Source organism: Salmo trutta, chromosome 25 (genome assembly GCF_901001165.1).
Source record: "Salmo trutta chromosome 25, fSalTru1.1, whole genome shotgun sequence".
Taxonomy (NCBI): Eukaryota; Metazoa; Chordata; class Actinopteri; order Salmoniformes; family Salmonidae; genus Salmo; species Salmo trutta.
The window spans coordinates 25671647-25815825 of NC_042981.1; the positions used below are offsets into that span (position 1 = coordinate 25671647).

The following is a 144179-nucleotide window of genomic DNA, read 5'->3' on the forward strand; positions in this document are numbered from 1 at the left end:
CCCTTTCCAACCGAACTTCCCCAGCTACTCAGCCTTCTCTGTCCAAGTCAGCTAAGGGCTGTTGGAGACAACCATTCTGCTCTAAATGTAGTAAACAGCTCATTGTGCTCTCCTCTTCTAATGTTTCTGTGAAGTTGTGTGGAATTATCTTGACCTCTTTAATCTGGTCCTATTTTACTATGGTGACAGCATTGCTTGAATCAGTCTATTCTACATAATTTTTCTGCTATTGTGTCAACTATGACTGTAGTGAGAAAGAGAAAAGTGATCAGCATGGAACCCAATTCTACTGCCAAGGCTTCGCAAATGCATTCTGTTGACATGTGGTTGGTGTTGAGCGATGAACTCAGCATTGTCTATATGTTGCAAGGATTGATAAAGCACTTGAGAGGACAACTAGGGGAAGTGGAACTGGAGGGCACTTTATCGAGCAGAGCCCTGACATCCAGTAAAGAGAAGGCCCTGCTACATTCTTGTCTGTATAATAAGGGTTATACACACAGCCCGTCAGCCACAAAGACACTACAATTGTGTGTTTTCAAGATCTTTACAAGAAACTGCCTGTTGCAATGTGAAAAAGTAATGTTAGCTTCTTTCAGCTTAACCTTCCACGTATGCTTTTGTGATCGGTGTAAGTCACTCACTTGATAAAGAGGCTGTTTTGAAAAGGTCTGTGGCCCTGAATCTTCCATCAATTACACTGCGGGAGCCTGCTGCCAGCTTTACATACATTTAACTGAGTGTCAACTCTTCAACCCGGAGAGAGAGCGAGAGTGTGTGTGTATACACGTTTTACTATACTTGTGAGTACCAGAAGCTCTCACAAGAATACTAAACCAACAAAAGTTCAGAGAAGTGAGGACATTTTGCCAATCCTCACTTGTAAAAAGGCTATTTTAGGCTTACGGGTTAGGGGTTAAGGAACATAGGATTTTGAATGGGAATTAATTGATGGTCCTCAAAAAGTCGTCACAGGTATAGTAGTGTGCGTGTGTGACCAAATTTGATTGGTTCCATACCGGACCAAATCTGAACCAATCATAGACATCTATTTTAACCAAATGTTTCACAAGTAGAGCTCAGTACTGTATAGAACAGTAGAGTACAGTCAAGTAGATATGTTCAATACAGTACACTACAGTACATACAGTTAATTAAACTGTACTCAGGTGTTTGGAGGATATATCCTTCAAACACCGGCTTCGAGGGCATTATCACTTTTATACAACGGGTTACCAACATATTCAAATAATGATTGACATATTTTCATTAACTTTATGTTGATGAATTTATTCATACTATTTCATCCTTCCACAAGATATAGTCATGACACAAATCTAGGGTTGCTACCCAAGCCGGCTGGTCATTCGTTCTATCGGTTCCATTGCCAGAGACGCGACCCAGTCATTCAGTCTTTTTGTTCTGCATATATGGACGCGACCCAATTTTCAGCCGTTTGAAGCTGGTGTACAAAACCAAAAGTAAAAGAAGCAAAAACAAAACTTAAGAACGGGAAGCATAGAAATAGCGCACATAGAACAGACCTACCACTTCTTAGACTTGCCTTTAATGAGAATGAAAGATCTATAACTGACCATTTCTATGTGAATTTGGTCGGGTCTCACAAAAAGTTACTTAATAATGTAGCTTTAATAATTAATAAACAAATTTGTTATCAAGAAAAACAAACTCATTGGTAGGTCTACTTTTAATTGTTACTTCTGTGAACTTTCATTATCCTACTTAAATGTGGGTTTTTGGTAACAGAATGACGACACCCTTGGCAATAAAAAAAAAACTGAGGATGGATTACTCCACAAAACTAACCTAAATGACAGTGACAAGAAGGAGCATGTACAGAATGAAAATATTAGAAAATATGCATCCTGTTTGCAATAAGGCACTAAAATAAGAATGCAAAAAATGTGGCAAAGAAATTAACTTTTGTCCTGAATAGCCTACAAAGCGTTATGTTTGGGGCAAATTCAAAACAACAACACATCACTGAGTACCAGGAGTGTAAATTGGGTATGTCAGAGTATGGCAGTCACCATACACTAGCTCAACACCAACAATTTAAAATAGGCTACTAAAATCATTCCAATCCCAATTTAATAAGGCAATTGCAGTTCAGCGGGATTAGAGGCTGGCTTTAGGACCACGTGGGTGGCAAAGAGCTGACTGGCAGGCTTCAATACGTTCAAAAAGTATGCAGACCCCTTGACTTTTTCCACATTTTGTTATGTTACAGCCTTATTCTAAAATTGATTAAATAAATAAAAAATCCTCATCAATCTACACAATACCCCATAATGACAAAGCGAAAACAGGTTTTTAGAAATTAAGCCATGAGGTCGAAGGAATTGTCCGTAGCGCTCCAGGACAGGATTGTGTCAGGGCACAGACCTGGGGAAGGGTACCAAAACATTTCTGCAGCATTGAAGGTCCCCAAGAACACAGTGGCCTCCATCATTCTTAAATGGAAGAACTTTGGAACCACCAAGACTCTTCCTAGAGCTGGCTGCATGGCCAAACTGAGCAATCGGGGAGAAGGGCCTTGGTCAGGGAGGTGGCTAAGAACCCGATGGTCACAGAGCTCCTAAAGGAGATTCTCTGGTCTGATGAAACCAAGACTGAATTCTTTGGCCTGAAAGTCAATCATCATGACTGGAGGAAACCTGGCACCATCCCTACGGTGAAGCATGGTGGTGGCAGCATCATGCTGTGGGGAAGTTTTTCAGCGGCAGGGACTGGGAGTGGCTTCTTCCGTGGTGTCCTCCCATGAACACCATTCTTCTTTAGTGTTTTATGTATTGTAGACTCTTCAACAGAGATGTTAGCATCTTCCAGAGATTTCAGTAAGTCTTTAGCTGACACTCTAGGATTCTTCTTAACCTCATTTAGCATTCTGTGCTGTGCTCTTGCAGTCATCTTTGCAGGACGGTCACTCCTAGGGAGAGTAGCAACAGTGCTGAAATTTCTCAATTTATAGACAATTTGTCTTACCGTGGACTTTCTTTTAGAGATACTTTTGTAACCCTTTCCAGCTTTATGCAAGGCAACAATTCTTAATCCTTAGTTTTATGAGATCTCTTTGTCGAGGCATGGTTCACTTTAGGCAATGCTTCTTGTGAATAGCAAACTCACATTTGATGAGTGTTTTTTATGGGGTAGGGCAGCTCTAACCAAAATCTCCAATCTCGTCTCATTGATTTGACTCCAGGTTAGTTGACTCGACTACAATTAGCTTTTGGAGAAGTCATTAGCCTAGGGGTTCACATTTTTTTCAACCTACACTGTGAATGTTTAAATGATGTATTCAATATAGACAATAAAAATACAATAATTTGTGTGTTATTAGTTTAAGCACACTGAGTTTGTCCATTGTTGTGACTTAGATGAAGATCATGTCAAATGCAGAAATCCTGTGTTGAAGTAACAATATTTATTACAACAACAGGGCAGGCAATGGTCAAAACCAGGAGGGTGAGAAAAGAGAGACTGTGGAAAAGCAGGAGCTGAGAAACAAAACGCTGGTTGACTTAACAAACAAGACAAACTGGCACAGACAGACTGAAAACCCAGGTATAAATACAGAGGGGATAAGTGGGGAAGATGGGCAACACCTGGATGGGGGTGGACACAAGCACAAGAACAGGTGAAACAGATCAGGGCGTGACATTTACCCCTCACCCCCTCTAGGGATGCCACCTGGCGTCCTACCTGGACGCATTCCTGGTTGAGCGGGGTGTCGGCATTGGAATTCCGAGATGAGGCCAGAATGTCCCTAGCGAAGACATAGCACCTCTCCTCCGGGCCATAACCCTCCCAGTTAACCATGTACTGGAATCTGCCCCGAGGTCGAATCTTCAGGAGACGTCTCACCCTGTACGCCGTTTGGCCGTCCATGAGACGGAGGAGAGGGGTGGGCCTGGAAACAGGAGACAAAGGGCTGTGAGACATGGGTTTAGATCTAGACACATGAAGAGTAGGACGTATACGGAGGTACGGGGCAACAGAGGACAAACAGCAGAGGGGCTATTGATTTTGGAGCAGGGGGGAAAGGTCTCGGCTTCCGGGGGTGTAGCTTCCGGACTATAGCGGTGTGTCAGCGCAACCGGCTTAACCTCCTTGGGTACCGGTCGGTGTTTTGGAGGTGAAGTGGCCCGGGCCTTACAGAACCCCTCCCGGAGGTCCTGATACTCCGTGGGAATGGCGGAGAGGTTCAGGGCAATTTCCAAGCCCCCAGGAAGACATCCCGGGACAGGCAGATCTGATTTCAGGCAATGGGCATGGCAGAATGGGATCCAGCCCACGATGGCACCAGTAGACCAGTCAATCGAGGGATTGTGTCGCTGGAGCCAAGAGAATCCCAATACCACAGGCCTCAATTAGCAGGAATTGGATGGTCTCGTTGTGGTTCCCCGACACTCGTAGGTTGATGGGGGTGGTATGGTGGTTGACCCGGCCTAGAGCGCCTGTCCAATGCTCTAACATCCATGGGAATGGAGAGGGGTTGAGTAGTGATGCCCAGCTCGGACGCCAGGGTAACATCCATAAGACTCATATCAGCCCTCGAGTCAATGAGTATCTAGAGAGACTTGGACTGGTCGCCCCACAGCAGGGTGGCATGGAGAGGGGGGCGAGTAGAAGAAGAAGCAAAATGATCCTTAAGAAAATTATCCTCCGGTGTCCTACCAATGAGCTAGGTCTCTTAAAGGGACAAGTAGACACATAATGACAGTAGTACCGCAATAGACGATTCTGAGTGTTAAGTCTGCATATGTGTTTGCCTGGAGACAGCCAAGCCCTGCTGAGCTGCATCAGCTAGGGAAGAGGCAAATCGGCAGGCTTCGGAGGCTCTTGGAGGAACTCGGGTAAGCTTGGATCCTCTCGGAGACGAAGACGCCGGGGAATTCCGGAGTTCATCAGATGCAAGGTGGGATCCTTGAGTGAGCGATTGGGACCGCAATCAGACCTCATCTCCCTCCTACGTTCCCGTAGCCGCCGATCGATCCTAATGGTTAAAGCGATGAGTGAGTCGAGATCCATTAGTAGTTCCCGGGCTGCAAGCTCGTCCTTTACTTCCTCCAATAATCCGTGCAGGAACGTGTCGAACAGCGCTTCCGGGTTCCAGGCACCCTCCGCTGCTAGCGTGCGGAAATCCACCGCATAGTCTGCCACACTGAGGGAGTCCTGCCGAAGCTGGAGTAACTTCCGGGCAGCCGGACACCGGAGCCTCAAAAACCTTTCTCACCTCCGTCACAAATACCTCCAGACTGAGGCAGATGGCGGATTGTTGCTCCCACACCGCTGTGGCCCAGGCGAGTGCCCTCCCGGACATAATAATGTGTAATAATGTACACTATCTTTGAGTGGTCTGAGGGGAACGTAGAAGGCTGCAGCTCAAAAACGAGGGAGCACTGGGAGAGAAAGGCCCGGCAGGATCTGAAATCTCCATCGTAGCGCTCCGGGGGAGATAAGCGGGTTTCTGGGAAACCAGGGTGACGGCGCTGCTACCAGCCGGGTTGCTGAGGGGCTTGGAGGTTACCATCGTGGTAGGCTGCCTGGTAAGCAACCCATGGAATTGCTCCCGCTAAGCGTCCAATGCTAGGTCATGATGTCCAGCCACGTCCTGGAACCCTTCCATCAGACCACGAAGCAACTCCTCGTGTCTACCAATGAGGACTCCTTGGGAGGAGATGGCGTTGCGGAGCTGGTCCAAGTCTGCTGGGTCAGTCATGGCCAGTTCGTACTATCACGTTTCAGGTAAGACCCAAGTGCAGACTGTGTTGAAGTAATAATGTGTATTACAACAACAGGGCATGCAGGTCAAGGCAGGTAGGGGTCGGTAATCCGGAGTAGGAGCAAAGGCACCAGATGGCATGCAGGCTCAGGGTCAGACAGAGTGGTCAGGCAGGCGGGCTCAGAGTCAGGACAGGCAATGGTCAAAACCAGGAGTGTGAGAAAAGAGAGACGGGGGAAAAGCGTGACAGTATGAAAATGTGATATTTCAGTGTTTTATGTTTAATACATTTTCTAAAATGTCTAAAAACCTGTTTTTGCTTCGTCATTATGGGTTATTGTATGTAGATTGATGAGGTAAAATAACTATTTAATTAATTTTAGAATAAGGCTGTAATGTAACAAAATGTGGAAAAAGTCAAGGGGTCTGAATACTTTCTGAATGCACTGCATTTGCCAGTCTGGCTGAGAGCACTAAAGGTATGGCTGACGCACACTGGCGTAGCACCTCCCCGCAGCCCCCAAAAGTTTGGGTTCCCTGGAGGTCGGGCCCCCCGGTTTGCATATGAACACCTCATAAACCAAGATTTGTATTTTTTTATGACAGGAAATTAGCTTTAAAACTGCAAAATGTTCTCTCAGCCTCATGCTAAAATGTGTAGAATAACAGGAAATTAGCTCAGGGATTCTTGAAAGTTGGGACAATCCTCGTCCAGCTGGGAAACTACATTTTTATAGTTGATTCTTTTCAAATTTGCTGCATTATTTGAGCTTAAAATTAACATTTTGGGAATTTTATAATGGAAAAGATTGGAATTTTCTAAATACCTTGATTCCTAAAAGATGGTTCAGGGGATTTGGTCAACTCCATCCGATTGGTCTAAAATCCTAAATGAATCAGTTATAAGAAGGGTCAGCTATACCCCTTATTCATGTCCACATTACATGTAGTGCAACAAGACCACTCATGGTCTGTAAAGTTCTCTACTTCTCTACTCAAATATGTTACATTTAATAAGGTTTTAGAGTCATAAAGAAACTGAAGAAAAATGACTTTTGTCTTACTTCAACTCCTTCAGATTGCTGAAAGATCTGACAGAATGGTGGTTTTTATTGGGGATTTTCAAATGAATAATTTTCCATATTTTACAAATGTTTGTATTGTACTTTCATTTTGAGGCAAAAATATGTATGTTTTGAGTATGTTGTCAACCCCTGTCAGTGGCTTGTCAACTCCATGTCTGATGCCTAACCCCCTTGAGATTTTTTTTTAGCAATCACTGTTCTGCAACATATGCTTCAACAATTGAAGTATTTCCTGTGTTAGACCCAAGGGATCATGTTTGCTTTATAAATGTTGTTTAATGTCCTAAATCTAAAAAAACATGCCAAAATATTAACATAATTAGCCCTGGGCCATTTAATAGTGCTATAAAACGAAACAAAAATAAGTTTGGAGATTTGTATTACATATTTGAATAATCTAATGTTAGAATTAAACAATCAAGGCCTTTAAACAGTTGTTGGACAATCATTGTACAGATGTAATGCCTTTATGGTGTCTGATGGAGTTGACATAACACCAGTTAGTTGCATTTTATGAAAAATGAGGTTGTTCCTTCACATTGTGTGATAGCTGATACTTTGGTCTATCAAAATATATATTTCAAATGTTAATATTAAGACATATTTGTTGAAAAAAAGTTGAGATTGTCCCATCTTTCAAGAATCCCTGAGCTCTAAAACAGCAACATTTTCTCTCAGATTCATAGCAAAATATGTAAAATAGCATGAGATTTCTCAGACCTTGCGGGCCCGAGAAATTATCCCACTGCTGACGCATCGACGCAGCTGCACTGAACAGTGTAGAGGTGGAAGTTAGGTAACGTCAGCTGTTTAACTTGACATGAAACTACAGTTTTTAATCTCAGTTCTGAGCTAGTGTCTACCAGCTAATTGCTGTATGGCATGTGTTTGTTGAATTTTAAGTCACAGGTGACTGAAGCTACAGCAGCCAAGTTGATAATGGCTGGAGTAAATTTAGCTTATTTTTGCTGTTCTTCAAATTGCATTACCCTAGGTTTAGGTGAAATGACGCCACTGCTGAGTACCACTCTTTTCAAGTATGGTGGTGGCAGCATGATGCATCATGTTATGGGTATGCTTGTCATCAGCAAGGAGAAGGGAGTTTTTTGGGGGATAAAAAGAAACAGAATAGAGCTAAGCACAGGCTAAATACTAGAGGAAAACCTGGTTCAGTCTGCTTTCCATCAGACACTGGGAGACGAATTCACCTTTCAGCAGGATAATAACCTAAAACACAAGGCCACATATACAGTGGAGTTGCTTACCAAGATTATCATTGAATATTCCTGCGTGGCTTAGTTACAGTTATCGGCTTGAAAATCTATGGCAAGACTTGAAATGGCTGTCTTGCAATGATCAACAACCAACTTGAAGAATTTTTTTTAATAATAATGGGCAAATATTGTACAATCCAGGTGTGCAAAGCTCTTAGAGACTTACCCAAAAAAGACTCCCAGCTGTAGTAACTGCCAAAGGAGATTCTAACATGTATTGACTCAGGGGGTTGAATACTTATCTAATCAAGAATGCATTCATTTAAAAACAATTAACATTTTCTTCCACTTTGACATTAGTATTTTGTGTAGATCGTTGACAAAAAATGACAGTTAAATCCATGTTAATCCCACTTTATAACACAAGAGAATGTGGAAGTCTAAAAAATATAGACTCTTAGCTTTCATTTGACACCCAATTTGATATGCTGCTATGAACTTCACATGTTGGTGCGCATGGGTCTTTTTACATGGAAATGCCCTATTATGACTGGAGTGGTGTGAATGAGGGGACAGCTGTGGACTTAAGAGTCCTCAGAGTGAGGAATGTCCTTAGTTTGACGTGAAAAGCATGGTTACTGATATACCATGTAAATCGATTGGGGTTGAAGATGGTCTGGGGGGATGGAGAGAAGCAAGGAGGAGGGGGTTAGAGGCAGCAGGATGTCACAGTGGTTACGAAAACACAATCTGTGGGGACACTGTCAAATTACATTATGTAGAGATCTATTATAGTATTTACAAGTAGATTCAGACTGTTCTCATGTCTGCGTGACATTCCACAACCATAATGTTAGAATAATGAAAACTCACACCGCCACTAGGAGAAAGTAAAATATCAGAAAGTATTACAATACTTCTTCTCAGTGCTGACTTTGAATAGGTTGTAAAGGTGAACAGTAAGCAGATGTCTTACAGGACTTAGATCTCCTACAGTGCCAGATGTAGTAGAGCTGGCACTGTAACCAAGCCACTGTAGTGAGCCTATAGTGACCTCTCCTCATCTGCTGTAGGAATGACCAGGAAGTGTGGCACTCAAGCAGAGGTTCTACTCTCCCTCATGACCACGCTCTCAGAGCCAACCACTGATCATCCGGGCTACTACCACACACCCTGTTACACCAGGACTACCTAAGGAAACCTGGACTGTCTGCCCATGTGTCTGGCCAGGACCTGTCTCTTCCTACTGGGAGGACTACAGGACATTATACTGTGTCCCTGTGGGTTTACTCTGTATCTTTAAATAGTTCTGAGAATAGGAATACATTAAACTGGAATTCTTAAGACTTTTGAATATATTTATTTAAAATGTGCATGCACACACACAAGGGTCAGAGTAGGGACATGGAATAAGAATTGGTGGTGGTACCTTGCATCCCAATCTCCAACAGAAGAAAGAAAATGAAAAAATAAAACTGACAGCTCAAAGAAATTATGGGGCAAACTGCAGCTGCCAACAGAGGTTTAATTTAAGCCCAGTGTTCCCTCCTCCCCACTCAATCTCTCCTCCGTTAAGTCCATTAAGCAAAACAAAAACACTGAGGACACATGCCTCAACCCTCCATTAAAACATCTCTGGTCTGCATGAACATACAGCTCAAACTTATGGAAAAGCTTGGAGAAAACTGCTGCATTTGGTTACATCTCTCTACCAAAGTCTACGTATACAAAGCACACAATGTCAACAAGCGGTGGTAGAGGTGGAGTAGAGGCTGCTGTGAGCTTGGTCAAACACTAGATGGTGCTTCTGTTCAGTGATTGGCAACTTAGTCTATACTGGTTCCTTTGGGAACATAAGACATGGCCATCAGTGTAGTGATGTTCCTGATTATCACCATTTCTGTGAAAACCTGTGTGCTGACCAACAGACAACAGTGGTGACAGATAGCTATGATCTGTACAACTCATCTGTTACTGTTTAACAAGCCTGTGTTTCTGCTGCAAAGCGTTACAGAGAAGCCTCTCTTTGCAACCAAAGTCGTCAGACAAGCAGACAAAGGATTACTTTTCTGTTTGATCAGTTCACTGTGGAAATATATCTGTGTAGTTATGGGGCAGATGAGGGTGTAGCATCTATGAAAAGATCTCAATTGCATACTCACTTCCTTCTCAAAACCCATTGGATGAGAAAGCCAGAGGTCCCGCCCTTCTTACCTTCACCAATGAGTTGAGGAGGCGGTAAGGCGTATGCAATTGAGATTCTCCCCTTGGTTTCTATAAAGCCAAACTAGGAGATTCTTCCTCTGGGGTGTAAAGCCTGTCATAGGAAAGACACTGGACTCCTCACTGCTGAGGTAGACCAGAACTAAACCACATGTGAGCTAAACTAGCAAATCTCTACCAGAATACTCCAGCAATGACACACCATGTCCTCCCTCCCCGACGATAGCAGATCTCCCATATTATTTTTAATAGTCAGTAAACTGTCTCCCTGGATTAGGGAGCCTCCTAACCCCTGGTTGGGGGTGTGAGGAGTGGGCGGACTCCTGCTAGGCCTGGGGACCAGAGTACTTCATTCCTCAGATTAGAAGCAGCAGCCAGAGGTTCCAGAGAGACAATCTAAACAGCATCATGATTGGAAACGTACTGGGCATTTGGCTTTCATTAGCTACAGACCCCAAGCGCTACACTGCAGAGATTGTCCCAAAGTCAATACAATGCATGCAAATACATGGTAGAGTGATTATTATTCCACAGTAAAGGAGATCACAGCAGTACTCAATTAAAATTCCAAAGTCAATTATACAAATCAATGTTTCCCTTTTATTTTACATTTATTGTATCATGTAATACAACAGCTGATAAGCATTTTAATGTTTTAAAACCAGGTCGATGTAAGATACAGTAGGATAACTTTTCTACGATTGCTACCGGAGGTGCGGTCAAGGTGTGTATAGTATATTCACTCAACACATCAGAGCAACATTAAGTAACTGAAAATGACATTGTCAGAGAGACCACGTAAACTACTAATAATTTATTTTACACAGCACGTTCATTTACAAACAAGAATCTCAGTCTCTGAATGCAAAAACTAATTTAGGGATCTGGCAGGTCATGTCTTCCACAGTGATGCTACTAGTGATGTAGAGTTAAAAAGGTCCAGGGGTGTCATGCACCCATCACTTTAGAGGGGGCAAAGTACATGAGGATATGCCTATTTTTCTGCATGGGTTATGTAAGCATACCTCTTTACCTGGTGTCATTTACCTGTTGTCGATTGTCATTTTGATGAGTGTGTCATTCTGACTGTTGTATATCACATCTCAATATGCTGCACTAACATGCCTAGGATATTACACCAGTCAATGGGATCATATAGGCACATATCATGATCATTATCATAAGGTGCCAGATTACATTTAAACCAAGTATTTATCTATGTCTTGAGCTGTCTGTATCCTCCTGACTGGTGGTGCTTTTTTTTTTTTTAAAGAAACTAAATATGCTTCTCTGACAAAATCTGGGTAAAAGATTGAAAGGAATGTGAGTCTTATTCAGTACATTTAGAAATTGCTTGCTTTTCTAAAGTCTAGCAACCTTGCCAGCAGGCATTCCAGCTAAGATGGTTAGATAAGATACTCTAATTTGACTGATAACTAGCTCCCAAGCGAATTCAGGCTGTGGTTGGTAGATTGGGAACCTATCTAGCTTGCAAGTTTAAGCTAACTTCATAAAATTGTTAAGTGGCTAGTATTACAGTAGAACCAAAATATTTATTCAACAAGGAGGCTACATAGCTTGTCAAATTAATTTATTAACATACCACCTGCAAGTCCTACCCATCACTGGCTCTATACTTTGTTCCATGGTTCACCTTGGAAGGAACCATTTACTAGGGAGAATTGGGGGGCCTCTTTGCCTGGTCCACTCAGTGTGCCCCCTCTGTCAAATACTGCTGACAGATCTTTAAAAAAAGAATTAAGATAAAACATGGGCTTAAAAATTAAGTTGTCATTAACTTAACATCTGAAAAATTTGACAGATCTGAGGGGGCACATGTGCCCCCTATGAGCATGACACCTCTGTTTTCTGGTAATTGGTCGGTCTTCAGCATGGTCAGCCCCAATAAAAGAGCTTGGCTCTCCAAAGCATTATGAATGAGCATTATGAACGATTTCTTAATCTTGTCAATAATGAGGGAGTTTAAAAGCAGTTTAAAAATAACAGTATGAATAGAATAACTTCAGACTCCGATACATCATCCCACATTCAAGTAGTATTGTCAAGTGTACACATTGTCCATAAGTAAAAAAGGCAACGCTGAAGCACCATAGCTAAAAGGTACAGTTCACATAAAAACAGTACTGATTGTATTGGGGTGTTGGGCAGTCAAATGCTTTCAGAGTCTGGGTGAAGTGATGCAGTGATCTTGTGGTCATGCCACTGTTGTGGTCATACAGTCTTTTGTGGTCATAGTGTTATGTTGTGCTGCCTAATAGTATTTCTTTGGCATAATTCTCCCTTTAGGCTCTATGGAGCAGAGCTGTGGGTAGTTCTGTGGTCCTGTTCAGGGGTTCTGTGCCCAGGTGACCACGATGACACACAGACTGAGCAGTCCCACAAACAGGCCGAAGATCAGCAGACATACAGCCTGGGGGGGGTGACATCACCTTAGTATTAAAGTATATACAACCCCAGGTAGTCAATCATTACATTGCCAGATGATATTGTAGAATAACTATGAATGGATGGCTGTATAAATTCAATAGTGGTGTTGTTTTCTTGAGTTTCCAGCCATGACAAATTCCTATTTTCTAAACAACTCCAGTATGAGGATGAATTTGGGAAGTGTACACTTACCCCGACAGACTCCAGAGACTTGAGTGGCTGGTTGCTGAGCCGGAGGTAGAAGATACCCGGGAACACAAACAACAGGCAGGTTGACGTGGTCGAGCCTGGGGGATGCAGAGACACAGGCGGTAAAACATCTCAACAGCTCAGAACATACACAATATACTTAACACCCAAATCAAACTACAGATTAAAAGACAGTCACCCTAAACATGAGAACATTAACCAACCATTTGAAACCCATTTAGCTGATAAGGTTCTAATGTATGAATGCAAATGGTACAATAATAATCCTACCCCCCCCCCCCCCCTTCAAAGAAAACCCCATTAGTTAAAATGACTAAACACCTACCCACAACCCCGAACACATTCCTGATGTCAGGGACGAGGATGGCCAGCAGCATCACTATAGTCAGGATCAGGAGAGTAGAGAAGATATGATACACCCAGGAGAGAGGCCTATCTCCACAAAACAGCACTGACATTGCCTTCCGGGCCTTTAGGACAGACAGCACAGGTTTAACGCAGTCATACAACTGGACTCATTAAAATATGGTACTGTGTTTGGAGGAAAGTCAGAACTTTCGATGGGACAGACATGTACATTTTTGGTCATTTAGCAGACAGAATGCCCCAACTACTCATATGGAAGTATGAGAGTGTAAGCAGACAAGCAGGCGCAGAGCAGTAGTCTAAGAGGGGTACAGTACTTACAGGGAAATGGATGAGGGGTACAGTAAGCAGCACAGCCAGCAGGATGGCCAGACGCACAGCCATCACCAAAACATCACGCGGCAGGTACGTGTCGTAGCTTAGCAAGAGCTCCGAGTCCACGTGGCCTGTCAGAGATATAGCAGAGCTCGTCTTAATATTTCTTAATTCCATTACTTTTTAGATGTGTGTATTGTTAGATATTACTGCTAGGAACACAAGCATTGTGCAACACCCGCAATAACATCTGCTAAATATGTGTATGGAACCAATAACATTTGATTTGAGTGAAGGACTGGTCCAACATTTTGGAAGGAGGGGGAGACACCATGATTTAATAGTGTCAACCAGCTCTCTCTCTGTGAGGTGTCACTGTCCGCTTACTGTAGAAGGTGAGGTAGCCGAACAAAGCAGAGACCAGGTAGAGCAGGAAGCTCAGAGAGATGCTAACATTCGTCACATTCTGCATCCTCTTCTTACTGGGCCTAAACACACATCAGGAGACGGATTTATTATTTCAGGATACATACATTTAAAAAGGCCCCACAATACATACATGATAACTGCAGAGGCCATTATCATTTCCATAGCAATATGCTGTGAAAGTAAACAGGAAATGACTGCCCACTCAGCCTTGTAGTTTTTCGGAATGCTCTTCAATAGTCAGAAACATAGCACAATGGTATTCAAGAGCAAAACTTTCATAAAATGTATCTGGTAGAAGTAAATTCATCAACAAACAATATATATTAAAATGACTGCATTTTCATGAATATGACTATATAATCGTAAAGCCAGTTAAAAAAAGCATGGGAGATGATACGTAAGTAAAGTGGACGTCACTTTCACATCCTATTTGTCCAGAAATATATACATTTAGTGAGGAAGGATGAGGATAAACGGCGGCTGAGGTTATTATGCTTGATTAACAACAAGACAGTGTGACCCCATGCAGGCCGAGGGTTGTAGTAAGGACATCGAATACACAGGTATGTACAGTATGATGTGCATGGGATGTGTCAGGCAGGGTACTGACCGGTCCATCTCACTGTAGATGGGCAACACGGCAGTGTGGCAGAGGAAGGAGAAAGCCAGGGTGGGGATGGTGTAAGCACTCTGAAACACACAATCATTCACCACACTGCCGTCATTTAGGCCTTAGCAGTTTCTACGGTAACCCGGGGAGGGGGAGCGGTTTCTACGGTAACCCGGGGAGGGGGAGCGGTTTCTACGGTAACCCGGGGAGGGGGAGCGGTTTCTACGGTAACCCGGGGAGGGGGAGCGGTTTCTACGGTAACCCGGGGAGGGGGAGCGGTTTCTACGGTAACCCGGGGAGGGGGAGCGGTTTCTACGGTAACCCGGGGAGGGGGAGCGGTTTCTACGGTAACCCAGGGAGGGGGAGCGGTTTCTACGGTAACCCAGGGAGGGGGAGCGGTTTCTACGGTAACCCAGGGAGGGGGAGCGGCAGTGTGTGTGCGGATCTAGTAGTTGGAGTAATAATAGTCATTACCAACAAAACTGAAGTGTGGTAATGTCACACACGTGTTATTCCATACACTGCACAACCCTGCACTCTTAATGATTGGGAAATGTCACCAGTGACCAACTAAGAACTAGAGACAGACGGTGCCATTTCCTGAAGCGCTAAAAGATCCATAAGACTGCTTCTGCAATTGTAATCATTGTACTGCACTACTTATTGCAGCTTACCAATTATTATATAGCTTCTGTGTGTTTTATGGACTACATATCCAGGGTTGATGGAAACAACTTTTCAACCAATGCAGACATACCTTACTGGAGATGACAAAGAGTTTGGGTGTACATTCCGATTCCGAGGAATTGGATATCTGGAAAAACGTTATGAACAGAGAAAATGCAGCAAGGTTAAAGCTATTCCCTTCTTTTTTTTCTTAAACGAGACCAGTTGTAAAAGGTGGCTGAACATGTGAGCGTTGTTGGGGTAGATTAAATTCCAGTCATGGCTGTGGAGAAATGCAAATAGCAGCCATTTAAAAATGGACCCAAAGCCGTGACTGTGTACAAGGAAGCAATAGTGCTGCGCTTATATCCAACAAGGTCAAAGGTCACTTCCTTGCACTGGCGAGGTCATAGGTACTTCCTCCCCTCCAGGACTGGCACCAATCACAGTGCAGTGTTCCCTGGTCTTCGTCATACATAACTAGCTCAGTCAGCCACCAAAGCCTCCCATTCAGAAACTCAATCTCCAGGATTGTATCCTATGGCCTAATCCTATGGCCCTGAACCAGGCCTGCAGTAAAGCTCACAGCCTTCAGGTCAATGTGACCAACAGTATTTGGTGTGTGTGGCCAGGGCAGTTTGCATTGTGGTTGTTACCTGGTTGATGCTCAGGGTCACATTGCTTGGGAGGGGGCAAGGGATGGCCGATTTCTTGACCACAACCTGGGAAGGAGGCAACAGGTCAGGTGGATTATGGAGGAAAAGAAACAAGTCCTTTACAAGCATAAGATTTGAACTGAACTCACCACAACTGTAAAGAAGAGAATGAAGAGGAATGCAAGGCTACTGGTGTAGCCCAAGAAACCTAGAGGGTGGAAGGAGAGAGATGGTGATATACACGGCCATCAAAGATTCAGGGGCAAGAGCGCCAGATGACGAGGCCAAACAAGGCCACTCACCAATCTTGGGCAGCAGAGCCAGAGGTAGAACCACACACACCGTCACCAGAATCAGCAACATTTTGCCATCTTCATACCAGGCCCCCCTACAGAGAGATGGTCAGAGAGGATGAAGGGAGAGAGGGAAAGAGAATATTTTCTTTTTTCATAGATGAGTTGATATCTTCAGAACCCCCCCCCCGGCTTATGATGAAGACACAAATGGGGAATCTCCCTCTCCCCTGGACCCCTCCAAAAAAAAAAAAAAAAAGTCCTCTATTTCATGCTCAAATACAGCGAGACAGTCTCCTCATGTGGTATAAATTAAAGGCTTTAACTCTCACAAACCATAACAATTATGTAATTCACATGCAAACGTTCTGTCGCTCTGTCAGATGGGGCCAGATTTCAATTGCTGTTTTTTTTTCTGAGGGAAAATAATATTTTCCTTTGCTGAGGGATAGCCTTGGGAGGTTTATTCAGAGGGCGGGTGGTGGGAGAGCGAGGGGGGGTGAAAGGGTAACGCGTGGAAGGCTTGCTGGCTCCGCTGGGGTCGATCGGGATGGGGGTAAGCGGTGGCTCTGGCTGCTGTGTGTTGGGAGGGAAGGAAAGTGACGCAGTGTGGGGTCATGGGGGACTGGCTTCAGGGCTGTTTATGGGGCTACCAGTATCAGCAGCACCTGCTCTGACCACATCAACACCAAGTGACTCGTTTGGCAGTTTCACAGCTCCTGGGTTACCATAGTGGCCCAAAGTTTTGTCTCTGGCTGCACGGGGTGGACATTCCTTAACAGGATGCCATGTAAACAACCACTGACCCAAACGCCTGTCTCAGCTCAAATCTAAACCCTTCCCTAGGACAATCAGGTTACACTACTGTTCAGTTCAGAACCTTTCCTCTGCTTCTACCCACACTGCTGCTGACAAAGGGAAGCCCATATCGCCACTGGCTATCTGGAGGATATGGATCAACCCTGGTTAGTTTACTCAATGGAGGGGGGGGGGGGGGGGGGGGGGGGGGGGGGGATTGTTGAAATGCCCGTGAAATGTGGTATAACAAGCTGCAGGATGGGACTGAGTTTTGACTAGCTCTGCCAATGAGTCCATCTCCACCAAGTGTTGGAGATTAGCATAAATCTGGTCAATGCAGCAGAAACCTATCCCAGCTGTCCATGACCGTGCCTGGCTTCGTCAGTGGCCTTTAACAAGGGCCCATTGACTTACCGTAGGCAGTACATAAATCACTACAGACACGACTCGAAGGCTCCAAAATAGACTACAACTGACTGCCTTTCACTCTGGGATACCAAGATAAATGAGGCTGCAAAGGGGAAATGCTTTTTAATATAAATCAACTGGAGTATTTAGCATTTAATGGGCTTCAATATGAGTGTGTTAACATCCCAAAGCCACTCATCAACAGCGCTGTTTTGTTTCCCTCAGCACGGCCGTAATTAAAATGGCAAAACTGATATCCCGTTGTATTGCTCTGATTCCAGGGAACATATGCAAGAGATTTGGGGCGAGGGAGTGCCTCTAATACAAAGCAGCTGTGAGGGGAAGAGTCAGATGTTGACGGACTGGGCCGAGACCAGCCACAGCTATCGCTCAGCTCAGTGTGGCTGGTAATAAAGTGATACAAGTTACATTCTAGGCCTTGGACTTCTCTGTGGGCTGTTCTCGGGAGGTAGGGAGGGGAAGGGGTACGTCTTCCAGGCAGCCAGGCCCAAATGACGGCCAGGACACTGGTGAAGTCTGAGGGATGGTTCTCAGTCAGAGGAACAGTTCCTCCAATGCTGCTCCACGTTACACAACACCACTGAGGCTTTCCTCCAAGCCCTGCTAGACAGAGTATTGTGGTTTGGTGACATATTTCCTCCACATTATTCATGTGATCTTAGCTGAATCTGATGCCTGGCTAGGTATGAGTAGTTAATTCCAGGTTTAGCTGCCTTGTGGTTAGAATTCTCTTCGTCTTATGTCAGTTCTTTGATCCAAATCTGCTCTAAATGGCATTTTACCTGTGTCAGTCAGGTCATGTGATTAATGCACCATATGGACAGAAATAACTGTTAGTGATAAGGCAGCTAAACCACAGGAAGAATGTCTTGGTAACTAGTCTCTTGTTTGAACAAGAGGTCTACTCATTTGAATTGAAAATGCAGGAAGTGTATGCATACCCAGAGGTCTCTGGGCTCAGGAAGCTGGCGATGGCTGCAGGAAGCTCTGTTTTCAAGATGAACATGTATGACGACATGGCTGGGGAGGAATATCAACAGAGACGTTCATTAGAGAGAGTTACAACCACATTGTTCACACGCAAGAGCAAATAGTCAAATATGCTGTTCCAACCAAACACAGGTCAGACAAAGGTTTAGAATATTAGTCCACATCTCTCCAAGCTGACAGAGGTGGGGCAGCAGACTCCGGGGATCACCCAGCTAAGCCTAAATTGCAGACACTATGCAGATGTTTCCACTGCAGAAGCCCTGTCAGGGCAGCCAGAATGGAGAGGGAAGGAATACTAACAATAATGATCCCTGACACTAATCCAGGTATTTCTCCTCCTCCCTCCTGCTTCCTAGGAAACAGGAAATCGTATGAGTCTCATAAGCCCCCACCCAAACTCTTCTGACAGCCAATCAGAGGCCAGACTTTAGGTCACTTCCTGTGGGTCAGACTTCCCACCCCTAATATGAGAGAGCGGGGCAAAGGGACAGAGGGAGCAAATGACATGAGGTGAGAAGTGTTTAGGTCAGGGTAAGTGAGAGAGTGTTAGTCAGTTGCTATGGTTAAGGGAGGCAGCGTTATGGGGATTAGGTTGGGGAATGAGGGAGGGCCAGGGCTAGCTGCCTGGACCAGACTGCCCTGGGGCTGGACTTCCTGTCTCCTTTAAACTAAACTGTACCCTTATCCCTACTGATCCACTAATTGTTTTCATTAGAAAACTCTTCCAACACTACTGCCCACACAGACAGACACACGCACAGATACTCATTAGGCGCCTATCATGGACTCGCACAGATGAAATGAACACTGTGCCTTTAACAGTGTATTTTCTCATAGGATTTGGGGTAACCCCAGCATCACATGCCAACTTGTCTCTGCCCTGGCCTTAATGAAGTGCAGTTAGTGTTGGCATGCTTTACTATGGGGGTGCCAGGAATCTCCATTCCTCAGACATAATAACTCAGTGGTAATAGCCCAGTGGTATTATAGCCCAGTGGTATTCCTTGCTCACACATTCTCTCTGAGCTCAGTTCACAGACACTATGGTAAACACAGTACACCTAGTCTGGAATTTAGTCTGACGTCTGGCATATGGACCACAGAACCCCGACCTTCCTTATGACCAGGCATAAAATACATTCACGGGTCCATATAGACTTTGACATGGGGAACATGATGAAACATGATGGAATTGTTTAGATTCATGCAGTCATTTACGGTAAGTAGACAACATCTTCCACAAGCCAGACACATTGGTAGTGGGGAATATACTTACATCTCTAAACATAAGGCCATGAGCATAAAAATAATATTGATTAAATCAAAAGCTGTTGAAATATGGTCTTCAACAAAAAAAGGAGAATTGGTGTACTGTGTAATGTATTTGTGTATGTACAGTATGTATCCTGTAGACACAGTGGGAAGGTGTATTCAGCACAAGACAGAGGCACTTTCATTAAGCTAGTGGGCGGGGGCCTGTGAGAGCCCTAGGCCTGTGGTTCCCAACCCTTTCAGTTACTGTACCACCAACTGAATTTTACTCTGCCTGAAGTACCCCTGAAGTACCCCCTCATGTGCATTTTACCAGTAGGCCTATGATCTCATGAGACTTCTCAAGTACCCCCTGTGGATAGGCCAAGTACCCCTAGTTGGGAGCCATTGCCCTAGGCCATGTAGTAATTAAGGTCAATAGGCCCATCAGCTTTTGGCAGGGTAGATAAGTGTTTTACCCAGAGTGAGCTAATTGCACCCCTTATAAAAGGACGGACAGGGGGGCATGGCAGTGCATAGGCCCTCTCTCAAGGACTGCCCCATGCTGGGACAACCACAAACATTTCAAAGGGCACTGCGATAATAATCCACTCAGCCCTGCTGCTAATGACTGGGCAAGAGAGAGCACCTCGGCTACCATCTGTGTGAGAAGTAGGGCTGAGGAAGGGAGGGGGAGGTAGGAGTGGGGGCTCCCATTAGGTCTCATCACTGAGGGGTGGGACTATGAGGGTCACCATCTGAGACCAATTAGTGTGTTTCAGCCCCATATGGAAGGGGCCAGAGGGGACAGTGCCTTGAGGTTAAAGGTTATCAGGGACTCGGGCCAATGGCCACACCAGGAAGGGTTGTGATGCAGGGCCCTTTGGTTTCCAGCAGGAGGCCCAGTAAGACTGCAGTAAACATGAGTCAAATGAGCAGTTTATTTACTATTATTTCATTTGACCTTTATTTAACTAGGCAAGTCAGTTAAGAACAAATTCGTATTTACAATGACGTCATTGACGCCTCTTGCACTGAGATGCCGTGCCTTAGACCGCTGCGCCACTCAGGAGCCCTAAAAGGAGTGGAGATGCCAGGGGTTGAACCCGGGGCCTCATACAGTTACAGGAAACATATCCAGCTTGACACCCCCCTCACTCCCGCCAGTGACACATCTGATACTGTGACATCATTGAGGCTAAACAGAGCCAGGTCTGCCTCACGTAAGATGTTACTTCTCAATGGTGCTACTTCATTTCAAATGTTACAACTGCAGGATGCAGAATTGAGGAACTTAAGAGCAAAGAAACAAAGCTGACCTTACCTCCAATGTTTTGGATGAGAATAGTGACTCCAACAAGAACCTACAAAATTTAAAAGGGTGTTACTTGAATGATAAGATTATTTCCTACGCAGGTACAAAAGTGAAATATCAAGGATCATAACGTTCCATAACTGTGTAGTACTGTACTAGGCATACAAGTCAAGCTTCATGTCTTACTTCCTCCTTGATGGAAACAGTGAATAATATTTATTTGCGACTTATGATTTGTTATTCGGACTCACTTTGCCTGGCTTCTGCAAGGCTCTGCCTCCTAGGTCTTCATATGAGGTGATACCTATGGGAGACAGATAAACACATCAATCCACTATAAACAAACATACTGTACATTCTCTACAGTTCACACCTAATCTGGAACAGGAACTATATGGAAGTGTACTATAATTCTAATTCCCATTGACATCTAAACCAACTCTCAGGAGACAATACTGGTAGTAACCTACTCAAGACGATTGAATTAGAGGTGTGCCATCACCTGACTCATCATGTGGGTTTATTTTAGCTTGACTAAGAGATCAGATGGAATGAGCTAGATTGACATTATTACACTGTCAGCCTAATCATGCTATATCATACAGACACAGATGACATGAGATCTGAAGGCCAGCTCACCTGTATGATCACACAGCTTCAGTAGGAGGTGTATAGAGTAAGCTGCCAGACTGGACACTAGCAGCAAGAGGATACTGCAGACATGGTGGACATGGAGCCACATTCACATCACAGTGACATACATAGAGATACAGTTGTAGAGCTTGTATGGGAAAGCTGAGCACATAAAGGATTTAAGAGGCAGCTCAATTCTTTCTTAAAAATATGCCTGGATGTGTTCTACTCACCAAAAGCCCACTATGCCTGTGTTGGCCATAGTATAGGCCAGGCCCAGGATGCCACTGCCCATGATGGCATTCATCAGGTTGAAGACCGAGGAGGTAAAGGAGGCCCCTTTAGCCCTTGGCTCCTCTGCTCTCTGGAGAGGTAGCGGAAGAGTGAGGGGGGGGGGCATAAGGAGAGCTCAGTCAATCACAAGTCAATATACAACTCACTACACAATAGCTTACTTTTACTTGAAAGCACAATTTCTGATACAAAACAATCAAGAAAGGGACACACGGACTGACTCTACTACTTAGAGGAAACCCTTCTGAGATGTAATGGTGATGAGGATCACTGCACTATAATGAAATGTAGGAATGGAATGAGGGATGAGTGGATTTGAGCCATAGCCTGCAGGACAGCTGCCTGAGCTGGGTATATTAAGGGTGATGCCTGGCTCGGCTTGGCCTCTCTATTAGGGAATACCCTGGAGAGATCCAGCCACAACCCTGGTGTCAGTGTCACAGCAAACAGGACTACGAGTCTGGATTAACATACACGTTTTTGGATCTGATATAGCCAAGGTTACAGCAGTGGACAGGAAGTGCACTATTATTACATCAAATCAAATGTTATTGGTCACGTGTTTAGCAGATGTTATTGCGGGTATAGCGAATAGCTTGTGTTTCTAGCTCCAACAGTAAAGTAATATCTGACAATTTCACAACATACAACACACACAAATCTAAGTAAAGGAATGGGATTAAGAAAATATTAATATTTGGACAAGCAATGTCAGAGCGGCATATACTAAGATACAGATACATTATATACATACGAGATGAGTAATGCAAAATATGAACACATTAAAAAGTGACTAGAGGGCTAAACATGAGGCGATATGGGAACTTGCAGAGAAGCTCTTTCGGTGCCATAGTAAAACCTCTGAGGTGCTCCAATTCCCGTGTAGGTTAATTTGTTTCACAGCCATCACCATAATGAGTAACCAGTCCAATCAATCATTTTAAAGACTAGTGTTTCAATGCTTGACCTTATTAGGGGCCATTATTTTCTTTGTCATGACCTCAAAGGTTCACTTTACAGTGGGATGTGAAAAAGCCAAATTTAACACACAAAAAATGCCAAAGAAATATGTAGCCTACTAGTCACTACCTGCTGGCGCAATAATAACTTTTAACAAATCATTCTAATGGGATTCGTACAGTACCTCCCTGGGGCCAAATCATTGTGAAATGTGGACTTTGCAATGCCAAACAGCCTGAGATGAGAATGTGCATGATTTACAAAGTGCTGAGGGAGACAATGCAATTGAACTAAAGTGTCATGTGAGATAGAATTGTACAGATTGAGCATGTGACTCATGTTCACTAGCTGGGTCCTGCCTTCTATTTGACAGTTTCACTTTCTAATATAATATAGACTCCCTACTAGAGACCAGTTGTAGTAGGCTAGATTGGGATTGTAAACCGGTTGCTGAGTGCTTACTCACATTTCCCAGGAGAGGGTTGGTCTCGCTGCCCATGTCCTCCGCAGCGGCCCAATGGTCAGAATGGACGGTGGTGCCTTCTCCATTGATAATCATGTCTCCAGGTGACTTACCCACGAGCAAGGGGTTAGTAGAATGTTACTTACAACAACCAATACAATAGATACCTCATCTGTGCAGTTTGTGGTGCCTGTTGACGGCAAACGCTTCCTTTAATTTAACCAACAAAATATGCTCCACTATGAGAAACGTTCTAGCTGTGTTTGCAACTTCTCACAGTTGATTTGAGGTGGTCATATGACATGAAAACGCTTCCGCTTGTATTCGTCGCCTTTATAGGTCGCACAACATTTCTATCAAATCAGAGATCGACAGTTCCATTTGACGAATCATGTGGCTGCAAACAAGTCCACTAATGATGACATAGAACATGTGCGCGCTATGTAGAGCCGATGTTGAGGTGATGAATGCGTTTCAATGTTTACGTTTGTACTGAATAAAGTAATCTTTCCATGCAATATCAAACAGTAATCGTTCAGTGTTGTGTGTCAATTATGCGTTTTATATTTGACATATATTGTCTGTTAGTTTTTAATTTTCCTAATGTAGATGCTTAGGACAGGTAATATTTCAAAGAGACCTCTTCTACGATTTGTCATTGCAGGATCATTCCTAGAATATTCTCTTCAAAACAGCTTGCAATCCCGCTATCGATACCGGACCCAGTGTTCTGCGGTCCCGAGCATCAACTTGTTCTGCGAGTGTTCCCGAATCAGATGCCTGTGCAGCAACAATACAGCGCGATGGAGCCCAGTTTATACACAGCTCCTCCAGAGGTCCGAGTTGTTGTCCCAGCCCTGCGTGCGACAAAATAAGTCCTGAATAAATTGGTAAAGAGCCCAAAAGAAATAGCCCTCCAGCGCCCAGGCATGCGAAGAGTTGTGGCGGTCGAAGGCAGCGATAATGACAGGCTCTTGTTGCTGGACCCTGCCAGTGTCTCCTCACCCAACTCATTCAGCGACGCCGAGGCGTTGCGGTCATTTGGAGTACCTCAAGAGCTACAGCGCAACAAGCTACGGCTGACCTATGATAACCTGAAGAGTGAGGAGGTTCTTCGCACTCTGCTTCCGGAGGGACAGGATGTCACTCAGGGTTTAGTCGAGTGGGTCACATTGCACATATGAACCTGCGGGAGCACCAGCTGCTCTACAGAAATCTCATAGGTGAGAGTGCCACAAACATACTGTACTGTTCTGCATCACAATATAAGTAGTACTATCTGTCAGAAGACAGACACAGGCATGGGTATCGGAGATGCTGTTGACAGGTCATTGTGTATTTTACAAGTGATGCTTTCTTCGATCCCTGACCACCCTCCAAAGATTGTGTTTCCTGAGTGGTCAATTAGCTACCGATGAAATACATTAAGTGCGTGTGTGAGGGAAAACAATAGTGCTGATTCATTTTGTTTTACTGGCATGATGCTGTCTGCTGTTGCGAATCAATTTCCAGGCCAAGTCATAATGGATAAGAACCCTGGGGTGACCTGTGTGGTCAATAAGACTAACACCATCGACTCCACCTACCGCTTCTTCAAGATGGAGGTGATGGTTGGAGAGGAAAATATGGTGACCAAAGTCCTATGAAATTGTGATTTTGATTAAACATAGTTTGTCATGAAATCAGAGGCTTGCGCATTGCATTCATTCCTTATCTTCACGCTCCCTCTGCTATAGGTGCGTGAGAACGGTGTGACATGAGTTTGATTTCTCCTGTGTGTATTGGAACTGTCATGGGGTTCACCTAGGGGTCATAAGGGCTGTACCACGTTTGATGTATTATAATAATTGATTATGCCTATGTTGTATTAATAGAAGGGGAGGGGTTATAAGACCCCTCCCTCCTTACATTTATAGGGTCCTAGACTACAGATTAACAATATATATATTCATTATAAAGGTTTAATATTGTTCCACAGTCTTTTATAATCTCTGCCTCTTATGAAGAAACTGTCTGAGAAATGTGTGACTGTGAAGACAGAACTCTGCAGGGGAGTGAAAGAGGTAAGAGACTAGTCAGACATTCCACTATAAATCAACTTGGACATTTACTGCTAAGCTTTTAGATAACACACTAAAACTCTTGTTTAGCTATGTAGGCATGGGTTTGGTCGCATGAGAAGGTAATGACGTAGGCAGTGACATCACTAAGATATATGACTGTAGGCATGATAAAACTCAACCCTTTTCTATTTTGCAGAACTTACTCGGAAACATGCGTGATATGTTCCTGTTGCCAACTTCTGTCTGCAATTGCATTAAAGGTTTTTGAATGATTTAATTAAAGATATTGTCAGAATGCTAATTTCGCCAATGATTGACAAGGAACGAACCCCAACAGAACCCTCGTCTTAGCACGAAGCATGAGCGTGTGGTGGCTCTTCTAAAACGCGGTGACACTGTGATGGATGTGTTCGCTGGTGTGGGTCTCTGTCATCCCCGCTGCACTATGTTGGCCAATGACCTCAAACCTGAGTCCCACCGCTGGCTGCAGCACAACTGCAAGCTGAACAAGGTGGAGCGTAAGGTCGCAACCTTTAACCTGGACGGCAGGGCCTTCATCCAGGGGCCACTGAAGCAGAAGCTGCCTGCCCTGCGGAAGGGGACAGCCAGTGTACATGTGATGTGAAACTGCCGCAGGTGTACTGCTATGGGTTCTCTAAGGAGTACGACCGTCAGAGAGACATGGTGGAAAGGGCCTCAGCCAGCCTGGGTTTATCCCAAGAGGGGCCGTGCTCTGTGCATCTGGTGAGGAATGTGGCCCCCAACAAGGAGATGATGTGTGTGACCTTCACCATCCCCAAAGAGGTGCTCTTCAGCAGTAAGAACATACACAGGCAGGTGAGCTTTCATTCACACAGTACTCAAACATGCAGGATTCATTCACTCTGAAAGACTGAAAATACAAATACTCTTTCTCCTCTCCTCAGAAACCATAGAAGAACCAGCACCAAAGAGACAGAAGTGTGGGGAGACAAAAGATTGAATATATTTGACCAAGGAAGTCATTGAGACATTAAAATTATACATTTCGTTTTTGATCTCTGAATGGTGTTCACATAATTTTTTTAAAGTGTCAATGAGGCGGTCATGATCTAAATCATGGTAACGTCTTGACCTAAAAAAAACATTCAAACGGGTTGTTGTTGACTGTATTTCAAATACTGGTCCATTATCCAGGTCAAACAATAAGGCAATGTTTCAATAGTTTTATTATCCAACAGACAGGACATGGTTCAGACCACAACTGGCTTGTTTTTTAAATATTTATTTAATAAAAATGAAAATAAGATAATACAAAAATAGCAACATATACATCCTGGTCTGACTTTAAACCACCATCCATAGCGGTCTATGGCTCCCTCCACAATGTAGAGCAGGGTGGTGATTTGAGTCCTAGGACAAGAGTTTATATTGACAGCCTCATATTTCTGAGCTCCTCCCTCTGTTTTTGAGGGGTCAGCCCAGTGGATGGAAGAGCCCACTGAAGGCATCCTGGATGGCTCGATGACACGCCAGTCCTGAGTTGTATCCTCCAGCCATGTCCTGGGGCTGGGCAGTACGCACGTGGTTCAAATACCTACCAACAGAAAGAGAGAAGAAACATACCAGTAAAAAATATAATTTTGTAACAAAGCAGTGTCAGCACCTACAGTGCATTTGCAAAGTATTCAGACCCCTTGACTTTTTCCACATTTTGTTACGTTACAGTCTTATTCCAAAATGTATTAAAATGCATTTTTCCCCCTCATTATTTTACACACAATACCCCATAATGACAAAGGGAAAACAGGTTTTTAGACATTTTTACAAATGTATTCAAAATAAACTGCCTTATTTACATAAGTATTCAGACCCTTTGCTATAAGACTCGAAATTGAGCTCAGGTGCATCCTGTTTCCATTGATCATCCTTGAGATGTTTCTCCAACTTGGAGTCCACCTGTAGTAAACTCAATTGATTGGACATGATTTGGAAAGGCACACACCTAAGGTACCACAGTTGACAGTGCATGTCAGAGCAAAAACCAAGCCATAAGGTCGAAGGAATTGTCAGTAGAGCTCCGAGACAGGAGTGTCGAGGCACAGACCTGGGGAAGGGTACAGTGGCCTCCATCATTCTTAAATGGAAGAAGTTTGGAACCACCATACACTTGCTGGCTGCCCGGCCAAACTGAGCAATCGGGGAGGAGGGCCTTGGTCAGGGCGGTGAACCCAATGGTCACTCTGACAGAGCTTCAGAGTTCCTCTGTGGAGATGGGAGAACCTTCCAGAAGGACAACCATCTCTGCTGCACTCTACCAATCAAGCCTTTACAGTAGAGTGGCCAGACGGAAGCCACTCCTTGGTAAAAGGCACATGACAGCCTGCTTGGAGGTTGCCAAAAGGCACCTAAAGACTCTCAGACCTTGAGAAACAAGATTTTCTGATCTGATGAAACCAAGATTGAACTCTTTGGCCTGAATGCCAACCGTCACGTCTGGAGGAAACCTGACACGATCCCTACGGTGAAGCATGGTGGTGGCAGCATCATGCTCTGGGGATGTTTTTCAGCGGCAGGGACTGGGAGACTTGTCAGGATCGAGGGAAAGATGAACGGAGAAAAGTACAGAGATATCCTTGATGAAAACCTGCTTCCAGAGTACTCAGACTGGGGCAAAGGTTAACCTTCCAACAGGACCATGACCCTAAGCATACAGCCAAGACAACGCAGGATTGGCTTCAGGACAAGTCTAAATGTCCTTGAGTGGCCCAGCCAGAGGCTGGACTTGAACCTGATCCAACATCTCTGGAGAGACCTGAAAATAGCTGTGCAGCGACACTCCCCATCCAACCTGACAGAGCTTGAAAGGATCTGCAAAGAATAATGGGAAAAACTCCCCAAATACAGGTGTGCCAAGCTTATAGCGTCATACCCAAGAAGACTCGAGGCTGTAATCACTGCCAAATATGCTTCAAGAAAGTACTGAGTAAAGGGTCTGAACACTTATAAATGTGTTGTTTTTTAATATTAATACATTTGCAAAAATTTCTAAAAAACAGTTTTTGCTTTGTGGTTATGGGGTTGTGTGTGTAGATTGATAAGGGGGAAAAAAAACAATATATTTTAGAATAAGCTTGTAACGAAACAAAATGTTGAAAAAGTCAAGGGGTCTGAATACTTTCCAAAGGCACTGTATATTAGTCTACTATCCCCTCTCCATCATCCCTATATTAGCATCACTGCTACTAACTACTGTATATGTGATGTGAAGATAAAATCTACACAGTCAGTCTTCAGAGGTGGTGAGGCCTTTAAAAACAAAATCACCCAGTCAACACATCCAAAGCTTGGATGCAAGGGTATTGATGCAGTTGATGTGAAGCATTTCTTGAGCATTGGTTGATTTTTCCTCAGACACTTGGCCCACACCCAAGGTTTTTCTAGCCCTCCAGAATTCCCTCAGCCCCATATGAAGGCAGGAGTAAACAGCCCGTCAACCCCACACAGTGCACACTCACAAACACCTTGTGCCTCGGAGCCCCTCCACCCTGCCACCATTATAGATGTATTTTATTTTTAAGTGCATACAGATGTCGCCCTAGCCCACCAGAGGATGGCGAGTCACTGTTCATTTTCACTCTGAGCTGTAGATGGAAAAACAGCTGAGCTGTCTACTGTACCTTAGTACCCTGGTCTCTGTGGTGACGGGGGTGCTCTTCCTGACTCTACCTCCCCCTCCCACACTCAGTCCTAGGCTATCAGTCAGCGACCTCCCACCCCCACACTACTGGGCCTCCTTCACTGGGTTCTACAGTCTCTGACTACTAAGCTAACATAGTCCTCAAGCCACTGAGACCCAAAGCAACAGACAGCACACTCTCATCCCTCTCCTCTCCCACACTCACAGCCCAAACACAGAGGGCTAAAGCCCCCACACGTGTTAGGATTTGTGCCTCCTGTCCCTGATAGCCAGGGAAAGTGAAATAGGAAGTGAGCACACAGACAGCCCTGTGATTTCTGCTCCGGTTCGGTCTGCTTTACAGAGTAACCCAACACGTGGGGAGGCTCGGAGAGAGACTGTAGGAGTAGGAGGGAGGTGGTGTGTGTTGGAGTATGTGTTTATGGAGCATTTCTTTTTGGCGGTTTACATGTGTACCTGTGTGTATTTAACATAATACACAGTATATTAAAAAAATACTAATATCTAAAAACCAACTGCTGAGCATAACGTATGCATGGTCATTAATATGGCATTTACTAATGTGTTATGCATTGACATGAACAGAAAATGAATTCTAGCCATCAGTGGTTAAGTTCCAGACGTAAGAAGAGAAGGACGGATCGGGTTTTGTACATAAAGACCACTCTTCACCCACTAGAGAAACAACACACAAGTCCAAAACAGGCATCCCAGTGATTAATAATAACTTCATTTAGCCTGAGCTCCTGTAGCCTGTCCTTCACAGAGCACTTGATGCCTTCTCCGATGGCTTCCTGCTCCTCTCCCCACAGCAGATGAGTGCTGACTATTGATTATATTGTACTGGGCCCTTTTAACAGTGAAAAAGTGGTCTATTTCCAGCCCAGCTAAGTCTGCTCTTCCTGCTAATCTAATCCCCAAGCTACTCGTGTGGTCATTCCTTCCAAGAAAGCTGAGAGCTCTGTGTAACTTTATACCAGCCTGCCCCTAAGGAGAGAGAGCGAAAGAGGGAGGGAGGGAGAATAATGGTGGGAGGAGAGAGTGGGAGGATGTAGAGTGAAATCACCTTTGAGTATCATCACCAGCGAGTCCACTAGTCTAAAGCCGTTAAACTAAACCAGTCGGTCTGCCTTCTGCTCCCCCCTAACGCCACACGTTAGTTCAGTTCAGCTCCATTAACTCTCCTGTAAGTGCATCTCCTCTCAAAGCTCTACTTTATACACACACACACACACACTTCCAGACAGACAGACAAATATTTTACACGGGTGCTTCATAAAACATTTGCAAACAGATAATTAAGTTTGGTAATTGCTACACAGCAATAGACATATACTAAATGAATGAGACACTTAACAGTATACATGGTGCACTGAACCAGCTTTGCTGCTACTATTTCACTATACTGTGTATGTACTTTACCTTCTGAGACAAAGTTAGGCTTACACCTCTCCCCCCCTCACTCCTCATTCTCTTTCTCCCAGAGGACTGGCTGCCTTTTGTTCACAGGCCCCTGAAACCCAAGCCGTTTCGGCCGGTAACATCTTTCACTCTCCGGGCCCCACTGGAGCATTAGCTGCAACTCGATCTGGGCCTTTTCAAAGCCTCCTGTTATTGGGTAAATATGGGTCACTTTGGACTGGGCCATTATGTCGCTTAGGGGGGCGGGAATAGACTAATGCAGGCGATAGAGATGACAGAATGACATTTGTCAGCGTGATTTTAGTTGGTCCTTCAGTCCATACAAAAACCCATGATAACGTACAGGCCCTATGGATCCTATAGAATGTCCAGCTCTTTGTTATACTACACTGAACAAAAATATTAAGTATTGGTCCCATGTTTCATGAGCTGAAATAAAAGACCTCAGAAATGTTCCATACGCACAAAAAGCTCATGTCTCTCAAATTTGGTGCACAAATTTGTTTACATCCTTGTTAGTGAGCATTTCTCCTTTGCCAAGATAATCCTCCCACCTGACAGGTGTGGCATATCAAGAAGCTGATTAAACAGCATGATCATTACACAGGTGCACCTTGTGCTGTGGACAATAAAAAGCCATTCTAAAATGTGGAGTTCTGTCACACTGTTGCCAGAAAATTGAATGTTAATTTCTCGTTATTTTAGAGATTTTGGTAGTATGTCCAACCCGCTTCACAACCACAAACCATGTGTAAGGCGTTGTGTGGGCGAGTGGTTTGCTGATGTTAATGTTGTGAACAGAGTGCCTCATGGTGGCGGTGGGGTTATGGTATGGGCAGGTATAAGCTACGGTCAACAAACCCAATTGCCTTTTATCGATGGCAATTTGAACGCACAAAAATACTGCGACGAGATCCTGAGGCCAATTTTATAATTTTTTTTCTCATTATCTGTGACCAACAGATGCATATCTTTATTCCCAGTCATGTGAAATCCATAGATTAGAGCCTAATTAATGTACTTCAATTGACTGATTTCCTCATGTGAACTGTAACTCAGTAAAATCAATTAAAGTTGTTGCATGTTGCGTTTATATTTTTGTCCAGTATACATTGTCCTACACGGAATGGAACTGGAAAACTAATGACCCTACTGTTAAATCTAAAAACATGAACACCTTGGATCAGTGAATTACCACAATGGAGTAATAACAATATTATTCTATAATCCGTTTCTCAGTGTTCATGCTACCATCCACCCCTTTCCGAGAGCCAAATGCCTCCAAACTGTTGGAGCTAACAGCATTTTTCCTCTGGCATGGAACGGTGAATACCTGGGAAATGTCTCCTGCTAACGCTAATAATCGTCTTGGATTTCCGGTTGGAACCCCAAAAGTATTCCCTGCTCCTGTTGCCTGGAAAACTACACGGAGGACCATCTCTAATTCAAAGTGAAAAGATAAGTGCCGAAATGTTCCCGGAAGGTTCCGCGTGGTTTTCATCTGAAAATGTGTGGCTTCTCTTTGTGTTGTGCGAGTGTGTGTGTGTGTGTGTGTGTGTGTGTGTGTGTGTGTGTGTGTGTGTGGAAGGCAGGGAGGGTGTTAGACTTCAGTGAAATAGCTGCAGGACTGAGGCTGAGTGAAAACGACCTGCTTTGGAGCAGCTACGTTATGTGAGGGACTGGCAGACTGGCTGGATCGAGGCCCTCGTCTAGACTCCATGTGTTGGCTGTGGGGAAACCCAGCCATGATGTAAAGAAAAGAGGCCCAGATATAGTGCTGCCACAACCACACTTGCCTATAGATGGCCAACAGTTGGTGGTGCTCTCACAAACCACATACACAAGAGACAATGTATTAATTCATTTGGACCAGCCTTATTAAAACATTGCTGATTGACACTGTGGGATTATGGCAGGTTGCTTGGTTGTATTCCCCTATGAAAACATCCCTGTATGTAGGTCTGAGTGGGTTGTGCGCATATACAATAGCGTATCAGTATAAATGAACTCCACTGCGAGTGTATAATAGAGGCTCCTATCAGAAAACCATGAATCACTGAAGCATGGCGTCTAGTAGTGATAGCCAGCTGCTGTTACAGTACATCTCCCTCTGCACTTTACTTTCACAATGGTCTGGTCACTGACCCCAGACCAGGCTGCAGCTCAGCACCTGTCTGCTCCCAGACCACACTCTCTGATCCTGGGAATGCAGTTGTTTTTGCAGCACAAAAGATCAAAGAGAAGTGTTACTTCCCATCACTCGTGGCCATGGTAGAGACAGAGCATCTTAACTGCCGTCGCTACCGCACTACGGGACAAAACTGGGACAATTCTACTCTGTACACGGTGAGAAAACAAATATTTAGTAATGTCAAAACTCAATTAACTTTCAACTATCCAAGACTCTACAGCCTTCTGGTTGAAGGTGGTGGAGCTACTATAAGATATCAGGGCTGAGGTGTGTGGTGACAGTAAAGGGTTATTAAGGTCAGTGGTTGGGAGGTCCTGGCTGGAGCTCTCCACAAAGACCTGTTTCATACTTCTGAAAAGCCAGTCATGAGCCTCTTGGACAGCAGGCCTCATGTCCGGAAGTCTTCCTTTAGCGCTTCGATCCAGCAGGGGTTGGGAATCCTGGCCTGGGAATGAGAGGGTGGGGGTGCAGAGCCACACACCTGCCGGATGATTTGTCATTATAGACGGGTCAGCACTCAGCTGTCAACCCCCTAATCACCCTCCCCACCCCAACTGCTCCTCCAAAAACACCCCTGCATTCCTTAGCCAGCTCCAGTTACACTCACAGCTCCACTACCCCCCCACCCCCTGCCCTAAAAACAAGAGCACCGCTGTGTGTGGGTGTGTCTCTATGTTACAGGGTACAGTGACCTGCATATCTTTCCCAAAACCTTACTAGCAATACACTTCCTCTCTGCAGAGTTTACTAGACGGTATGCTAGCTAAAACACACCCAGCCACCCTGGAACAAAAACCCCTGCAGTGGAGACAAACATAGAGCACTCTTACAGGTAAACTACATCTGTCAACAGCAGCCTTTCATCATCAGGGGCCAGAGGCCAGTCTCATTTCCCTGGGATGGAGTTTCCTCCAGGACATGGGAGTGTGAGATTATATCCTGAACCATTTGGATGATATGGCACGGCCCAAAACCCCGTTGTACACTGAAGAATTGGTCTCAGTGACATCACACACACACGCACGCACGCTTGGCCATCGACTCCTTATCCTTTATCACAAATCTTATCATCACTTGCAGGTCAACTCCACTGACAAGAGGATGTCTCTCAGAGAGCCATAAGGGGCATCAGTAACACTTAGTTAAGGAGGACCACTTTCAGGGTGTTAACATAAGCATTGTATGACACTTGACATTAACACTTATAGAAATACACACTCATTTGTGATTGACAACCGGAAAGCAGAACTTATAAGGCCGGTTTACATTAATCACAGCAAGAGTATGAATGACGTTGGCATTTTTGTGTCTGTGATATTAAGGCATTACAAAGAACAGAGGCTTAAGTAGACACCTAAAACTTAACTATACTTCCTTCACAAAGCGTCACCTGTCACCGCTCCTCCAGGACTGTCTTTGTATCACAGACCTGTTCTTCCCATGTCTGGCCTGATGGGGGCGGTAGAGGCTGCCTGACAGCACTACAGGACAGCCCAATCTCTGTACTACAGCCATGGCATGGAAACCCACCACTAACTAGTCACTTGACACAGGAATCCACGTTAGGGCAGTGAGATGCCAGGCAGGTACTGAGCATCTATCCCCTGGAGAGCAGGGAGAACGCCATCAGTGTCATCGTTAACCTAATGGGCCTGTAAACAATGGAAGGGCATATGCTCTTCACGGAATGGTTGTTAGCGCGGGACACACCCACAAAACACACCACACGGGAGTATTGATTGTCATATGTAGCAAACTGTGAATAGAACACTGGTACAGAGTGGAAGAAAAGCCTTCTCCCAGTTGGGTTCTGAAACACCGGTATCAGTTTCCACGGACCCTCAAGCTCTAGGGAGAGGCAAGATAATATCAATTAGAGGGAGGGAGGGAGGGAGGGAGGGAGGGAGGGAGGGAGGGAGGGAGGGAGGGAGGGAGGGAGGGAGGGAGGGAGGGAAAAACAAAGAAAGAGGGTGGGAGGGAGGGAGATTCATACATCATAATGGAAAGGTACCTACTACAATTAGCTGTGTGAGGCAAGTCCCCACAACACAGCCCCAGATGACAGGAGTTTGTTTTCTTTCCCTAGCTCTTAAGAGGGGAAAATGAGCCGGCTAATCTCCCTGTACATCACTGAGCACTGGGAGGGAAGGAGGAGGCACACAGCACTCCAGTGCCAATATGCGTGTGTATGCCTATAGCTAGGGTGAGAGGAGCCTGCCTTACACACCTCTGCATATATTAGGGGAATGTATAAATAATAGTGAGACATCACCCCTCTCTCTCTTTTGGGAGTTGACCCTGCAGTCTCTAGCCAGCGCCACAAATAAACAAAGGAGGCAGCAGACAGCTAGCTAGCTATCCCTAGCCTGCCCTGGTGGGGTCTCCTTCACTGGGGTTGGCCTGTTGTGTGTATTGGAACACGGCCCACCTGCCTGGGGAAAGAGGCTGGCAAGGGACCCTAATAAGAAAAACAGAAAACAGCCCTCTCTCCATTCAAACCCACAGACAGATCTCAGGAAAACCCAGTGGAGAACTGGCGTGGCGACTCCTTTGCTTTCTGCTGTTTTTACAAACAAACCCATAAAGCTAAAGAGCTTTCTACTGTCAGCAGAGAAGCCTCCTCCTCCAATCCACTGGCCTAATGACTCACACTCAATCAATATTTGCACAGATCACATTAAGAGACAACAATAAATCCGGTTTATACAGAGCAATGCTTGTTTTGCTTCCGTTTCCTAGGACAGAGAAAATTCTCTGTGAGTGCAGGTCAGGATAAGGAGTGGATTCTGTACTATACAACATTCACACAATAGCCTGGTATTAGCACAGCTACCCCTGTAACGGAGAGAACCACCACCACTCCCCTTCCCCCTATTTCCAGGCTTGCCCCACAAAAATACAGCACCTGGCCACGCGAAAGTAGCTATAACAGAAAATCAGAGATGAGAGTTGACTGACTCAGAGCTGAGTGTGATGCTGGGAAACAGCTCATACTGTGGGTTTGCAAGTCAGCCTGCTTTAAAGATCTGGCTCCCACACTCTCGTATATTTCCTGCAGTATCTTTTGGCTATGTAAATGTCAAATCTGTGAGCTACAGCTTTCACTCGTGCTCCCTGCTCTGAGAGAGTGTGGATAGAGCATCCAGAGAAGCAGTATCTTGCAATGGTATGCTTTACCCAGCTAGCTGCCAGCAAAAGTGGACACTTTCAGCCTCAGCTTTTGAGAAACAGAAAGTATACCATATTTGTTACACACACAAGTATCCTATAACATACATCTTTATGATTCATTGTTGTTACGTTGTACATTTCAATCGCCCCCAAAAAAGCTTCAATAAATTAAGGTTATGTAATTGCAGTAAAAAACAGATTAAAGACCTTGGGTTCATCAGATCATACTAGACAGCGCCTTTCTCCAGCCCCATAAGTCAACCATCAAAGCTACATTGTGTGTGTGTGTGTGTCCAGTATGCGAGGCCTTCACTGTGAGGTGTCGTCACTCTCCTCTGTCCCAGGCAGCCCCCCCAGGACCCTGTGAAGACCTCAACCCCTCCCAACCCCCTCTCCCTACCCTCCCAGGCCCCAGGCCCATCAAGTGGATTTGATCTCAGCTGGGATCAGAGAGCCATGGCCGTATGGAAAAGCCATTTCAGGCAATTTTCTGTAAACAGTCCCTCTGGAGTGGTCCTCAGCCAAGCACATGCCTGCTGCTCTCCACATACTCAGAGAGCGAGACGCACGGGAGCCACAGTGACTAGGATTTACTGACTCCTACTAGTGAGGGAAGCGGAGAGCGGGAGGGAGGGTGGCGAGAGAGTGAGAGAGGGGGGGTGAAATAGAGGGAGGGAGGGAAAAGAAAGAAAGAGAATGAAGAGAGAGGAGGACATTAACCCCCAAGGTCGATGTCCGCGCCCCTGCGGAAATCTAATGAGTATAAAACAAAAATCCCCAGAAAAATCTCTGTTTAAGCTAGAGATAACTGTTGTGAAAAGTGACAGAGCTAGAGCGGTGTTTGTCAGACCATGAGACATCCCAAAAATCAGTCTTCTCACAAAATGTATAGCGTCCGAACGGTTTGGCCAACTATCACGAACACGATGGTGTTCTCGGTTTTGCTTACGACCCTAGCAAGCGTCATTGGGAATCGTCTGAAGTCGGTGCAGCCGAATGCCACCAATATGACCCCTTTGTGTAAAGTTGAGAATCTCACAGACATACATATCGGGTAGTTTGACTCGTCTGAAGGTCCCCTGGTAGCAGTCGAACACATTTATGGAAGAATATATAGAGACTGTTTAGTGACAAAAATAAGTGGTTAAAAATCTAATCAATTCAAATTGTATTTGTCACATGCCCGAATACAACAGGTGTAGACCTTACTGTGAAATGCTTACTTAAAAGCCCTTAACCCACTATGCAGTTCAAGAAATAGTTAAACAACAAAAAATCCAAATCAATCAAAAAGTAGCACACATTTACATAATAACGAGACTATATACAGGGGGTACCTGTACCGAGTCAATGTGTGGGGGAACAGGTTAGTCGAGGTGATTTGTAAAGTGACTATGCATAGATAATAAACAACGAGTAGCAGCAGTGTAAAAACAAGTATAAACAAATGTAAATAGTCCAGGAGACCATTTGATTAGTTTAGTTTTTTATGGCTTAGGGGGTAGAAGCTGTTAAGGAGCCTTTTGATCCTAGACTTGCTGCTCCGATACCACTTGCCGTCTGGTAGCAGAGAGAACAGTCTATGACTTGGGTGACTGGAGTCTTGGATGTCAAGAAGCTTGGCCCCAGGGATGTACTGGGCCGTAAGCACTACCCTCTGTAGCACCTTACCATCAGATACCGAGCAGTTGCCATACCAGGCGGTGATGCAAATGGTCAGGATGATCGATGGTGGAGCTGTAGAACTTTTTGAGGATCTGAGGACCCATGCCAAATCTGTTCAGTCTCCTGGAGGGGGAAAAGTTGTTGTCGTGCCTTCTTCACGACTGTCTTGGTGTGCTTGGACCACGTTAGTTTGTTGGTGACGTGGACACCAAGGAACTTGAAGTTCTCAACCTGCTCCACTGCAGCTCTGTAGATGAGAATGTGGGTGTGCTCAGTCCTCCTTTTCCTGTAGTCCACAATCATCTCCTTTGTCTTGATCACATTAAGGGAGAGGTTGTCCTGGTACCACACAGCCAGGTCTCCCCCTATAGGCTATCTTCTCGGTGATCAGGCCTACCACTGTTGTGTCATCGGCAAACTTGATGATGATGGTGTTGGAGTCGTGCCTGGCCGTGCATTCATGAGTGAACAGGGAGTACAGGAGTGGACTGAGCATGCACCCCTGAGGGGCCCGTGTTGAGGATCAGCTTGGCAGATGTGTTGTTGCCTACCCTTACCACCTGGGGGCAGCCCGTCAGGAAGCCCAGGATCCAGTTGCAGCGGGTGTTTATTCCCAGGGTCCTTAGCGATGAGCTTTGTGGGCACTATGGTGTTAAAAGCTGAGCTGTAGTCAGTGAACAGCATTCTCACATAGGTGTTCAGGTTGTCCAGGTGGGAAAGAGCAGTGTGAAGTGCGATTGAGATTGCATTGTCTCTGGATCTGTTGGGGCGGTATGCAAATTGGAGTGGGTTTAGGGTTTCTGGCATGATGGTGTTGATGTGAGCCATGACCAGCCTTTCAAAGCGCTTCATGGCTACGGATGTGACTGCTACGGGGCGGTAATCATTTAGGCAAGTTACCTTCGCTTTTTTGGGCAGAGGGACTATGGTGGTCTGCTTGAAACATAGACATTACAGACTGGGTCAGGGAGAGGTTGAAAATGTAAGTGAAGACACTTGCCAGTTGGTCCACTCATGCTTTGAGTATACATCCTGGTAATCCGTCTGGCCCACGGCTTTGTTAACCTCTCTTGGGTAGGGGGCAGTATTTTCATGTCCGGATAAAAAACGTACCCGATATGCATATAATTGTTTGATTTGGATAGAAAACACCCTAAAGTTTCTAAAACTGTTTGAAATGGTGTCTGTGAGTATAACAGAACTCATATGGCAGGCCAAAACCTGAGAAGATTCTATACAGGAAGTGCCCTCTCCGACCATTTCTTGGCCTTCTATAGCCTCTTTATCGAAAACAGAGGATCTCTGCTGTAACGTGACATTTTCTAAGGCTCCCATAGGCTCTCAGAAGGCGGCAGAATGGGGAATGATGACTCTGCAGTCCCTGGCTGAAAAACAGTAGGGGTTTTGGATAGTGGTCAATCTGAGAACAATGACACGGGTGCACGCGTGCAAAGACACCATTTTCTTCTTTCAGTCTGAACGAAAACAACGTCTCCCGGTCGGAATATTATCGCTATTTTACGAGAAAAATCGCATAAAAATTGATTTTAAACAGCGTTTGACATGCTTCGAAGTACGGTAATGGAATATTTTGAATTTTTTTGTCACGACATGCGTCCGCGCGTCACCGTTCGGATAGGGACCTGAACGCACGGACAAAACAGAGGATATTTGAACATAACTATGGATTATTTTGAACCAAAACAACATTTGTGGTTGAAGTAGAAGTCCTGGGAGTGCATTCTGACGAAGAACAGCAAAGGTAATCCAATTTTTCTTATAGTAATTCTGAGTTTAGTGAAAGCCAAACTTGGTGGGTGTCAAATTAGCTAGCCCGTTATGGTGAGCTATCTACTCAGAATATTGCAAAATGTGCTTTTGCCAAAAAGCTATTTTAAAATCTGACACCGCGATTGCATAAAGGAGTTCTGTATCTATAATTCTTAAAATAATTGTTATGTTTTTTGTGAACGTTTATCGTGAGTAATTTAGTAAATTCACCGGATGTTTTCGGTATGTTTGCTAGTTCTGAACGTCACATGATAATGTAAAAAGCTGGTTTTTGATATAAATATGAACTTGATTGAACAAAACATGCATGTATTGTGTAACATAATGTCCTAGGTGTGTCATCTGATGAAGATCATCAAAGGTTAGTGCTGCATTTAGCTGTGGTTTTGGTGACATTATATGCTAGCTTGAAAAATGTGTGTGTGATTATTTCTGGCTGGGTACTCTCCTGACATAATCTAATGTTTTGCTTTCGTTGTAAAGCCTTTTTGAAATCGAACAATGTGTTTAGATTAACGAGAATCCTGTCTTTAAAATGGTGTAAAATAGTCATATGTTTGAGAAATTGAAGTTATAGCATTAAGGTTTTTCAATTTCGCGCCACTCAATTCCACTGGCTGTTGACTAGGTGGGACGATTTCGTCCCACATACCCGAGAGAGGTTAATGTTGACCTGTTTAAAGGGCTTGCTCACATCGGCTATGGAGAGCGTGATCACAGTCGTCGGGTACAGCTGGAGCTCTCATGCATGCTTCAGTGTTGCTTGCCTCAAAGCGAGCATAAAGGCATTTAGCTAGTCTGGTAGGCTTGCGTCACTGGGCAGCTCACGGCTGGGTTTCCCTTTGTAGTCCATAATAGTTTTCAAGCCCTGACACAACCAACGAGCATCAGAGCCGGTGTAGTAGGATTCAATCGTAGTCCTATATTGACGCTATGCCGGTTTGATGGTTAGTCTGAGGGCATAGCAGGATTTCTTATATGCGTCCGTATTAGTCTCCCGCTCCTTGAAACCGACAGCTCTAGCCTTTAGCTTGGTGCGGATGTTGCCTGTAATCCATGGCTTCTGGTTGGGAAATGTACGTACGGTCCACTGTGGGGACGACGTCGTCAATGCACTTATTGATGAAGCGGTTGACTGAGGTAGTATACTCCAATGCCATTGGATGAATCCCGGAACATATTCCAGTCTGTGCTAACAAAACAGTCCTGTGGCATAGCATCCCCGTCATCTGAACAATTCCTTATTGAGCGAGTCACTGGTACTTCCCGCTTTAGTTCTTGCTTGTAAGTTGGAATCATGGATAGAATTATGGTCAGATTTGACAAAAAGAGGGCGAGCTTTGTATTCATCTCTGTGTGTGGAGTTAAGGTGGTCTGTAGTTTTTTTTCCCTCTGGTTGCATATGTGACATGTTGGTAGAAATTAGTAAAAACAGATTTAAGTTTGCCTGCATTAAAGTCCCCGGCCACTAGGAGCGCCGCTTCTGGATGAGCATTTTCTTGTTTGCTTATGGCCTTATGCAGCTCGTTGAGCGCGGTCTTAGTACCAGCATCGGTTTGTGGTGGTAAATAGATGGCTACGAATAATATAGATGATAAATCTTGGTAGATAGTGTGGTCTACAGCTTATCATGAGGTATTCTACCCCAGACGAGCAATACCGCGAAACCTCTTTAATATTAGACATCGCACGCCAGCAGTTATTGACAAATAGACAAACAACCCCACCCCTCTTCTTACCAGAAGTAGGTGCTCTGTCTAGCCGAAACACATACAATTGAAGTCGGTAGTTTACATTCACCTTAGCCAAATTCATTTAAACTCCGTTTTTCACAATTCCTGACATTTAATCCTAGTAAAAATGCCCTGTCTTATGTCAGTTAGGATCCCCACTTCATTTTAAGAATGTGAAATGTCAGAATAATAGTAGAGAGAGTGATTTCTTTCAGATTTTTTTTCTTTCATCACATTCCCAGTGGGTCAGAAGTTTACATACACTCAATTAGTATTTGGTAGCATTGCCTTTAAATTGTTTAACTTGGGTCAAACGTTTTGGGTAGCTTTCCACAAGCTTCCCACAATAAGTTGGGTGAATTTTGGCCCATTCCTCCTGACAGAGCTGGTGTAACTCAGTCAGGTTTGTAGGCCTCCTTGCTCGCACACGTTTTTTCAGTTCTGCCCACAAATATTCTATAGGATTGAGGTCAGGGCTTTGTGATGACCACTCCAATACCTCAACTTTGTTGTCCTTAAGCCATTTTGCCACAACTTTGGAAGTATGCTTGGGGTCATTGTCCATTTAGAAGACCCATTTGCGACCAAGCTTTAACTTCCTGACTGATGTCTTGAGATGTTGCTTCAATATAGCCACAATTTTCCTTCCTCATGAAGCTATCCATTTTGTGAAGTACACCAGTCCCTCCTGCAGCAAAGCTCCCCCACAACATGATGCTGCCACCCCCGTGCTTCACGGTTGGGATGGTGTTTTTTGGCTTGCAAGCCTCCCCCTTTTTCCTCCAAACATAAAGATGGTCATTATGGCCAAACAGTTCTATTTTTGTTTCATCAGACCAGAGGACATTTCTCCAAAAAGTACAATCTTTGTCCCCATGTGCAGTTTCAAACCATAGTCTGGCTTTTTTATGCAGTTTTGGAGCAGTGGCTTCTTCCTTGCTGAGCGGCCTTTTAGGTTATGTCGATATAGGCCTCGTTTTACTGTGATTATAGATACTTTTGTACCCGTTTCCTCCAGCATCTTCAAAGTCCTTTGCTGTTGTTCTGGGATTGATTTGCACTTCGCACCAAAGTACGTTCATCTCTAGGAGACAGAACGCGTCTCCTTCCTGAGCGGTATGACGTCTGCGTGGTCCCATGCATACCTGCGTACTATTGTTTGTACAGTTGAATGTGGTACCTTCAGGCGTTTGGAAGTTGTTCCCAAGGATGAACCAGGCTTGTAGAGGTCTACAATTCTTTTTGAGGTCTTGTCTGATTTCTTTTGATTTTCCCATGATGTCAAGCAAAGAGGCACTGAGTTTGAAGGTAGGCCTTGAAATGCATCCACAGGTACACCTCCAATTGACTCAAATTATGTCAATTAGCCTATCAGAAGCTTCTAAAGCCATGACATCATTTTCGGGAATTTTCCAAGCTGTTTAAAGGCACAGTCAACTTAGTGTATGTAAACTTCTGACCCACTGCAATTGTGATACAGTGAATTATAAGTGAAGTCTGTCTGTAAACAATTGTTGGAAAAATGACTTGTGTCATGCACAAAGTAGATGTCCTAACCGACTTGCCAAAACTATAGTTTGTTAACAGGAAATGTGTGTAGTGGTTGAAAAACGAGTTTCAATGACTCCAACCTAAGTGTATGTAAACTTCAACTGTATATTAGCCAGTTCTATATTATCCGTGTCGTCGTTCAGCCAAGTCTCGGTGAAACATTAGATATTACAGTTTTTAATGTCACGTTGGTAGGATAGTCTTAAAAATCATAGATTGTGCAGTTTGTTTTCCAATGATTGCACGTTGGCCAATAATACAGAGGGTAGTGGTGGTTTACTCACTCACCACCAAATTCTCACAAGGCACCCAGACCTCCGCCCCCAGTATTTCAGTATTTTCTTCACGCGAATGACAGTGATTTGTGCCTGGTCTCCGGGAAGCTGTATATCCTTTGCATCGGACTCATTAAAATTAAAAACAATCTTCTTCCAGTTCGAGGTGAGTAATTGCTGTTCTGATGTCCAGAAGCTCATAAGAGATGGTAGCAGCAACATTATGTACAAAATGAGTTACAATGAATGCAAAAAAATTTAAATAGCACCCCCCCCAAAAAAGATATAGGATAGACATCAGAACAAACTTCCATTTGATTTGTTTTTGGGGACCATCTGCTGTAGTTTCTCTGTAATTCAATCAGCATTTGTATGAGCTAATAGCAGTAAGGCCAAATATATTTATTTTTTTATTCTTCAAGGGGTCAAAAAAATGTAAAAAGATCCTTCGTATGAACTAAAACAATTCCATATAGCTTAGTGGTACAGTTCTCCCCTCTCCACTCAGACCAATCCCAGACAGTTCTTGCTTGAGAAATTGATCTTTGCAAAGAAGCCATTTGTTTCTTTTTTTACCATTTGAATTGAAAATGTTACCCAGAAATGATTCGATATTGAGATAAACACGGTTGCATCGGAACTTTAAGGAGTGAGTTGGATGTGACTTAAAGCCTGTTAAATGTAGGGGAGCGGTTGGGAAGCCAGAAGTCATAGCAGGTAGTGAGCCAAGTTTGGTCGACCTTGGAACTCCTACATCCTGCAGAGACGACGGAAGTGATCAGGACTAGGAGCCCCACAGGCCTAGCTCTGGGAGAGAGATGGAGTCAGACCAGCCTGAAACAGAGCTAGGAGGAACGGCTTACTTAAAAGCTGTGATTGTCTCTGACACATACTTTACTTATGCACACGTTCACAAACACACACATCCATCCGCACATAAACACACACCTGTCATAGATAGACAGCAAGGTGGAGAACACAGGCAGGAGTGCATCACTCAGAGACCCATCACTCCCTGGCTCCCAGCCAGACCAGGGAGCAGGCATCAAGTCAGTACACCTTCAACTGAGGGAGTGTGTGTGCGCGTGAATGGATAAAAGATTATGGAGACAAGAGACTATGAAAGACTATGGAGGCCACAGTTGGCAGGTTTCCATTGACCCAGGCTTATTGGACAAAAGAAATGTTGCAAAAAAAATAATTTAGAAATGTGCTATGGAAACAGCAGATTTTGCCAAATTTTCTGAAGATGGACAGCGTTTGTGTGTTAGAAGACAGGGTGGAGTCCTTTTGTCTAACTTTCTTTTTAGCGAATAATGATAGAAACGGTGTTTTTCTAATAAATTATGATGGCTGAATATCATTTAAGGTACGCGGGGAACGTGATGTCAAAATGTAGCCTTAGTATGAAGCTCCACTCTACATGTAATTATAAATGCCTACTGCCTGCTAAATACATTTTTCAACTATAGAAATAATGCAGGATCTTTGTCCTCACTTTCAAGAATGGCTGAATTGCTTAGCCTTGCTTTTCTGGTTGGCTGGATACAAGTTTCACAATTTTAACTAAAAGACAACTCCCAAAATAGAAATTAGAACAGAGCAGTCCCTACTTAAACCGGAGTATCAATGAACATGATTGTGGAAAATTAAAGCTCAGCTTGTCGCGTGCAGAGTACCACAAGCAGGATTTTAGCTGCTAGGTGTATACATAACAATTACATTGTTCTACCTTGTTCACAAGCAAATAGATCAGCTGGCTAGCACTAGCATGTGGGCTTGAGAGACTGTTGATGAGACCTGTGTTCATTTTATTGAATGCCTGCTACAAGAACATGGTCATTATTAGTGGATGTACATGGTTCTGGTTACATTTGCAACAAAAAAGGGCATTTTCATAGACACACCTGAAAGCCAGATCAGTGATTATTGCAAAAAAGCAGGTTAAACTATTTTGATAAAATAATTAGTGGGTGTTATGGTTGTGGGATGCTTATATTTAAGCCTAGGTATAATTTTACAAGCCCTGAATTCATCAAATTATTTCTGACTGTTTGAAATGCAGATACATATGATGAATCAGAAATAAGTTTGAAAAAAATAGATACGATTTTTAGGCCATATGGCCCAGCCCGAATGCCTGTTTCAGCATGGCACGAACCGTCGCGATACATTGGCACATGAAAAATTATAAGAATGTTAAATATTTGTCAATTCTTGCATTCTGTCCATGCTGGCTTTTGCGGCTTACCTGAGACATGAAACAGATAGCCTGCATGCCTTCACACTGTCACCAACTTATTCATGTGAAATGTTCCAAAATGGGTAATGGGAAAACACTTCAACCACTTAATCTTTATTTGACATTGTAGGTTTTTGCCAGAATTATATCTTTTTTTGGTTTGATGTCATTATGTCCAGCTGTTTTTAAATCGACACAAAAATGTCAAATGGACACACACCCTTGCAGGCAAATGTCAAATCTATTTTCTATGCAAACTTTCTAAATGTCGACAAAAGTTAATGGAAACATAGCTTATGGTAGCTTAACAACAAAGCGTCCTTTTCTCTATATGTACCAATCAATCCCCTCCATCCATCCCTCAGAGAGCTTGAACCCTTCAGCCAGACTCCAGTGAGTCTCAGGAGCCTCCATGGCTCAGGATCACTACTTCCTGGTCTGCAGCTCAGCTCAGCTCTGGGTCCCCTGGAGAGGAGCTCCAGACTAAACATCCCCCCCTCCCCCTCGCTCATCTGCTCCCCTTCACCCCAACCAGGTGAGGAGAGACGGCCGCCTGACAACCAACCTCTCCACGACGAAAACCTCACTTTTTCCACCAATTAGGTAGAGCTGGGAGGGAAGAGGGAAAGAGGGGGTAAAACTTTAAATATTATCTACATTGGCAATTAAAGTGGCGCGTTGAGCAACCCCTGTCACAGAGATGGACTAATTTCAGGGCAACCTGTGCCAACACAAACAACTGCTCTCTCTAGCTTTCATTGTCAGCACTTGAGGTTTTAGTAGAATGTTTGAGTGTGGTGCTGCCAATTTCTCCTTCTCCCTATTTCCCCCCCACACGATTAGTCATTGTCCAAGATTTACTCCCCCTTCTCTCTACAGCGGCAGACAACTTGGGTCTGTCATCGCCTACACAGTCAGAGCTTAGGAAGTGCACCAGAAAAAGACACACACACACACACACACACACACACACACACACACAGAGATCAAAGACAAGCACACATAAACATGCTCCCCCCTTCCATATCTCAAAGACACACACACGACCAAAGCAAACCTTCTCTAACAAACACAGAAAATGTACATGACTTCCAAAACAGTAACATATGTTCATAATATACAAATGTACCATCATTCAGGTTCTCTTTTCATCCACAGACAGCAGAAGTACAGATAGTAAAATGGCATCCCTCTGTGGTGTGCGGAGTCAAGTGGTGAAACCTTAGTAATCAGTTCCCAACCATGTCACTGGGAGTCAAACTGGGCTGAGGCGGCTTGGCGTGCCAGGAGAGGCCAGTATTGACCCAGCCACACCTGTCCTGAACACCCTCAGTACTAAGACTACAGTAAACCACCTGGTCAAACTACACATTCAGTGGTCCAGATCACAGTGTAGGAAAAGGCCTCATCCTATGGCCTATGAGAATTCACATTATAATATGTTATGGTAATGCACAGCAAAAGGTATTTTCGGTGCGGAATATATTAATGCATGTGCCAATCAGTGAAACAGAATGTGTGACGCTTCCTTTTCATAAAATGTCTTCACACTATAGGGGGCCTCCTCTCTTCTGTGGTTTTTTTAATCGCACACAGAGACACACGCACAAAGACATGCTTATGCTTACAACAGGGAATGTGTGTTTCTGAGATTGTATGTGTGTTGGGGGGGTGGAAGCTGAATGGACACTTTCGGAGGCCCCTGTTGCCTGAACATGCAGCCTTTTCTCTCCCCCATTAGTGTAGCAGCTGCCTTTAATAAGAACTCAGCCCATATTTATTCAGGTACAGAGCGTGAGAGAGCGCCGATAGACCGACAGAGCACGCACCAGCAAGAGAGCGAACCAGCGTGGCCGAGAGCGCCAAAGAGAGAGCACGCACCAGCGACAGAGACAGACAGAGCGAGAGCCACAGACAGAGCACGAGAGCCAGCGAGAGCCAGCGAGAGCGAGCGAGCGAGCCAGGCAGCGAGAGCGAGCGAGCCAGGCAGCGAGAGCGAGAGCGAGCGAGCGAGCCAGGCAGCGAGGGCGAGCGAGCGAGCGAGACCGACAGCGAGCGAGCCGGACACGGAGAGCGAGCGAGCGAGCCGGACACGGAGAGCGAGCGAGCGAGCGAGACGGACACGGAGAGCGAGCGAGCGAGCGAGACGGACACGGAGAGCGAGCGAGCGAGCGAGCCGGACTCGGAGAGCGAGCGAGACGGACACGGAGAGCGAGCGAGCGAGCGAGACGGACACGGAGAGCGAGCGAGCGAGACGGACACGGAGAGCGAGCGAGCGAGCGAGACGGACACGGAGAGCGAGCGAGCGAGCGAGACGGACACGGAGAGCGAGCGAGCGAGCGAGACGGACACGGAGAGCGAGCGAGCGAGCGAGACGGACACGGAGAGCGAGCGAGCGAGCGACACGGACACGGAGAGCGAGCGAGCGAGACGGACACGGAGAGCGTGCGAGCGAGCGAGACGGACACGGAGAGCGAGCGAGACGGACACGGAGAGCGAGCGAGCGAGCGAGACGGACACGGAGAGCGAGCGAGGACGAGAACGAGAGCGACAGCGGAGCGAGCGAGACGGACACGGAGCGAGCGAGCGAGACGGACACGGAGAGCGAGCGAGCGAGCGAGACGGACACGGAGAGCGAGCGAGCGAGCGAGACGGACACGGAGAGCGAGCGAGCGAGCGAGACGGACACGGAGAGCGAGCGAGCGAGCGAGACGGACACGGAGAGCGAGCGAGCGAGCGAGACGGACACGGAGAGCGAGCGAGCGAGCGAGCGAGACGGACACGGAGAGCGAGCGAGCGAGCGAGCGAGACGGACACGGAGAGCGAGCGAGCGAGCGAGCGAGACGGACACGGAGAGCGAGCGAGCGAGCGAGCGAGACGGACACGGAGAGCGAGCGAGCGAGCGAGACGGACACGGAGAGCGAGCGAGCGAGCGAGACGGACACGGAGAGCGAGCGAGCGAGCGAGACGGACACGGAGAGCGAGCGAGCGAGCGAGACGGACACGGAGAGCGAGCGAGCGAGCGAGACGGACACGGAGAGCGAGCGAGCGAGCGAGACGGACACGGAGAGCGAGCGAGCGAGACGGACACGGAGAGCGAGCGAGCGGACACGGACACGGAGAGCGAGCGAGCGAGCGGACACGGACACGGAGAGCAAGCGAGCGAGACGGACACGGAGAGCGAGCGAGCGAGCGAGACGGACACGGAGAGCGAGCGAGCGAGACGGACACGGAGAGCGAGCGAGCGAGACGGACACGGAGAGCGAGCGAGCGAGACGGACACGGAGAGCGAGCGAGCGAGACGGACACGGAGAGCGAGCGAGCGAGACGGACACGGAGAGCGAGCGAGCGAGCCGGACACGGAGAGCGAGCGAGCGGACACGGAGAGCGAGCGAGCGGACACGGAGAGCGAGCGAGCGGACACGGAGAGCGAGCGAGCGGACACGGAGAGCGAGCGAGCGGACACGGAGAGCGAGCGAGCGGACACGGAGAGCGAGCGAGCGGACACGGAGAGCGAGCGAGCGGACACGGAGAGCGAGCGAGCGAGCGAGACGGAGAGCGAGCGAGCGAGCGAGACGGAGAGCGAGCGAGCGAGCGAGACGGAGAGCGAGAGAGCGACAGACGGAGAGCGAGAGAGCGACAGACGGAGAGCGAGAGAGCGACAGACGGAGAGCGAGAGAGCGACAGACGGAGAGCGAGAGAGCGACAGACGGAGAGCGAGAGAGCGACAGACGGAGAGCGAGAGAGCGACAGACGGAGAGCGAGAGAGCGACAGACGGAGAGCTGCGCAGCGCTCCTGCAGTTTTTGGGGGGCAAAGAGAGGGACACATGCAAGCACACACACACACACACACACACACACACACACACACACACACACACACACACAGCGAGAGGGTGAGGGAGTGCCTTGCATAAAAACCAAGGCTCCAATCAGTCCTCCAGTGGGTGTAGGACATACTGTGCAGAGCCGGGCCCTAGAGGCCACAGGGGGTGTGGCATGGCTGTTCACCCAACTCTCCTGTCACCCCCCAGATTCCCCTGTCCAAGACAAATTAGCAGCAGGGCTAAGTCACCATGGGCCCTGACCAAGAGGAACAGCCCTGTTTAAGATAACACCCTAGCCCACCAACAGCCCCTCCTTCCCTATTCATATCCCCTTCATACTGTAGGTCAAAAGACCTACTCCAGTCCGGCCTAACGCTGCACTGGAGAACTCCGTTCCAACCTCTCCATAACCTCCCACTGTTCTCCACACGCCTTTCAACCATATCTGTTGTTGCCAGAAATCCGGCCTAGGACGTGTGTGTGTGTCACTATGCAAGTTTTTGTGGTGTGTCTGTCAGACTTTCCGTGTGTGTATGTATATATGTCCATGCACAGGTGCATAAACTCTGAACTTAGCTGAATCACAAAACTGCAAACAATGCAGAAGTGTCAGTAGCATTCCAGCTCAGGCTAACAGAGCCCACTGCATCATGGGAGTTGTGGTTTATTTGTCAAACTGGGCTACAGTAGTCTGTATGGCTGCCTGCGCCAGTGGGACTGGAGTTCCTCATTGAGAGGAGCCTCATTTATCTCAGTGGCAGAGCCCTTCCGCCAGCCCTGGTCCTGCAGGACCCCTGAACTGCTGACACCAGACCCCCCCCCCCCCCCCCCCTCTTAACGGTGTGTTTCATCTGCATATTGATCAGCCTGGCCAAAAGAACCAAAACCTCAGCATTACACTGCATAAATAATATACACTACAGTTCAAAAGTTTGGGGTCACTTAGAAATGTCCTTGTTTTTGAAAGAAAAGCACTGTTTTGTCCCTTTAAAATAACATTAAATTGATCGGAAATACAGTGTAGACATTGTTAATGTTGTAAATTACTATTGTTGCTGGAAACGACTGATTTTTAATGGGATATCTACACAGGCATACAGGGGCCCATTATCAGCAACCATCACTCTTCTGTTCCAATGGCACGTTGTGTTAGCTACTCCAAGTTGATCATTTTAAAAGGCTAATTGATCATTAGAAAGCCCTTTTGCAATTATGTTAGCACAGCTGAAAACTGTTGTACTGATTAAAGAAGCAATAAAACTGGTCTTCTTTAGACTAGTTGAGTCTCTGGAGCATCAGCATTTGTGGGTTCGATTACAGGCTCAAAATGGCCAGAAACAAAGACCTTTCCTCTGAAACTCGTCAGTCTATTCATGTTCTGAGAAATGAAGGCTATTCCACGCGAGAAATTGCCAAGAAACTGAAGATTTCGTACAACGCTGTGTACTACTGCCTTCACAGAACAAACTGGCTCTAACCAGAATAGAAAGAGTGGGAGGCCCCGGTGCACAACGGAGCAAGAGGACAAGTACATTAGAGTGTCTAGTTTGAGAAACAGACGCCTCACAAGTCCTCAACTGGCAGCTTCATTAAATAGTACCCGCATAACACCAGTCTCAACGTCAACAGTGAAGAGGCAACTCCGGGATGCTGGCCTTCTAGGTTCCAGCTAGAATAGTAATTTACAATATTAGCAACATCTACACTGTATTTCTGATCAACTTGATGTTGTTATTTCAATGGACAAATAATAAAAATAAATAATAAAAAAAGAAAAATGTCCTTTTCTTTCAAAAACAAGGACATTTCTAAGTATCCCAAACTTTTGAACGGTAGTGTGAAAGCAGTCCCAGTTCTTCTACTAAAGCTTCCTGCAATCCTTTAAGGAAGGTTTCACTTTAATTAGGTAGCTCAGGAGTTCATTAGGGAAACGTGATTGAGGAACCTAAAATCAATAGGGCATTTTTTATTTCAAATAAAATAGGGATTCACGATATATCGTTGACCATATCGGAATCGGCCAATATTAGCTAAAAATGCCAACATCGACCTGATGTCTAGTTTAACTCGGATGTGATAGCTGATGTGCGTACGTGACATAATGACGGCAAGTAACATTTTGCGCTACACTTGCAACACAGCATTCCTAACCTAGTCCACAATTTCTGTGGTGTGGATCGAGCAGTCAACAAGTCGAGCAGTCATTTGAAAGAGTAAGAACATTCCAGTGAGACAACTCAAAGGCGAAATCCATTAACGCCAAGACAATGGAATTCATTGCCCTTGACAATCATCCGTTCTCTGTTGTGGGTGATGTTGGCTTTCACAGACTGGTCAAGCACCGCTACACACGACCAAGTGTGCTATTTTTCAGATGTTGCCCTACCGGAGTTACACAGTAATAGCGTCACTTCTTTTAGCTTCAACACTGACATACTATGGAACGCCGTTTGGGTCTTTGCGTGTCAAAAAAGATACAGTAGCACTGTCAAAGCTGTACAAGAAAGTCTGCAAACAAGCAAACACCAGCCACGAACAATGTGTTTACAATACCGCGTTGGTAATAAAGCATCATTTGTTTGACAGCAACTTCTGGGGTAGCTAGCTCATATAGAGGAGACGGACTCACTGGCTGTTCTCTAAGTTACAGAGAGCAGGCAGTCCCATCCACCAAACTACCAGGTGTGAAAGAGGGAAGGCAATTTGGTATAGAACAGACCTAACTCACTCTATTAAATTAATCAAAAGAGGACCATTTTACATTTGGCTAGAAAATCAAAAGGAAATGATCTCAAAATGTCATCCTGTGTGCTACCTACATCACCCCACTAGAATCCCCATACTTTAATAAAGACAGCTTCTCCATCCTGAAGGGAGAAATCAATAATTTCCAGGCCCAGGGACTAGCATGTGGCAACCTAAATGCCAGAACTGGACAAGAACCCGACACACTCAGCACACAAGGGGACAAACATCTGCCTGGAGGCAACAGCATTCCCACCTCCATATACCCCCACCCCCAGCACAAGTACAACAACAACCCAGAGTCTCTTAGAGCGTTCACAGTCAGCCCACTGACACCCCTATCAGATCAAAGCAAAATCACAGTCTACTTGGAACAAAGCAATACTCAATCATGAGGCATGAAAACCAAAAGGAACTGAATAACATCAAGAAATGCTATAGATGGAAGGAATGTAGTGTGGAAATCTACCAAAAACAATAAGGCAAGAACAAATTAATTCCCTTTTAGAGAACTTCCTGGACAAAACATTCCACTGTAAATAGTGAAGGCGTAAACTTGGCAGTAGAAAACCTAAACAGTATATTTGACCTCTCAGTTTCCCTATCAAATCAAAAAAGAAAACCGAAGAAAATGAACAACAATGACAAAATGGCGTATCCAAGACGGCGTAGCAATCGGACACGTGTGTTTGTCTTTGTCTTATCACGTGTAAATAGCCGGTTTTTTTCACGTCTCTCTTAATCTCACCCATCTATGAACTAAATATACTTTCCTGCAACCCGCCTCACCAAATGTGGTCAATGGTAGGCTATCTGCCATTTTTATTCCTTATAACTGGAACCTCCATCAGGAGCTAGCCAGCTAACTAGCTACAAGTCTTTGTTAGCCACGGCTAGCGGTCTTCACCTTTTTCCTCGGTCACCAGCCAGCCTTAGCTCGGACAATACCTTCCAGTCTGCACAGCGCCTATCGGACTGCTTCTCATAAACCACATCACCGGATTCCTGCAGCTCTGGATCATTACACCGGATCGTTGCAGCAAGCTAGCTGCAAACAACTGGCTACTGTTAGCTAACGCCTCCGTCCCGAAGCAAGCACCAGTTAGCCTTGAGCTAGCCTCGAGCTTGGCCCATATACCAGCTAATTCTAGGGCTACAATACCTCATTTGCCGACGTGATCGCCCGATGTGGTGTCAACAGGCTCTTCTGTTACGATGTTACCAAATGAACCATCTACTAGCCCCGGCCCGCTAGCTTTCTGAATGCTGCCTCCCCTGCTCGCCTAGCGTAGTAGTTGCCAAATGAACCATCTACTAGCCCCGGCCCGAACGGCACCCTGACTCACCTGTTGCTGCTCTTTTCAATAACACCTCATTTTGTTTACCTACTCCTCCTCTGTTCCTCTGGTGATGTAGATGTTAACCCAGGTCCTGTAGCCCCCAGTTCTACACCAATTCCCCAGGAGCTCTCATTTGTTGACTTCTGAACCGTAAAAGCCTTGGTTTCATGCATATTAACATCAGAAGCCTCCTCCCTAAGTTTGTTTTATTCACTGCTTTAGCATACTCTGTCAACCCTAATGTCCTAGCCGTGTCTGAATCCTGGCTTAGGAAGGCCACCGAAAAATCTGACATTTCCATCCCCAACCACAACATTTTCCACCAAGATAGAACTGCCAAAGGGCGTGGAGTGGCAAAGGGGGTGGAGTTGCAATCTACTGCAGAGACAGCCTGCACAGTTATGTCATGCTATCCAGGTCTGTGCCTAAACAGTTCAAGCTCCTACTTTTAAAAATCCACCTTTCCAGAAATAAGTCCCTCACTGATGCAGCTTGTTACATCTGGCCCTTCTTTGGACACTGTGTTAACCTGTCAAGGTATGGGGGCAGTATTTTCGATTTCGGATGAAAAGCATGCCCAGAGTAAACGGCCTAATACTCGGGCCCAGAGTCAAATATTTGCATATTATTAGTAGATTTGGATAGAAAACAAGCTTCTAAAACTGTTTGAATGGTGTCTGAGTATAACAGAACTCATATGGCAGGCAAAAACCTGAGAAAAATACAGCCAGGAAATGAAAATCTGGTGCCTGTAGTTTTTTCAAGTCATTGCCAATCGAACACAGTGAGTTAGGGTTCATTTTGCACTTCCTAAGGCTTCCACTAGATGTCAACAGTCTTTAGAAAGTTGTTTGAGGCGTCTATGATGAACAGAGACCGAAAAAGAAGGCTGGGAAGTTGGTGACCGAGGGAAGGACATCAGTTCATTGGCGCGCATTCACGTGAGGAGGTAGCTCTGTTCCAAAAAATTTTAAGACACTGGAATGGTCCGGTTGGAATATTACTGAATTTTCACATTCTAAAGGCCCTAAAGATTGATGCTTTACAACGTTTGAACGAACATAAACAGAACTTTTTTTGACTTTTCGTCGTGACATTTTCCTTGCGCGTCCTACATTTTGAGTAGCTTACTGAACACGCAAACAATGGAGTTATTTGGACATAAATTATTAACTTTATCGAACAAAACAACATTTATTGTGGACCTGGGATTCCTGGAAGTGCCTTCTGATGAAGATTATTAAAAGGTAAGTGAATATTTCTAATGCTATTTATGCATTTAGATGACTCCAAAATGGCAGATATCTGTAATTAGCCTGATGTATTTTTCTGAGCGCAGTACTCAGATTATTGCAAAGTGTGCTTTCCCAGTAAAGTTATTTTGAAATCTGTCAATGCGGTTGCATTCAGGAGATGTTAATCTATAATTCTTTGAATAACAGTTTAATATTTTAGCAACGTTTATAATGAGTATTTTTGAAAATTGTAGTGCTGATGCACCGTAAGTTTTGGGGGAAATACATTTTCTGAATGTCACGTGCCAATGTAAAAGGCTGTTTTTAGATATAAATATGAACTTGATAGAACAAAAAATGCATATTGTCTAACATAATGTCCTAGGAGTGTCATCTGATGAAGATTGTCAAAGGTTAGTGCATAATCTTAGCTGGTTTTCTGCTTTTGGTGACGCTTGTCCTTGCATTGAAAATGGCTGTGTGTAATTTGTCTATATACTGTCCTAACATAATCTAACTTTATGCTTTCGCCGTAAAGCCTTTTTGAAATCGGACAACGTGGTTGGATTAAGGAGATGTTTATCTAGAAAATGGTGTAAAACAGTTGTATGTTTGAGAAATTTGAATTATGACATTTTGTTGTTTTCGAATTTGGCGCTCTGATTTTTCACTGGCTGCACGGTGGGTGGGATGCTAGCATCCCACTAGCCTCAAAAAGTTGACTAACCTCCAGACGAGCTTCAATGCCATACAACACTCCTTCCATGGCCTCCAATTGCTCTTAAAATGCAAGTAAAACTAAATGCATGCTCTTCAACCAATCGCTGCCCGCACCCGCCCGCCCGTCTAGCATCACTACAATGGATGGTTCTGACTTAGAATATGTGGACAACAAATACCTAGGTGTCTGGTTAGACTGTAAACTCTGCTTCCAGACTCACATTAAGCATCTCCAATCAAAAATTACATCTAGAATCGGCTTCCTATTTTGCAACAAAGCCTCCTTCACTTAGGCTTCTAAACATACCCATCCTACCGAGCCTGGACTTCGCCGATGTCATTTACAAAATAGCCTCCAACACTCCACTCAGCAAATTGGATGTAGTCTATCAAAGTGCTATCCATTTTGTCACCAAAGCCCCATATACTACCCACCACTGTGACCTGTATGCTCTCCTTGGCTGGCCCTCACTTCATATTCATCGCCAAACCCACTGGCTCCAGGTCATCTATAAGTCTTTGCTAGGTAAAGCCCTGCCTTATCTCAGCTCACTGGTCACCATAGCAACACCCACCCGTAGCGCACGCTCCAGCAGGTATATTTCACTGGTCATCCCCAAAGCCAACTCCTTACAGTTCTCTGCTGCCAATGACTGGAACGAATTGCAAAAAAAAATAAAAAAAATAAAAATAAATCACTGAAGCTGGAGACATATCTCCCTCACGAACTTTAAGCATCAGCTATCAGAGCAGCTTACCCATCATTGCACCTGTACACAGCCCACCTGTAAATAGCCCACCCAACTACCTCATCCCCATAGTGTTATTTATTTTTTTGCTCCTTTGCACCCCAGTATCTCTACTTGCACATCTATCACTCCAGTATTAATGCTAAATTGTAATTATTTCTTAACTATGGCCTATTTATTGCCTTACCTCCCTAATCTTACTACATTTGCATATAGATTTTTCTATTGTGTTATTGACTTTACGTTTGTTTATCCCATGTGTAACTCTGTGTTGTGTTCTCTGTGTTCTCAACTGGCCTACCTGGTTAAATAAAGGTGAAATAAAAAAAATCGAAAATGGTTTGATGAAGAATGCAAAAACCTAAAAAAGAAATTGAGAAACCTATTCAACCAAAAACAGACCGAGAAAACCTGAGTCCATGCCTTCACTAAAATGAATCACAAAAACAATACAGAAATACACTACAGTAAAAGAAATAACAGCACGTCAGAAATCCGCTCAGTGTAATTGAAGAAACCATACACTAACCACCTCTGGGAAAATTGGAAAACAACACAGAGTTATCTAAAACGGAGATGTATGGGTCAACCACTTCTCCAATCTTTTTGGCCCTATAACAAAGAACAAACAGAAAAAAACATACATGATCAAATACAAATCTTAGAATCAACTATTTAAGACTACCAGAACCCACTGGATTCTCCAATTACATTGAATGAACAACCCAAAAAGGCCAATTTAAATTGGCTATACTTAAACTCTAACATCATCCTTAGCTCTGGCATCTTCCCCAATATTTGGAACCAAGGACTGATCGCCCCGTTCAACAAAAGTGGAGACAAATTTGACCCTAATAAACTACCATGGGATATGCGTCAACAGCAACCTTGGGGAAAATCCTATGCATTATCATTAATAGACTCGTACATTTCCTCAGTGAAAACAATGTACTATAAAATTAATGTACACAAACACGTGAGAGGTTAAAATTGGCACAAAAAAATAATTCCACAGGGCCGTGGGGTGAGACAGGGATGCAGCTTAAGTCCCACCCTCTTCAACACACACACACACACACACACACACACACACACACATATATATGTATCAACAAATTGGCGAGGGCACTAGAACAGTCTGCAGCACCCAGCCTCACCCTACTTGAATCTGAAGTCAAATGTCTAATGTTTGCTGATGATCTGGTGCTTCTGTCCCCAACCAAGGAGGGCCTATAGAAGCACCTAGATCTTCTGCACAGATTCTGTCAGACCTGGGCCCTGACAGTAAATCTCAGTAAGACAAAAATAAGGATGTTCCAAAAAAAAGGTCCAGTTGCCAGAACCACAAATACAAATTCCATCTAGACACCGTTGCTCTAGAGTACACAAAAAAACTATACATACCTCGGCCTAAACATCAGCGCCACAGGTAACTTCCACAAAGCTGTGAATGAGCTGAGAGCCAAGGGCCTTGAATGCCATAAAAAGGAACATAAAATTTGACATACCAATTAGGATCTGGCTAAAAATACTTGAATCAATTACAGAACCCATCGCCCTTCATGGTTGTGAGGTCTGGGGTCCGCTCACCAACCAAGAATTCACAAAATGGGGCAAACACCAAATTGAAACTCTGCATGCAGAATTCCGCAAAAATATCCTCTGTGTACAACGTAAAACACCAAATAATGCATGCAGAATTAGGCTGATACACGCTAATTATCAAAATCCAGAAAAGAGACGTTAAATTCTACAACAACCTAAAAGGAATATTTTCCCAAACCTTCCATAACAAAGCAATCACCTACAGAGAGATGAACCTGGAGAAGAGTCCACTAAGCAAGCTGGTCCTGGGGCTCTGTTCACAAACAGACCCCACAGAGCCCCAGGAAAGCAACACAATTAGGCCAAACAAATCATGAGAAAACAAAGAGAAAAACTTGACACATTGGAAAGAATTAACAAAAAAACACAGCAAACTAGAACGCTATTTGGCTCTAAACAGAGAGTACACAGTGGCAGGATACCTGACCCAAACTTAAGAAAGTTTGGACTATGTACATAGCCTTGCTATTGAGAAAGGCTATGTGCACACTGCCCACAAAATGAGGTGGAAACTGAGCTGCACTTCCTAACCTCCTGCTAAAATGTATGACCAGAGACACATATTTCCCTCAGATTACACAGATCCAAAGAACTGGAAAACAAACCCAATATGTGTATTCAAGTAGTCAGATGTTTAGTATTTGGTCTCATATTCCTAGCACGCAATGACTACATAAAGCTTCTGACTCTACAAACGTGTTGGATTTACAGTTTGTTTTGGTTGCATTTCAGATTATGTTGTGCCCAATAAAAATGTAATGGTAAATAATGTGACACGCTTCCTCAACACGTCTGAAGTTGAAGAAGCGTGCAATTGGCATGCTGACTGCAGGAATGTTCACCACAGCATTTGCAAGACAATTTAATGTGCATTTCTCTACCATAAGCCACCTCCAATGTAATTTTAGAGATTTTGTCATCAGTTTGTACAACCAGCCTCACAACCGCAGGCCACATGTAACCCCGCCAGTCCATAACCTCCACATCCAGCTTCTTCACCTGTGGGATCGTCTGAGGCCAACCACCCAGACAGCTGATGAAACTGAGGAGCATTTCTGTATGAAATAAAGCCCTTTTATAGGGGAAAAACTCATTCTGATTGGTAAGGCCAGGCTCCCCAGTGCATGGGCCTAGCTCGCAAGTGGATGGGCCTATGACCTCCCAAGCCCACCCATGGCTGCACCCCTGCCCAGTCATGTGAAATCCATAGATTAGGGCCTAATGAATTTACTTAAATTGACTGATTTCCTTATATAAACAGTAACTCAGTAAAACCATTGAAATTGTTGCATGTTGCGTTTATATATATTTTTCAGTATAAATAAGAGTAAAATATGTTTCTGAACACTTCTACATTAATGTTGATACTACCATGATAACAGATAATCATGAATAATGATGAGCGAAAAACTTGAGGCACCAAACCCAGATTCGTCGGTCGGAATGCCAGACGGTGAAGCATGATTAAATCACTCCATAGAACACGTTTCCACTGCTCCAGAGTCCAATGACGGCGAGCTTTACACCACTCCAGCCGACGCTTGGCATTGCGCATGGTGATCTGAGGCTTGTGTGTAGCTCCTCGGCAATGGAAACCCATTTCATGAAGCTCCTGACGAACAGTTCTTGTGCTGACGTTCCTTCCAGAGGCAGCTTGGAATGTGGTAGTGAGTGTTGCAAACGAGGACAGACAATTTCTTTACACAGCAGTCCCATTCTGTGAGGTTGTGTGGCTTACCACTTCACGGGTGAGCCATTGTTGCTCCTAGACGTTGCATTTACATTTAAGTCATTTAGCAGACGCTCTTATCCAGAGCGACTTACAATAACAGCAGTTACAGTTGACCGGGGCATCTCTAGCAGGGCACACATTTAACGATTAGAATTGTTGGAAAGTTGGCATCCCATGACGGTGTCACGTTGAAAGTCACCGAGCTCTTCAGTAAAGGCCATTCTACTGCCAATGTCTGTCTATGGAGATTGCATGGCTGTTTCCTCAATTTTATACACCTGTCAGCAACGAGTGTGCCTGAAATAGCCGAATCCACTATTTTGTAGATACAAATATGACACCTTGAAATGGGGGAACTAGACAGTGTTTTCATTTCTAAAACATACACAGTACCAGTCAAAAGTTTGGACACACCTACTCAAACAAGGGTTCTTCTTATGTTGTAGAATAATAGTGAAGACATCAAAACTATGAAATAACATATGGAATCATGTAGAAATTACCCCCAAAAAGTGTTGAACAAATCAAAATATATTTTATATTTGAAATTCTTCAAATAGCCATCCTTTGCCTTGACAGCTTTGCACACTCTTGGCATTCTCTCAACCAGCTTCATGAGGTAGTCACCTGGAATGCATTTCAATTAACAGGTGTGCATTGTTAAGAGTTGTTCTATGACATGGTAGGGGGTGGTATACAGAAGATAGCCCTATTTTGTAAAAGACCAAATCTATATTATGTCAAGAACAGCTCAAATAAGCAAAGAGAAACGACAGTCAATCATTACTTTAAGACATGAAGGTCAGTCAATACGGAACATTTCAAGAACTTTTGAAAGTTTCTTCAAGTGCAGTCGCAAAAACCATCAAGTGGTATGATGAAACTGGCTCTCATGAGGACCGCCACAGGAAAGGAAAACCCAGAGCTCTCTGCTGCAGAGGATACGTTCATTAGAGTTACCAGCCTCAGAAATTGCAGCCCCAATAAATGCTTAACACAGTTCTAGTAACAGACATCTCAAAATCAACTGTTCAGAGGAGACTGTGTGAATCAGGCCTTCGTGGTGGAATTGGTGCAAAGAAACGACTACTAAAGGACACCAATAAGAAGAGACTTGATTGGGAAAAGACACACAAGCAATAGACATTAGACAGGTGGAAATCTGTCCTTTGGTCTGATGAATCCAAATTTGAGATTGTTGGTTCAATTCCACCAAGGCCAGAATCCCGGAGTCAGCTCTTCACTGTTGACATTGAGACTGGTGTTTTGCGGATACTATTTAATGAAGCTGCCAGTTGAGGACTTGTGAGGCATCTGTTTCTCAAACTAGACACTAATGTACTTGTCCTCTTGCTCAGTTGTGCACCGGGGCCTCCCACTCCTCTTTCTATTCTGGTTAGAGCCAGTTTGCGCTGTTCTGTGAAGGGAGTAGTACACAGCGTTGTACGAGATCTTCAGTTTCTTGGCAATTTCTCACATGGAATAGCCTTCATTTCTCAGAACAAGAATAGATTGATGAGTTTCAGAAGAAAGGTCTTTGTTTCTGGCCATTTTGAGCCTGTAATCGAACCCACAAATGCTGATGCTCCAGATACTCAACTAGTCTAAAGAAGGCCAGTTTTATTGCTTCTTTAAAATCAGCACAACAGTTTTCAGCTGTGCTAACATAATTGCAAAAGGGCTTTCTGATGATCAACTTGGATTAGCTAACACAACGTGCCATTGGAACACAGGAGTGATGGTTGCTGATAATGAGCCCCTGTATGCCTATGTAGATATCCCATTTTTTTTAAATCAGCCGTTTCCAGCTACAATAGTCATTTACAATATTAACAAAGTCTACACTGTATTTCTGATCAAATTGATGTTATTTTAAAAAAGGGGGGGGAAAATTTAAAAAAGTGCTTTTCTTTCAAAAACAAGGACATTTCTAAGTGACCCCAAACTTTTGAATGGTAGTGTACCATCAAATAAAAAAAGGTGACATTCTGTACTGTCGCCTCATATGAGAAATTTTATCATCTCAAATACAAAATGCTGGAGTAGAGCCAAATTAAGTTTTAGCTTCACTGTCCAAATAAATACAATGACAGTCAGGTTTTTTTTTCTTCAGGTTTTTGATAAAAGAGGTATCATTTCATATATTTTAATTTAAGGTTGTCTAACTATACAAATACTTTTTGAGATCAACTGACACTAACCAAATAGTTTATCAAATTGAACAACTCCTGTTTAATTTACGTGGGAGGGCCTTAGTCATATCAAATCGTTTTTGTCACATGCTTCGTCAACAACAGGTGTAGTCTAACAGTGAAATGCTTACTAGTGCCAGCCTGTCCCCGTGGAGACAGATGGCTGGGCACTGTCTGATGGATGGGCTGTGTTGGGTGATGAGAGGAGAGGGCCAATGACGTCGCCGAGTGTTTGGCCCAGGGGGCCCGCCGTTGAGAAAGCACTTCCTGTGTGTGCTGACAGACAGCGAGGTCCAGGAGAAGCAGTGAGAGGGAAGGGGCAGAGGGCTGGTGCAGGGGAACTGGTTGGCTGTTCCCCTTTAAACCTTGCCCTCCCCCCAGCTCTCACAGCTAGTCAAGGGCAACTCCAGAGAAAAACAAAAGACTTCCAGAGCAGCCTCACTCCCAGTCTCCTACCTGTTAAATGCCTTACTGTACCCCATCAGATATGCTGTGCAAACTAGGCCAAGTTGGTCAACCTTTGGAGGTGCTGATTACACTACTGTTCACTGAACAATATAAGCAAGGCTTATAGTGTGGTGCTTTCCCCTGTAGTTATTTATCAAACCACTGGCATCTCCAGATTTTATTGTGCAACAGCTAACTTTGCCAGTTGTGCAGAGCTGTGCGTGTGTGTATGTGTGTTACAGGATGGGTTCTTACCCGAGTCGCCCCAGCTGCTCCAGCTCAGGAACGGGGGGTCCGTATGTGTGGATGTGGATGGGCTGGTAGAGGTACAGAACCTCTTCTAACCGGGTCACGGGCAGCAGCGACACAGTCTGACCCTGCAGCATAGGAGAAGCGACACATTACAGTCTTTACAGTCAAACATGTTTGCCGGTGTGAACATCACTAATAAATCACCACAAAGAGATTTAGCAGTTGAGGAACAAATATGCTACCCAAATCCTTGAGGAAACAACCTGTGGTCGTCAACCTATGTCGTCGTAAGAAGGAATGCTAGATCGAACAGCATTGACCAAGTCCAAAACTGCCCCCAAAGTAGACATTTTATGCAGACAGCAAGAGTTAAGCAGTGAACAAAGCAATTTTTGTCAATACTGAAAATAGCCTACCCTAAGATAAACCCTCTGATGGTGACTGGGATAGGGAAACCCTGCGCTTTTGCAAGAGCTCAAAATGTACAAAGCAAGAGAGAGCTACTCAAAAATAGTTCTGAACCAAAGTAAATACTATAAAATACCCAGAATAAATCCTGTGGAGAACAAGGTAAGTAATGATGAAAAATACAGACTGCCCAGAAGGCTCCGGTGATTCATGATATAAATTAACTTTACAGGAGGGAGGCAAAGTCATGGAGGAGAGCAGTAACCATCTCTCTCTCTGTATGTGTGTGTGTGTGTGTGTGTCTCTCTCCAATCAGTATCCAATCAACGGGAGCTTTAAGTGGATTCATCCAGAAACACCATCATGGCACGGTGGGTGGCCAACCAAATTACCTGAATGACATCACTGCCATTTGGTAAGCTCTCCGGCACGCCAAACATCCCACATGAATCTGTCGTGTATCCTCCAATCAGAAAATATGCTGTGAAACAGATTTGATATCTGCATATTCTCTTCCAATCCATGAAGGTTGAAAGGGGTTTCAAATTTGTCTGCCTTGCCTCGCAGTCAATATGCCCTTGAACGTGGCCATTGAGCAAGAAACATGATCCTTCTTCGGGACGTTGCAGCATTGTTCAATCTCAGCCTGTGCCATTAGTCAGAGGGACTTTCCGGTCGGCCATGTCCTTTACTGAGTCTCAGTCTGGCTTTAAAGCATTTAGACTGGAAGAAGGGTAATGGATGAGTTTGGATGACAATGAAACAAAGAGAATTAAGAACATAGATAATATTTAAACAAAAACAGAGGAAGGGGGCAGGGTGGTGCACAGAGAGAGAGAAAGAGTAATAAAAAGTATGAGAGACAGAGAGACAGAAATAGGGAGAGAAAGAGTATAAACATTACAGTGAGAGGGGAGCTGATGAAAACCAACTAAACTAGTAACATGTGGCCCCTGGCCTCCGACCACTGTTCTAACGCATGCTGCTGGCCAGGCAATCATGCACAATGAAATAGAATGAACCAAGCTGGGTCCGAAACAAGCAACACAGTCCGGTGTGACACACAGCTCAAAACAATGGTTCAGTGGTGTGGGGCCATATAAAATATCTGAATATTATGTGATAAAAATCAAGATATTGCCACTAACAAAACAAACACAGGTTTCTATCCAACTGGCGACAGATTTTCAGAAAGATATTCTAAAATCTGCATAAAAACAATATGCGCATTTTCCGACCAGGTGTGTTTCCACCAAACTGACTTGTTTTGCGGATAAATGGCCTGTGCGTGATGACGTAGCGTACATTTATTACAACAAAAAAAATTATAAAAACAAAAAACATTTGCAGTCAAGTTCCCATGATGAAAATGTGTTTAATTGCATTTCCAAAACAACTGTTCTGATAAATAGCAAACTAGTTAGCTGATAAAGTGCACAGGGTGTTATATGAGATATGGAAAAGAGCAAGATCCTTTTATTTGATAATTGGCAGCCAAGCACTGATCATGTCACAAGCATTCAAATAAGAGCCTACCCTCCATATTTAGCATGATCACTGTGCACTTAACTAGCATGTGAAGTTCATAACTTATTTAATCTGCCTATTAACGTAATGCTTTTCCTAGTCGTGGTGGTAGGCCTACAACAGCCTGCTGTGATTCTATCAATATTGGTGTTATCACCTCAATTAATTTTTCTGAAAGAAGAAGATCCCATGTCAAACTAACAAATTGTCTATCGACATTTATGAAATTGCACCATCATTTCCTGTTTCCATCAGCCCTGTCATGACTTTATGTGTCAAGTTATTCATCCACATGAAACGGTTGGATGGAAACCTGGTTATTGACAGTCAAACATTCACTCCACAAAACAAAAATACTCTCCTTCTCCCACGCACACATTTCTCTGCTGCTGCCACTCAACCTTTAACCCTGTGGGGCCAGTGACCCAGGCAGCCTCTTCCCTCCCATTCATCCCTACAACACTTCAGCCCCAACACAAGCTAATCAAACCCAGGCCGGCCACTCTCTCTCCACGCTCTCCATCAATCTTCTTTCAGTCTCTCTTTCAGCACTGTATTACTCCTACTCTCCCCTGCACCAATCACCCAGAGAGACTACAGTGATGGTGGGGTGAGAGAGAGAAAGCGAGACAGAAAGTGAGAAGAGTTACAGATGGTGAAAAGGCAGTAAATCTCATTTGACAGACAAACTAGAGCAGTCCAGAGAAGTTTGTTGCATTCCTGTCCAAAGGCACCTTGAAAACTGGCAGGAACACACACATACTGTATCGCTCACCCCTACACCACACACAGAGCTCCCCTGTTAAAATGTGTCTGCATCACTGTAACATCAGTATTGTCAACATCCAGTTCATCCACTAGCTGCCTGCAGATTGTACAATGGGATTGAAACACAATACCTAACAATGAAGTGTTGACTGGTTTACAACTGCCAGACATTGAGAATGATGACCACATACATGACAGGTAGCATCACAACTGCATTTAAATATTCAAATGAGTAAAACAAAGAAAGATCAACAGTTAAGTCTCAATGATCGTATCTCTCCCGCACGTGACAAACTCATCACCTTCTATTAAAAGCTGTGTGGATCAGTGGAAATGGTTGTTTTCCGAGCGCTCACTGTCAGCACAGCAGAACAACCCGGAGAGCTAGGCTCCTGTGGTCCACGTGACAGTCCAAAAGAGCGAGCACCACTACCACAGGGCCAAAACAAACATCTGCAAACAACATTAAGAGGCCAATCTTAAAACCCAAGGAAAAAGTGTGTTGATTTGTGTGTGTGGGTGTAATTCTGAGTGTGTGTTTAAGATTCCCAAAAAGTCCCCTGTGACACTAAAGTAAAACTCTTGGGACCATCCATCTTAATAAAACCGCAGGGGAGGATAACTTGAGGAAATCGCAGTGTACCTCACAACTCCCTTCTAGTTCTCCCTACTCCGGTACGGTCCACGTCAGGTCTACATCAGGTTTAAGATCACACCATCTTTATTCAACTCCCAAGATACTGAATTAGCCAGCCATTGTAGCTACTTAGTCAGTGTTCAAGGCCAAGCCTAATTAACATCCAGGCACAAGATCTGATCACACACTCTACCCCCAGGGAGCCACTACCTACGCCACACACAGTCCACTTGCTCCCGTGAGCAGCCCTTCTCTATCACCCCAACTGTGGAGCTCTGCAGAACGTCCCAAGATCGCTGGCGACAACCCCCCCACCCCCATGGGCAGCCTAACTTCAGCTGAGCTCTATGTAACCCAGGCAGAGCCACAGGGGGCTCCATTCACTAACAGCCCAGTGATAATTGCTGCAATCACAACAGAGTGAGGCGGCGGGAGTAAGACGGCCACTGTGTGGAATTGTATTGGGGATAAGTCTAATGACCAGAGTTAGGACGACCTGCACCAGCGAGCGAGAGGGTCAAATCCTCCCACGTGTGATCCTCCTGCCTCCCTCACCCTCTCTGCCACCCCTACCCCGTCACGGGTGGTGCTTCTGTGTGGATAAAAAGCTTTGTGGCCCCCTCTGGCCCACTGAGCACAAGTAGCAAGTGTAAACGCTCCTGCCTTTGCAGTGCCTCCCCTTCCCTCGGAGGGTTAAATATAACCATCCTGCAGGCAGCAGCTGCACCAGCGCAAAGCCCTTAAAGCTGACAACTCCTTTTTCCTCTGGGCTGGGCCGGCCTGCCTGTGGGGTGCTCGGGCCAAGCACAACAAGGCCAAACCAGAGGCAGGGGCACAAGTGTGAATGAATGCCCACAGATTGTGCCAATCGGGGGGGGGGGGGGACAACAACTATCCTTTACCCCGAGAGTCATCTCCCCAACCCCCCAGCCCACACATCCCCGCAGCCATGGGTCTCCGTGCCAACAATGGAATATAAGAGCAAAAGGTGAAGGGTCGAGCCCTCTCCCACAAAACAAGCCAGGCTTTGAGCTGTGAATGACACACCAGTCAAAATGAATGTCAATCACGTTGGTGAGGTATAAACGGAAACATACTACTACCATATACAACCACACTTTTAGAGACCCGTGTTGCTACACATAATTGGAAGTGTTTAAAAGCAAAAGAAGAAATCTGAGCAATGGCTAAGTGGAGCAGCAAGAGGAGGAACATATCACAGCAATGAGAGAAGAAATGGAGTGCGTGATTAAGACTCAAGAGTGAAAGAGAAAGAGTGAGGGGAAAGTAGCTGTGTGGTGTAGCAGACTGCCTCCACAGTAGAACAGGTTGAGCCAGTCTGTCAGACAGAGCTTGGCTTGGCCTTGAATGAGGAGCATGACTACCCAACAAAGGTCACTGCAGAGGACAACACACTACCAATGAAAAACAGGCCAGCGCAAACACACACCGAATGTGTGTTCACTAAGGCCCTTAGATTCCATTCTATGGAGTCAAGCCAAAGAGGACCCTGGGAATTTTAGCAAGGTACACATCTGTGTTAAGGGATAAACTTCCCACATGCATTTGACCAAGTATTAGTTTTGCTCTCGCGCTCTCATCAAGAGCACACGTCAGCCTCGTCAGGCATGTCAGCTGCTCTGCTGGCCATGAGGGGTGCATCTCACCCCTGTGGCAGTGGGACGTTTTATTTAAGATGGCGCTGAAAGCTGGACCAAGGTGGAGATTCTCTACAGGTCAACAGCAAGCAGGCATGGAAGACTGTTCTAGTCTGTCTGTGTGTGTGTGACAGCTGCAACACAACACTTAACAGACATCTACACACACAGTTAACTAGGCTACTTCCATGAACCAGTGGATAATTGAACTAAAGTAACACAATTTAACCAATGTTCAGTTTTGCAAACAAGCTTGGCTATGACAGACTATAGCTATCAGACTACAACAAAAAGAGGGAGAGAGCCATCATCAATAGCTAGTTTCAGCATGGAAGGGTTACCTCCCACACATCCAATTTCTTTTGATTTCAACAGATGTCTAATTTAAAAAGAGAACACGCTTCACTTTGGTCTTCCAAGGATGTTTGCCCAGGCTGGGTAACGTGTGTGTGTGTGTGTGTGGAGTACACGGATGTGTGTGTGTTTGAGAGATATCAAAGCAGGGAGGGAGAGTCTCTTTGTTCAGTGGAGTGCTATAAACTCAGGGATTACCCAGACTGACTTTGGACCATTCAAGTTCACAAGTACAGTGAAATGCCTTTCTAGCACGCTCTAACCCCAAAAATATCCATGTAGTACTACAAATAACATAAGGTAGAACAAAAACACACAAGAAATAAACATGAGGAAGTAAGCCATATACAGGGTCAGTTCCAATGCCATGTTTACAAAGATAATGGAGTGATAGAGGTAGACACTGTATGTATGGGGGTAAAGTGACGAGGCATCAGGATATACAGTGCATTTGGAAAGTATTCAGACCCCTTCACTTTTTCCACTTTGTTACGTTACAGCCTTATTTTTAACACATTTTCAATTTCTAAAAACTAAAACAGAAATACCTTATTTACATAAGTATTCAGACCTTTTGCTATGAGACTCTAAATTGAGCTCAGGTGCATCCTGTTTCCATTGAGGTGGAAGGTGACCAGAACCCAATGGTCACTGACAGAGCTCCTCTGTGGAGATGGGCGAACCTTCCAGAAGGACAACCATCTCTGCAGCACTCCACCAAATAAGGCTTATGGTAGAGTGGCCATTCAGAAGCCAATCCTCTGTAAAAAGACACGACAGCCCGTTTGGAGTTTGCCAAAAGGCACCGAAAGGACTCAGACAATGAGAAACAAGATTATATGGTCTGATGAAACCAAGATTGAACTCATTGGCCTGAATGCCTAGCGTAAGACCTGGAGGAAACCTGGCACGATCCCTACGGTGAAGCCTGGGGGCCAGCATCATGCTGTGGGGATGTCTTTCAGCGGCAGGGACTGGGAGACTATTCAGGATTAAGGGAAAGATGAATGGAGCAAAGTACAGAGAGATCCTTGATGAAGTCCTGAGTGCTCTGGAGCAGGTTATCAGACTGGAGCGAAGGTTCACCTTCCAACAGGACAACGGCCCAAAGCACACAGCCAAGACAACGCAGAAGTGGCTACGGGACAAGTCTCAATGTCCTTGAGTGGCCCAGCCAGAGCCTGGACTTGAACCTGATCGAACATCTCTGGAGAGACCTGAAAATATCTGTGCAGAGACGCTCCCCATCCAACCTGACAGAGCCTGAGGATCTGCAGAGAATAATGGGAGAAACTCCCCAAATACAGGTGTGCCAAGCTTGTAGCATCATACTCAACAAGACGAGGCTATAATCACTGCCAAAGGTGCTTCAACAAAGTACTGAGTAAAGGGTCTGATTATTATTTAATTTTTTTACATTTGCTTTGTCATTATAGGTTAGTGTGTGTAGATTGAGGGTGAAAACAACTATTTAATCCATTTTAGAATAAGGCTGTAACAAAATATGGAAAAAGTAAAGTGGTCTGAATACTTTCCAAATGCACTGTATGATAAGAACAGAGTAGCAGCAGCATATATGATGATTGTTTGTGAGTGCTTGTGTGTAGAGCAGGGTTTCCGTTAACCTCCAGTTGCTGGCTTTTGGCCACGTTTTTTTTAAAGCTGCAAATAAATAAATAAATAAATAAACAAATAAACAGAGACAGACAGACAGACAGAGACACAGACAGACACAGACACACACAGACACACAGAGTAAAACATGCTTTTATCAGCCCATTCAGTGCGCAACAATTCTAAACGCAATCGCATCTTAAAAACAGTTTTTGTGCACGATTAAAAATGAATACTATTTTTATTTCTCAACTGGTAATTGAAGCGTGCCTCCCATTCACCATTCAAGTGCAGGCAAAAGGCTATCAGCGAGTCACCACTTTACAATGTGAGCTGGAGGCCATATGCATTTTGAAAACACACTTAAATTGTTTGAAATCTGAATGTATATTTCATATTATGAGGAATGTCTTACCTTGCTTGAAAGTAGACTATAGCTACAGTGAGGGAAAAAAGTATTTGATCCCCTGCTGATTTTGTATGTTTGCCCACTTACAAAGAAATGATCAGTCTATAATTTGAATGGTAGGTTTATTTGAACAGTGAGAGACAGAATAACAACAAAAAAATCCAGAAAAACGCATGTCAAAAATGTTATAAATTGATTTGCATTTTAATGAGGGAAATAAGTATTTGACCCCTCTGCAAAACATGACTTAGTACTTGGTGGCAAAACCCTTGTTGGCAATCACAGAGGTCAGACGTTTCTTGTAGTTGGCCTCCAGGTTTGCACACATCTCAGGAGGGATTTTGTCCCAATCCTCTTTGCAGATCTTCTCCAAGTCATTAAGGTTTCGAGGCTGACGTTTGGCAACTCGAACCTTCAGCTCCCGCCACAGATTTTCTATGGGATTAAGGTCTGGAGACTGGCTAGGCCACTCCAGGACCTTAATGTGCTTCTTCTTGAGCCACTCCTTTGTTGCCTTGGCCATGTGTTTTGGGTCATTGTCATTCTGGAATACCCATCCACGACCCATTTTCAATGCCCTGGCTGAGGGAAGGAGGTTCTCACCCAAGATTTGACGGTACATGGCCCCATCCATCGTCCCTTTGATGCGGTGAAGCTGTCCTGTCCCCTTAGCAGAAAAACACCCCCAAAGCATAATGTTTCCACCTCCATGTTTGATGGTGGGGATGGTGTTCTTGGGGTCATAGGCAGCATTCCTCCTCAAAACACAGCGAGTTGAGTTGATGCCAAAGAGCTCCATTTGTCTCATCTGACCACAACACTTTCACCAGTTGTCCTCTGAATAATTCAGATGTTCATTGGCAAACTTCAGATGGGCATGTATATGTGCTTTCTTGAGCAGGGGGACCTTGCGGGCGCTGCAGGAATTCAGTCCTTCACGGCGTAGTGTGTTACCAATTGTTTTCTTGGTGACTATGGTCCCAGCTGCCTTGAGATCATTAACAAGATCCTCCCGTGTAGTTCTGGGCTGATTCCTCACCGTTCTCATGATCATTGCAACCCCACGAGGTGAGATCTTGTATGGAGCCCCAGGCCGAGGGAGACTGACAGTTCTTTTGTGTTTCTTCCATTTGCAAATAATCGCACCAACTGTTGTCACCTTCTCACCAAGCTGCTTGGCGATGGTCTTGTAGCCCATTCCAGCCTTGTGTAGGTCTACAATCTTGTCCCTGACATCCTTGAAGAGCTCTTTGGTCTTGGCCATGGTGGAGAGTTTGGAATCTGATTGATTGATTGCTTCTGTGGACAGGTGTCTTTTATACAGGTAACAAACTGAGATTAGGAGCACTACCTTTAAGAGTGTGCTCCTAATCTCAGCTCGTTACCTGTATAAAAAGACACCTGGGAGCCAGAAATCTTTCTGATTGAGAGGGGGTCAAATACTTATTTCCCTCATTAAAATGCAAATCAATTTAACATTTTTGACATGCGTTTTTCTGGATTTTTTTGTTGTTATTCTGTCTCTCACTGTTCAAATAAACCTACCATTAAAATTATAGACTGATCATTTCTTAGTCAGTGGGCAAACGTACAACAGGGGATTAAATACTTTTTTCCCCTCACTGTAAATCCGACCACGGAAACGTGGAGGCAATTATTTTCTAAAGACGTCATTTTCTAAAGACGTCAATTTATCCTGAAATTTCTACCGTTCTGCGTGCCAGTTATGTTTTTCATGTGCATTTTTTGTGAAACAGTTTTATTTCAATAATGGTTTTCATTTCTCAATAATTGTCACGTGGTTAATCATAAAAATCTGAATCTAAATTAAAGTTAAAGTCAACTATGCGAAATCACCAGCCTCTGCCATATGGACACATTGATACACCGTGATCCATTGGCAGCTAAAGAAATTAGCAAATGGAACTCATAGCCTATAGGCCAATGCAGCAGTAGGCCAATAACTTCCATTGCTCTTTCATAACAAGGATTGGTGATTAACGGCAAGATTTTTCTAATTGCTTACTCTGAGGAACTACTCTTTGGCCAGTTTATTAGGTACACTACCCCATTCACAAAAATACAGAGTTCCAACACGAGTGAGTCACGTGGCCGTGGCTTGCTATATAAAAGCAGGCAGACGGGCATCGAGACATTCAAGAACTGTTTGATTGAGCGTTAGAATGGGCAAAATGAGTGACCTAAGCGACTTCGAGAGTGGTATGATCGTCGGTGCCAAGTGTGCTGGATCCAGTACCTCAGAAACATCCGCCCTCCTTGGCTTTTCATCTACGACAGTGTCTAAGGTTTACTGAGAATGGTGCGACAAACAAAAAACATCCAGTCAGCAGCAGTCATGTGCACGATAGCTCGTTGATGAGCGAGGTCGAAGAAGAATGTCAAGAATTTTGAAAGCTAACAGGCGGGACACAAACAGACAAATAACGGCGCCGTACAACAGTGGTGTGCAGAAAGACATTTCGGAATGCACAACTCGCCGATCTTTGCAAGAGACGACCACACCGGGTTCCTCTCCTATCTAAATAAAGACAAAGAGACAGGAGGTGGCATCCCCTACTGACAGCTCACCTTGGCCGGCCTGCCTGCCTGCCTGCCAGGAGAGACTCTTCAGTAAACCCCCTGCTTCCACACCCCCAGAGGTGTGTCTGCTTCCATCTCCAGGATATGTTAGTTAAGAGGAGTGAGAAGCACCCTTCTTACAACCATGTGGTGCCTATAATTGATTAATGGCAAGATCATTTCTCTGTTAATTCTCTCGCTCTCCCTCTCTCAAATGACAGCAACATGACTCTGCATCTTCTCTCTTTTGAATCCTACTTCAACAGGACACCAAAAATGAAGAGATAAATAAGCCGGCATTCTCCAGGAACCAACTGCGACATCTTGAAACGCCACCAAGTCAAACAGCAGTCTTCTGGACTGAGGTGAGGGGAAACCAAAACCACACTGAAACCCAACTGAAGCCTCGCGGCGTCCAGATGTAGCTGGCAACTGCTCTACCCCACCCTGAGCCAGAGGGAGGAGAAAAGAGGGAGAAAGAGGGGTAAAAGTGACGGGAAAAAGTCAGAGTCCGAGCCAAGAGCAACAGCATCTTACAACCTTCTCTCCATCAGCAAGTAGCACTTAATGCTGCATATCCAGTCAGTTAGAGAGAACCACATCCTCCTGAAGCCAGCCATACTGGAGCTACTCTTTTTCCAATGGTGGAGGAAGAATGGACGGTGGTCATGTCTTTGGGTTTAAATGGATATCAAATACACTCATGGTACAAATATATTGCCCAGAGGATTACCCATGCTAGCTGGGCTGATGAGACAGAAAAGGTTTCTAGGTTCTACAAGCAAAACTAGTGTATAGGTATGCGAGTATGTGTGGAGAAAGACAGCTGGACAGAGAGAGACTTCACAATTCTGTCACGGAGTTGGGACTAGTTGAGCACTAAGACAAGATTTCTCCCACGCAACATTGCACCCTGGGAAGTCAGCCACACCTCCCATATGGGCTTGTGGAGAGAAAGGTGGGGGGATATCGCTTTATCTCGTCACGGTATAATGAAAATAAACTAGTGTGAAGGAAAACATAGCCGTTGCCAAATGGAAGGAGGCCTTAACAGCTACCCTGAACAACAAAGCTGACAACTCAACAAAACACCTAGCCAGAGCCCTCATTCTGTCTCTGAGGGCTGCAGGTAGGAATGTGATGACACTATGGATGAGATGAGGGCTTGTTCCCACACCAGGCAGAGAAGCGCGCTAAGGGATTGGACAAAGTGCACTGCAGCAACACTCTCCTTCAGGGGCTCCTCAACCATTAGCATGAAGCTAAATCTAAACTGACCACCAGTGTAATATGCTAACAATGAATTAGCATTGACCTAAATGGCAATGTGTGCCCCATTAAGCTAGCCAGCATTGGGCTCTGTTTAAGTATGCTAACCATGCGTAACTATTGAGTGAAATCATGCAGGCCGAGTGTTCGTATGACCTTATCGTGCTTTAAAACTAGCTAAAATAGGCCGACCCAGGGTGCATGCTGGACATTCACTAGCATTTCTGTGTGGGTGCTGTTTGTATGCTAACTATGCAGTAGGCTTAAGGCATCCTTCACAGTCAGGACAGTCAGCGTGTTTACACGTGGCGTGTGGTACTCACCATAGGGATGCCGGTAGAGAAGATGGTGGTTTTGACCACCTGTTTCTGCTTCTCAATCTGGGTCTCCAGCTGGGCGGCCCGGTCCTTGTGTTGGGCCAGCAGGATGGTGGCGGGGACATGAGAGCGCTCCTGGAGGGGAACATACAAATACAGGTATGAATATGTCATCATATTTCTGTGTGTGTGCGCATTTTCAAAAACCACTGACTAGCCATGATCTAGCCTCAAGCAAAACCTGTATTTAAGCCAAGGAAAAGATGGGAGGAGCTTCAAAGACTGGCACCTGTAAATGAGATGTGTAACTTGGGAACCTCAGAGTTTACAATATCAATCACACACATCTCCCTATAACTGCACAACTAAGAAACCAAGGTGCTCTGAGGCTGGTCATTAAATTATTAATGCAGGCCAGTGGTATTATGTCGGTCTGCGCCATCTTTACCTCCAAAAAGACAATGCATGGTGTTCAGATGGAGCAGGACGTTATTGTCGGGGTAGACAGGCAGTGGGGACAGAACTGGGAGTGTTTTCATCACTAGGCAGGAAGGAAAGTGTGGAGCAGAATAATGAACAGCTGGAGGTGATCAACTAATGGCTCCTTATCAGGATCTATTGCAAACACTATCAGTCTATAATGATCGTTTGTGTGCGTGTGACTCCGACCCTCAGAGATTTCCAGTGTAAATGCCAACACACAAAGCGTGTCCCCGGGGGCTGACTGCTCATCTCCCAACAGACAACAGAGGCCCAGTGTTTAAACAAACAAACAAACAGCTCAAACTGCTCTGTGATAGCGCTTTACTAGGCAGCTCTACAGGGACAATCCCTTCCAAAGCCTGCCGCTAAAACACAATGGAGCCAGGAGGCTTTGGCAACACAGAATGCTAACAATGCTGGGCTCCACCACAGGTGTGTGTGTGTGTGTGTCATTGGCAAATTCTCTCTATCCTATTTTCTACATTGTACAATAATAGTGAAGACATCAAAACTATGAAATAACACATATGGAATCATGTAGTAACCAAAAAAAGTGTTAAACAAATCAAAATATGATAACAGCTTTGCACACTTGACATTCTCTCAACCAGCTTCATGAGGTAGTCACCTTGAATGCATTTCAATTAACAGGTGTGCCTTGTTAAAAGTTCATTTGTGGAATTTCTTTCCTTCTTAATGCGTTTGAGCCAATCAATTGTGTTGTGACAAGGTAGGGGTGGTATACATAAGATAGGGCTATTTGGTAAAAGACCAAGTCCATATTATGGCAAGAACACCTCAAATAAGCAAAGAGAAATGACAGTCCATCATTACTTTAAGACATGAAGGTCAGTCAATGCGGAAAATGTCAAGAACTTTGAAAGTTTCTTCAAGTGCAGTCGCAAAAACTATCAAGCGCTATGATCAAACTCACGAGGACCGCCACAGGAAAGGAAGACCCAGAATTCTCTGCTGCAGAGGATAAGTTCATTAGAGTTACCAGCCTCAGATTGCAGCCCAAATAAATGCTTTACAGAGTTCAAGTAACAGACACATCTCAACGTCAACTGTTCAGAGGAGACTGTGTGAATCAGGCCTTCATAGTCGAATTGCTGCAAAGAAACACTACTCAAGGACACCAATAAGAAGAAGAGACTTGTGCCAAGATACACGAGCAATGGACATCAGACCGGTAGAAATCTGTCCTTCGCCCTGATGAGTCCAAATTTGAGATTTTTGGTTCTAACCGCTGTGTCTTTGTGAGATGCAGAGTAGGTGAATGGATGATCTCCGCATGTGTGTTTCCTACTGTGAAGCATGTAGTGTAATGTGGTGGTGTGATGGTGCTTTGCTGGTGACACTGTGATTTATTTAGAATTCAAGGCACACTTAACCAGCATGGCGACCACAGCATTCTGCAGCGATACGCCATCCCATCTGGTTTGCTCGAAGTGGGACTATCATTTGTTTTTCAACAGGACAATGACCCAACATACCTCCAGGCTGTATAAGGGCTATTTGACCAAGAAGGAGAATGATTGAGTGCTGCATCAGATTACCTGGCCTTCGCAATCACCCGACCTCAACCTAATTGAGATGGTTTGGGATGAGTTGGACCGCAGAGTGAAGGGAAAGCAGCCAACAAGTGTTCAGCATATGTGGGAACTCCTTCAAGACTGTTGGAAAAGCATTCCAGGTGAAGCTGGTTGAGAGAATGACAAGAGTGTGCAAAGCTGTCATCGAGGCAAAGGGTGGCTACTTTGAAGAATCTAAAATATATTGTTTAAAAAAAGAAAAGTGGTTACTACATGATTCCATGTGTGTTATTTCATAGTTTTAATGTCTTAAAAAAAAAACCTTGAATGAGTAGGTGTGTCCAAACTTTTGACTGGTACTGTATGTCACCTGATTGTTTTCTCTATTTGCCTGTGTGGTGCTATGTGGCAATCTGTGTTTATTAGTGTGGCTGTATGTGGTGTGTGTGTGTGTGTGTGTGTCTCACCAGTTCGTCCAGTAGAGCCTGCTTGCTCTTCCTCTTAGCCTGTAACTGTCTCTGTTCTTCCTGCAGAGTCTCCAGCCTGCGCTGCTCGTTCCCCTGCTGCTCCAACAACAGCAGCTCCTCCAACTCCTCCTGCTCTCGAGTCTTACAGAGAGAGGGAGAGGAGTCGGAGCGAAAACAATCAATATCATAGTAGACAGAATATTGCAGGAGGAAGAGACAGAGGTTGAGAGAGGAAGCTAGACCATTTAGTACAACAGAATAATGCATAAGCGATGCGTTTCACCAGGCAAAGCAAAGTGAGTCAGTGTGGGGTAACAGGTACCCACCAGCTTGGCCTTGTTCTTCTGGATGATGTCTCTATTCTCTCTCTGGTAAGCCTCCATGATCTGTTTGGTCCCCTCCACCTCTAGGTTGTTGGTCAGGTTATAGACTGGAGAGAAGAGAGCAGGGCAGCCCTCTATCAACACACTAGCATGGACTTCACTTCAAATGATTTAGGACTGATAATGGAAATCGGATTTGGCACAAGCTGAATTATGATGTTGCAAAGCATCTGACTCTAGATAATTCAATGCGTTTTGATTAAATAATTAAGGTTGAATGTTGAAATTGTATCTATCCCTATTTAAAATAAACAATAGAAACACATAGGGTTTGCCAGTGCATTTCTCTAAAAGTAATTAGCCATGTTCCTGACGATGTAAGCATAGGAGACAGTAGGAGAGGCCTAACACATTGTCACAATGCAAACACCATCTGACAGAAATCTCTGAGAATTGGCACAGAGAGACTGGAGTGTCTCTGACCCTGGCTGGCACTGATGCCTGTAAAACAACATCCAGAGGCAAGGCCAGATCAATCAGGCTGCATCCTTCCCTCTCTCCCCCCGCCTCCTCTCACCGATCTCCTCCACTCGCTCCAAGTAGTCATTGTATTCTCTCAAGTTGGAGAAGTCAACATCTCTCTTGTTGTAACTGTGGGAGAAAGCAAACAGTTATTATATGCATTATGCTTAATGCTTGTTTGCAGACATTACACTGAAACAGCAGAGCTAAAGAAATAAAGATGAGGGATGGATGGAATAGGAGGGGCTGAGAGGAAAAAGTATGGCAGGGAAAGAGCTTTCCTATTCGAGCAAACCCTGGGGGGCCCATTGTCTACAAAACAAACAGCATCATGACAATGACAAAGGCAGCTTAAGGAGAGGGAGGAGTGGGCTGAACACACAGAAACACCCTTCTCCCCCATGCCTCTCACTCACATCTTGAGCACCTTCTTACGGATCTCCACCTCCTTGTCGACGGCAGGGTCTTCAAAGAGCTGCACACGGAAGTTACTCTTCCTCAGGGGCGTGTCGCACTGCACACAGTTCCCCGAGCCGCGCACAAACAGCATGTCCACACAGCTCTCACATCTGAGAGGAGACAGAGACAGACATAGTAAACCAGCCTTTCCCCAAACTTGCTCCTCGGGACTACGCAGCTGATTAAAATTATCAAAGCTTAATGATGAATTGATTATTTGAATAGCTTGTGTAGTGCTAAGGCAAAAAAACAAACGTGCATCCCTTGGAGTCCCAAGTTTGGGAAACCCTGTGGCAAACACACACAGCTGTAGAGGAAACTATATTCTATGGAGCATGCATGTCAAAATCTGTTACCTACTGTATGTGCATGTCGAATGCACTTTTCCTTAGCAAAGGCCTGGTGGTATATTTCAATTTTATATTTTGTCTGAGTTATCAGCCTCACAGCACGTGATAATGGCCATCTTGTATTTTTACAGTAGGAATCATGAATGGAATGTTGAATTACACCCCCCCCCCCACACACACGGAAATTAATCTGACACCCCTGCCATTGACTGTGTCTGCACTGGAATTGTTTTATTTTTATATAATTTCAATGGAACTCAGTCAGCGTGCCACGTTGCATAGAATACAAAATCTAGTTCAGCAATGTACCCACAGCTTCTCTCATCACTAAACCATTTCAAATTCCACTTATCCTGAAGTTCCCTGAAAGGCTCTGGGTTCTTTCAACATTGTCAGGATTGTAATCATTTTTAAAATGACCTTGAAAGTGCTCTAGCAATTGACCTAATATTAATTAAATCAAAACAATGGCAAAACAGTTATAGTAGATTTAGGCTAAATTACGTTAGGCTAGAGATTAATACGTCATAAGGCATTATGAACTGCATTGATAAAGAAAGTATAACCACATGACTACTATTGTTTCATGATACACAAATCCCATCTCATCATTGATTCAATTTCGACCAATAGGAAAGCATTCCAATGCAGCAGGTTCTTTCCTCCACAAACCATCAGGACAACACAGCCGTAGCAATGACCAGAGCCAACTTTGGGCCGAGCAACATTTACGAATCAATCACACCTTTAAGCAGGTAGGCGTTTATCCATCAATTACACTTAAGAGAGGAGTGAACCCTGAAGACAATGGAAAAGGCCTTAATTCTTCCCTAAGTAGGCGGCAGGAGAGGAGAGCAGGGGGGCTGGATAAACATTTGCACAGTCCACTCTTAATTAAGTCTCTGAGAAGCTTTATTCCACTAGAATTCACCTTCTGTAGGCTTCCTGCTCCTAGCTGCCCACCTTCAAAAGCAAGCCCCAACATCTGGTTTCCAAATGGCCACATCTAGGGTGACTACTGCCATTTTCAACCCAAAATGTTGTTGCTTATTCAATGTGATGAAATTCTGGGGGAAATCATCTTGTGTCTCCATGTTTTTTATTTGTTTCCAAAGTCACATTGCTTTCAAAACTTCTTTAGAACGTGAGTCCTTCAGGCCAAGTTGCAGTAAACCCTTTTCACCTCATCAGCAAGATTCTCAATGAAAAAGCAGTTATGGGAGAAACTGCAGAAACTACAGGGCTTTGCCTGTTTACATATCAGATATGGGTCAATCAAAGCAAACTTGCCAACAGATAATTAACACCAAAACACCCTCTAGTATAGAACAGAGCTCACAAAACATTCACAAATAGGCCTAGTGTTCAACAACCACTGGATTTAGCACAAAAACATAGATGAAACAAAAGTCATCCTATATGTGGTTGGTCCCCAGGACCATGAGAGAGCCCTCTGATCAAGTACAGCCCAGTGGGGGCAGATGTTCACTGTGGCCCCAGGCTACAGGAGATGTATAGGCCTGGCCATATGGAGGTAGAAAGGGGGGGGGGGTGCTGCTGCTTGTTTCCACAGGCCCACAAAGAGCCCATTCATCAGGCAGGGCCAGGAGTGGGGCATAGCTTGCCCCCTACCCCATAAATGGACCACACAACAGACCCTCCACAGGGGAAATCCTGTGTAATTCTAGAGCGAAGAGGTGAAGCTATGAGAAGATTGAAGGGAGGAGACTTTCAAAGTGAACTTGCCATCTTTAGGCTAGCCATCTGTATAGGACCCTCTTTCTGATTGTGCCTTTCTCCTGCTTCTGGGCATAAGGGCTTGGGAGAGACCATATGTCTAGCATCATACACATGGTTTCTCTAGCATATGCTCTCTCTCCCTCTTTCTGTCTGTTTCCTTCTCTCCCAAGGCTGTTCTTACTGCAGCAAAGTGGTGAGTGAGCCCTGCACCCCCAGCCCTCGCTCTCCCTCACCTGTCCTGTTCAGAGCTCCTCGCTCATATCTCTCCAATCTGCAGCTGTCAGCAAGTCAGGGGGAGGTAAACAGGGGCCTGGCACAGCAAAAACAACCCCCCCCCCCACCAACACAACCCAAGGGCCAGTGACATTGCCTGCCTGCCTGCCTGCCTGCCTGCCTGCCTGCCTCCCTCCCTCCCCCCCTCCCTCCCTCCACAGTAGAGAAGGTAAGTACAACACAGCCACATAGGGGCTGGTTCACCCGCTTCTCCCATGAAGCCCTCTCCATGCTCTGGACTGGGCCTAGGCCCAGACAGGACATCCCTTTGTGTAGTAATCACCTGTAGTAATCATCAAACTCTGCTAACCTGCAGTGACACCCCTTTCCTGCCTGTGACAACCAACACCTGCAGAGCCACAGCCAGAAAACACTGGGACACTTGATTGGCTCTTAAAACTAAATGGGAAGAGGAATTTCATAAATTACAATGTACATTATCAAGCATGGGAAAGAGTAAAACTTCCTAAATTCGTTTTTCGAATAAACTACATCGCTCTGCCCTCTAATGGGTAGGTGACTGGCAGACACACAAGAACCTAGCCTCCACCTGCAGAGGTGTCCCTATCACTCCATCCTCAATCTCTACATACCCACCCTAATGTACCTGGCCCACCGTCATCTGTGCTGTGCCCCGTCCCTGCATCCAAATGCCAAAGGACACAGGCCCTGCGTCCTGGTGTGTAGGTAATAAATAACATAAGGCCAGTGTCACTGGCGATGGGGACACTAAATGTGCTGCTGTGGGATTTAAATTTAGACACAGGGTGGAGCGGTTCCATATAGCGTGTGGGACGGCCTACACCGGAATGGCTTCATACTGTTGTCAGCTGTCAGCAAGACTCTCTCCGCAGTGCAGATAAGACCTTGCCACAGTTTGACCAACCGTCAGTCAGACCAACGGACAGACAGGAAGATAAACTGGTCGCCACAGGATATTTTTGTTTCTTCAATTTCATTCAAACATAGTGAATCATAATCAACACATTGTCTATGAAACTTTTGTCAAGTTTAGGCTCTTTTGTGACAGATCAAATTTGGTTCTGGGTTCCAAGATTGTGTAAATATTGTGCATCAACAATAGCACACCAAACCTTGAAATCATGAGTTATCAAATGACCAGCAGTCAGGACAGTCAAAAACAATTACCAATGTGTGTGGTTGCAGTTTCCTAGCAGCACCCAAATATCTGGTAAACAGTTCTTAAGAGCACCATCAAGGTGAACGGAGCTAGGGAAGGGTGATCCTCTAAATTGCTTTAATGCAAAGTTATTTACATTTTCTCCCAGTGTGACCCTGCGTCCAGATAGAACAGAAGCTCTGAGTTATGAGTGTGCTGACCTGATGACGAAGCACGGCCACTTCCTGATGGTACGGATAATAAACAAACAGGGTCAAACATATGCGCCAACAGACACCAGCATTTTCCTCACGCGCCACTGCATAACAACACCCATGAAAATCAACCTCCTCTCCTTCATCAGGGAGACTGGGAGGATGTCTGGGCTTACAAACAGGGGATGTAATTGAGGACAGCTTTCTTGCAATATTTTTCTGTTACTTCCATAGAGACTGAGGCAGTACATCAACCTGAGTTGATAGCTATATGGTTACGGTTCAGTATCACATGTTCTTGCAATAAAAATAAACAACAAGCCAGCGTTGTCTATTTAAGTGAATAATGCCCGAGAAGCTGGTTTTTGGAGGATATATTGGCACGGGTGTTAAGCCAGAGAGGAAAACATTTACTTGTGCATTCTGTACAACTTGTAAACAAGACACGCTGAGACAAGGGGAAGTGTTTATGTTGCAGATAGAATGGGATGAAAAACAGCAAACATGTTGACATCGTGCACCTAAAAGGTCATAGTTCTTCCCTTTCAGCTTTGCTAGCTACATAGTAACGTCAACAGATTCAACTCAACTCCGCGAGTTGAGTTTAGTCGGCTAGCTAACGTTATATAGCAGAAGTACTACTAGCTAACATGACATTTTATATTCCTTGTTGTAGTTGTCTGGCTAAATAACATATTTAACGGGTTGAAAACCTGCAGCTATATCTGTGAAGCTAGCTCGCTCAGGACACTGCTGGGCTTGCTAGCTAGTTAGCATGAATGGATAACGTTACTCACAGCGTGTGGCCACAAACATTCACCATCAGTTTCAGGGAAGGATTCCTGTATTTTGTTGTCTTGCATCTCGGACACCCTTGGTCGTCCATCTCTACAAAGCACAGAAATGAGAGAAAACAAAACTAGCTAGTAAGTTAGCAATCTTTCTTGACGGTTCACTCAAGCGGTCAAATGTGTCACCTTCAAATAGTCCCGGTAAGAACGCTTCCTAGTTAATGGTTCCTGAAAGTGCATCGCACAAAGAGGACATTTGCAATATAGTGATAAATATTGTTATTGTCCAATGATTACAAGAATAAACTCACACACACGAACATTTCAGAATTCCACAATACTTAGGCCTACCGGTATTTGAAAAATGTACCTCATTAGCCTAACTTTCATCAGTTCACTTTTTTACATTAATCGAAGGTGGAATTGAAGGCATAATGGCAAGGGTAGGCTTTCATCTCACCGAGTATTTATTTATTTCTCTAAAAGGGGCAGTCCATTGTCACATAGCTCAGTTGGTGCAATCAAAAAATAATATGCCATAATGCAGGCAATATGGATAGTCTTTTCCGCTCCCATAACACAATCCCAAACAAATTCACCTTGTACAGGTAAGCCTCTGAAATACTGTACGTCATGTCTGAGTGACAGATGCAAACCAAACACTTGTCTCTGGATCGTGGTCGCTCCTCCCTGGTGTAGCCCGTCGTAGCCAATTGGGTGACTCTCCTGCAGACAGACCCCAATGCCCCTTCTTGCTACAGTTCCCGCAGAGTAAAAATCACATTGGAACTAAAGGGGAGAGCTATCCATTTACAGCTGCTGCCAGACATTCGATCGTGTTCGCATGGCGAGGGGGTAACCTGATCGGCTGAAGGCTTGCCGAAACCAGGGAGGAGTGACTTACAAGGAAGGCTTGAAAAATGTCTTCTTCTTCAGGAGAAGTCACAATTTCAAATAACATCAAGAAGGAAAATGTGAAGACGGACAAGCGAGATTGCATCAAGCTTCTAGCGCTGGATACCGCGGAGTTGTCTATGGAGCGCGCAACTTCGAACACTGATGCAGTCCACAGTGAACTTCTGGTGAGCGCGGCTTCCTCGCTGGCATTCTCCCCGGAGCAAGTGTCGTGCGTCTGCGAGGCTTTGCAGCAGGGAGGCAATGTGGACCGGCTGGCCAGGTTTTTATGGTCCTTACCACAGAGTGACCTGCTACGTGGCAACGAAAGCATCCTGAAAGCCCAAGCTCTTGTCGCTTTTCATCAAGCTCGGTACCAGGAGCTCTACAGTGTTTTGGAGAACCACAACTTCAGTCCATTCAATCACTCCTCGCTGCAAGACCTCTGGTATAAGGCACGGTACACCGAGGCAGAGAAAACGCGGGGGAGACCCCTGGGCGCCGTGGATAAATATCGCCTGCGGAGAAAGTACCCACTACCCCGGACTATCTGGGACGGGGAAGAGACAGTATACTGCTTCAAAGAGAGGTCCCGCAACGCGCTGAAGGATCTCTACAAGCAGAATAGATATCCCTCTCCAGCCGAGAAAAGAAACCTCGCTAAAATCACGGGACTCTCCTTGACGCAGGTCAGCAACTGGTTCAAAAACAGGAGACAGAGGGACAGAAACCCGTCCGAAGCACAATCAAAAAGGTGAGAAAATAATCCGTTCATTGTTTGATTTTACGCAAATGGCACAGTGTGCGTAATATCTTAAGAAATTAAACTCATAAATTCATTACCAGGAGTCATTTTGAGAGATTATTGCTGGCAAGGTCGAGCAGGCTTGCCTTGTATGGTACATGCACACCTGACTGTAGCCTCTGACTATTGCATGGTAATCGCTCATAGAGCTTGGTGTGTGAGTTGACAGCGTAAATCATTAACATTATAATATAGGCACAAAAAAAAGTGTGCCGGGTAGCTTACACGCCGCTAATGTTTTGAAATGTGAGGCTGTTGCCATCCAGATCAGGTTTCATTTGCGTGTTAGGGCACTAAGAGCATGGACACCAGTCCAACATAAGCCTACTCTATTCCAAATATAACTTTTATACTCTAAATTGTGTTATAATGGTGTTATAAATACGTTTTTTTTTTTATAGATGAAGCCTATAAATATGAATAGTCTCCGTTCGTGTGTTAGGGTTCATAATTAACTGAATCCAATTCTCACTACATAAATCACTTTGGCAATTTTCTTTCCCTCTTATTAAACCGGGGGAATTAGAACACCTCCCCTTCGTTAGGAAATCCGCCACCCCCAGACAGATAGATATTATTCCCTTCTTGTTATGTTTTCTTCTCGCGCGCACCTGGTGGAGGTGACCTCTTACCCCCCTGCACACATTGGTTGAATCAACGTTGTTTCCACGTAATTTCAACGGAATTACATTTAACCAGCGTGGAATAGACTTTGAATTGAGGTCTGTGCCCAGTGGGTACCCTCTCTCTCTCTCTCTCTCTCTCTCTCTCTCGCTCCCTCTCTCTCTCTCGCTCCCTCTCTCGCTCCCGCTCTCTCTCTCTCTCTCTCTCTCTCTCTATCTCTCTCTCTCTCACCACAAACTTCCCAAAAAATAATGTTATAAATTGCTCAAAGGCATTTGTTTTTGCAATCCACATCATTCCAGTTTGTGGGGGCCAATAATTATATTGCCACTGACTAAACATTATTGTGCTTTGAGTGACAAAATAAGTGATTATAAGCCTGAGCTAATTTATGGAGAAGATGAATAGGATTTACGCTTCTTCAATAATTGGCATGCAGGCCTCAGGACGATGAACAATACGTTTCTCTTTAGTTCAGAGAGCACGTCTTTTTTTGTAGCAAGGGGAATGCAGCTGTTTCAGTCACTCACTCATGATGAAAAATACGATTCAGATGGCATTGTTCTATTTCCTAATATTTTACGAACATTATTAACTTAAAAAGTGAAGCTATTGCAAACATAAAATAAAATAAACGTTATATGCCAATGACCACTTAAGAAAATACAAATAAAGGTATTTGACCATTTGTGTTGTCACGCTGCGACCGCTTGCATTTGTCACCCCGGAATTTATTACGCCAAATGGTAGGCCTGAAGGAGTATAACTAAAGGAGGGCTATAATCAAATTTACTCTCCATGGGGTAAAACGTTTGGTAGTCGAGTTTCCTCATTAAAGCCATGTTTGAGAGATCTCCATTGATCACCTCTGTTGTTGTGCCCACAAATATTGTGTGCTCATACAATTATATAGCCTTCCTTTCTCCTATGTAATGTGGTTGTATCATTATTTTAATAGGCTAAGAGAGTTGAGGTATGGATAAAGTTGCTTTGACATGTCAGCCATATTTCTTTGTATGCAAATAATGTCTTTCTATGATTATTTCGGTTTCAAAATCAGTCTGTCACTCACTCTGTCAGTAGTAAGACTCAACCTGCGCACTCACCAATGACAACATAAGTCAAACCAGTAGGACAACTTACTTCGCTGAGCTCAATTCTTCCTCACACAATTCCATCATTAAAGTCTACCAAGAGTTAAGAAGAGGACATGTTTTCTTCAGACAGTCCCTGAGCTGCTTTCAATATCTCACTCTCTTCTCCCTCTGGCATTTTTTTCACAGTGAATCTGATGGCAACCACAGCACAGAGGATGAGTCTAGTAAAGGGCAGGAGGAGCTCTCTCCACGCCCCCTCTCCAATTCATCTGACGGGACGATGACCCATGGGGTCCTCCCCCTGCAGACAGGGTCTCTGGACAGTGGTGTAATCATCCAACAGATTGGAGACATCAAGATACCCCCTGAATCCACCAGCGAGGTGCTCTTCAACGGAAACCTAGTGACCAGTAACCCCTCCACTGTCTTCCATAACGGTGGCTCGTCTTACCTCCAGGCCCCCAGCAACATCCTGTTCAACGGGCTCAACCTGGGCATCCAGCCCTTGGCCTTCAACCCCCTGCGGCCTTCTGGGGGGGTCCTAACGGGGGGCTCTGGTGTGGACATGCAGATGCAGGCAGGCCAGGAGAAGGGGCTGGGTGGCTCCAGTGTGGACTACGCCTCCTACTCCGGCTGTGTAAACGGAGCAGAGGTGAAGCTGGAGGGGGTTTACAGCATGGCAGCTCAAAATTGCGGCTCGTCCGTCCTCACGTTCAGCTCGTCCTCAGGGGCGCTCCAGCTGGGCGGTTACAGTCTGGTCCACGTGCCCAGCGGCGTATCCAACGGTGACGGGACATCACTGCTCAACACCAACTTGGGTCTTCCTCCTCTGCAGCTCCCCTCTGGCTCCTCATCACTCTCACAAGGTGGGTTGACTTTACCTCATGTCTGTCTACGTGGTGGTGTGTGTGTATCAGGGGTGTTGGGAAAGGCAGAAGACACATTTCCGTTCTAACCAATGGACAACAATGTTGTATTTTATTCTATTCTACATTGAAAACAAGAAATCCACATTGAAGTTTTACTGATAACAGTTTCCGAGGTATTGGTGACAACTAATGACTGTTCTATATATAGTATTATAGCGTTTTAGGTGCTCTTCCAACTGCTAATAGAGAAAGAGAAGAGTGCAATACAGTAAAATGGTGGTGGTTGACCCTAACCTTTCGAACATCTAAAATATTAGAGCAACTTAACCCCGCTCCCCTTCCAAAAAAATGTGCGTCCTGGGTTGAAATGGAAATGGGTGTAGTCACCAGCTCTGTTATGCATTCAATATGTCTGAGCTGTCTTATCAGATGCTTTTTACGACACTGCAATGAGTTGGGGCTGGACGCAAAGGCCACACACAGACACACACACACACATCCATATTTTCTTGTTTGGTGATATACGGTGGTCCTGGAAAATTCTAGAGATGAATGGAACACAGGTTCTGAAGTCATCATCAGTCCTCATCACTGCACACTCCTGACCTCAGGGGAGAGAGGAGGATAATCTGTTTCAGACAATCACAGGGCTGAAAAACGTACTAACGAGGAGAGAGTCATTACAGCACTTAATTTGACACAAAGCAGAGAACTCATACCAGGACAACAGAAAAGTAAAATGGAAAGAAAAAAGCCTTCTTGTTGGCCCATAGCAGGCTTTTACATCAATACGACTCTCCTGGCTCCCACAGGGCCAGCTTCAAAAACCAGGAGAGACACAGCTGAGATTTCAGATGGAATTCTGTTGCAAGTTAGAGTATGAGTGAGTAACCGTAAGAGTGAAGCCAAAGATTTACAGAACTATGCTATAGTCAAGGAGGAGAGGATGTTATAGTGGTTCAGAGATAAGAGTATAAAGTACTGTTAGACGAAGGAAGTATAAAATGTTTAGGCTAATGATCTGTCATTTGAATATCCCAGGTACAATCCAAATGAACAATGTAGCAGTCAGTTCTTCTAGTGAGGACTCCTATCACCACCAGCACCATCAGGACAAGCTGGCCATGGCCCCCATGCACCCCAGCACGGTGCTCTACAGCATGGGCAACGCTGGACAGACCTCCATCAAGAAGGAGCCCCTGGAGGGAGGTGGGGGCGGAGGGGTGTACTCCTACCACCATGGCCTTCACCTGGACCCCAGTGGGCAGCTCAGCTACTCCTCAGACCCACTAACCTCAGAGGAGGTCCCCTCCAGGCAGGGCTCCTCCTCTGACGTAACCACCGTCAGCTCCTCCAGTCCAGAGCCTGAGGTCTACACCAGCCTCACCGTCAGCACCCCTCTGATGGCCCAAATAGACCCTAACGGACACCAACTCCAGCCTGGGGAGTACCTCAGGGGCCACAACCCACAACCTGTCCCCTCCTCACACCTTCTGGGCCCTGGCATGAACAACAACTACATGTCTGTGTCGGAGAGTAAGGTGGACACTAGTGGTGGTGGGGTGAATGAGATGGTGCGGGTCATGTGTGGGGAAATGGAGCCTGGGGAGGAGAAGGAGCTGGCCAAATTACAGACAGTGCAGATGGACGAGGACATGGTTGACCTTTAACCTGTAACCTATGACCTTTCATAAGCACTCATATCTGCCCAAGCAGTGATGTGGTGAATCTTTTTACTCAGTTTTTTTTACCATTCATTTCCTCTAACTGTTAAATTATTTGCTAATGTTGTGTTCATTTTACCTTACAATAAACTTTATTCAGATACAAACCCCTTGGATTAGCACCATGAAGTCATCCTAATTAAATATTTTAAAATCCCCCGATCTTTCCTCTATGCCTTGCAGAAAGGCATGACTAGCTGTAATTTTCGAAGTCCCTTGCATGCATTTGAACCACATTTTAAGTGTGCATTTTTTAAAGATAACACCTGCTACTTCCTGTTGAGTGGACTTGATCTGCAGAACAGGTGTTGGAATGGCCCTGGTCAATAGACCAGGATGTTCCTCCAAACTAAGTTCATCATCTGGGTGAAACCAAAAAGGTAATTTAGTAGGAGCAGGGGTAGCGTCTCTGTGAAAAGGTTCATTAAAACCACTAACGCTGCACTGAAAACCACACATGAAACCACATAAGAATAACAGGAAACCACTGTGCACAGCAGTTGCTGATTTATGCAATTTAGTCCTTCAATAAGAAATGAATGTACATTTGTGCCTCGTTAAATGTCAGACTTCAAATAGGTGGCAGGTAGCCTCAAGGTTAGAGCGTTGGGCTAATAACCGATCCAGTTCGAATCCTGGGGCTGACAATGTGAAAATTATGTCTCTATGCCTTTGAGCAAGGCACTTAACCCCAGGGGCGCTGGACAATGGTGACCCTGGTCGTGATCCCACTCCCTGCGGGTGGCTCTGGGGAGTTGGGATATGCAAGAAACACATTTCCATTACACACACATGTAACAGGACAAATATAAGACCCCCCCAAAATTATTATTATTCACTGACCTCTCCCAATTTGCACTATAGCATCAAAACATAAGATTGTAGCTTCAAAGAACATACTTTTTCCTCTGGGGGAAACATTAGCAAATCAATACTGTGACATTTGTTATAATGTGTAAAACATATTTCAAGCTTCATATATTTCAAGCTTCAACCATTATTGGAGACAGGGTGGGGCCTAAAAGGGCTGTTACACAGTCCAGTCTGTGTCTAAATGAACATAGTAAAACCTCTATATGCTGTTTGGCAACAGTATGTCCCATCATTCATTTCTAAATGTCTCCCAAACTGTCTCTGTGAAAAAATACATCAATAATATTTTTCTACAAAGTAAGACCGGTGTGCCTGTTCGTGTGTTTGTATGAGAAACTGGAAGGGGGGTATTGTGTTTGACGGAGGAGAACCATATGCAGTCTGATGTGTTTTATATGGAGAGGGATTTCTATTGTGTCCCTTTGCATGGCAAACTGAGTTAACAATATTAGAATGTCTTATTACTAGTGCCTTTTACTTTTAATTGCAATTTGTAAATACGATTGAGTGTGGCTAACACGTTCTCTACACTTTATGATTGATGTGTAGGTGCAGAGTGTGACATGCAATGCATTAATGGGTTTCTGATAAAGCTTAGCTATTCCACTTTGGTTCATTTCCTGGTTTTGTCAGATAGGGGCATAAGGCAGACATATCCTGTTATATTCATGTAGAGAGTAAGTGGACATCATCAGTCAACAAATATATGTGGAGCACACAGACACACAACACAAAACCATTATACGCCATCTCAATCGCATGACCAGCAGATGTCATTTACACATAACATTAAGACAGTAAGACACAGATCCATGTACTGGCTGTACATTTTTGTTTGTCAGGTTCCATGACTTAAACCCCCATTCAGAGTAGTGCTATGAACAGACTGCAAACTGACATAAAGACGACATTACAGAACAACTTTGTCTACTTGCTCTGATGTCATATACCAAAAATGAGCCATAGGCATATGGTAAAAACAGATTGTTTTTTATTTGATCTTGAACTGTATGTTTGTAATCTCAAATGATCTGAATGTATTTTTTTAAATCTCCATACTTCATTAAAAGTTTATATTTATAAAAATATAAAACTGTTACACTTTTTTGTCATTAACAAAGTTTTTTCTCGATTCATTTTTGATTAAACATGTGAGTTGGGTTTGTGTTTAATGTTATGTCTACAGTGGACCTAAATTCTCGAGACAGGAAGCATACATCTATATATTTAAAAGACTTAAAAAGCCAAACTCTGTGAGGATGGGGGTATAACAGTCGTGCCCTAATCCAACAAGCCTACAACCTCGCTCTGCAAACCTGCAGTGATCATTTGCACATGCCTGGCAACCTGGAGTTCATTAGCCCTCCTTTTCTCATCTCAGCCCCCGTAATTCAAATAAACAGCAATGAGATTTCCAGAGGTACTGCTCTTAGGGGTGGGGGGTCTACAGCTCCAAAACACCCTGTCCAAGGGCCCTCTCCCTGGGCTAACCCAGAGCAAGCCCTGCCTGGCTCACTCAGCCAACCCACAAGTGGACGAATGAGTCAGAGGTGCTGTCACTCACAAGCACTGTGTGTCTGTACAGAGAAAGCCTGAACTGCTCACATGGCTTAGGGGGATTTTACATGATCTTCCACCCAATTCTGATTCACTCCACCGGATCCCAAGTAAGGCTAAGTAAGATGGTGGGGGGGGTCGTGGATAGGTAGATGGACAAATTATAGTGGTTTAGAGACCGGACTATTGGCCTTATGCTCTTTGTGGATCCTTTTTATGGATTCTATGCAGATGACCCAAATAAACAGAAGGTGTTTGTCTCTGCTCACTCAATGGTGATGAGGCCCGGACAGAGACCGGGGAGAGAGTGGGAGAAAAGGAGCTGGAGAGGCAGGTTGCTGGTGTATGGTTACCTGTGCACAGGTGACCTTGCCACAGGCATTGGATTAGCTGATTGTTAGGTATCAGGTAACGCCTCCTGTAATATTGAAGAAGGCTTTGTTGAAGCCCTGAACAATGTCCCATTGGCAATGGGAGCCCATGTTCTGTTGGTCTCACGGGGTGGGGGCCCCAGAAAGCTCGAAATTCCACATTTTTATTGTGCCTGTAGAATAGGAAAAAAATGAACACCACACTCAGTCCTTTTTATGGAAGACTAAACATTATTTTGAAGAACATATCTACATCTGTTTGTAATATTGCTATTTTACTTTAATTACAGTAGCTTACAAGTCAACCTTGATAGATGTATTGCATATTACATTTTTCCAAAAATATATCACTTTTAAAATTACACACTTGTTTGTATAAAATGCGTCCTGCAGCTATCGTTTACGATCAAGTACAGTCCAATCCAACGACATAATAATGTTACCAAAAAGTAGAATAAAAAAGATGTAGGCCTATCATTTTTTCCGCAATTTAAAACGTGCACAGTAAAACATGCAAGGGTGAGCAGTAAAAGAAGGGAACCCCCCAGAACCGAGGCCTTATTAAAAACGGTGACCTCTGATCTCTTGGATAGTTTCAAAGATGACATTTAATGCGGTGCAGCAGACTGCAAGCCATATGTAACATGACCTGGGGAGCGCGGTACTGCGCTGATCCACGTCCCACTCACTAATGAGAGGCCAGGGGTCGCTGGGTGCCGCACAGCTCCAACAGACCCACCACCAATACTTTCCCCACTGAGATGAATTTGTTGATTCCGAAAGAGAGAAGTAAATAAATGAAAGTAAAGTTAGTAAATATAAGTAAAATTATGCTTTGTTGGTGAAAACGGGCATTCTACGGTGTTTACGATGTGAGATGTGTCTGTGCGTAAAATCCATTGGTAATGACAGAGGTTAGGCTAGTTGTTTTCACCATCAAAACCACAACGCAGTTTTAAACTTCGACTTCAGATAATAGAGTTATCAGGCGTGAGAAAATATCTGCACATGTTCAGTCCATCATCCACAATCAAAGAGAAGGGGAAAGGTGCGACCTGGGGCGATTTAATGGTCGGTTCTGCGGGAAAAGGGCAACGTATAACATATGCGTAAAAACGGTCCAAACGTGGACTAGTAAACGTCCCCTGATTACACGTGCCCGTGTGTTTCCATCCATCTCTATATCTCTCTCTTTCTCCCCCTCACTCACACACACACACACACACGCACGCACGCACGCACACACACACACACACACACACACACACACACACACACACACACACACACACACACACACACACACACACACACACACACACACACACTGAATATGTTGAGAGAGAGGCAACAGCTGGGAGGCCGCATCATCTCCACACCACACTGATCAGGTGGTATTTCCCAGAGAAACACACCACTTTGTAACAGGAGCGACGCAGATAAGACTCATATGACTATTGAGGAGTTAGACTTCGTCTAAAAGCCATTCAAGCATGACAGCTTCTTTCGCCATGCCGAATGTCACCTGCCCAATATATGTTTTATTAGTTGTGTTTCCAACACTCATAGACATTTTAAATTCATGTAAAATATAATTTAGCACATTAACACTGAAAATAAGGCATTGTGAATATATCACATCTCGATCTGTGCATAAGGCATTGGATTGTCGTTTATAAGCTGGCGCCCCCTCCCTGCCAATAACCTTACACGTTGTCTGAAACCAATGGTTTCAAATGGTTTAGAAAAGGAGAACAACATGACAAAACATTGTGGTTATTTTAATACATAGAACTCGTACAGGCCTACGGTAAAGCCTCTTAATCGAATTATATTTTAACAAGAGGACCAAAGCATGTTTACTGACCTGCTGTATAAAAACCTTTCGTAGCCTATGCGCTGGCCCTGCGAGGAAAGTGAGCAGTAATGATTTTGATTGGGGGTGACCGCAGTGCTCTTATAAAATGCCTAATTTTCTAACTTGATAGGATCTTATGTTACGCTGATAATTGCGGCTGCAATTTGATTTACTCATTCATGTCAACGGTTGTGTTTTGAGAAAGCAGTAACTAATTCGGAGTATTGCACTTAAAGTGATGAATAGGCTTGTATGTTTACTATATAGGCCCTATGTAGGGCTGAGCCTATTGGCCATTACAAACTAACAGAATATAAATAAAATCCAAGTCGTGGTAATTAATGAATCACATCATTTCGTCACAGGTGAGTGAGTTAAATGATCAATTATATATTTAAAAAATAACAATACTACAATATTGTCATTTATACAGACACGACATATGCCTAAGCCTATATTGGGTTATACAAATATAGACAATCTAAAACAGATTTGATGTAACCTAACAAAATACATGTTTGTTTAAGAATGCTTGTTGCATACTTTGCATAGTTTGAATATATATAGGCCTATGCGATGAATTGTACGGGGTGGCAAATATTATAGGCCCACTTTTTAATTGAAAAACGTTTTACAGCAATTATTAGGTCTCGAACTATTTTGATTTATCCAAGTAGGCTAGATATCTTAAGGAAAGCCACTGGACTACATACATTCCATATTTTTCAGCCAATTTGAACAGTATCAGCATTGTTCCAGTCAACAGCTGAAATAGCAGCTTTGATTTAGCGAAACCCATCTGCTAGCCTATTGTTTGTGTTAAGACGGCCTTGCTGGACTTTCATAATTTTACTCTCTCCCCTTTTTATGAAGAAAAAGCTTCACTCACAAAACGCCACATATAGACGGTTTGATATGAAATATGGTGACGTTTTTATGAAGTGCTTTATGTTTTTGTGGCTCGGTTTCTTTCTCCCTCTCGTTGTGTGCAGAGACGTGGCCAGTCGTCATCGTTTCTCATGGGCATTGGAGGGGTGTCCACATCTTGAAATAATCACGACCTGAGATCGAGCACGTCCCCCTGGCTTCTCTGGTTAAAGGAGGAGGCGCGGCGCAATGTGGTAGAGATATTAGAGAAACCTGCGAGTGGCTCATTTGCTGGTGCATGGGGTTAGAGAACTGAGCGGAGCGCACCCCATAGGTAGGACTAATGTCGAGGACCGGCAGGCCGACCACACAATATGCACCTTTTATTAACTGCAAAATGATGGGGCCTTTGTTTTCGATTGTAGCCTATCCCAACTTCATTCATATCTTATTGTACTGTCTGATTTGCATGACAGAATGCACATATCTTAACCGACGTTAGGCTACTTGGGATGCTCGTTTGATTTTGTTTTCCTTTATAATCAGTACAACTGGGAAGGTCGAGCAATTATATCTGGCCTGAAGTTCATCAGGAGGCAGTTATGTTGAGATCATAATACGTTCTCAGCAAAGCTTTGAGTCTTAAACTTCATTCATTGCGTACCCTCGTTAATTAGATTGTATGATGGAAGGTTCATTTACAAAAAGTCCACCTAAGTCAATATTATAATCTTTATGGTAAGAGGCATTATTTCCAGACTGATGATGCACGATGTAGCCTACAGTTTGTTTTTGCAGGTGTCTGCGACCACAAAAACAATTGATAAAACCAACGCTCGATTAAACCTTAACTGGCAGTGGTGTATGGAATACCAAATATGTTAACAGTAAATTAGACTATATTTCATTAGTAATATCACATATTGGTTAAATATGTAGCCTAACGGACAGCAGAAGTAATATTGGCTGCCCTAGAAATGCTTCTTTCGGGTGTCTAGTTCTCAACGTGTTGCCCGAGAGTCAAGTTGCAAAACCTGGGAAAGATAAGGAATTTGATCTATCCTTCAAAATAACGACTCAACGACCAAGAGCCTGTGACTCACATCACTAATGTACTAATGGATAGGTGTTATGTTTCACGCCACAACATTGAGGACAGCAGGGGAAAGACGATTTCCAAGAAAATAACCTTGGGAGAGCCCAGAATATACATGTACATCATTTCCTAGAAATATCAACTTTTCACACCATAATAAATTAACAATTATTGCAATATAGTAGGCCAGTCTAAAATTGACTAATGCGAATTGAAACGAAACAACGTAAAAAAACAGATATAATATAATATCCTAATGATTAAATATACGCCTAATGGTGTAGGCAAGGCTTTTGGAAATTGAAAGAATTAGACAAGTTGCAAAAAAACTCAAATACATAAATTATCAATGGACATTTCCATCAATGTGGTAACACATGTTTAGGTTCAGCCAGTCAGGTAGGCCTATGCATTGGTGCACATGAATGAAGAGGAGTCGAGTCACACCAGTAAAATATAATGCAATAGCCTACTTTAATACTGATGTACAAACTGAATAGCATAACGTTGGGTTTATTAGGGCTATTATTTGGACATTAAATAACATGAGAGGAAATCTATTCCATAATCTATAACACATTATTATTTTTGGAAAATGTCCGTTGTAAACTCAGTGAAATAGACTACATTTGAGACATGTTTAACGTGTAAGAAGGCTACTATTCTACATTATAAGGTATAGGCCTATAGCTTTCTTTAATCAATAGATCATCATGCAATATTTACATACTTTCAAACAACTATCCTGAGTTATTTTTGAAATAGGATAGTATTGGTGCTTTAAACCCATGGCAGTTTATTTACAATATCTTTACAATTTTGCACCCCACTGGGCATAGATTAAACCCATGCCAGTTTATTTACAATATCTTTACAATTTTGCACCCCACTGGGCATAGATTAAACCCATGGCAGTTTATTTACAATATCTTTACAATGTTGCACCCCACTGGGCATAGATTAAACCCATGGCAGTTTATTTACAATATCTTTACAATGTTGCACCCCACTGGGCATAGATTAAACCCATGGCAGTTTATTTACAATATCTTTACAATGTTGCACCCCACTGGGCATAGATGCCATTTCAACCTCTTGGTTTTATGTACATTTGGTTGTTTTCAACTGACGTGAATTCAACTTGAAATCAACAAAAAATGTCACCATGTCATTGGATCTAAGTTAAAATGCCTGTAAGTTCATGACGTTTTGCAACTCCAATAAATGTTCCACGTTGCTTCAACGTCATCACAAAGATTTTTGGGGTTAAATTACATAGAAAAAACGTTGGTTGAACCAGTTTTTGCCCAGTGGGATGTTTCTTTACCTTTCTTTCCTATCTGAAAGCCCCAACCTTTGTGGCAGGCACTCATGACACGTATAACTATCATACACAATTATATCACCTCATAAAATAAACTACTTGTAATTAATAGACTATGAAAAATAGCAGGGACTTACACAATCTGCGTGCTATTAACGCGAATGCAAGATGAGGGGGGTTGACAGTGACAATAATGAATCATGCATGGTGATGCAATAAATTACTTCAGCTATATCCATCGATCTCTTACTTAACTTCAAGCCCTGTCTGAAACTCTCCAAAAACATGGCGAGAACATGATAAAAATGCCCTTTAAGCGGTCTGTAATAATTGATTAGCATTTAGGTACCTTTGCTCCCTCCGCTAACGCAGGAGAGGAGTACAGGGTGGGGGGGCTCCAATTTCAGCCCCTGACGTATTCCCTCCAGGGAGGAAACGGAGCTGCAAACTCAGTTCTGCTCCGCTGCCAGGGTATAGGGCAGTGGAAGAGCCAATCAACGAATCGCGCAGCGCTCTCTTTAAGCCTGACATATTTCCAACAGGAACAAATTGTCCCAACAATCAACATCCGAATCTCCCGTGCGCATCAGGGGTTGAGTGGATATTGCCCCGGCGGATTGTACTGGGTTCTGGAACACAATAACAGTGAAGAATATATAGACTCTCAGCATCCTTCTGGATTGGGCTGGGGACCCGACATCATGTCAATACTACCTTCGTTTGGGTTTACCCAGGAGCAAGTCGCCTGCGTCTGCGAGGTCCTGCAACAAGGAGGGAACCTGGAGAGGCTCGGTCGTTTTCTCTGGTCTCTCCCAGCGTGTGACCACCTCCACAAGAATGAAAGTGTACTGAAAGCAAAGGCGGTGGTCGCCTTCCACCGAGGGAACTTCAGAGAGCTATATAAGATCCTGGAGAGCCACCAGTTTTCCCCGCACAACCATCCCAAGCTGCAGCAGCTGTGGCTGAAAGCGCACTACGTGGAGGCGGAAAAATTGCGCGGCCGACCGCTTGGAGCCGTGGGGAAGTATAGGGTCCGCAGGAAATTCCCTCTGCCCCGCACGATCTGGGACGGCGAGGAGACCAGTTATTGCTTTAAGGAGAAATCAAGGGGTGTTCTGAGAGAGTGGTACACGCATAACCCCTATCCCTCCCCGCGAGAGAAAAGGGAGCTGGCCGAGGCCACGGGACTGACCACTACGCAGGTCAGCAATTGGTTCAAAAACAGACGCCAGAGAGACAGAGCCGCAGAAGCCAAAGAAAGGTATGTTTAGACCAAAAGTAAAATGTTGCCATATAGGCCTATTAGTTAATAGTAGAATATAATAAACGGAACATGCGTAATCTCCCAGTTGGAATTTCGTTGAATAAATTCCGAACTTTCTAATTTATTTCCAGTGACATGCCCTTGTACTGATTTTTAGATGGCCCAATTAATATTAGAGTAAATGTATGCTGAATGTTTTGTCCATTGTAAGTTAAAATGTATCCACAGTAAATTACATTTCCAACATTTAGTGTGATAAGCCCATTTGAAATGGAACCAATGACAGCCTATTGACTATCCTTATTTCGATAGTGTTCTAAACATTTCTGGCATCTGAAGAAGTTATAGCTATTTAGATAATGTTACATATACAATTGTAGCTACAGGTCACGAGTTTAAGTCGTCAATATATGGAATCAGTATGATAAGATATATTATTCTAATGGAATAATTAAAAGTATATGACCAAAAGTTAACATTTTGCAATTGAAATGTACAAATAATAAAAACGGATTTAATATTTTCTAAATTGCATTCTCCTAAAGTTTAAACCAATATTGTATTGCATTGTTGTTGTCTTATTATTGAAATGTATGGCTTGTTTTTGACCTATAAGACTATAGATTCTGTAAACCTGTGTCCAAAAGGCCTTCATCACTAATTTTGACATATATTCCCTTCTCAGAGAGAACAGCGAAAACAATAACTCCGGCAACAACAAACAGAACCAGCTGTCTCCCCTCGACGGCGGCAAGTCGCTCATGTCCAGCTCGGAAGATGAGTTCTCTCCACCACAAAGCCCTGATCAGAACTCTTTGCTTTTGCTCCAGGGAAATATGAGTCACCCCGGCGTCTCCTCTTACCCTATGACCGGCCTCGGTGGCGCACAGGCGCTGCATGGAATGCACGGACACCCGCACCAACTCCAAGACTCGTTGCTGGGACCTCTAACATCGAGCCTTGTGGATCTAGGCTCCTAAAGGCAAACTGATACTATCTTTGAAAAGACTGATAACTCTACCAGATTGAATAGGCCTACATATATGAAATTAAACTGTGGTAACTTATAACTAGACTGACTTTTGTCTGTCGTTAAATTTGGTTACACCTATAACGCAATTCCTTTATGCGCTTATCCGATTTAGGAGGTACCCTCCTGCCCGTTAATATACAATCAACCCCCTTTTACGAACTCTTAAGTCAACGAGACACTTAAACTGGACAGCCCTTTTGCTTAATTTATGATATTTTTGTTCGGATTAAATGTATAGCAACTTCCTGCTATGGAAACTAAGAAACAACGTTTTCATTAGAATCATAATAATGAGTTTCCAATAAAACAAAAAAGACGTCACATTTGTTTCATGTGTGTTATTTGTATATCCACTCAATAAAATAAATAGCATTATATATTCATATACTATATATTCATTCATTCATTCCTCAAAGATATTTAGGGCATGCAAAAAATATGGGCTAAAATAAACCAAAACATATTGGTCAGGTTTTCCTCCATTTTGGAGCCTTGAGGCCTCTACAGTTACGCACAGCCATGGCAGGAAACAATAAAAAATAATATATGTTAAACTTTTGCACAGGGAGTTATTCGAAAAGCAAATGTTGTTACTTAGGCCTCAATGTCACTTGTCACTGCTCACTGACAACATGAGTGAGATAGTGAGGAATTGGTGTGCGTCACTCTGGATGAACAACTGTCAAAGTTCTCTGTTCAACTCTCCGGACCAAAAAGACATAGTTCATATTTCGTGGAAATTGTTGCTTTAATTTTCACTCAATGTTGTGGGATTTCAGAGATGCTAAAGGCGCTGAAACCAAACACACGAGCCATCCAGAATAACTAACGTTAGAAAACATCCGGATTGGGAATGTCTAAAATGTGGGCCCAAAATCTAATCGGTAAAAAGAGCCATGACATGAGCTATGCACAACAGAGCAGTTTTGTTGAGGATATTTAAAGCCATGTTTTGCCTAAGGCGAAGCCTAGTTCTCGCCCGTGGTCCATGAGCGCTGCGGATCATTACGTCTGTGTTGCAGTGTTTACTTTGCTCTCTCCAAGTGTTTGTTCTGTCGGTTCTGGGCCACCGGAAAGCCACACCATCTGTGAAAGGCGCGCACACGCGATGATCTTACATTAATCTGTGGCCTATTAAGAAGAACAAATAGATGTATATTTTTGTAATATTTCATTCTTACACAGATATGTTCAACATCATGCACAAATGTTAGAATTACAATACAATTACTATTGAACCCTGGTATAACCCCGGTATCACTCTTGTTATAGGCTAAATGTCCTATAATAATTGTGGAAATTTAATGGTTAATTATAACACCACCATCACCAACAATAATAACAACAGTAGCTTAATCTGAGTTTTGTTGTTGTTATTAGTTATTTGCATATTACTATATTTGTCTAACAATAATACAAATAATATACTAATAATAACACTACTAGAATAATATTAAGAATGATTGCTTCAAGGCTGATTTGTATAGGGTCTTACTAGGACCTAAAGTAGCGTGAGTTAGCCTATATGGCAATCGTCAATGGACAATAACATTTATAGCCTACTGCCTGAACCAAATATCTGCTCATATTTTGAAACTGATTTTCTCACTTGCACTAGAAAAGATTCTGGTAACCTCCTCCGTCCCCAAGCCCCCTACCCACTCAGCTTATGTCAGGGTGAATTGTTTTGAACATAGAGCACCAAGGATTTCCTGAGCCTAATCTGAACCAGTTGTTGCTAGCTTTAGAGACTGATTGTGAAGATTGCAGGTCTATGCCCCTCTATAGCATGAGGAACCCCGGCCCGGGGCAGTCTGCATCCTGGAGGAAGTTATCATTTGGGACTGTTTCTCAGTTAAGACTAACAAATGCATTCTACAGTGGAGTGAATATTTACCACATACAGCCATGCATTTCATATTGTGAAGTGATGCGGTTGTTACATTTTGAGTAGTTTTCCAATAATATGTTGAGAAACACTCTTTTTCATGCCACTTTGATATGGAAGGGACTTTTCATAGCAGGTTAGGAGATCTTACGCAGCAGGTTAGGAGAAATCATGTAGCAGGGTAAGAGACTGAGGTTAAGGTTAGGAAAAGGATTAGGGTTAGCAAAAATGCTCACTTAACCTGCTATGAAAATCTATTTTTATCAAAGTGGCATGAAAAGAGTGTGCCCCATAATATGTTATACTAGCCCTAGGTCTACCCTACTACAAAAGGCAACTTGACACTATGCCTCAGGATTCCCTGTATATACATGTATCCTTTAAATCGTATAAGAAATAACATTTGGACCTCATTTGAACTCCAAAAAAAGCAGGACCCCAGTGTATTTGATTCACAGGAGACACACAAACAAGTGTAGGTCTTAAAAAAGTTTAAGTGACTCAAAAATAGGTTAGGAATAATCTGCACTCTACCTCCCACCCACAAGCAATGTGCAGCAAACCTTTGACTAACAAAATAGATACTTCAGACCAAATTACAAGAAATTTCCCATGTGGCTGCAGGCAGAGACAAACTGTGGTTGAATTGGCGAACAGGTAATAACACAAAGGGACCAAAGCAGACATGCAAGTTAAGTCTAAGGGCAATATGTCCGGTAAAGGACGGATACACAGGAGATTACTATGTGCCATACAGGAATGCAGCCATCAATGTCACCTCTACAGGGGGTATAAATAGAATATCAATTCAATCCCTTGCGGAAACTCGGACAAGGCTTTTAATCACGCCTGAATCCCACACTTCCGATTCAAACTGAACACACTGTGCATTTACACTGGACAGTTAACACAGACACACCGAAAATGTCAGTCTACTCTATCTGGCACATAGAGAATTCCACAAGTGCAGCAGTGCAGCATGTCTAGGAGGAGTAGCCTTGGCCTCAGCCTTAGCCACTGGGCTCCTTCTGCACTAGACCTGGATGGGATGTGACATCAGGTCTACTGTGAGCTGACTGGTGTCAGTAACAGCAGCTGCTAATGGACAGTAGAGAAGTCAGAAGGGCATTTTGTTTTTCGTGGATATAACTTGCAGTCCCATTAAATCAATGTCAGGAAAGGCCTTTTCAGGTGTAAATAAACATCAAGAAGAGTAAATTAATGTACACAGTCTGCTATAGAGCGTGGGAGAGGGCTCTGGTATGTATTTTTTGGGAAGCACTCAGAGTGAGTAAAACAATCATATACAATGAGGACAAAAGCCAAAGGTAAGGAACTTGGTCTCGGGCTGGCTTTCTCAGGTCTAGTGCCTGCAGGTATAACCTTACCCCCACATGGGAGCATCATGTGAGACAATCCCAGGTATCCATAACCACAGACTGTATGAGGGGTGTGGGCTTGGGGAGATGGGGGTAGAAGGGGGGTGATGAGGGACAAAAGGATCTTTTCAGGTCTGCCGCAGGGAGGGAGGTGGGGCGGGGGTTGATGGGCTTGTGGGGAGATTTTCTTACCAATGATGCATGGATCTGACAACGCTCCAGCCTGGCCTGGCCTGCCCCAGAGGCAGACTAAGACTGTGTGTGTGTGTTTTTGGTTTTACATTCCTTGTGGGGACCAGACATCTCCACAAAGACAGTAAAACAAAGACAAAGTGGGGACATTTTGCGGTTCCCCACAAGGAAAAAGGCTATTTTAGGTTAAGGAGTTAGGTTTAGGGTTAGGGTTACAATTGCGGGTTAGAGTTAGAATTAGAGTTAGGGATTAGGGGTTAGGGTTAGGAGTTAGGGTTAGGTTTAGGGGTTTGTGGTTAAGGCCAGGGTTAAGGTTAAGGTTAGGGTTAGGGGTTATGGGAAATAGGTATTTTGAATGGGAATCAATTGTTTGGTCCCCACAAGGATAGTAAAACAAACATGTGTGTTTGTGTGTGTGTAAGAGAGAGAGAGAGTGTGTACTATAATACAGTGCTATAACCTTTGAACAGCTGTTCTCCGTAGTGTTTCTAGGTAAATATTGTGTGTGTGTTGTTCAATGCCAACAGTGAGCGCCATAGAAAGTCTCTTCTCAGAGTGGTCCAGCAGGAAGCCTCTGGTACAACAGGAAGCTCCTAGTAGCGTTGGTGAAAGAAATATTTATCTCTATCTCTCACTATGCTGAGTGATGCATGACCCAGAGTTCAAAGACAAGGAGGAGCACAGACTATGAACCCAAGCTATTATTGTGTAAGATAGCATGTTGTGTGTCAAATGAAATGTGTCAAGTAGAGCAGACAATGAATGGGAATTTTAATATCGTTACAAATAGAAAAGGTGGAGGACAAGATGGAACTCGATTCTGACGCCTTTGAAAAAAGCTTGTAAAGAGAAATATAGCTGGAAGGCCTGGGCTCATGTAACCGACCTTCACAGAGACAAAGCTTGGTTTCACAGAATCAGATATCGGTATTTTGGGACCTTAGTAGGAAAAGCGATACGTAGATATTTTTTTCTAATATTGAATTTTGAACACAAGAAAGTGACTTCAGTCTGGGATGTTGGAACTGAATATTTCCACAAGTTGACAGCTCTTGTTATCCTGCACCAATTCTAGTTTGAGGACACTACTGTGATATGCCTCAGAGAAGGTATACGCACACACATACAAATACATGTACATATACACATGCACCACACATTATTCTAAACGAAACTAAAGAAAAGCATGAAACTAAAAAGCAATAACATTATTCCACAATAAAAAATACTACAAATATTACTATCCTTAGTAAACCATCCCTAGAGAGGCCTGATTGAGATAATGTTACCTGGCTGCATGCAATGGCCCCGGGGGCGTAAGGGGCACAGGCAGACACAACAGGAGGAAGTGTTATGGGATATGGGATAATGAAATATACCCCACTGTCCCATGGGCCGTCACCCACCTACCCCAGGGGTTCAAAAACAGCTTATGTGACCCCCCCAGCCCTAAATCACACCCCTTCCTCCCCTCAGATTCCGGTGAAAAATGTAGTTTGTGTTTGTTTGGTGACATGAGAGAGACAAGTCCCAGAAATCTAGATTCCATCCAGTTCCCCGCTCCCCTCGCCCCTCATTCCCATATGCCAGCACACGATAAAATACCCTTGTTGGGTCCTCAAAAAAATATTTCAGGAAATGAAAGTTGGACCACGATCGTCTGTGTGCCAAACATCTCCCTGAGAAGGAACAAAAGGAGAAAAAAAATCTGCTCAGGCTATTTTAGCTTGCAGATGACAGAGGGAGAGAGGGAATGGGAGGGAGAGACAGAGAGAAGGAGGGACAGAGAGAGGGAGGGAGAGAGGGGGAGAGAGGGAGCAAGAGAGAATGAGGGACTGAAACAGAGTGCAAAACAGAGGAAAAGGTGAAGTGCAAGAGAAAGAAAGATTCAGAGAAAGAGTTGGTGAGAAGACGTAAGAAAGAATACAAATAAGGAGAGACAGGAGAGAAAATAATATTGTGTGGGAGAGGGAAGGAAAAGGATAGAGAGGGGGATGGAAACCGTTACTAGTACTTTGGACACAGGACCCCTATGCCGCAGATATACGTGCACTAAGGAATATAAACTTCCCATTCCTGTCCTATATCTCCAATAAGCCTCTCTTGTGGGAATGCCTTTGTGGCTCGTCATTCATAAGAGGTTCACTGGTTATGCTCCAGTTAAGTGAGTCCAGAAGAGAGAGAGAGAGAGAAAATATTATGTTAACCTACTGTGTGTTTCTGTGTGTGTGTGTGGGTGTGTGATTGTGTACATGCACGAGAGAGAAAGACCTCTTTCAAGAACAGAGATAAATGTATGCATTCCCCTCTTACCTCTGACCCCTCCCACCTCATCTGTCCTGCTACTCTCCTAATATCTGTGGGAAGCTCCTCTGCACCCTTCCCTGACCTCACAGATGGTACATGGACCTCTCAACCTGTAACAAAAGATGGAATCCTTATGAGCATCTTTAAATCAAATCAAATGTATTTATAAAGCCCTTCTTACATCAGCTGATATATCAAAGTGCTGTACAGAAACCCAGCCTAAAACCCCAAACAGCAAGCAATGCAGGTGTAGAAGCACGGTGGCTAGGAAAAACTCTCTAGAAAGGCCAAAACCTAGGAAGAAACCTAGAGAGGAACCAGGCTATGAGGGGTGGCCAGTCCTCTTCTGGCTGTGCCGGGTGGAGATTATAACAGAACATGGCCAAGATGTTCAAATGTTCATAAATGACCAGCATGGTCAAATAATAATAATCACAGTAGTTGTCGAGGGTGTAACAAGTCAGCACCTCAGAAGTAAATGTCAGTTGGCTTTTCATAGCCGATCATTGAGAGTATCTCTACTGCTCCTGCTGTCTCTAGAGAGTTGAAAACAGCAGGTCTGGGACAGGTAGCACGTCCGGTAAAGGCAGACAACATTGCTAGATTGCTATTGACAGCATGCCACCTTAGGTAGAGATATACATATATGAACAGGCATGGCTAGGTATACGGTTGGGAGCATAATACACTTCACCAATGTAACCAACAGCCTAGCCTCATTGGTAGGGACATAAAGGCAGAGGGATGAGAAGGGGTTAAAAATGTCCTGGTTGTGATGTCCTGTGCATTCGCTGCGTTGTGACAGGGGCCATGGGTAATTACCGCACTCTCCATGGGTTACCCCCCCCACACACACACCACTTACAGCAGCCAGACGGACTGAAGACCACCCTTACAGAGCATTGGTTTATAGGTCTACCACTAGATGCAGATATTTGTTATGTGCTCAAAGGCTCAAAAGCAGACAATGTCACTCCTTTGGGTATGCACTGCAGCATATCTGTGAACATGCATTGGCACAGTGGAGAACAGCAGAAAGGAACTATTGCTGTCGTCATGACCTAGCCAAGCCTAACCATAAAACCAACTGAATGAAAATGTAATTGACCTAGGCTTTGTGTGTGTGTGTGTGTGGTTTAACTTTACTATCCTTTTGGGTTCCAAAATGTCTTCACAGGGATAGGAAAACAAGGTCAATTTGACAAGTGGGTGACATTTCACCTGTCCCCAAAAGGAAAAGTCCTGTTTTAGGATTAGGGTTAGCTTTACGGTTAGAGTTACAATTAGGGTTAGGGGTTAGGCGTAGGATTAGGGTTAGTTTTAGGGTTAGGGTTTGCGGTTAAGGTTAGGGTTAAGGGTTAAGATTAGGGTTAGTGTTAAGGGTTAAGGGTTAGGGTTAGGGTTAATGTTAGGGTTAGGGACAATATGATTTTGAATGAAAAAGCAATTGTTCTCCACTTGGATAGTAAAATCAACATGTGTGGTCTAACTTTGTGTGTGTGTGTGTGTGTGTGTGTGTGTGTGTGTGTGTGTGTGTGTGTGTGTGTGTGTGTGTGTGTGTGTGTGTGTGTGTGTGTGTGTGTGTGTGTGTGTGCGTGCGTGCGTGTGTGTGTGTGTGTGTGTGCATGTAACTAAGTGGTATTAATGCAACTTTATTCAATGACTTAAAGCTGTGTACAACTAGCTGACAGAACTGCTGGTTCGCAGTAGCAGCTGTGTGTGATGGGAGTCACTTGTGCACAGGGGGATGACATGTTCAACAGGGATGTTCTGCTGAGGGGGCACCGCCACCGCCTCAAGGGTAAGAGAGAGTCCCTCACTGTCACTCTCTCTTAAAGGTTTGGCAGGTGTATAACTCTAACTCAAGAGCAGTCTGAGAAAAGCTAAAGGTGCTGAGCTTAAACTTGGTGACAGCTGCAGAAACTAGAGACCAAAGTGTTTAAATATAGAACCCCAACTGGAGCACTTGCACTTCTCAACACACTTATTTACACATTGATATTCCCACCCACTACCATGATACAGTGCACACAGTGATATAGGCTAAACAGTCATACATTAAAACTCAATAATTCACTCAATAATAATCATAATCTACTGTAGTGTGCTGCTCAAGAGTAAAGCACCATATTTATTGACATAGAGTACTATCATGCAGTGATGCATGACTTCAGACATCGACACAATGGCATATGCAAACACACCTGCTTTACCCTATACAGACATGCAGACAGTAATCCACACAGTAATCCACACAAAAGACAGAGACACACAGATGAGGTAGCCCTGACTCGCTCCTTTGTGTTATGTACTTCTCAGGACTATCTGGTAGTCTTGAAACAGTTCCATCTTTCAACATCATGATTTGTGAAGCTAGGTGTTGCTACGAGATCTAACATCATGACATGATGATCATATACGTCACAAGCCCTCAGTAAAGTAAATGGGTTGCAGCCAGGCTTGGTACAGTTCTTTTGACAAGGGATTTGCAACCAAATACTAACCTTTGTAGTACATACATTTATTTTAAACTGATGTCCAAATACTTATGGAAGGGGGGCTAAGCTCAATTAAGAAAACAAGCATAAAACTACGTCCAGCTAAAGGTGACATTCTGTACTTTTGCCTCATATTCATAACTAGATTTTACATTTGAATTGCAGCGTCTCAGAGTAGGAGTGCTGATCTTATAGTGCATGAATAAGATTACATGGATTAGTCCACCGGTAGGTGAAATAGTCATGTATTTTATAATACAACTATCAATCTTGGTACACTAATACTAAATACTATAAGGAACGTTTCAAAGATTTGGCGGCAGTCTGGAAGCCTGTCAGTCAACCAGGGTGGCCATTGTAATCATACGGCTACCATTTGGATTTCCTGTGAGAAGAAAATAGGGTAAAATCATTCCAAATAATATCCCAATATCACTGCGATGCAGTGCCTTAGACCGCTGCGCCACTCGGGAGGCCCCAGGTAACCCATATTGACAGAATTTTATGATGAGACCTTTCAGGCTACATAAAGTTAGTAGAAGTCCAAATAAAAATGTCTAGCTATAGTGCCATTGCAGATTTCACCAATTATACTCTAAAGGACCAGTTTTCCAAAATCACCAGCAACCAGCTACATTGGTTCTAATTGTACAGGATTCGTAGGGCCATATATCCATGAATAATTGGTACATACAGCCCAATGATTGCTTAAATGGAATGGCTTTATGTCTGTGGTTCCATTTTCAACATTCTAAGTACAAGGAAGTAAGTACATGGAAGGTTTCTTGTCATATTTCTAGAAATTAACAAAATACAGAATATAATATTATATATAATTGTAATTAGTAGACTTTAGGGAATACGCATTTGACAGTTTTAAGTGTTTAAATGTAAAATACTGAAAATTAGGATGAAAGTGTGTTCAAGAATCAGAATTTAGGTAGATTTCTGGGTACTTTTTTGCCACTTTTCTACAAACTCTTTAAGGATACATACATATGGCTGACTAGGGCCATTTTATTGTGTTCTCTAGATCTCCATCAAACATTTTAAGCCCTCATTGGGCTCTATGTACCAACTATGTATGGAGATATGTGAATCCTGCCCAACATGGCCCTATGGAGCTGGCAGTCATTTTGGAAAACTAGTCATTTAGAGTACAATAGGTTCAATCTGCAATGGCAATATAGCATGACATCTTTATTTTGAATGTTACTTACTTTGTGTAAAGGCTGAAAGGTTTCATCATAAAACTATTTTGTTAAAATGGGTTACCGGTCGCTCTGCTGGACATAATGCGATGGGATTTCACAGAAAGTGAGGTGTACAGGGCAGGATTCCTGCTACATTTCTATAACTTTTAGAGTGTTTACACTAGCCATGAAAACTGTGTTTTCCAGACCCCCTCAAACATTTTAAGCCATCATTGGGCTGTATGTACCAATTATTTATGGAGATATGGCCATGTGAATCGTGCCCAATATGGCCCCATACAGCTGGTTGGCGCACATATTTGAAATGGCAGCCAAGAGGGTAATAGACAAAATCTGCAATGGCAGGCCTCCTGAGTGGTGCAGCGGTCTAAGGTACTGCATCGCAGTGCTTGAGGTGTCACTACAGACCCGGGTTCGATCCCAGGCTGTGACACAGCCGGCTGTGACCGGGAGATCCATGAGGTGGCGCACAATTGGCCCAGCATTGTCCTGGTTAGGGGAGGGTTTGGCCAGCTGGGATTTCCTTGTCCCATCATGCTCTAGCGACTCCTTGTGGCGAGCTGGGTGCCTACAAGCTGACTTTGGTTGCCAGCTGGACGGTGTTTCCTCCAAAACATTTGTGCGGCTGGCTTCCGGGTTAAGCGAGCAGTGTGTCAAGAAGCAAGTGCGGCTTGGCAGGGTTGTGTTTCGGAGGACGCATGGCTCTTGACCTTAGCCTCTCCCCAGTCCGTAGGAGAGTTGAGCGAAGGGACAAGACTGTAACTACCAATTGGATATCACGAAAAAGGGGTAAAAATTGTTTCAAAGTATGATTTTGGGCAACTCTAATCCTTGGGCGCCACAGAGTCTGCTGGTTTTGGTTACTTCCTTCAGTGACTGGAAAACCATGTGTGTGCACTTTCTGAACAATAAGTGACATGAATGGATCAATAAAGTGTAATGGGGAAGAGAGAACCAGCAGAAACTGCAGCCTTCGAGCTAGGCTGGAGTTGCCCATCCCTGACTGAGTTAGGACATATAACACTGGTCTTTTTCGCCACCATGTGGCAATGTTGAATTACTGCAAGATAAGACGTTTTTACTGGACAATGTGAGATTAGGTGGACTACCTAAAACCTGGGGAGCTCATGTGGCCTGTCCCGTACTTAACATACACATACATAGTGTTTAATTCAAGATGAGTGGAGTCGTGTACTCATCAAGATGTGCACAAGTGTGAGCTCAGTGACACACCATGATGACACAGTGATTGACACACCCTTTTTTCTGAAATCCATGCTGACATTTATGTTTGGTTCTTCTAAAAAGCATGTCTTCAAAGACTTTATTGACAGAAAAATAGTGCTAAAAAAACAACCCACTGGGCACACACTGGTTGAATCAACGTTGTCTCCATGTCATTTCATTGAAATTACCTTGAACCAACGTAGAATTGATGTTGAAATTACATCTGTGCCCAGTGGGAACAAATAATAAGTAATACAGAGAATACTGGAGATTAGTTAAGGACACCTACTAATCTCAAACAACAAGGTAACCCTTTATAAAACAGACAGTCAAGAGACATCACACATCAGTTGTTCTAATCATCCTGGTTCTCTTATAAATCATTCATTGAGAGCATTCTGTCCAACTGCTTGACCTGCTGGTTTGGGAATATCAAGGTTGCACAGAAAAATAGGTTAGGCAAGGTAGTCAGGACTTGTGGGAAAATCATGGGCAGCAACAGCGAGAACTGTCATCTCTCTACTTGGGCAGAGCGCTCCAGAACACAAATACAATAGCGGTTGACTCTTCCCATCCACTACACTCCGAATTCCAGCTCCTTCCCTCTGGACACAGGTACAGCCTACCTAAGGTTAAAAAAATAGGGCCAAGTACTCTTTTATTCCGAATGCAATTCTGCAATTCAACAAAATGTTGGACTAATTGCACTTAACACTTGCACTATGAAACTGCCCGTACCCTGCCTATTTGCTTGAAAATATCCTTTGCTATTTATTTACATTTTTTATATGTGATATGTTTTATGACTGCTGCAAAATGAATTGACTCTCTGAGGACATTCAAGTTTTCTGATTCTGAACCTGAATCAGTGACGTCACTGTTAGGCTATTTACTGGAACAAGCATGTTCTCTTTGATGCATTTTTATAGTCACAGTCTCCATCTAGTGGGTGATAATATTTCACACGAGCCTTTGTTGTTCGACTCTTGTTTGAAAGGATAAATTAATGCATTCTTTAATGAATCAAGGAATCTAAACTGGCATTTAGCAGTTTATATATGCCCTTAATTCTAACCTTGATGTCACATACTCAAGTTATATCATCAAACTGATTCATGTCTATCATGCCTTGTGTGTGGTAATTTTAGTGGGTGTGGAGAGTAAGAGAGAATAAACTGGAGCACTTTAAATATATGTAAATGCAGCTTTTTTGTAAAATTAAGTATAATCAGGGAGACCCCTGATCTTGAACTTTGAACCTTAGCAGATGTAATAAGTAAACATAACTGTATGTTTGATCTAAATAACAGCATTGTTGCAGGAGGATAACCTGATTGGACGTCAGACCAGCCTTAAGTTATGGATGAGGTCATGTCTGTTATATAGTGCATTCAGAAAGTATTCAGACCCCTTGACTTTTTCCACGTTTTGTTATGTTACAGCCTTATTCTAAAATGGATTCAATTGTTTTCCCCCCTCATCAATCTACACACAATACCCCATAATGACAAAACAAAAACAGGTTTTTAGAAATGTTTGCAAATTTATTAAAAATAAAAAACATTTACATTTATTCAGACCCTTTACTCAGTACTTTATTGAAGCACCTTTGGCAGTGATTACAGCCTTGAGTCTTCTTGGGTATGACGCTACAAGCTTGGCACACATGTATTTGGGGATTTTTTCCCATTCTTCTCTGCAGATCCTCTCAAGCTCTGCCAGGTTGGATGGGGAGAGTCGCTGCACAGCTATGTTCAGGTCTCTGCAGAGATGTTTGATCGAGTTCAAGTCCAGGCTCTGGCTGGGCCACTCAAGGACATTGACATTTGTCCCTAAGCCAATCCTGTGTTGTCTTGGTTGTGAGCTTAGGGTCATGGTCCTGTTGGAAGATGAACCTTCGCCCCAGTCTGTGATACTGAGCGCTCTGGAGCAGGTTTTCATCAAGGATCTCTCTGTACTTTGCTCTGTTCATCTTTCCCTCTATCCTGACTAGTCTCCCAGTCCCTGCCACTGAAAAACATCCCCACAGAATAATGCTGCCACCACCATGCTTCACGAGAGCCATCCGAAACACGCCCCTGCAAAGCCACACTGCTTCTTGACACACTGCTCGCTTAACCCCTTGACTTTTTCCACATTTTGTTATGTTACAGCCTTATTTTAAAATAGATTAAATAGTTTTCCCCCCTCATCAATCTACACACAATACCCCATAATGACAAAGCAAAAACAGGTTTTTAAAATATAAAACAGAAATACCTTATTTACATAAATATTCAGACCCTTTGCTATGAGACTCGAAATTGATCTCAGGTGCATCCTGTTTCCATTGATCATCCTTGAGCTGTTTCTACAACTTGATTGGAGTCCACCTGTAGTAAATTCAATTGATTGGTCATGATTTGGAAAGGCACACACATGTCAATTGTAGTGATGCACCTATATGATATTTTTGGCCGATACCGATATCCGATATTTTCCTTGCCAAAAAAAACGTCGATACCGATAACTGATATTTAACATTTTTGCGGCCTTTAAGCATTCTAATACAGTTCAATAGTTAACACACACGGACGCAGCAGTCTAAGGCACTGCATCTCAGTGCAAGAGGCGTCAGTCCCTGGTTCGAATCCAGGCTGTATCACATCCGGCCGTGATTGGGAGTCCCATAGGGCGGCGCACAATTGGCTCAGGGTCGTCCGGGTAGGCCGTCATCGTAAATAAGAATTTGTTCTTAACTGACTTGCCTAGTTAAATAAAGGTTACACACACACACACACACACACACACACACATACACCACACTGACCATAAAGTTATTTTGTTGGCATTTACGTACACTACTGTTCAAAAGTTTGGGGTCACTTAGAAATTTCCTTGTTTTTGAAAGAAAAGCACATTTTTTCTGTCCATTAAAATAACATCAAATTGATCAGAAATACAGTGTAGACATTGTTAATGTTGTAAATATCTACACAGGCGTACAGAGGCCCATTATCAGCAACCATCACACCTGTGTTCCAATGGCTCGTTGTGTTAGCTAATCCAAGTTTATCATTTTAAAAGGATAATTGATCATTAGAAAACCCTTTCACAATTATGTTAGCACAGCTGAAAACTGTTGTTCTGATTAAAGAAGCAATAAAACTGCCCTTCTTTAGACTAGTTGAGTATCTGGAGCATCAGCATTTGTGTGTTCAATTACAGGCTCAAAATGTCCAGAAACAAAGAACTTTCTTCTGAAACTCGTCAGTCTATTCCTGTTCTGAAAAATGAAGGCTATTCCATGCGAGAAATTGCCAAGAAACTGACGATCTCGTACAACGCTGTTTACTACTCCCTTCACAGAACAGAGCAAACTGGCTCTGACCAGAATAGAAAGAGGAGTGGGAGGCCTGCGTGCACAACTGAGCAAGAGGACAAGTACATTAGAGTGTCTAGTTTGCGACAAGTCACAAGTCCTCAACTGGCAGCTCCCTTAAATAGTACCCGCATAACACCAGTCTCAACGTCAACAGTGAAGAGGTGACTCTGGGATGCTGGCCTTCTAGGCAGAGTTGTAAAGAAAAAGCCCTATCTCAGACTGGCCAATAAAAAGAAAAGATTAAAATGGGAAAAAGAACACAGACACTGGACAGAGGAACTCTGCCTAGAATTCCAACATCCCGGAGTCGCCTCTTCACCGTTGACATTGAGACGTGTTTTTTGCTGGTACTATTTAATGAAGCTGCCAGTTGGGGACTTGTGAGGCATCTGTTTCTCAAACTAGACACTCTAATGTGCTTTTCTTTCATAAATAAGGACATTTCTAAGTGACCCCAAACTTTTGAACGGTAGTGCATATTACCAGTAAAACAAAATCAAAACCTACTTCTTTCACTTACTTGCTGTGCTGTTTTGTTGCTCATTTGTTCAGTCATTTCATTCTCAACCAGGATTTCATCATACATGTCAAGCAGTGAAGTTTCAGCTCTGTCTATCTGTGGCCTCTCTTCCTTCAGTGCGCACTGTCACTGTGTCCGTTTCCATCCTGTCCAGCTGTGCATGTAACATTTCACGTAAACCCTGTTTCTTGTCTGCATCGAAGTCCTTGTACATAGCATCGAGCATGGTGGGGACACAGTAAAAAGAGAATGCCACCGAATCGTTTCTTCACAGTCTGTGTCAGCAGTTTTGTTGAGCAGGCGTTTCAATGCCATGACAGAGGGTATCACGTCTGCTGCAGGTGCAGTTGATAAGCTTATTTCTCCAGTCAGTTGTTTGAATGGAGCTAGCTGGTGTGTTCATGTTTCAAACATGTTTTCAAATGCCATTGAAATGGCAGCAGCGGTATGACAACAGCACATTCATGTGCGTTAAATACGACTTTCCTCAGAACAAAATCCTCGACAACCCACTATGCTGTCAGACTCAGCATGCTCATGGGGCTGATGTTGCTGGTCCAAATGTCAAGCTATGTAATGGCTGTCGTTAGAGAAAGACCAAGGTGCAGCGGAGGATGTGTTCATCTTGAATTAATTTTAATACAAAAAGAGAACACTTGACAAAATAAACAAAATCACAGCCGACAGTTCTGTCAGGTACTAACAACGAAACAGAAAGCACTAAACAGAAACAATCACCCACAAAACCCAAAGGAAAAACAGGCTACTTATGTGTGACTCCCAATCAGCAACAACGAACTACAGCTGTGCCTGATTGGGAGCCACACACGGCCCAAAACAAAGAAATACAAAAACATAGAAAAATGAACATAGAATGCCCACCCAATGTAACACCCTGGCCTAACCAAAATAAAGAACAAAAAACCCCTCTCTATGGCCAGGGCGTTACAGTACCCCCCCAAAGGTGCGGACTGGCGGGCAGCTCTGGCGGCTCCGGACTGGCGGGCGGCTCTGATGGCTCCGGACTGGCGGGCGGCTCTGACGGCTCTGGCCCAGGATTCACCAGGCTGGGGAGACATGAAGGAGGCCTGGCCCTGGGTGCAGGCACAGGACTCACCAGGCTGGGGAGACATGAAGGAGGCCTGGCCCTGGGCGCAGGCACAGTACTCACCGGGCTGGCGGGCGGCTCTGGCGGCTCCGGACAGTAGGGCGGCTCTGGCGGCTCTGGCCAAGGACTCACCAGGCTGGGAGACATGAAGGAGGCCTGGCTCTGGGCGCAGGCACTGGACTCACCAGGCTGGTCCGTGGAGGAGGCACAGGACTGACCAGGATGGGGAGACCCACTGGAGGCCTGGTCCGAGGAGGAGGCACAGGATAAACCGGGCTGTGGGGGAGCACTGGAGTTCTGGTACGAAGGCTCTTTACCCACACTCCAGGCTGAATGCCCACTTTGGCCCGGCACGGGCGGAGCGCAGGTATTGGGCAAACTGGACCCTCCCAGCGCCCTGGAGACACAGTGCGCAGAGCCGGTGCAGGATAACCTGGACCGAAAAGACGCACTGGAGACCAGACGCGCTGAGCTGGCACAATCCATCCTGGCTCAATGCCTGCACTCGCATGGCACTTGCGGGGGGCTGGCCTATAGCGCACCGGGCTATGAACACGCATTGGAGACACCGTGCGCTTAACCGCATAACACGGTGCCTGACCAGTACTGCGCTGCCTCCAGTAAGCACGGGGAGTTGGCTCAGGTCTACCGCCTGACTTCGCCAATCTCCCCGTGTGCGCCCCCCCAAAAAATTTGGGGGGCTGCCTCCCGTGTCCGTCGCTCTCCCTCGGCAGGTTGTTGCAGCGGTCAAATAATTGGTCCCATGTCCAGTAGATCCTTGACTCCAACACCTCCAGCGACAGGGATGCCATGACCTCCCGAGCATGCTGCTTCATCCCCTCCTTGTGCTGCTCCTTCCTCCGCTGCTTGGTTGGTTTTTGGTGGGTGATTCTGTAACGGCCGTCGTTAGAGAAACACCAAGGTGCAGCGGAGGATGTGTTCATCTTGAATTAATTTTAATACAAAAAGAGAACACTTGACAAAATAAACAAAATCACAGCCGACAGTTCTGTCAGGTACTAACAACGAAACAGAAAGCACTAAACAGAAACAATCACCCACAAAACCCAAAGGAAAAACAGGCTACTTATGTGTGACTCCCAATCAGCAACAACGAACTACAGCTGTGCCTGATTGGGAGCCACACACGGCCCAAAACAAAGAAATACAAAAACATAGAAAAATGAACATAGAACGCCCACCCAATGTAACACCCTGGCCTAACCAAAATGAAGAACAAAAAACCCCTCTCTATGGCCAGGGCGTTACAAGCTAATAGCAGTGATGCTATTACTGTGTAACTCCGGTAGGGCAACATTTGAAAAATAGCGCACTTGGTCGTGTGTAGCGGTGCTCGACCAGTTGGCGAAAGCCAACATCACCCAACACAGAGAATGGTTGATTGTCAAGGGCAATGAATTCCATTATCTTGGTGTTAATGTTTCGCCTCTGAGTTGTCTCACTGAAATGTTCTTACTCTTTCAAATGACTGCTCAACTTGTTGACTGCTCGATCCACACCACAGACATTGTGGTCTAGGTTAGGGATGCTGTGTTGCGCGTGTAGCACAAAATTTACGTGGCGTCATTACGTCATGTACCTACGTTATATAGGTAGGCACGTCAGCTTTGACATCGGTCTTGCACATCAGCGTTAAACTAGACATCGGGCCGACATCGATGTTGGCATTTTTAGCTAATATCGTCCGATTCTGATATATTCACCGATATATCGTGCATCCCTAGACTATATAAGGTCCCACAGTTGTCAAAGCAAAAACCAAGCCATGAGGTTGAAGGAATTGTCCGTAGAGCTCCGAGACATGATTTTACCAAGGCACAGATCTGAGGAAGGGTACCAAAAAATGTCTGCAGCCAAATTGAGCAATCAAGGGAGAAGGGCCTTGGTCAAGGAGGTGACAAAGAACCTGATGGTCACTCTAACAGAGCTCCCAGAGTTCCACTGTGGAGATGGGAGAACCTTCCAAAAGGACAATCAGGCCTTTATGGTGGAGTGGCCAGACAAAAGCCACCATCAGTAAAATGCCCATGACAGCCCACTTGGCGTTTGCTAAAAGGCACCTAAAGGACTATCAGCCTGCCTGTTTTTGCTTAGTCATTATGGGGTATTGTGTGTAGATTGATGAGGGGGGAAAACACTTGAATCTGTTTTAGAATAAGGCTGTAACCTGACAAAATGTGGAAAAAGTCAAGGGAGGGGGTGGAGTCTGAATACTTTCCAAATGCACTGTATGTAAGATAAAACTGTAATACCTATTCTTTACTTAACACTAGAAATACACTTCATTTTTCATAACAATGTGCTTACATTTACATTTACGTCATTTAGCAGACGCTCTTATCCAGAGCGACTTACAAATTGGTGCATTCACCTTACGATATCCAGTGGAACAACCACTTTACAATAGTACATCTATATCTTTTTTTGGGGGGGGTTAGAAGGATTACTTTATCCTATCCCAGGTATTCCTTAAAGAGGTGGGGTTTCAGGTGTCTCCGGAAGGTGGTGATTGACTCCGCTGTCCTGGCGTCGTGAGGGAGCTTGTTCCACCATTGGGGTGCCAGAGCAGCGAACAGTTTTGACTGGGCTGAGTGGGAACTGTGCTTCCGCAGAGGTAGGGGGGCCAGCAGGCCAGAGGTGGATGAACGCAGTGCCCTTGTTTGGGTGTAGGGACTGATCAGAGCCTGAAGGTACGGAGGTGCCGTTCCCCTCACAGCTCCGTAGGCAAGCACCATGGTCTTGTAGCAGATGCGAGCTTCAACTGGAAGCCAGTGGAGTGTGCGGAGGAGCAGGGTGACGTGAGAGAACTTGGGAATGTTGAACACCAGACGGGCTGCGGCGTTCTGGATGAGTTGTAGGGGTTTAATGGCACAGGCAGGGAGCCCCGCCAACAGGGAGTTGCAGTAATCCAGACGGGAGATGACAAGTGCCTGGATTAGGACCTGCGCCGCTTCCTGTGTAAGGCAGGGTCGTACTCTGCGAATGTTGTATAGCATGAACCTATAGGATCGGGTCACCGCCTTGATGTTAGCGGAGAACGACAGGGTTTTGTCCAGGGTCACGCCAAGGCTCTTAGCACTCTGGGAGGAGGACACAATGGAGTTGTCAACCGTGATGGCGAGATCATGGAACGGGTAGTCCTTCCCCTGGAGGAAGAGCAGCTCCGTCTTGCCGAGGTTCAGCTTGAGGTGGTGATCCGTCATCCACACTGATATGTCTGCCAGACATGCAGAGATGTGATTCGCCACCTGGTTATCAGAAGGGGGAAAAGAGAAGATTAATTGCGTGTCGTCTGCGTAGCAATGATAGGAGAGACCATGTGAGGATATGACAGAGCCAAGTGACTTGGTGTATAGCGAGAATAGGAGAGGGCCTAGAACTGAGCCCTGGGGGACACCAGTGGTGAGAGCACGTGGTGCGGAGACAGATTCTCGCCACACCACCTGGTAGGAGCGACCTGTCAGGTAGGACGCAATCCAAGAGTGAGCCGTGCCGGAGATGCCCAACTCGGAGAGGGTGGAGAGGAGGATCTGATGGTTCACAGTATCAAAGGCAGCAGATAGGTCTAGAAGGATGAGAGCAGAGGAGAGAGAGTTAGCTGTAGCAGTGCGGAGAGCCTCCGTGACACAGAGAAGAGCAGTCTCAGTTGAATGACCAGTCTTGAAACCTGACTGATTTGGATCAAGAAGGTCATTCTGAGAGAGATAGCAAGAGAGCTGGCCAAGGACGGCACGCTCAAGAGTTTTGGAGAGAAAAGAAAGAAGGGATACTGGTCTGTAGTTGTTGACATCGGAGGGATCGAGTGTAGGTTTTTTGCAAAGGGGTGCAACTCTCGCTCTCTTGAAGACGGAAGGGACGTAGCCAGCGGTCAAGGATGAGTTGATGAGCGAGGTGAGGTAAGGGATAAGGTCTCCGGAAATGGTCTGGAGAAGAGAGGAGGGAATAGGGTCAAGTGGGCAGGTTGTTGGGCGGCCGGCCGTCACAAGTCGCAAGATTTCATCTGGAGAGAGAGGGGAGAAAGAGGTCGGAGGGTAGGGCAATGTGAGCAGGACCAGCGGTGTCGAGGATCAGATGTCGTCAACCTTCTTTTCAAAATGGTTGACGAAGTCATCCACAGAGAGGGAGGAGGGGGGAGGGGGAGGAGGATTCAGGAGGGAGGAGAAGGTGGCAAAGAGCTTCCTAGGGTTAGAGGCAGATGCTTGGAATTTAGAGTGGTAGAAAGTGGCTTTAGCAGCAGAAACAGAGGAAGAAAATGTAGAGAGGAGGGAGTGAAAGGATGCCAGGTCCGCAGGGAGGCTAGTTTTCCTCCTTTTCCGCTCGGCTGTCCGGAGCCCTGTTCTGTGAGCTCGCAATGAGTCGTCAAGCCACGGAGCAGGAGGGGAGGACCGAGCCGGCCGGGAGGATAGGGGACATAGAGAGTCAAAGGATGCAGAAAGGGAGGAGAGGAGGGTTGAGGAGGCAGAATCAGGAGATTGGTTGGAGAAGGTTTGAGCAGAGGGAAGAGATAATAGGATGGAAGAGGAGAGAGTAGCGGGAGAGAGAGAGCGAAGGTTGCGACGGCGCAATACCATCTGAGTAGGGGCAGAGTGAGTAGTGTTGGAGGAGAGCGAGAGGGAAAAGGATACAAGGTAGTGGTCGGAGACTTGGAGGGAAGTTGCAGTGAGATTAGTAGAAGAACAGCATCTAGTAAAGATGAGGTCAAGCGTATTGCCTGCCTTGTGAGTAGGCGGGGACGGTGAGAGGGTGAGGTCAAAAGAGGAGAGGAGTGGAAAGAAGGAGGCGGAGAGAAATGAGTCAAAGGTAGACGTAGGGAGGTTAAAGTCACCCAGAACTGTGAGGGGTGAGCCATCCTCAGGAAAGGAACTTATCAAAGCGTCAAGCTCATTTTGATGAACTCTCCAAGGGAGCCTGGAGGGCAATAAATGATAAGGATGTTAAGCTTCAATGGGCTAGTGACTGTGACAGCATGGAATTCAAAGGAGGAGATAGACAGATGGGTCAGGGGAGAAAGAGAGAATGTCCACTTGGGAGAGATGAGGATTCCAGTGCCACCACCCCACTGACCAGATGCTCTCGGGGTATGCGAGAACACGTGGTCAGATGAGGAGAGAGCAGTAGGAGTAGCAGTGTTTTCTGTGGTAATCCATGTTTCCGTCAGCGCCAAGAAGTCGAGGGACTGGAGGGTAGCATAGGCTGAGATGATCTCTGCCTTGTTGGCCGCACACCGGCAGTTCCAGAGGCTGCCGGAGACCTGGAACTCCACGTGGGTCGTGCGCGCTGGGACCACCAGGTTAGAGTGGCAGCAGCCACGCGGTGTGAAGCGTTTGTATGGCCTGTGCAGAGAGGAGAGAACAGGGATAGACAGACACATAGTTGACAGGCTACAGAAGAGGCTACACTAATGCAAAGGAGATTGGAATGAAAATGAACTAAACAACTGGGGAAGCGAGAGAGCAGGGCCTCCCTCACTAACCTTTCACTGGAACACTCAAATATAACTCTCCAACTTCCACTTTAGAAATTAGAATTGATGTAAACTACAGTGGTTCAATGTTTCCAGGAATAGGCTCAAACTTAGTTTATTCAGCTAGATAACTTGGTACAGTATTCTTCCGTGAAACCCACCCAGTGCACCGTATCCTATGACGCCATAGCTAACTAGCATGCTAGCATCCAATAACACACGGTTAGCACCAATACTTGGTTACAACAAACTACCAATGGATCATTCGTGTCCGTGTCTAGTTCCTTTCATAACGCAGAAGTAATTAAACGTTGGCTAGCTAACACAAAGTCAGTCCTGCTAGCTACACGAGTGGACTACACATCTCGATTGTTCAGAAAGTTAAGCTTACGTTGCAAAAATCTTATTGACTAAAGTGATACAGTACTGCTAGCTGGTAAAGTTGGCTAGCTAGCAGTGGCTGCGTTGTTGACTTTGTTTGAAAATGTAGCTGGCTAGCTAACCTCGATAGTTTCTCTGTACTACACCTTTATCTTTGATACAAAGACAACTATGTAGCTAGCTAACATTACACTAATCAAATAGTTCCGTTGTAATGTATTAAGTTTCTACAGTACTGCTAGTTGGTAAAATTGGCTAGCTAGCAGTGGCTGTGGTGTTGACTTTGTTTGGAAAACGGCGTCGCTGCGAACGAATATAGCTGGCTAGCTAACCTCGATAGTTTCTCTAAACTATACCTTTATCTTTGATATGAAGACAGCAAAGACAACTATGTAGCTAGCTAACATTACACTAATCAAATCGTTCCGTGGTAATGTAATGTAATGTAATATTACCTGCGGAGCAAAGTACAGCACGACTACTCACTCCAGCTCCAGATGGTTGCTTGGAATGGAATAAACAGTCATGCATCAACATTTAAAGATTTTTTACAGACTAGAGTCTTTGACTTTGCTGTCGGCAAACTGACCTCAATCACCTAGCGTGTCACACCCTGATCTGTTTCACCTGTCTTTGTGCTTGTCTCCACCCCCCTCCAGGTGTTGCCCATCTTCCCCTTTATCCCCAGTGTATTTATACCTGTGTTCTCTGTTTGTCTGTTGCCAGTTTGCTTGGTTCGACAAGCCTACCAGCGTTTTCCCCTTGCTCCTGTCTTTTTCTAGTTCCTGTTTTCTAATTTTCCTGGTTTTGACCACTCTGCCTGCCCTGACCCTGATCCAGCCTGCCGTTTTGTACCTTGTTACACTACCCTGAATGACTGACCTCTGCCTGCCTTTGACCTGTTGTTTTGCCTGTACCCTGTTCCAGTAATAAACTTTTGTTACTTCAACACTGTCTGCATCTGGGTCTTCTCCTGAAACGTGATAGTACGAACTGGCCTTGACTGACCCAGCAGACTCAGGCCAGCTCCGCGATGCCATCTCCTCCCAAGGAGCCACCATTGGAAGGCCCGAGGAGTTGCTTCGTGGTCTTATGGAAGGGTTCCAGACCTTGGCCGAATGCCATGACCGAGCTTTGAACACATTGCTAGTGCAATTCTGCAGGTTGTCTGTTAGGCAGCCTACAATGATGGAAAGTGATAGGATTCGGCAAGACTCCCTCAGTGTGGCAGAGTATGCAGTGGACTTCTGCACGTTGGCAGCTGAGAGTACCTGGAACCCGGAAGCGTTGTTCGACATGTTCCTGCACGGAGTATCGGAGGAAGTAAAGTACGAGCTTGCAGCCCGGGAACTACCGACGGATCTCGACTCACTCATCGCCTTGACGGAAGCAAAGGAAGGAGAGAAGGTTCAATTTCACTCACCCACCCAAGGCCTCCACCTCACCTCTGAGACATCCCGGAAGTCCCTGATGGTTCCGTTGCCGAGAGAACCCGAGGCTACCCGAGTTCCCCCGAGAGTCTCCAAAGTCTACCATTTCACCTCTTCCTGAGTCGATGCAACTAGGCAGAGCTAGGCTGTCCCCAGCCGAACGGCTATACAGGCTTCACACGAAGAGTTGCCTGCATTGTGGGACTACTGGTCATTTCGTGGCCACCTGTCCACTAAAAGACCAGGCTCACCGATAGGAGCGAGTACTCTAGTGGGCCATACGGACAACTTTTCCTCTCCCCTTACTCACACCCCTTTTCATACCATCTTGCTGTGGGGGAACCAGTTGAAATCTTTCTGGGTACTTATCGACTCTGTGACCAATGAGAGCTTTATGGACGCTACCCTGGCGTCCGAGCTTGGCATCCCACTCAGCCCCTCTCCATTCCCATGGGCGTTAGAGCGCTGGACGGGCGCTCTATAGGCCGGGTCACCCACAATACCACCCCCATTAACCTACTGTACATGTGTCAGGGAACCACAGCGAGATGATCCAATTCACGCTTAGTAAGTCTCCTCAGGTTTCCGTGGTATTGGGATCCTCTTGGCTCCAGCGACACAATCCCCTTATTGACTGGTCTGCTGGTGCCATCATGGGCTGAAGCCCGTTCTGCCACGCTCATTGCCTGAGGTCAGCGCAGCCTGCCCCGGGAAGTCTTTCTGGGGGCTCGGAAGTTACCCCGGACCGCTCCACCATTCCCGTGGAGTACCAGGACCTCTGGGAGGTGTTCAGTAAGGCCCAGGAGACTTCGCTTACACCGTACCAACCCTATGACTGCGGATCGACTTTCTCCCAGGCACCACTCCACTCCGGGGACGGCGTTACTCTCTGTCAGGTCCAGAGACCAAGGCTATGGAGACCTACATTGAGGACTCCCTAGCTGCAGAGTTTATCTGTCCTTCTGCCTCCTCCGCCGGCATCAACTACCGGGGCCTCAACGACATCACGGTGAAGAACCACTACCTGCGAATTTCATCGCTCTACCATCCTCTTCTGGGTTACATCATCGCTGCAGGGAGTGTACAGATGAATCCTGGGAAGGTAAGAGTGGTGGTGGATTGGCCCCAGCCTACTTCCAGAGTGTAATTGCAACGTTTCCTGGGATTCGCCAACTTTTATCGCCGCTTTATCTGGGGTTACAGCACCCTGGCTTGCCCCTGTCTGCACTCACCTCTCCCAAGGTTCCATTCACATGGTCCCCAGCTGCTGACCGGGCGTTCCAGGATGTCAAACATTTTTCACCACAGCTCCCATCTTGGTTCATCCTGACCCGTCCTGCCAGTCATTGGTGGAGGCCGATGCTTCGGATGACGGAATGGGGGCTGGCCTTCTTCTCCCATCCCCTCAATGCCATGGAGAGGGACTATGATGTGGGAAATCGTGAGCTTCTCGCGGTGAAGGTGGTGTTGGAGGAGTGGAGGCACTAGCTGGAGGGGGCAGACAATCCGTTCATTGTGTGGACCGACCACAAGACCCTGGAATATCTCCGCACCGCCAAGCATCTCAATTCCAGGCAAGCTAGGTGGGCCCTGCTTTTCACCCGGTTCAACTTCTCCCTCTCACACCGACTGGGATCCAAGAATGTAAAGCCGAATGCGTTGTCACGCGCTATAGCCCCGCGGCTACACCCCTGGAACCCGAAACCATCCTTCCCACCTCATGCCTGGCGACGGCACTCAGCTGGCTAATAGGGAAGCAGGTTCCCAGCCGAACCCCGGGGGGGGGCAAATAACCGGATGTTTGTTCCTGACGCTCTCCGCTCCTCGGTTCTGGAGTGGGCCCACTCCTCCAAGCTTGCCTGCCACCCAGGCTTCCGAGTGACCCTGGCCTTTGTGCGACAACGTTTTTGGTGGCCTACTATGGTTCCTGACGTCTCCGCGAGTCTCTCGCCCTTTCCCTGGGTTATCAGCCGGCCAACCGGCGTACACGGTGAGGCGTCTCCTGAAGGTTCGACCTTGGGGCAGGGGATTCCAGTGCCTGGTTGACTGGGAGGGTTTTAGCCCGGAGGAGAGGTGCTGGGTCCCCAGGCATCATCGCTGATTTCCAACGCTGGCACCCCGGTCAACCAGGTATGCGTCCAGGTAGGACGGCAGGTGGCGCCCCTAGAGGGGGGGGTACTGTCCCACCCTGATCTTTCACCTGTCTTTGTGTTTGTCTCCACCCTCCCTTCAGGTGTCGCCCATCTTCCCTATTATCCCCAGTGTATTTATACCTGTGTTCAATGTTTGTCTATTGCCAGTTTGTTTTGTTCGACAAGCCTATCAGCGTTTTTCCCTTTGCTCCTGTCTTTTTGTAGTTCCTGTTTTCTAGTTTTCCCGGTTTTTACCATTCTGCCTGCCCTACAGCGTGCTTTGTGCATCCCTTGATAATAGAACACCGTCATTGGTGAAATTTCTATTTTCTGACCTGCATGTGTTCTTCCCATTATTTCCCTTTCACATATTTTAACCCCTTTTAATTTCACAAAACTCTCACCAGCGCTTGTCAAAACAATATCCACTTATTTCTAATAATTGTTTGAGGCAAGGAAGTTGACAGAGGATCCAAGTTCACATTAGGCCCTTTGTGTGCACAGAGAATCTTGATGATATGCACATTGATTGACTTCACTACATAGGCACCAGTCAGATAATAGCTCCATATTTCTGAATTGTTTCTTGTAACAAATGTGAGATTGTGAGTGAGGTAAGAGGGACCAGGCAGACACAAACTATTGATCTGTCTGGAGCAATGTAAAAAGCACAATCTACAGCATGATGAAAGGGTGGACTTGGAAAACTGAATTCTTTAAGATATACTTCCATAACACTTGAGAAACTGTTGTCAATGTTCTGTTTGGAATGTCTATTGTTATTGTCTATGTATGTTTATGTTATTTGTAAATATATATATATATATATGTTTATTGTAAAATAAATGAGCTTCGATGCCATACAACTCTCCTTCCGTGGTCTCCAACTGCTCTTAAATACAAGTAAAACTAAATGCATGCTCTTCAATCAATCGCTGCCTGCACCTGCCCGCCTGTCCAGCATCACTACTCTGGACGGTTCTGACTTAGAATATATGGACAACTACAAATACCTAGGTGTCTGGTTAGACTGTAAAGTCTCCTTCCAGACTCACATGAAACATCTCCAATCCAAAGTTAAATCTAGAATTGGCTTCCTATTTTGCAACAAAGCATCTTTCACTCATGCTGCCAAACATACCCTCGTAAAACTGACCATCCTACCGATCCTCGACTTCGGCGATGTCATTTACAAAATAGCCTCCAATACCCTACTCAATAAATTGGATGGAGTCTATCTCAGTGCAATCCGTTTTGTCACCAAAGCCCCATATACTACCCACCACTGCGACCTGTACGCTCTCGTTGGCTGGCCCTTGCTTCATACTCGTCGCCAAACCCACTGGCTCCAGGTCATCTACAAGACCCTGCTAGGTAAAGTTCACCCTTATCTCAGCTCGCGGGTCACCTGAGCCTGTAATCGAACCCACAAATGCTGATGCTCCAGATACTCAACTAGTCTAAAGAAGGCCAGTTTTATTGCTTCTTTAATCAACACAACAGTTTTCAGCATGTGCTAGCGTAATTGCAAAAGGGTTTTCTAATTATCAATTATCCTTTTAAAATGATAAACTTGGATTAGCTAACACAACGTGCCATTGGAACACAGGAGTGATGGTTGCTGATAATGGGCCTCTGTACGCTGTGTAGATTTTCTATAAAAAATCTGCCCTTTCCAGCTACAATAGTAATTTACAACTTTAACAATGTCTACACTGTATTTCTGATCAATTTGATGTTGATGTTATTTTAATGGACAGAAAAAATGTGCTTTTCTTTCAAAAACAAGGAAATTTCTAAGTGACCCCAAACTTTTGAACGGTAGTGAATATTACAAAAAATATATTCATTTGGAATGAGTTTATGAGAACATAAGCGTAGGCTTCCTGACTGTTTCAACCCTTTAAAAAAACATGAAAAAAATCACACTTGTAAAGTTTCACATAGATTTTGTAAATGTACATTTTTCACGTGAACAAATTACTTTACATAACCAAAAAGTATGTGGACACCTGCTCGTCGAACATTTCATTACAAAATCATGGGCATTAATATGGAGTTGGTCCCCCCTTTGCTGCTACAGTATAACAACCTCCACTCTTCTGAGAAGGCTTTCCACTAGATGTTGGAACATTGCTGGGGGGACTTGCTTCCATTTAGCCCCAAGAGCATTAGTGATGTCAGGCAGTGATGTTGGGTGATTAGGCCTGGCTCGCAGTCGGCATTCCAATTCATCCCAAAGGTATTCGGTGGGGTTGAGGTCAAGGCTCAGTGCAGGCCAGTCAAGTTCTTCCACACCGATCTCGACAAACCATTTCTGTATGGACCTCGCTTTGTGCACAGGGGCATTGCCATGTTGAAACAGGAAAGGGCCTTCCCCAAACTGTTGCCACAAAGTTGGAAGCACAGAATCATCTAGACTGTCAGTGTGTGCTCTAGAGTTAAGACTTCCCTTCACTGGAACTGAGGGGCCTAGCCCAAACCATGAAAAACAGCCCCAGACCATTATTCCTCCTCCACCAAACTTTACAGTTGTCTCTATGTATTCGGTTAGGTAGCGTTCTTCTGGCATCCACCAAACCCAGATTCCTCCGTTGGACTGCCAGATGGCTTGTGTACGGCTGCTCGGCCATGGAAACCCATTTCATGAAGCTCCCAACGAACAGTTCTTCTGCTGACATTGCTTCCAGGGGCAGTTTGGAACTCGGTAGTGAGTGTTGCAACTGAGGACAGATTACATTTACGCGCTACCAGCTTCAGCACTCGGCGGTCCCCGTTCTGTGAGCTTGTATTATGGCCTACCACTTCACGGCTGAGCCGTTGTTGCTCCTAGACATTTCCACTTCACAATAACAGCACTTAGAGTTGAAGCAGCTGTAGCAGGGCAGACATTTGACTAACTGACTCGTTGGAAAGGTGGCATCCTATGACGGTGCCAGCTGAAAGTCACTGAGCTCTTCAGTCAGGCCATTCTACTGCCAATGTTTGTCTATGGAGATTGCATGGCTGTGTGCTCGATTTTATACATCTGTCAGCAATGGGCGTGGCTAAAATAGCCGAATCCACAAATTTGAAGGGGTGTCCACATACTTTTGTATATATACACTGCTCAAAAAAATAAAGGGAACACTTAAACAACACAATGTAACTCCAAGTCAATCACACTTCTGTGAAATCAAACTGTCCACTTAGGAAGCAACACTGATTGACAATAAATTTCACATGCTGTTGTGCAAATGGAATAGACAACAGGTGGAAATTATATGCAATTAGCAAGACACCCCCAATAAAGGAGTGGTTCTGCAGGTGGGGACCACAGACCACTTCTCAGTTCCTATGCTTCCTGGCTGATGTTTTGGTCACTTTTGAATGCTGGCGGTGCTTTCACTCTAGTGGTAGCATGAAACGGAGTCTACAACCCACACAAGTGGCTCAGGTAGTGCAGCTCATCCAGGATGGCACATCAATGCGAGCTGTGGCAAGAAGGTTTGCTGTGTCTGTCAGCTTAGTATCCAGAGCATGGAGGCGCTACCAGGAGACAGGCCAGTACATCAGGAGACGTGGAGGAGGCCGTAGGAGGGCAACAACCCAGCAGCAGGACCGCTACCTCCGCCTTTGTGCAAGGAGGAGCAGGAGAAGCACTGCCAGAGCCCTGCAAAATGACCTCCAGCAGGCCACAAATGTGCATGTGTCTGCTCAAACGGTCAGAAACAGACTCCATGAGGGTGGTATGAGGGCCCGACGTCCACAGGTGGGGGTTGTGCTTACAGCCCAACACCGTGCAGGACGTTTGGCATTTGCCAGAGAACACCAAGATTGGCAAATTTGCCACTGGCGCCCTGTGCTCTTCACAGATGAAAGCAGGTTCACACTGAGCACATGTCATAGACGTGACAGAGTCTGGAGACGCCGTGGAGAACGTTCTGCTGCCTGCAACATCCTCCAGCATGACCGGTTTGGCGGTGGGTCAGTCATGGTGTGGGGTGGCATTTCTTTGGGGGGCCGCACAGCCCTCCATGTGCTCGCCAGAGGTAGCCTGACTGCCATTAGGTACCGAGATGAGATCCTCAGACCCCTTGTGAGACCATATGCTGGTGCGGTTGGCCCTGGGTTTCTCCTAATGCAAGACAATGCTAGACCTCATGTGGCTGGAGTGTGTCAGCAGTTCCTGCAAACAAAGGCATTGATGCTATGGACTGGCCCGCCCGTTCCCCAGACCTGAATCCAATTGAGCACATCTGGGACATCATGTCTCGCTCCATCCACCAACGCCACGTTGCACCACAGACTGTCCAGGAGTTGGCGGATGCTTTAGTCCAGGTCTGGGAGGAGATCCCTCAGGAGACCATCCGTCACCTCATCAGGAGCATGCCCAGGCCTTGTAGGGAGGTCATACAGGCACGTGGGGGCCACACACACTACTGAGTCTCATTTTGACTTGTTTTAAGGACATTACATCAAAGTTGGATCAGCCTATAGTGTGGTTTTCCACTTTAATTTTGAGTGTGACTCCCAATCCAGACCTCCATGGGTTGATAAATTGGATTTCCATTGATTATTTTTGTGTGAATTTGTTGTCAGCACATTCAACTATGTAAAGAAAAAAGTATTTAATAAGATTATTTCATTCATTCAGATCTAGGATGTGTTGTTTAAGTGTTCCCTTTATTTTTTTGAGCAGTATATATTGTATTTGTGAAAACAAAAAAATCCTGTTATTTTTTTAAATTTAATGTGTGCTTTTGTAACCGCTGGAATTAAAACCTAGGTCTCCCACGGGAGAAGCCAATGTCTTGACCGTTGGACCGAGAGAGCCAACACTAGGTTTCTCTTCCAATGTACTGTATATTTATTATACATTTATCTCAATGTCAGAATATTGACCGTTCATTTCAAAATAGGGCTGTCAAACATATAAAATGTTTATTGAGTTAAATACAGGATTTTGCTCAAATTGAGCTGTAATTTATATAAAAAGCAGTACAAGAATATTGACATCTTGATTTTGTCCAAAGTAAAGGTCAGCAAAATCAGGTAAATTGATCAAGCACATTTTCCTTAATCTCAACGTCAACTTGTTTTGACATCGCATTGATGTTTTTAGCTGTATAGATTATGTATTTTGGATGTTTTCAGTGTATTTTGAACTCTTTCAGACAATGTCATTTATCACGATAAAAAGATGAGCGCACTTAAATTGCAAAAATGTAACTGAGTTAACGGATTAAAGCTGACAGTCCTAATTCAAAACCATCTCTTTGTAGAAAAGTGTCTATTTACATTAATTCCAAAAGCAAACACATTCACACATTTTTCAAATACATGAAAATACCTTTTAAGCCTGTATATTAAAAGTAACAAAAACCAATTGACAGCTGATAATAACAGAAGCTAAAAATAGCTAGCTGTAGCGTGGTTCATATGTACCCATGTAAATACACTGAATATGAGCCATCGTTTGTAAAAAATAAAACCATTTAAAAGCCAAAACATTTATATTGGGAATAAAAAATGTTACGAAATGCCATCTTGTTCTCATTGACTTGAATACAAAAGTGAGCTAGAATACTTACATTGGTTACATTCATGTGAATAGGAAAATCTCATTTGTTTTTCACTCAGACAAAACAATTAAATAATTTGTAATAAAAAATGACCAGAAAACTCAACACAGTTTAGTTAAACATGTTATCTCTAGATTTTGAAAGCGTAACCATGCATACAAACCAGAAAACAGGAGAAAAATTAAGGAGACATGGAGAGCTAGCTTCTCTGTTTTGTCTCTGGGCTTCTTCCAATGGCCACGGACACATTAACACTCCGAATGCCTCTTCCTAGTGGTAGCGCGAAGTATACATGTATATCAATGCAATCCCATGGAGGACTACAATAACAATTGAGTGGACGACTCAGAAATTAGAAATAATATTTCTTTATAAGGGTATTATTATACTCATATTATACTCTTGAGGCAGAATGTGCTATTCCACATGTGGAAATACTGCTACTGTAACATGTTAACACCACCTTTCACATGTGGAAATACTGCTACTGTAACATGTTAACACCACCTTTCACATGTGGAAATACTGCTACTGTAACATGTTAACACCACCTTTCACATGTGAGGAGAATAGCACTTTCACCCCACCCCCTTTTTTAAATGTTTGATTATTTGTGGACTGTTTGACATTATACTGCATTTTTAGGAGATAGTAACATAAGGATTTCGCTGCACCCACTTTAACATCTGCTAAACTGTGTACACAACAAATATAACTTTGATTTGATTTGACATGTGAAAGTCTGATTTTCACATGTGGAGTTTTCTTACATGTAAAACTGCAAATGGGATTTTCACATGTTAATGTCACGACTTCTGCCGAAATCGGTTCCTCTCCTTGTTCGGGCGATGTTCGGCGGTCGACGTCACCGGTCTTCTAGCCATCGCCGATCCATTTTTCATGTTCCATTTGTTTTGTCTGGTTGTCACACTCACCTGGTTTCAATTCCCTAATTACATGTTGTATATGTTCCCTCTGTTTCCCCCATGTCCTTGTCGGGAATTGTTTATTGTAAGTACGTGTGCTTATTGTGACTGGTGCGATACTGGTTTTGTTGCCCATGTGTTTTGTTATTTTTGTATGCCGGTAGTTATGTACATTAAACGGCTCCGGCTATTTACCAAGTTCTGCTCTCCTGCGTTTGATTTCCATGCCACCAGTTACGCACCACTGACAATTCATGTTTTTCAAATATTAACATGTAATTCACGTGATGTAAAAACATGTTATTTTCCTCACATGTGAAAAGGTGGTTTTAACATGTGAACTCTAAGTTGAATACATGTGAAAATATGGTTTCATATGGGAAATTTAAGCTCAACATGTGAAAACAGCCTGTTCACATGTGAAAAAGTGATTTTCACATGTAAAACTGCAAATTTCACGTTTCTTTTAAGGGAATGACATGCAAACTCTAGGTTTAGGCCTGACTGCTAATAACCAAATTATTGAATCTTGCATTTATATTACGAGGCCTCTGGATAGGCTGTAATAAGGGACCAATGGTTAATGAAAAATAAGCATGTATGGTATCCCTCCATAGTGAATCAAACTGGGACATCGCTTTGTGGTAATGGTGAGAGAAACACTTAGGGTCTACATCTATATAGGTGGGTATAGGCAAAAAAAATTATCACAAACAATATCTGCAGGACTGCTCATAGCATCATAATACCAAATGTAGGCCTGTCTATAGGCCTTGTGTTTTTTAAACTACCATAACTGGTCTGATACAAGCCTTTATGCCTAGGCCTACTCCTAAAATGTACGGTGTTTTTATTAATGAACCATTAATGACCAAACATAAATGAAAAACAAAAAAATGACATTTAAAGTGAGAAGTAGGCATTGGTCAGATTTGGTCTGGTCTAGACCGACCTTGATTTGTCCCAAACCTAAAAGATAGATAAAAACATTTAACATCACACATTTTCCACCCACAACAACAACAAAAATACAACAACAAAATACAGTCCCCATGTTGGCTTTAAAATAATAGAAGCAAGAAGTTCAACATTATTATTATTTTTATTTTTTTAATAATGAAAAATAAAACACAATAAATACAAACAGCTAAATAGTATAAAATACAAACAATCAAGTAGTAGTAGCCTACAAACAGCAACAAAAAAGGTTAATAAGTTGCTACAACCCTGCTGTTCCTTAAACCACTTTTTAACTTTTTGTGTGAACTCACGAACACTATAGCCACACGTTTTACGTTTTCTGAAGTTGGTTCAAGTGGTGAACAGCTTTTAAAGAAAATGCAGACTCGGCAAGTGCTATTCTTCACACTGGAACTCTACAGTTGCCATTCACTGCTCCCTTAGAATGTGACCCTATAGATTTTAGAGTAGTCAATTGACTACTTAAGGGTTGTGGAGCAAGTCCACGTAACCATTTAAAAAGCAGCTTTACATTTGAAAATGTACAAAAACGTTTAAAAAAAATAACAATTTGTTTTTCCTGACAATTATTCAATGGTGATGATTATTTGTTTTTTGATCAAAAACGTTCAATCCACGCTTGTACAGAGATTGCAATAGTTTGATTGTTGTATCTCCTACTTGTGACCAACTTGAGACATAAACCTTAGCAGCATTAGTGTTAAGGCAGTTTCTTATATGTCTAAAGTTAAATTTCACAGTATTGACCAACTTAACATTATTTTTAAAAGTCTGTTTAGAGTCCAATAACACACCCGGGAATGTATATTCAGACAGAATATAGATTTTTTTCTACCTTAATAAAGATGTCAGGAAAAGTTACATGATGTCTCCTTATGGAGAAAGACATACCAACAGTTTAGTTCATATTTAAACTAAGACATGACTGCTGCGATGTGCCATAGCTTCACTTAGTTATGTGGCATGTGTATATATAACAGTTTCATCTGCATACATTTGTAAATCAACACCATGACACACATGAGGCAGGTCATTTATATATAAGCTAAAGAGTAAAGGCTCTAAGATGGATCCCTGCGGGACCCCCATTGTGCAGTTGCCAGACAATAAGACTTTCTGATTGATTCTAACACACTGTATTCTGTCAGATAAACATTGTAGCCTCTCATAAGAGAATCAGCCATAGGCTAATTGTGGCAGACATTAGGCAATCTATCAAGAATTCATTCTATGATAAAATAAACCATTGTCGAACAGCCTATTGCCTACCATGCAGATAACATTTTAGTAAATGTTTTAGTCTATCACCCAGAAATCAATGCTTTAATGATTTAATCTAAATGAAATGTGATGCTTAGGCTACAAAATCATCTTTAATTTGAAATACACAACAATGGTTAAAATTAAAATGTAGGACAACATGTATTTCTATACTCATCCATCAGCTAGTGCACATTTCATAATCTGTAGGCCCACTCTTAGAAAACAATGGTTATTTGGGGTTCTATAGAGAACCTCTTGAGGATTTTTGCCAACAACAGCTAACAAAAGATAAGACGGGCAACTCAAACTCAGAAATGACCGCTAACTAGCTACCTTTCATTTGTTTTAGCTGTTTTGCATTGACATTTATATCCATATTAACTATCCTACTGCATGAATTCGCCTGGTCAGAAAAATGGCTAGCTCTCGTCCGACACCATTCTCTCACTGTGGCAGGGGGAGATCGAATTCCTATTTTGCAACATCGTTGCTGAGGTCAGAGTGGCAAACAGCAAGGTTCATAAAAACCTGGGCTGCTGCAAACTAAATGCTAGCTAATAAAATCATCCCACTGGGCAGACACTGGTTGAATCAATGTTGTTTCCACTTCATCTCAACTGAAATTGTGTTGTTGAATTGATGTCTGTGCCCCTTGAGATACACTTACTGTGGTTGTATAGCCTATGGAAACTTTTTTTCTGGGTGTGGTGTTGTGTATTTGTTTTTACTCCGGGAGGCCATCCCTGTTGAGAGATAGCATAGTAAAAAAAAACACAACATGCTATTTTAAATATGGTAGTGCCTCAGCAGTTTTCCTCTTGTTATGTCAGTCACTGACAGTCAATCAATTAGCCCATGCCAGATAACATTTTATAGATTTGCCCTCCTGGGTGCCCTCCCTGTCCATTGTGCTGAAACGCGGTGGCCTCCCTGTCCATGGTGCTGAAACGCGGTGGCCTCCCTGTCCATGGTGCTGAAACGCGGTGGCCTCCCTGTCCATGGTGCTGAAACGTGTCTCCCGAATTCTATGAGGCATCATCATAATTGCCATTGACTGCCTCTTGCCAGAGGGGTGCGGTGAAAGACGATTAGACAAAAGGTTAGACTATGTCACATACTGTGAACAACTAAGTGATACCCTTTGCATTTGGTTGATTGTTTCTGCTGGTGTAAACGTATATATTTTTTATTTTTACCCTTATTTAACAAGGCTAGTCAGTGAAGAACAAATTCTTATTTATACACCGGCCAAACCCAGACGACGCTAGGCCAATGGTGCGCCGACAAATGAGACTCCCAATGACGGCCGGTTGTGATACAGCCTGGATTCGAACCAGGGTGTCTGTAGTGACGCCTCTAGCATGCGTGCAGAAAATAGCCAGTCTTCAGGCTGACTTCAGGCTGATATTTTGTGCGACATAAAACAACAGGTTATGCGGAGGATATTAGGCTATGTTCGTTTTATTAGAGCTTGGAGGCAGTCCAGAAAAATAGCTTTTGAAAATCGTAATGCATTCTAACACAATGGAACCATTTTAATTTTAAATGATTAGGTTGTGTGATTGTAAATAGGTAGGCTACCATGACAAGCGGCGTCTCTCCAGTCCAGTAAACAGTAGATTAGGCTACCACCCAATATCACCACCAGAGGTCATCCGTAGCATTCTCTGGGAGCCTAGTGTGAAATGCATGCTTTCATGCAATTTCTTAATGTAAAATGTTTATAAACGTGAATACATGGTAAATAGACCTTCACTATAGTCATTCTGGGAATTCTGGGAGACATTCTGGGAGACAATGTTCCAGTGAAGAAAGTACAGTATTTGACTTCAATAAAACACATGCGACACAAACGCGAACGAACATAACTGACTTACAGACAAGCCATTTTCTAGAGTATAAAATATGTTCAGGATTCTTATTAATTTTGAAAATACGAAATTGATAGCTGAGTGTTTCCAGTGAGTGAATGTTCTGTTCTTGCTGAATGAACGAGCAGAAAAGTTGGTGTGGCCCTGGCCGAAGATATAGCCAACAATAATAGGCCTACCGCACCAATAAATCAAAGATAGTGAAGAATCCAATAAGAAATGGTGAAATTCAAGCTAAGAAGAACAAACCAAGTGATATAAGTTTTGAACGACAGTCATTGCAGAGACGACATCAAGAAAGTGGTCAAATCAAATGAGCACATTGTGGGGAGACGGGACAGAGTGTTTATGGGATGGGGATGGGGCAGAGTGGGGTCCTCCTTGAGAGCTTTGCTAATTAAGGTGGAGGACAAGCTCTTAAATGCACTTATGTTTCTACGTAATTTAATGACTTCATCCGCTTTAGGGAAAACAGGAAAAATTCAGGCAAGAGGTGAATGGTCTACTCTATGGCAAGTTAGGCTATTAAGTCTGTTTTACGAAAAGGGCCTACTACAGCTGATAATAATAATAATATAATAATAACAGTAAGGCCTACTAATTATAATAATAATAATAAATACATTTTAATATGTTTTTCACAGGACCATACCTAGGCTATAGCAGAGTCTATAACCTGTTAATTAAATAATACGCCTAAAAACAGGGGATTTAATATAAATATCAAGAGGCAGAGCGGAGTAAAATATGTCAGACATTAAACCAATCAAAATACAAATTGCAGACTACTATCACCGTTGGAAGAAGTATGCATAAAATAACCCTGTGATAAACTAACATTGATTAGTGATAATTACGAATCAGTTCAAGACAAGCGTGTAGAAATACAGACTAATGTGGTAAATAGCCAGATAATATCATGTAACTGCTGCAGGAGAAATAGCCCACATAGACATAGCCTACTGTTAGTGCTGACACGAGCTCGCACCACGTTGTGTATCACTGCTGAACTGCTATGACAGATTCGATCATAAAGACTCAACAGCATCGAGGGAGTTCAAGAGAAAGAGAACCTTCTTTCAAATTATGGTTGACACAAACATTAAAATTGGCGTCCCATCTGCTTTCATTTTATATATATAGATTACAAACGACACAAAAATGAAGAAGATACCATGTTACCAATATATAAAAGTGCTGAAGGTCTAAGGAAAAATAGTCAATGAATTTCGTCCGATTCAGTGGTTATATATCCAACATATTAATATCATATTTTCTTCATTATTCAAAATGTTCGTCATGTTTATTGGAGCACAATTAACGTGTTAGGACTGTTGCAAACGTACAAGTCAAAAACAGTCAATAAATTGGTAATTAGGCTAAATCCTTTTAATCGCACTACCCGGGAATTCACATTGCAGCAGCTGCCCCAGAACACACACACGCTAAACAAAAATGTCGACTTCCGTACCCAGGCTGGCAGACTATACCATGACAGCAGTTCATTCTTTGAAGGGGAACAAACTCGTGTTGCTTCCCCTCACAAATCATTGGGAGCGCCCCTTTATTTGCTCGGGGCCGTAGACCGCATCATTAGTGCTGATTACCGCTGACAACTTTATTCACTGCTAAAAAGACTTTTTCATGTGTGTCCCCCTAGTTGCCCTGATTTTCAATAGAAACGGAAATATTCAGCCATTTTGTCCCCATGATTTGAAAGAAACTCAAGGCCCCCCTTTCTTCCCCTCACTTGCTTCCTCTCTCTTTTTATCCAAAACCCGAAACACTGCATTTATGTGTTGTTCCAGCTGAAAGACGTTTCGAGGAATACATCTTGTCTCTTTCACTGGTTACTGTAATTAATTGCAAATTGGATGAAAACCCAGGTGTTTGTCCAAAACCAGAACTCTGGAGCCGTTGAAAAAACACTAGCCTACCTCTCATTTTCGTTGTTCATTGGTCTGACATCCTGTTAGCGCGTATAAAGAGGGAACGGACAGTTTAACCTCAGGTGTATGCACGGTTTACCCTCATCTTTACGTTCCAATAGAACATTATTTGGCATGTATTCATCATAGGCAGGGATGGATGTGTGCTAGTGGTAACATTTTTAAATAGCTAGCCTAAACCGTAATGCAACAAAATAAATAATAACAAAAACATTATTAAGGGCCTATCTATAGACGGGTAGGCTTAACCCTATCACCAAATAGTAACTGCATCACATCTGATCATAACATCATACTACCACATGTATCATAGCCATTGCGTTTTTAAGCCTATCGTAACATGGTCTGCTTCAAGCATTTCTGCCTATACCCCTAAACACGTTACGTGTTTAACTGAACCATTAATGGCCAAATAGAAATAACAGACTTTACTCAAATACCTGAAACATGAAATATGTTGTATGCTATCAACCTTGTAGACTCTCATAAGAAAATCGCAATAGGCCTAATCGTGGCAGACATTAGGTTATCCAACATTAATTATACGATAAAGGAAATATGGTTCAGATCAACGGTCGAACCTGTCGCTTACAATGCAGATTCAATTCTAGGAAATGTTTTTGACTATCACCTAGAAATCGATGCCTATAGCCCATCTAAATGAAATGTAATAGGTTTTAAAATGATCTTTGATTTAAAATAATAAAATGGCCAATACCTATCTTTATAGGGTACTACTCATCGGTCAGCCAGAGCACATTTCATATTCTGGTGTTGTGTAGGCCTATTTGTTTTTACTCCGGGACTCGGAGATCATCCTGTTTCGTGTGACGTCCTTTCCCTGACCTCTCGCTGTCATGCCACATTACATGACGCGAAGCATGTTGGCAAATTACGTCGGGAACCTGTCAGGGCACTATAAAGTGTGGCATTATAAAAAATCAAACTATTTTTTCTCACTCAGAGTCCACACACATATCAAGATATTTGGTAGTTAAGTAGTTAAGATATATATAGACCACTCCATCAGGCCAATGCAGAGGCACAACATAATACAGTAGGATGCATTACACTATAGACCTGTCATAGCACGATATTTGAAATATTCTGTCACATATATCATACTCTAAATATCGTCCCAAACCCCTAAAATATAATCTAGGCGTTACTCGATAATAATATCAAGTAGGCTAATAATCGGGTAATACAATATCTGCAAACACCATTCTCAATATCTGTGAATAAAAATACTAATGTTTTGTTCTTTTGATCAACAATAATTTTATTAAGTTTCTTTAGGCTTCTTTTTTGTCTTTTTTACTGAAACACATGTTCACTAAAGCGCACATGCTCAACGGGTTCACCTGTGGACAAGGTAAACATAAAAACACCAAGCAAAATAATATCAAATTATAACAGCGCCTATCATTTAAATAAGTAAATAAACATTATTTATACCACTTTAAAAGTAAAGTAAAAATATTACAGCGTCTTTTCAACATGAAATACCCACAGAAAATAGCAGGTTTGGCGCTCGAATGTCTTCTCCTTTTTTCCTTATTAATTTTTGATTTTTAGTTTCAACTTGAGGCATTGGTTTATTAGTCATCCCTAAAAAGGGATCGTGAATATGAATATGTTTTTTCTTTACATTTTCTTTCAGCTTGCATTAGCTTCAGTCATCCATAGTGGAAAACGAAAAAAAAATGAAAGTAGCCTATAGCTTTAAGACAGGGAATTCCGTTAGAACCCTCATGTTTTGGCAGTCATCAAAGAAGAACAGTCTTTCAATTCAAACGCAGGCACTATGACTGTTTTTATGTTAGATTGTTTTTCAGGATCTCCTTCATTTATCTACTGTCAATTTATCCTCTTCCTTCTCTCGACTGCTTTGTGCGCCATTAGATGTCACATTCGCTGTCGCTGGAAGTGATAGAGATAGCTGAGGTGGCGGCTTTGCTCGACAAACTTGCCTCGGGGCTGGAGGCGGGACCGAGTCGATCGACGGTTCCATCATCATCTGCCAAAGACTGAACCGAGCCTTGGGACAACCCCTGCTGTAGCCTGGATAAAAGACAGACGTTGAGGGAAAACTAGAATGAACCACAATCCAATACGAATAGGTTCTGTCAAAGTAAATCCTTAATTGAAACATAGTTATTGCTGAGGCCTAGCAATCCGATGCACAAGTGCCAGGCTAGGAGCCCAAAAATGCAATTTTATGATAGTAAACACACAAACACAAGCAACAGACAGTAACCCCAGCCCATTTTATGGATTGAGCACACTTTATAGCCTTGTAATTCCAATATCTTCTTAAAGGAAACAATTCAGATGTATTCAATACACCTGCTACCTTCATGAGTTGATCAACACAAATTACATTATACATGATTGAACAAATAATATCGTATGTGTTTCTGTCTTTCATTGAGCAACATCCATAATACAACATATTTCAGACATATTGCATGCGTATTGTTAAATTAGATTTGAAGACTTGGGCCTACACAGACAGCTGTCAATATAAGCAAAATGCATTGTGAAAAAAGACAGATAATGTGAACGGAATTATTGAGACTGACTCAGGGAGTAGCCTATAGCCCTATATGCTTTACCTGTTTTCCTACTGGGAAGGATATAGGCTACCATCGATATTGGTCAATTTGGGAAACTCTGTGATTGTATTTACACTGTTATGGTTCGTTCTGTGTTATAATATTTGGGGTACCCATTATTGGCAAATCTATATTGTCAACTTTGCAATGAAAATGACAAGGGCAAGTCTCACAATGGAGTTTGTCATACATTTTACTTCATTTCAATAGGCTACAGCGTTTATGGTGTCATTTCCGTAGAGATTATTTATGAACAAAGGTAACTGAACTATAGGGTAGGCTATTGATATATTATAGTCAGCTCTATTTCAATGTTTACTCGAAACAACATCACCTAATTCAAATAATTCGATTTAAAATTTTGATCGAATAATTGCTCGCATTGAAACAAATGCAGAAACAAATGCAAGTGCATAGGCTGACTACGATTCATTCGCAATGCATGGTTGTTTTTGTTAAAAAAATTACTATAAATGTTGTAACAACTTCAGACCATCGTTGATAAAATACAAAGGTAAGCTACAGACTGCAGCATACATACCTATTTTTCGCAGCCGCTGCTCTATCCCTTTGTCTACGATTTTTGAACCAGTTTCCGACTTGTGTGGGAGTAAGTCCTGTAGCCTGCGCGAGCTCCCTCTTTTTGCTCGGGTTCGGGTAAGGGTCCTGCAAGTACCATTCTCGTAGCAGATGTCGGGTTCTCTCCTTGAAGCAGTGGGTCTTTTGCTCTCCGTCCCATATCGTTCTGGGCAGAGGGAACTTCTTCCGCACCCTGTATTTGTCCACTGGCCCTAGCGGGCGGCCCCGCAGCTTCTCTGCCTCCTGGTAATGCGCCTCCAGCCACAGGGCCTGTAGTTTAGTGTGAGACTCTTTGGTGAACTTGTGGTTCTCCAGGATGTGGTAAAGTTCTCGGAAATTCCCGGTGTGGTAGGCCACGATTGCCCGCGCCCTAAGCACCGACTCATTCTTGTTGAGGACTTCGCAGGCTGCCGGGGCAACGGGCAGAGACCAGAGGAAGCGACCGAGGCGCTCAATGTCCCCGCTCTCTTCCAGAGTCTCGCAAACCCCCGCAACCTGCTGGGGGCTAAAATTTAAGATGGGCAGCTGAAACATGGAGGCTTCTCGTTTCCTCTCCGTCTCTCTCTATCACACGCTCCCCTCTCGCGCTTATCCTTCTCTCACTCTTTCTCTCTCAGACAAAAAGGCAATCTTAAAGTGAACAGATCAACCGTTAAAAACACTGAGGAACTATGCCCTCTGACTGGCTACTGCAGCAATCGGCTGGTGAACTTCGTAGGTTGAAAGTACAAGAGGTATAAAAACTAAAACCGAGATGCATTTTGAACAGGGAAAAGACAGTCAGCCCCTCTGCTGATTTTCTATTGGACTTGGCAGATTGGTTTCGTGGTTGCCATGGATGCCCGTCAGTAACTGTCAAGTTTACCAATCACACGGAAAGGGCCACTAAGGGATTTCAGCACCTCCCAGTGCTCGACAGCGCCTTAGAATGTAAACATTTTGACCTTAGCTTTTTGTCTTCAAACCTTTAATTGGATTCCATGTTTTCCTACATCCTCTACTTTGTAAGTCATAGCTGTGAAGAAGAAAAGCGACGAGCCAAATTAAACGCAATACATTTAACAAAAGCTTACCTATTTCATTGGAAAATAACATCCAAGCAGCAGGAATGACAGATATTATCATAAAGCATACCGTTTTTAAAATTATGAAAATAAAGAATAAAAACAACAGAGAACGAATGTTCTGAGACTACAATAGCAATGCATCCTCTTGAGTGGTGCTGTGGCTAATGCAGACTGAACATCTAGCCCATTCATCCACGCTCTAGAATTGTTCGACTCATTTGATAATCAAAAATATGTCTTTATTATGCGATGTTCAGTCTAGGTTTTTATGCAAAAACAATTGGACTGATTCACTTCAAGTTCGGTCCTACTGATAACGTACATTGATCGACATATCATAGTCGACATATCATAGTCTTTATTTGATACGCTGTCACATTTTATTCACATCTGTTTCGTCTAATAAAATCCCTGCTGCTACATTGGTTTCTTATTTACACAGTGCACACTACCCATCAACGAGACGTGATTTACTAAACACTGCAGGAAAAAAACGGAATGTGTTTGCGTATAAAACTATCGTGTCACTGCCGGGCTACTTGGGTTTAGTATCAGATACACTACGTTTTGTGCACGGGCTGATTTAGTAAATAAGAAGGCGGATAGATAGCGCAGATGGTTTAAAGTGTCGGGTCAGATTATTTCATGGCTGGCTACAGTGGTAAAGTTCATTCGGACGGAAAACACACACACAGAGAGAGAGAGAGATCCCTTCGGGCTCTTTTTGCATGAATTATGGGAGGCTCATGGGGCGCGGTTATGAAACTGCCTTCATTCTGCGCGAGAAGCTGTTCATTCTCATACTGCGTGCCGTAGCTTCGCCATCATTCACAGACATACCTCCAAAATGTGTTCATTTTTTGGCTGAATTTTGCAGAATGGACATAGTTGAAATGTATTTCGTATTTTCAAACATCTATACATGTTTTATCGTATTATCGTAATCATAATCAAACACAGAAATTTGTTTGAATAAAGAAAACATTAGCAAATTTGTCATCAAGGTGATAAAAGTAGGCATTTAGCCTATTTTATCAGTGTGCTGTTGCAAAGTAACCAGATAGACATACTCTAGGCTAAATGAGAGCAGTAGACGGATTAAGACGATTAAAGGGGTCACTATTCATGAACCCACATAGGTTTAGCACCTCACTTCTAAATTGGAAATATAGTAACTATAAGACTCACTCTCAAGACTGGTTGGTACTACAGGTTCCACGGGTCTCCTCAGAGTTAGTAAAAACTGCTTTCAGTCACTATGCCCCTCAGTCCTGGAATGACCTACCTTTCACTCTAAAACTTCATTTGTTTGGTCCCGAAATGTGAATTTAGGTCTCTGATAAAAAAAACGTGACCAATGAAAACTGCACCTGTTTTGATTGACTGAATATATTAGTTTCTACTGCCCTTTTAAAGTAATGTAATTTACTTGTAGTGATCATGCTTAAATGTGTTGCTCACATTGCTTTAACGGTTTTTCTCAGGGCACCATTGGAAATGAGACCATGGTATCAATGGGTTCCTTTCGTTAAATACAGGTTAATTATACAAATAAAAAAATTGGCTAATTATCGGTGAATAAGTCCAACTATAGGGCCTCCAGATAGGGCACAGCCGATGGAAAACAGTAGGCCTTATTGTGAAGATGAGTGACAGGGTGCTGGTTTGAAATATTTAGATGCCTTTAAATATTTCATCCTGTAGGCCTATCCTAACCTACATTTACAAGGACACTTGAGTGCATGAATAAAATATGGTAACATTTTGGATATCATAAACGGAGGTCTGTCAATAAACAATTACGCAGACATTGGAACAGCGCGCATACTTAGGCCTACCGGTAGCCTAAGCCATATGTCCAAGCTTACAGTAAGCCTGCCTATATGGCGGTGTAAATGTTGATTTCATATGGAAACATAGTAATTAACAACATGCTGTTACTTTTTTACTTAGCTTAGACATAACCTATATATCAAGTGATAAGACTGAAATCAAAAACATGCATTTCTTGAGGGGCTAATAGACACATAGGCTAAGCTAAAACCAACATACTGTAACTAATTGAAATAAAACAATCAATTTACCACGTATATGGTTCTGTTTAAGTCTATGGGTAAGGTTTTGTTAAGTATAAGCTTATTTGCTTACTACCACATTTTCGGAGCTTCCAGAGTCGGCCTACATTACCTATTATTTTAATAGGTATAGGTCTTTAATTGGTTAACAAAGGCAAAATATGAAATAATACATATTTTTCGATGATTGCCACAAAATAATCAATTAAGCTACATTGCCAATCAAGGTATGGAATACTTATTAATTGTATAAAATACAGTTTGAGGTAGAGCTACAGTGAACATATTACAATTGCATACACAACTGTGCCAAAAGACTGACACCGATATCCCCGGATGGACATTCACCAACTCAACCACACACAGACAGTGGATTTCATACAACGACTTCGGTTCTGTCTATTGCTTTGTTCGTCATAGACCACACAACCCCATCCACAACCAAACTCGACACTGTCTGTGAGCATGATTAGACAAACCAGGTCTGGTATTGAAGCTGGCACATTTTCATTGTCAGATGGGATACCGTCCATTCTATTTGTCTAAAAATTCCAATGTACTGCTTAACAAAAATCACACACACACGCACACGCACACGCACACACACACACACACACACACACACACACACACACACACACACACACACACACACACACACACACACACACACACACACACACACACACACACACACACACATTGAGAGAACAATTGTGTCTCAAAATCATAAATGGGACAGGGACGGGCCAGCATTTTTGTACTATAAACTGGAATCTGGATAAACCCAAATTAGAAGGTAATATGATAGACTAAAATACTAATAGGCCTATTGCTATAAATATATATATATCTGTGTATGTGTGTGTGTGTGTGTGTGTGTGTGTCATTTTTGTTAAGCAGTACATTGGAATTTTTTTATGCATATGGAATCATGTAGTAACCAAAAAAGTGTTAAACAAATCAAAGTATATTTTATATTTGAGATTGATCAAAGTAGCCACCCTTTGCCTTGATGACAGCTTTGCACACTCTTGGTATTCTATCAACCAGCTTAACCTGGAATGCTTTTCCAACAGTCTTGATGAAATAGCCCTTACACAGCCTGGAGGTGTGTTGAGTCATTGCACTTGAATAAACTTTCAAAGTTCTTGACATTTTCCAGATTGACTGACCTTCATGTCTTAAAGCAGTCCTTCTCAAATAGTGGGGCGCGCCCCCCTGGGGGGGCTCGGAGCGATGCCAAGGGGGGCGCGTGACCCCGGGGAACACGCTTTTTTTTGCCGCGTAGTAGTTTTTTTTTAACCGAACAAGACACAGCACAGAGCAGGAGATATGAAGTGCAGATAACAAACCCTTAAGAGACACCATGGAAAACTATTTAACAGGGATGAGAAGAAAGGCGGAGAGAGACGGCGATAATGAGACAAACGTAAGTCTCCCGAAAGCTAAGACGAGGAAATATGACGAAGCGTATGTAGCGCTTGGCTTCACTGTGACTACGGTGGGAGACGAGGAAAGACCGGTATGTTTACTGTGTCTAAAAATGTTGGCAGCGGACAGCATGAAGACAAATAAATTAAGGCGTCACTTAAAGACATTACACCCCAATCACGCTGATAAGCCGCTTGAGTTTTTTCAATATTCGGCGAAAACGTGCCGAATATTGTCAACAATCGTCCCGCTTTGTGAATGCTACTTCAGTAAACCAGCGAGCACTGTTAGCATCATATAAGGTGGCGTACCAAATTGCTCAGTGCAAAAAACCCCACTCCATAGCAGAGGAGCTGATACTGCCTGCAGCATTAGACATGGTCTCTGTCATGCTGGATGACGCAAGTGCTGCAAAAATAAAAACTATCCCTCTGTCCAATGACACTGTCGCCAGACGTATAAATGACATTGCTAACGATATTAAAGAACAGCTGGTAGATAAACTCAAAGACAAACGTTTTGCCTTACAGTTCGATGAAGCAACTGACAGCAACAAAGACTGTTTGTTTATCGCTTATGTACGTTTTGATATGACAAACTCCCTGTGTGAGGATCTACTTTTTTGTAAAT

The 144179-nt window shown here is 44.0% G+C and overlaps 5 protein-coding genes and 1 pseudogene across 6 annotated transcripts; 3 read left to right on the top strand and 3 right to left on the bottom strand.

Moving 5' to 3' along the window:
• Positions 1-10848: 10848 nt before the first annotated feature.
• slc38a6 (solute carrier family 38 member 6) lies at positions 10849-23838 on the bottom strand. The gene is made up of 16 exons (XM_029713365.1): positions 23398-23838; positions 21911-22041; positions 21684-21757; positions 21296-21348; positions 21054-21093; positions 18430-18508; positions 16271-16356; positions 16118-16176; positions 15969-16034; positions 15404-15460; positions 14647-14726; positions 13995-14095; positions 13614-13738; positions 13252-13396; positions 12909-13003; positions 10849-12699 (listed from the first exon to the last, which is right to left on the bottom strand). Exons 1-16 carry the CDS (start codon positions 23488-23490, stop codon positions 12616-12618), a joined length of 1368 nt encoding a protein of 455 aa, XP_029569225.1. The 5' UTR covers positions 23491-23838; the 3' UTR covers positions 10849-12615.
• Positions 23839-24001: 163 nt separating this feature from the next.
• On the top strand, positions 24002-26606 carry LOC115162243 (tRNA (guanine(37)-N1)-methyltransferase-like; annotated as a pseudogene).
• Positions 26607-26701: 95 nt separating this feature from the next.
• On the bottom strand, positions 26702-83655 carry mnat1 (MNAT1 component of CDK activating kinase). 2 transcript variants are annotated; one of them, XM_029713366.1, is made up of 9 exons: positions 83579-83655; positions 81848-81938; positions 77310-77462; positions 76949-77022; positions 76375-76478; positions 76049-76189; positions 73570-73698; positions 62026-62147; positions 26702-27033 (listed from the first exon to the last, which is right to left on the bottom strand). In XM_029713366.1, the coding sequence occupies exons 1-9, from the start codon at positions 83586-83588 to the stop codon at positions 26913-26915; spliced, it is 945 nt and encodes a 314-aa protein (XP_029569226.1). In that variant the 5' UTR covers positions 83589-83655; the 3' UTR covers positions 26702-26912. The 2 variants fall into 2 exon arrangements, with proteins under 2 accessions (XP_029569226.1, XP_029569228.1); XM_029713368.1 differs by lacking the exon at positions 83579-83655 and adding an exon at positions 82302-82431 and having other exon boundaries at positions 26704-27033.
• LOC115162240 (homeobox protein SIX4-like) lies at positions 82563-89815 on the top strand. Its single transcript, XM_029713364.1, has 3 exons — positions 82563-83489; positions 85448-86127; positions 87172-89815. Exons 1-3 carry the CDS (start codon positions 82762-82764, stop codon positions 87798-87800), a joined length of 2037 nt encoding a protein of 678 aa, XP_029569224.1. The 5' UTR covers positions 82563-82761; the 3' UTR covers positions 87801-89815.
• A 6468-nt stretch (positions 89816-96283) lies between these two features.
• LOC115162244 (homeobox protein six1b-like) lies at positions 96284-98418 on the top strand. Its single transcript, XM_029713369.1, has 2 exons — positions 96284-97061; positions 97750-98418. Exons 1-2 carry the CDS (start codon positions 96502-96504, stop codon positions 98042-98044), a joined length of 855 nt encoding a protein of 284 aa, XP_029569229.1. The 5' UTR covers positions 96284-96501; the 3' UTR covers positions 98045-98418.
• Positions 98419-137045: 38627 nt separating this feature from the next.
• Positions 137046-139797, bottom strand: LOC115162245 (homeobox protein SIX6-like). Its single transcript, XM_029713370.1, has 2 exons — positions 138936-139797; positions 137046-137840 (listed from the first exon to the last, which is right to left on the bottom strand). The coding sequence occupies exons 1-2, from the start codon at positions 139505-139507 to the stop codon at positions 137678-137680; spliced, it is 735 nt and encodes a 244-aa protein (XP_029569230.1). The 5' UTR covers positions 139508-139797; the 3' UTR covers positions 137046-137677.
• Between the last annotated feature and the right edge of the window lie 4382 nt (positions 139798-144179).

What these genes read in the sequence shown, in the direction of transcription:
- LOC115162244 (XM_029713369.1), top strand. Translation starts at nt 96,502, where the DNA reads ATGTCAATACTACCTTCGTTTGGGTTTACCCAGGAGCAAGTCGCCTGC. An exon ending in GCCGCAGAAGCCAAAGAAAG is followed by an intron (nt 97,062 to 97,749) that starts GTATGTTTAGAC and finishes TTCCCTTCTCAG; the next exon opens with AGAGAACAGCGAAAACAATA.
- LOC115162240 (XM_029713364.1), top strand. Translation starts at nt 82,762, where the DNA reads ATGTCTTCTTCTTCAGGAGAAGTCACAATTTCAAATAACATCAAGAAG. An exon ending in TCCGAAGCACAATCAAAAAG is followed by an intron (nt 83,490 to 85,447) that starts GTGAGAAAATAA and finishes TTTTTTTCACAG; the next exon opens with TGAATCTGATGGCAACCACA. An exon ending in CTCCTCATCACTCTCACAAG is followed by an intron (nt 86,128 to 87,171) that starts GTGGGTTGACTT and finishes TGAATATCCCAG; the next exon opens with GTACAATCCAAATGAACAAT.
- mnat1 (XM_029713366.1), bottom strand. An exon ending in AATGTTTGTGGCCACACGCT is followed by an intron (nt 77,463 to 81,847) that starts GTGAGTAACGTT and finishes GTCTCCTCTCAG; the next exon opens with ATGTGAGAGCTGTGTGGACA. An exon ending in AGAAGAACAAGGCCAAGCTG is followed by an intron (nt 76,190 to 76,374) that starts GTGGGTACCTGT and finishes TCTCTCTGTAAG; the next exon opens with ACTCGAGAGCAGGAGGAGTT.
- LOC115162245 (XM_029713370.1), bottom strand. Translation starts at nt 139,507, where the DNA reads ATGTTTCAGCTGCCCATCTTAAATTTTAGCCCCCAGCAGGTTGCGGGG. An exon ending in GCAGCGGCTGCGAAAAATAG is followed by an intron (nt 137,841 to 138,935) that starts GTATGTATGCTG and finishes TCTTTTATCCAG; the next exon opens with GCTACAGCAGGGGTTGTCCC.
- slc38a6 (XM_029713365.1), bottom strand. Translation starts at nt 23,490, where the DNA reads ATGATTATCAATGGAGAAGGCACCACCGTCCATTCTGACCATTGGGCC. An exon ending in GGCTCTGCTGCCCAAGATTG is followed by an intron (nt 16,177 to 16,270) that starts GTGAGTGGCCTT and finishes TCCACCCTCTAG; the next exon opens with GTTTCTTGGGCTACACCAGT. An exon ending in TCTTTGTCATCTCCAGTAAG is followed by an intron (nt 14,727 to 15,403) that starts GTATGTCTGCAT and finishes TGTGTGTTTCAG; the next exon opens with AGTGCTTACACCATCCCCAC.